The sequence below is a fragment of the Ammospiza caudacuta genome, chromosome Z (assembly GCF_027887145.1).
Source record: "Ammospiza caudacuta isolate bAmmCau1 chromosome Z, bAmmCau1.pri, whole genome shotgun sequence".
NCBI lineage: Eukaryota > Metazoa > Chordata > Aves > Passeriformes > Passerellidae > Ammospiza > Ammospiza caudacuta.
This window is the reverse complement of record NC_080632.1, coordinates 23,999,930-24,144,108: the sequence shown is the minus strand read 5'-3', so window position 1 is coordinate 24,144,108 and position 144,179 is coordinate 23,999,930. Positions and strand designations below refer to the sequence as shown.

The window sequence follows — 144,179 nt, the reverse complement described above, 5'->3', positions numbered from 1 at the left end:
ACTTCTCTGATAGAAATTCTTCTGTTTGATTTTTAGGCTGGATCACAACATAGGGTGCAGACATTTTCACACAGAATTACCTGCAAAAGGGACATCCTTCATTTAGGTCACAGAACATCTTTGGTCTTCTCCAATACTTCTGCTTCTTTTTCAACATTAAAAGCTACATTTGTTGGGGGCGGGGAGAGGGGGGGTTGGTTCTTCAGGAGTAACTTCCAGATCCTTTTTCAGTTTCTGAATGGTGGATGTCCCCTATGATTTTTCTTGTGAAGGGTTGACAGGAACAATTTTTTTGCCAGAGGAGGAGGAGGGTGTCAGTGATGTGACAGCAAAGACACTTCCATATAAAGTGCAAGGGCTTAGAGATGTGGCTGGCACACACCTGCTGATTCACAGCAAGTATGCTGTGTTCACTGCTATCTCACACATTTTCCCCACCTACTCTTTTTGTTGGCATTAAAACCCTTCCCTGCCAGAGCTGTGCAGGTAGAGCAGCGTTCAGACCTGCTCACCTGCTTGCGAAAGTGAGAATGAGGCAATTACTGGCTAGGAAAATGCTGGAAAAGCTACAGCCAGTGTTGTCCTGTATAACCTGTAATTGCCCTCACAGGGGAAACATTAAAAGGAGACAGAAAAAAACCACAGTTAAATTAGAAAACTTGAGTCCACTAAAACATCCAAAAGCTGTTTTATCAGGGAGGTTGATTTTGGAAAAAAAAAAAAAAGGCAGAAAATTAAATCAAACCTTTAGCCTCAGTATCTTGCGCATTTAATCAAAATCAATAGTATTGTAACAAAAAGTGTTCAACATATCAGTTTTTTGGCTCCAGAGTGATCCTGGCAGGACTAGTAAGAATTAAAGGGCAGAATGATGAAATTAAGATAGGTAAACTGTTGAACTGAGACCACAAATTTATAGTGTAGGAAATAATGTCCTGTCACTCCCTTGTGGGAGTAAAAAAAACTAGTCATCAATTAATATATTACTTTCATCTCCAAATTTTATAGGAACTGTCAAGGAAGTTAATTAATGTGAGAGTATGTTCTATGAAGAGGGACAGTGCAATATGTGCCCATTGTATTAACCTGAATCCTCAAAATATTCCTCCTCATAATAGATGCATAGAATCATAGAAGGACTGCAAAGTACTTCAAGATCATATAGCTCCAACCTCTTGTCATAGGCAGGGACACATTCCACTAGATCCAGTTTCTCAGGGCCCCATCCAAACTAGTCTTGAATATTTCCAGGAATGGAGCACCCACAACCTCTATAGAAAACCTGTTCCAGTGCTTGAGCACCCTCTGAGTAAAGAATTTCTTCCTAACATCTAATCTAAACTACTTTCTTCCACCTAAAAACCATTGTCCCTTGTCCTGTCTCTACATGCTCTCACAGTCTTTATTCTTAATTTCTATAAGCCTCCTTAAGGTCCTGGAAGGCAGCAATGAGGTCTCCTTGAAACCTTCTCCAGGCTGACACATACCAGCTCTCCCAGCCTGTCTCCATAAGAGAGGTACTCCACCTCTTCAGTCATCCTTGTGGCCTCCTCTGGACTCACTCCAACAGTTTCATATCTTTCCTGTGTGAAGGACCTCAGACCTGGACAGAGCACTCCAGGCGGGGTCTCGCAAAGGCCAAGTATAGGCAGAAAATCACATCCCTCTACCTGCTGGCCACTCTTCTTTTGCTGAAGTGAGGATACAGCTTTCTATGCATGGCTCATGTCCAGCCTTTCATGCATGCCATAAGTGCATAGCTCATGTCCAACCTTTCATCCACAAGAGTCCACAGGCACTTCTCAGCAGGGCTGTTCTCAATGACTTCCCCCAGTTTTCACTCCTGTCTGGGATTGCTGATCTGGGTGCAGCACCTGGCACTTGGATTTGTTGAACTTCATGAAGTTCATAGGCGAAATTTTCCAATTTGTTCTCTGGAACACATGCCATTTTTGTGTTGTGTCAGTTGCACTGCTCAGCTTTGTGTCATCTCCAAACCTGCAGGGGATGCCCTCCATCCCACTGTCTGTGCCATTGGTGAGGACACTGCAGAGCACCAGTCCCAGCCCTGATGGACATCACTTGTCACGGCTTCCACCTGGACAGAGAGCACAATGCTCTGGTGGCATCCATCCTGCCAATTCCTTATCCACTGAAGAGTCCATCTGTTAAATCCATGTCTCTCCAGTTTGGACATCAGGATGTGATGTGGGACCATATCAAAAACCTTGCAGAGGTCTAAGTAGATGACATCTTTCAGTCTTTCCCTGTTGGCCACTGCCATCACTCCAGAGGTCACAAGATTGATCAGGCACATTTTGCCCTTAATAAAGCTCTGCTGGCTGCCTTGAATCACCCCATCATCTCTTAATGTGCCATAGCATACTTTCTAGGAGTATACACTCCATGATCTTCCTAGGCATAGAGGTGAGGCTTGCCAGTCTGTATTTCCCCTTTTTCCTTTTCCTTCCTTTTCCCCCTTTTTAAAACTAGGAGCAACAATTACTATTTTCCAGTCCTCAGGGATTTCTACTCGACTGCCATAAGTTTTCAAATATGATGGAGAGGGGCTTGGCAGCAATGTGAGCCAGATCTCCCAGAATCCTGTGACGTATTTCATCAGGTCCCATAGACTGGTGGCTATTTAGCTTCATCAAGTGATCCCAAACCTGCATTTTGCTTACAGTGAAACGGACTTCATTCCCCCACACCTACCCATAGGATGGGGTCTTGAAAGAAAGTGGAAAACTTGACTGCCAGTGAAGACTCAGGAAAAGAACTCAATGAGTAGTTCTGCCTGCTCTGAATCAGTTGTTACCAGCACATCTTTCTTGAGTATCAGAGGAGTACACTTTCCTTGGCACTCACAGATTTTCAGACAACATTTCTCTTGGTCCCTCCCAGTCTGGGACTGAGAATGGTGCCAGCACAAATGGCAAATATGGGGATAGAGATATGGTGCTCTTGAGTCCTTTCTCTTCACTCTGATTATTGCAAATTCATCACAAAGCTGGACCAACATAGAAGTCCTAGACAAACGAGAGGGATTTCCTGAAATGCTGGCATACCTATCAGCCTAAAGCATTTTTCTCTTGGGGAATTCAGTGTTTAAAGTCTCTCTTGTGAGGGTATGCAATGCTTGTGTGTCACTGAGGTGTTCTCCACCTCCATCTGCTGGGATCTCACAGTTATACGGGAAGAAAGGACAGAGACAAAACCACACCAAGGTGTCCTTTCTCCTAACTTGCATTGCCCAGATCAGTGCTAGGCCTTCTCAGGAAAGGAAGAAAAATGGTAGGGTAGCTTTTCTGTATACTGATAATTGGCAGCAGAGACAATTTCTTAGGCAGTGCCATAGATACTATGACTATTGTGCATCTTCTTTAATATTCTTTACCTCTACTACAGCACTTAAGCACATACCTCACAGGCCTTTTTATTTACTGTAGCTTTGTAACAGACTGAGGGATTCAATTATTTTGCCTTAATCTCTTTTCTAGTTATGATGTTTGCTGAATGTAGCAGTTATTCCCTAGATTGTCTCCTTGAACTCAGCCTCATTATTTTATCATCTTGACAATGAACTGCATTTCCCATCTGCCTGCTCCAATTCTCAATATAATCCAAATCCCTTGGAATCTGGTTACGCTCTTCCTTGATATTTGTTCATCCTCTGCATCATCTGCAAACTCTGAGCTCTCAGAGTTTTGAGCTCTCAGAGTCAGACTGTGCTCTCCATCTTTTAATTGGGGTAAATCTGGATCTTCTCCACTAAGGTCTGTGGAATTACTCCAGAGTGAGCAAACGGAAACTAGAGCTGAATATTGCTTAGGTTTTCAACACCCTCATCCAAGTAATTTTATATTTATATATAGACACATGTTATGAACAACAGATGTCCTAAAACTGACCTTGAGGACATTTTCATCTATTCTGTTGCTATGCCATTTTTCTAGTCAACACCCATTTTTCCTGAGTCCTGAGTGTTTGTTTGAAGTTAATTCAACATCAATAAACATGTTCATACTGTTATGAATGAAGTTTTGGCAAAGTGAATATACTTTCAGGTTGTGTCTACACTCTTTTTTTTTCCCTTTAATTTCCTGCATTTTTTAATTCCTTTTTCTAAATGATTTTTTTCTTTACTACAGAGAAAAAGGGTTACTGTGCAGCAGACCACTAGACATGCCTGGGGAGAGTATGTTCATTGTGCTCCCTGGAATACACAATAAAAAACTTGTAAAGTGCCTGAATGCATGGAGTTTGACACTCCACACCAATATGAAGGACAAACCTAGTGGAACTGCTGACCTGTCACATAACTCTGCAATTTAGTCTTATGAAATCCCTTCCCTGCCTCACACCTCTGGAACACCAATGTGCAGCAGAAAGAAAAATATATTTTGTCTCTATGGTTCTTTCCCTTCTATTCTATTTTTTCCATGATGGTGAATCTTACTGCTGGTCGTAATTACAATTTTCTGCCTAAAGTCCCAAGGACTGACCAGACCACATGAGAATAGTATGAATGCAGATGGAATCTTTTATCAGGACATTTGTGCTAAATATTGCCACACTCCTTGAAAGTGTTACATCTCAACAAGATGATTTTCTTGCTTACACCTGTTGCCAAACTACCCTATTCCTCACAGTTTTCTGTTTTGCATTTTACCCCCTAATTTCTGTCACAGGAGCAGGAGAGACATAGAATCAAGGCTTTCCTCCAGCTTACAGCACCTAGTATTCTTGACCTGTGGAAACAGGAGTAATGTGATCCTGTAAGTAGAGACTATTTCATAATGTGCGCACACGAGGGAGTTCAAGTGTTTTTGGCATTACCTAACTCCCAAGTACTCAGCTTTTACCTCTTATGTTCTCTTGGCAACATGTGGTGCAATATATATATATTTATATTCTTATATATATATATGCAGTTTCCTAGGTTTTTAACACAAGGGGATACAAATAGTGCCACGTGCAAGTTAAACAAGCCCACCCACGTGATCCATCAGGATTTGAAATATAAGAATCAGCAGACATTACTGGTGATGGGGTTAAAGGTCTAAGGTCACCAGCTAGCTGCTATGTGGCATGGTTTGGCTTTGCACACAAGCCTTGGAGAAGAGAGGCACCACACTGAATCATAAATCAAACAGCGTGGGAGAAGAAGTGTGTGGCTTATGCATGCTTGAATATACAAGTTTAGGAGATCTGGCTTGAAAGTAAGCCCGAGAAATCACAAATAACATCTCTCCCTGCATCATGCTCCGCCTGTATCACCAGTGATCCTATTCTTCCCCTGTGGTAAAAGATGTGACTGGGCTCTTGTCTTCTGATTCTTCTCTCCCTACAAATAATATGGTAAGAAATAGAGGAAAAGCACATCTCACAGGGAGGTTAAATGATAAGCTGAGGACCAGATAAAACAACTTGTCTGAAGACAGAAGTTACTTAGAGACCAAAAAGATAAAAAGTCATCAATTTCTGACAGAGCAACATAGAGAAAGATCAGAGTGGCATGAAAAGCTGGTAAGTAAAGAGCACAGAGGAACATGAATATTTTCTCAACTTGAAGGTGAATTTCCTACTGATCTGCAGACAAAAGTTACTGGAGACCTTCAAAGTAATTGTAGCTGGTTTAATGAGAAAACATTCTCCAGAGTGAAACAGCAAAAGTGTTTTCTTGAGGCTTTGCATGCTCTACCTGGCCTTCCCATGTCCAAAGATACTTTTTCAATAAGGGTTTATACTCTTATTGAAAGCAGCCAATACTGTGGCTCTTACCTCTGCACCACACCTCAGGAGAGTAGAAACACACAGACACCTTCTCCCTGCTTCAAGTGACAGAGACCAGCTGATTGCATTGCTAGATGGCTAGGATACCCCAGCCATCAGGCTTCACTGTGCTATTACCAGTGGTGAGGAAAACAGCAACAAAAACATTGTCCCTCTCACTCTCCTGGTGTGAAGCAATTCTTCCAGCACCTGGGCATCTCATCCCTCACAAGGTCAAGCTCCCATGACAGGCAGAGCTGCTCTACTATCAGCAAATGCAAAGAAAGTCCAGTATTATCTTCTTTGGTCAATGGTAATCCACTAAATACAAATAATAAGTGATAGTTTGTGCATCTGGGTTTCAAAGAATGGTTCTGCAATATCATCTGGCATCCGTGAAATCTATATACCATATGCTGGAGAAGAAGGTGCAGAGGGCACAGTGATAATGGGACTCCAATGCATTTTATGCCACTGGAAGGGAAGGATACACCATGTTTTGCCCCTGTCTGGCTTTATCTGTACTACTTTTCCTCCTGTTTCCTTTCCATTTGTTTTCATAGGATTGCAGTGTGCAATTCACACATTGCAGTGTGCAATGCTGAAATGGTAGGTGCAACTCAGAGACTTCACATGGTCTGTCTCCAGTACCCAGGCTCAAAACCAGGTTGCTGTGATCTGCCCTGTGCAGCTCCTCCTTGCAGGGAGAGCATCGTTCCCACCTTCCCTGGTCTGGGCAACTCAGTCCTGCTGGGGCCCTGCTCAGCCCTGCATTCTGAGCCCTGGCATGTGCAGAGTACCAGTGCAAAAAACATCCAGAATTTGTTTTCTGAAGTGTCTGATGCTGAAGGGGAATTTAGGAGGGAGTTGTCATGGTCCATTGAGGAGCCACATGGAGCCATGCAAGGCAAAGCCAGAGGATAAAACCTAATTCATGCACTTGGAATTATCTCCCCTGTCAAAAAAGCTTCCTCTGAATTTCAGGAGAACTTACTAGGGTTTCTCATAGAACTGTCATCTCTGATTTCAGTATGTTTGCTTACTGTTTTAATCCAAACATAAAAACAATTGCTTTTATAGCAGCTGTAAAGCACCATAAGCAGCAGAAATGTGAGGGCAGAGCTTTTGCTGCAGCAAAGTGCGCCATGGAGCACACGTGTCAAGGAGAGTGGGACTCCTCACAAAGTCAGGGAACAAGGAAACCAGAGGTGTCATGTGAGTTTGAAGTTGAAGACAGGTGATAATTCAACACAGTGGAAAGCTGCAGCATGTGCAACAAATGTAGCATTGTCTGGATGCTATGGAGAGTGCTTTTTAATTTGGAAATCTCTTCCCTGCAATTCCAGCAGCTACCCCTCTGATAGAAGCTAGGAGATTTTTTTGTCAGCATTAACCAATACATACCATAATTTCCCAGCCATATTGCCTTTTCAGCTTCACATGTAACAAGTTCCACTGCTATGCAGTCATTTTAAAAGGACCTACAACAGTAGCTACTGGAATATATTGAATATACATTTTCATTGAAATATATTGAAAATATATTAATATATTGAAAAATTATTAGTAGCAGCTTAATTGAATTATTGACAACCTTCCTCTTTGTCTCATAAATTTGCCAGCAGAGTAATCCAGCATTCCCACAAAGTTCATGAAGGATGCTAAGCAAATTATAATCCTGAACACAAATTTGCAGAGAGTATGCCTGTGCACCTTATGGACCTAAGATCTGGAAGAAGCCATGGTTTGATGAAAGCAGCTCAAAATCATGCCTTTCTCAGGTCTATATGCAGATAGTGTATTAATTCTCACAAGTATGTGCAGTCTGGTATCTAAAAGTATGAGAGATACACTAATTTGGCTAAAGCCAGCATAAGGTAACTGCAGTACAGAAGAAAACGTAAGAAAAACAGCAGAATAATTTATGTCCATATCAATTCCACATGGTATGGCTTCTCTCACTGGTGTTTGATTTAGAGTCTGTTGAGTTGCCCATTGAGAAAACTAACCTTTAACTCCTTCTATAATAGCTATTCTGGGCTCTTATGTTCCCAGCAGCAAAATTTATTTCCCTCTCTCAGGCCAAAGAAAATTGTTCCAAAGAATGTAGCTGAGACATGCTGATGTCTGCATTCTCAATATGTGCACACATGCATATCTGTGCATGCATGCTCCTTGCTAAGGACACACCTTTGGTAGCATGACACTGGTGCTAAAATCTTAGATTCATGCCACCATTAACCTCAACAACATTTCTCTGAATTTATTCCCCCCTAAAAGGAGCAGAGTCTCAGCCACTCCCTTGATTGATTAGGAATGTCGTTGATCCTGCTGTCATGCCTAGTTTGTGTTCACAGTCTCTGAGCTACATCAATTCATCCCACATCATTTTCAGATTGAGAGGTTTTTGTTAATTTAATTAAAGTTAATTTTCTTGAGTTTGCTGGAGAATGAGTGTTTGGGTTGGATTTTTTAATCTGTCTGTGCACTTTTAAAAGATATTTAAAGTCAGACTGTTACTGGTAAAACTGATTTTCATAAAACAGTCTATTATATCTACATATTCTACCATAAAAATTTGACTGTCAACATTTTGATTGAATTTTTTTTTAGAAACACAAGTTCTGTTCCACTGTATCTGTTAAAATTCTGTCTTATTCTATTTTCTTTTTTTATATTGCTTTAACGAATAAAGGCGATTATTTATATGTATAGTTATGTATGCGTACAGTATTTCCTGGGAAAATGCCTTTGCAAATTCATTGATCTAAAAAGGAGTTTCTTTTCCTCCTTAGGAACTTAATTCTCCAAAGCAAAACTGCATGCCTACACTGAGTTACCCAAGAATAGTTCCTGTTCTTTAGATCTTCACTGTCAAGCAAAAAGAAGTTTTACTTGAGTTCAGCATGAGCTTAAATAAAAGAAGTACAGGAAATTACTTTAGAAAAGCAGTGCAGCACCCTCTAGTGTGGACACATTTACATTAGTAAATAACACAGCTTTATGAATACCTGATTAACTTGATGCTGACCCACTAGACAGCCCAATGTCTGATTCAGTTACTAAGCTTCTCATTGGCCTCAGGTATCTTTGTTCACTTTGTCTCTTTTTCTTTCCCTGTAAAAAAAACAGAGAAAAATTACCCTTTTAAAAACATGTTACACTGTCCTAATGACAAGATCCTCCTGTACAAAAGGTGAACTGGTATCGTAGTCAAAACCACATGATGATGGCCAGATTGTCCTCTCTGCCTCCAGAAAATGTACTGTGCAGCGCCAGGGCTAGGCAAGCTCTCTTGTTGGTGCTGCACATCATCTTTCAGGCAAAAACTTTGGTTTTCTCACAGCGTGATTTGCACCACCAAAGCCATGCTTTACATACTGGGATCATCGTCTCTACTGCCACGTTTTCAAAACTCATCAATAGTGGACTGGTATTTCTACGCCTTCGAATGTCTGTTGCACATTCGCTCATGTAGACTGGGATACCACTCTCTCCCATTAATAAATCCCATTATCTTTCATCTTATTTTGGGACTTAGTTAAGGACAGAACTTGCTTGGGGAAAATGAGTGAGAAAGAAAGACCAGAGATTTGGTCCCTGTATGATTACCTCTTCTAAGGAGGTAAATAGATCTTCAAAATGTCTGAGCTCTTTACAGAGGCAACATTTAACTATGAAAGAGACCATGTGAGGAGCTGATCTTTCACTTTGACTTTGTATTGCCCTTTGTCATCCTCCACCATTCCTGTTGGTGATTACTGAGCATAACTATTGCTAAAAGCTGGAGATTGTCATATGTGCCAGAGACACAATTTCCCAGCAGTTTTAGTACTCTGGAAGTGATGGGGAGGGGTGGGAAAGAAGATTAGCGCGCAGAACTCCTTCCTTAGAGTGATCTGCCTGGAGCTTGTCTGGGACTGTGCTCATCCTGCATGTATGTGTGATAGGCTCATACATGGGTATGTATTCCTTTCAAGCCATATTGCCATTCCAGTGCACAGAGAGATCCATAAATCCCAGGGGCAGTTAGATAGAATACCTCCCTGTTGAAACTGTATTGACAGGACTGTGCTGCAGGACTGGACCTGCAATGTAATAACCAAGAACTCCTTTGCTGGAACTTGCTGGGTACAAACCACCAGATCTTGCATGTGTCTGACTCACGCATGAAGCGACAAACTAATAAAGTAATCAGGGCCTGTCTAGGCTGGACCAATACAGAGCAGACAAGGAAATAAGCACTAACACACAGACAGTTCAGATGCACTGCTGCCATCTCGATAGCTGATTTTCTCACTGCTCAAGCACATGCAAGAAGACCAGGTTCAGGCCAACCTCTTTCTAGTTAACCAAGTATTTTATTATTTTGGGAGGTGTTGTAAACCTGTCTTCCTGTCTCCCAGTCAGGTTCTTCTCTCCTTACAGCCAGCAGTTATGTCAGTCGAAAGGCCCCTCCCTTCTTCATTTCTTTTTAGCCCCTGTGAGAAGAAAAAAAAAAAAAACCACTATCAAAAGTAGACCAGGGGAGACAGCAGCCCTATTTTTGTTTCCCCTCTGCAACAGAATCCAAGGCATAAAGTCAGGAGAAAGAAGTCTCTTCACCTGTGAAAGACAGGAACTGGGACACACGCAATCTCCAGGTTTTTCTTAGCACTATTCCCACTTTTGAGTCTGCAGTGATCATACTTCAGATCAGAAATCTGTGGTTTCAAAAAAAAGATGGGAAAAGATATTTTCTGTGTCTTGTAATCAGCAGTCTTCAAAGCCAAAATTCAGATTTTCAGCAGGATTAAGTTAACACATGCTGATCTCCGGCAGGCAGAGAGGAGTGAAAAAATTGTGAAAAGTGAAAAAAAAGATTAGAGATGTGCTGTTAGGAGACAGAACATTCTAGGGGTTCACAAACAATATATTATTGTTTTTTATACCAGTTACATATTTCTTCTTTTATTTAAAATAGTGTTCTTGAAGCATCAGATTATACTAGGATCAAGTGTTTCACAGATGGGGCCAGTGTTTTGGACATCTGGCAGGAGGACTTGCACAACTTCCTTATGCATAAAATCAGCAACATGAAAGTGACAACCAGAGATTAGGAATATTCTTGGACCTAGTTATCTCAACTCTCCGCTATCTTTAAACTTCTTTTCTTCAGTTTCAAGTAGAATTGATAGATTCTGATCCTGTAATAATTTAACATTCCAATTATCCCTTGCCTTGCTTTGGACCAGTCGCAGGTCAGGGTGTGCAGAAAAGAGGCCAAAATATCTTATGCATGGGGCATAGGAGGATACTTTTTTGAACAAAGTGTAAGCCTTCCCTAAATAAAATTTTAGGTGCTGTTAACTCTGTCTTCCAGTATAGTTGCTTTGTCTGTTCAGTATAGTTGCACTTTACCTGTGGATCAGACCTCCTGACTGGCAGCATGTCATGCATATTGCCCAGCTATCATAAAGTTGGATACTATTATTGTTCTATGTCCACCAGCTGGGACCAAGCCCTTTCTCAGCAATGTAGTGCTAAGCCCACGTATAATTTAGGATTTAGGCAGAGATCTTATTTCTTCAAGATAATTAACTTATTTCATAAGGCTAGATGAAACAAACTACTTGAACATGAGCTTATGATTATTTCAGCTTCAACAGAAAAGCTTGTCAAGTCCAAGTGATTTAGCTGGAATTTTAGGAGGCTCTTACTGACCTGAACTATGACTTTTTAAAGCCAAGGCCCTGCATCTCATCGGATGGAAAGCAGAATTTTTTTTCAAGTGTGATTGTGGAGATAATACAGCAGCAGTTAAATGGGGGGGAAAAAGAACAGCAGTACTAGGGGAGAAAAAAAGAAAAGCTGCAGAAAATCTGAAATTAAACCAACAAAATGCATACTGGATAGATGGTAATTCACAGTGGTATTTTTCCTATATGGAGCAAAGTGAATTTTTTTCTGTGTTTGCTTTGTGATATGCCTAACACAGGGAGGAAAATACCAGGCAGAGACGCGTCTGTGCTTCTGTTGCCTTGTTGCACAGAACTGAGCTACAGACACGTCTAGGTGAATCAAGTCCACCACATGCTGGACTTCTTTTGCGGATGCAAGGATAATAACCTGTTAGCTTGGTGTGCCTGTGCTTGGATGCTGCTTGGGGAAGTTTTCTTCCAGTCTGTGCTCACCTGCTTCTCATAGGGCTGTGCCCACAGCAGCCCACAGCTGGGTCCCTCTGTGGAGCCTGGCAACCTCAACCAAAACTGAGAACTGTGCAGGAGCTTCCCAAAGGAGGATGGGGCACAGAAACACTGACACAATGTTGGACATCATTTCCTGAGGGGAAAGAATACATACTCTGATGGATGGCAAGACAAGGAAATGTCAGAAATTTCATCATCTGTGCTAGCAGGATTTTCATGCATGTTTCTAGCTCTGAGACACACTTTGGGAAGGACAGCGGAGGCTGACCAGATGGCACTGAGAATATGAAACACACACAAGGCAGATGCTTTCAACAGCCCTGATCCTCGTTATGCTTTCTGAACAGATCTCAGAATGATTCTATGTACTGCTGTTACTCAGAGCAAGGGCTGGGACAGTAATGCACCAGCTGCACCTCTTTTCTGGGTATTCTCCACATTTGGGCTTTTCCACCATCATTTACATCTTGTATGAGCCAGATTCAGAGGGAGATTTCACAAGCTTCTGATAGCAATGTGCTTACTGAACAGCACTGTGTTAGCAGTCTCAAAAAAAAAAAAGTGCTGTTTCTGATTGCGAGAAACTGGGAAAGTTTCTCAGAAACATCTCTTTGGAATGCTGTCAAATCATTTCTGTACCAAAGTTTATCAAATCACCTAGACTGGAAGAACAATGTGCTCCTTCAGTGAAATAGGATCTGACATTTTTAAGCTATCTTTCATTGCCCTCCGCAGTTAGATTAAACAGAACATACAGAATGTTCAGTTGTTATTGACATTATTGCTTTTAAAACACTTGCAGCTGCAAATCAGGATGAGACCTGCTAAACACAACACATCCACAAGGAACCTCAAAAAAATTTCAGGAGCACAATTCATCCAGTGCAGTACCTCTGCAATGCCCAATTCACAGGAGCAGTGTGTGACACAAAGAAGATACCAGTATTAAATCACATGTGCAAGCACTAACCCATGGTGAAACCATATATCTTGTGGGTTGTTTCCAGTGATACAGGTATATGAAGATATTACTGCAAAGTTTTTTCATTGTGATAAACTTGTGTTGGCAAATCCTGTGTTATGGATAGGTGAATTTGTCCAGGATTCTCTTGATTCTTTCACATGTCTAAAATTTCTTCTTCTTAAACTGAAAGCAAAAAAGGAAGCCAAAACAGAATATTATAAAATTATAAAAAGTTCTGCTCTGTGCTCACTCTAGATTTTTCTCACCTACAATTTCATCAATATAATGTTTTAGTACTCTGCAGGTAGTTAAATTAACCTTTAGTCAAGAGGCTCATTTATCACTTTAGGTTTCCCCAGTCCAGAGACAGAAGAGTCCATTCTACTGCTCATTATTTCCTCAGTCAGGCAGGACTGAGACTTTGAAAGGGTTTAAGAATTTGCTTATATTTCATTAACAGCAAGGAGAAAGTTCTGCTGCACCATACAAATGTACCGGCAGCAGAAAACAACACAATACTGAAAACAAGATTTTTATTACTGAATTAATTTTTTTTTTCTACTTAGAGGTGCATTTTGTCAGTTTCATCATCTTGTCTATTGGTTTCATTTCCTTCTCCGACCCCAGAACCAGGTTGTTTCATGGGGCTGGAGTCCTTGTGTTTCACTTGAAACATCTGTAGCCTTATGTCCAATCCAGCCAAGACATCGTGCCTGTCAGCCTGGTGGACACCTCCAGCCTGCAATTTATCCCAAAGAAAGCTGACTAAGATGAGTGGACTGTGTTGGAGGTGCCTCTCTTTCTGCCTCTCCTTTCTCAGATGTGCAGGCCATTTGGAGACAGCAGTCAGACTGTTTAACCTATACTTTGGTGGATACTTTGAAGAGAGACAGCTCCATGCCTCAGCGAGGTTCTTCCTGCAGCACCTGTCTGTGCAGTGCACTGCGACAATTCTATGAGATCCCTGCTGGAATTGGGGTCCCATGTGGCACACACCCTGAAAACAGATCTGAGCCTTTCCTAGAAAGACAAATGAAGTAATTGGACAAAAGAAAAGCATATAGAGGCAAAATGGTTCCCTAAGATCATACAGCAGGTGAGTGGCAAAGTGTGGAGAAAATCAAGGTACCTTTACTCCCAAGTGAATACCAAACCCTACACCACATCACACACTACTTCACATTAAACTTTTTATATTTATCTGTCCTTTGGATCAGAAAGGTTGCTCTGTCTTTCTCCAGCTGAATGTCAACCTAGCAAAGTAAATCAGATTTGACAAAATTAAATGGGGGGAAAAACACAATTCTGTCTTCTTGGGTGAAAAGTTGTGTGGATCACAGTTTTGCCAGAGATGTGCCTCTTTCCAAGAGGTTTCTGAAGACTGGTCAGTTATCACAGATTATGTTTTTCTAAAGACCACAATCTTTGACTGAGTTATAATAAAAGGAGGGAGAAAAAATTATTAAGACAATGTGCAAGAGAAGGGAGCGGATGTGTTTTCCATTAAATTACTTCAGTGGAGTCCTGGCCAAGTGAATGGTTTCTTCTTTGGCCAGGTCATCCTTTTTGCTTGTTCTTGTGCTGAGTGTTTTCTGATGCACTTTCTTTAGATTAATTCCTTGATTCCTCTCTGCTTCTCACCTTCAGAGATGTGAAGATTTTTTTTTTTTTTTTTTTTTTTTTTTTTTTTTTTTTTTAGTGTCCCAGCAACACACTAAACTTGCTCCACGGTGTTTCCCAGTCTGATAAGCAGTGAAGACAAGCCAGAGAAAAACGGCTGTGCATTAAAATGCCAGCCTTTGTTCCACTGGAAAAAGACTTGGCTGATGGACTGTGAGACAGAGTCTTTATACTAATGATGTCAGCTGTGAAAATTCAGTGCCCACATGCAAAAGCACTTCCTTTCCATGGGACTATAAGAGTTCAAACTTCAGCATTTCTGCCCTGGTGTGTGACCATCTCCCTGAAAGAAGAGATGATTGCTAGGCAAAAAGCCAGCCCTCCCTACACAGCAAGATATCCAGCATGTCTTCCTACACATTCTGGAGATGGGAACTTGGGATCCTGCACCCACACAACCCCTGCCTCCTGCACACTGAGGCATCTTTGTGCTCTGCCCTTGCCTTGGTTCACCCCAGTCTACAGAAAACTCCCTGCAGCTGGCAAAATAGTTGACAAACTGGCTGTTATCCCACTTCTCCATTGCTCAGACTGGGAGAGGGGAGAAAGAGCAAGGCTGTGTCTCATATTCTGAGTTATTACTCCAACATCTCTTGTTGCTATGTTGTCCCAGTGACACCTGTGGGACAACATGCACATGTGGCACTTGTGCATGCAGTGACAACCACAGGGGGCCATTAGTTCCTGGCTTACCTCAACTCAGTTTTGGAGCAGAAATTGATGAAGAACAAAACAGTCTAGATGAAGTTCTGTACTAAAAGAGAAAGGTATAAAGTAGGCAATGATTGAGGTAAAGTGGGTACAATTTCGCTAACCCCCAAGCAGAGGCATTGCCAAGCACTCAAACCTCCCCATCACCTTACTGCTCTATTCTTCACAGCCACAAGCCACCCATCTATGTTTGGAGGACAAAGTGCAGTCATTCACTGCAGCAGGGAAAATCTGTCTGTGTGTGGGGGCTGTCTGACTGCTGGGCACTGCTGGGGCTGCTCTCAGCCTGGCCCTGGCAGCCTGACATGCTACAGTGGATGCCAAAGGAAATGCAAGCTAATACCCTGAACAGGAGCAAAATGCTGCCTCATCACAGACCTTTGATCTCAACCTGTGTTTTATTCACCTCAAAGCTATTTCTGGATAAGATGTGGGCACTGAAGCCTCACTTTTTAAATTAAATATTCTTCTTTGTGCCTTCTTTTTTTTTTTTTTTTAAGGAGAGAGACATTTAATTTCTCATATTAATTTCTCCAATAAAGCACACAGAATTTGTTGTATGATTAAAGGCTGTACTGCTCTTTGGCATACAGCACAGTTCTGTAATTCCAACCTATTCACATCCCTCAGCTCTCATTTGAAAATGCCAAGATTTCCCTTCCTTGCCAAATGATGAAAGGGATCTGCCAGCTGAGAGGAGGTTTTAAAATAATTGCAAGTACAAAAACTGTAAGTTTGTAAAAAAACTTGTTGGGCAGAAAAACCACCTGTCACTAGCGCAGCACCATATATACCCCAGAAGAGCCCTTGCTGGTTTTGGACCTGTTTTGACTGATTCAGTGATGACTTCTAACATTCAGCTGTGAAATGGTGAAATCAACATGCTGTTCCAGCGCTCAGAGCTGCACAAAACAGAGCTTTTTGCAACAGTATTTGGATAAGAGAGGAGTGATGGCATCCTGGATGGTGCATGCTGAATATCCATCCTGTAAGGCTCCACACTAATGCTGCTCCCCTCAAGGAGCTAACAGGTGGCATACAACAGACAGGAGTCATGTCAAAGCCAAAGACCAACACAGGTTTCCTACGGTACACAAAGGTTTGTGTCTGAAGAAAGAAAAAGCATGTAATTTGTTTTATACTTAATGGCCATGGGCTCTGGATTAACTTTGAATACATATTAATAATCTTCAGTTTTATTTTGATCCCCAAACCTAGCAAGGTTTTCTGATGACCTTCCTAGCTTCAAGATTTCCTCTGTAAACACAGAAATTCAGCAAGATAGTGTCAGATGCCAGGTATGAAGAGCTATCTCTTCAACAGCCCTCTCTGTGGCACGAACAAAAAAGGGTACATCTGTCATAGACGATATAGAAAGAGTTGCTGGGGCACCTCACTCACCCTGACACAGAACAAAAGGACTTTCCACTGAAAAGTGAACAGGAGAGATTGGACCATGGAAAAAGCCCACAGACCAGAACTATATATGCCAGGGGAGACTACCTACCACATCAGCCAGACCTTTCTCCAAGGACCACACTGTGTGTACCTGGATATCCGTCCTTGCCAGTGACATCCAGCCCAAATCCCTTCTCCTACTCCAGCTTTCAAAAGTAAGGCAGAAAATTAGGGAATCTCATCAGAGTTCCCTCATCATGCAGATGGTGAGGAGAACAACTTTCCCCTCCACAACACTAATAACAGGGTGGTCAGAGGAGAAAAAATAAATCTCCCAAAATATTTAAGCAGGGATCGCTACATCCCAATGTCCCCCAGAGACTTGACTGATTTGACTCTCATGGCAGGTGGCAGCAAAGACCTGACCTTACCCACTAGTAGAAACATGGTTTATCACTCACAGTTTATCAATCAATCCTATGGTCAGTTTTTCATCATTACAGTTGATCCAGATCATCAACCAGCTGGCTGAGGGCAGCCTAAATAAGGGCATCAACAGGGTCCAAAGCTGTCTTTTAATTTCAATAATGTAATATCTGTTTTATAATAAGTTTTTTTTAATAATGTCCCTGGTTTCATACCCTGTTATTACTCTAGTGTACTTAAATAATATTTAACTTCAAGGGCAGTTTCAGTCATCTGCTCCAAATCTATTTACATACAAGTAAATATCAAACAATAAGGCCATTGTCAACCAAAAAAAAAAAAGAGAGAGAATAAGAGAAATATATTTGCAAACTTGGGATAACAGTCCAGAATGAATGTCAAGAATATACTGGCAGCCATAACAAAAAGATACCAAATGCTTTTTCTTTATTTCCTCCCTCATCCACCCTCCAAAAGGCTACATTAAAAAGGGCATTTTCTAGCAAAGTGTTAGAGTTTTTCCAGCACACTGGGATCAATACTTCCTCTCCAAATAGTTGGAAAATGAGTCACTGATCAAATGTCAGCCACAATTTATTCATTGTGCAATGTTCTGATCTCAATGCAAGGCCTGCACTGTGAATATTTCTAGACTTACTAAGAGCCAATTCTGGTATTTCTCCCTCTCTAAATTGCTTTTGTTCTTGAATGTCACCAGAGCATCTTAGTGGACACATGCAGTCAAAGCAGTTTTCTTAAGAAAGTCAATTGTTTACTAAATAATTCATCAGCCACACAAAAGCCAGAAAGGGGCAGAAAAGCTCCAGAATGAAACACCACTTTGTGCAAATCAATGTTGCTCATACCCTTCAGTTTCTGGAGGCAAGTGGTGCTTTGCCTGGAGCTTGCAGAGCACAGTGTGTTCAGCAGCTCGCCCTGGCCACACAAGGCAGGCTGCAGGGACAGATTGGTGTTAGCAGCCAGGTGAGTGACCTACCTGTGGTGGGCGAGCTGCAGACCTCCTTGCCACGGGATGGGATAGAGTTTTCTAAATTGTGCTTTCCACATGCTCTGCACCAGCACCCCTTCCCCTCTTAAAGGGGAAGAGCTCTCACCCCACTGTATCAACCCAATTTGTTGCTACCCCAGCACAGTATTTTGAAGTTCTGAGGGCAAAGAATAGTTTCCTCCCCTGGGGACAGTAAAATGCAAATTTTCTGCAGCTGATAAGTGCTTTGGTTCCTTGTCTTCAGCCAACTCCTTTTTGTCAGGGTGGAAGAAGTGGAATGAGCTGAGGAAAAGAGTTTATGTCCTTCCAGGTGGAGAAATGGAGACTGGAAACTCTCATTGGCTGACAATTCTTCCATGTTCTTTCATAATCTGGACACATCTGTGAACATCTGGTAGTGTGCTTCTGGAAAACCAAGCCATTCCTTGAGCAATGGAAAGAACAAAGCACATATCCAGTGTGTCTGCTGTGTGGGTTCAGTTACACTTTACGTAAGCCCTCTCCTCAGCAGGACAGTGAGTCAAGACTTCTCTAGCTCTCTCCTAGGACTGGGTCATGTCATTATCATGAGATCCTGCTTTTCAAACTGGATTGTACCTCGCCAAGATACTCACACCTTGTTAGAACTGCTGGGACACGCACATTGTTACTGCATAACATCCATTTTCTGAAGAAATTTGTCTGAAAATATCACTCTGCTCTTAAGCAAGCAGAATGTGCCTGTCTCCCTCTCTTCACGTTCATGTTCATATCTGGCTGTGCAATGTTTCATTTGGTTTGTTTGGTTTACTACTCTGGATTTCATTTAAATAATTAGCGTTGCTAAAATTACACATGTGGTGGTCTTTGCTGTAATTTCATTAAAAAGAATGCGCAATTTTCTCTCACAAGGGATGAGGGTGTGGGAGTGGAGAGAGAGCAAGACCACTCCAAAGATTAACAGTAATAGAAGTAAACCTGGCTTTGATTTAGCCAGCATCAGCCTGATGTATTTATAGATTTTCAATTACATATATCATAGCGTGCAATACATTCCTAATACTACTTTAGAATTTAAATCATTGCCTTAGGTTTTTTTTCCTTATCTGTTTCAAGTCTAGCACTTTAAAAGAAAAGAAAAAGAGGGGAGAGAGAGAGTAGGTAATGGTGTGTTCAGAAGGAGATATCAGTTTTCTGAGCTATTGAATTGCAGAGGTAACAAAGGACTGCCATTCAGCACATTAAGGAATTAAATTTGGACTGGCAGTTTGGAATGGATTTCTCTGCAGCACTCAGCATTTTCCTGTACCAGGATTCTTCTGGAACAGCTACCCCTGATGGTCCACTCTACAACAGCGCTTGCTCCAGAGCAGATGAGATTAAATTGGTATATTTAGGCCAGCATGAGAAAGGCACATGCACAGGGAGTGAATCACAAATCACTCTTTTTCTTTATGTTAATCCCATAACATTAACAAAATTAATGTCCCTTTGCAGACAAACATTTGTTCTTTGTTGGCACAGGAACATTTGAGGAAATTAATTCAAAATAACTTTGAAAAGGGATTTGTTAAATTCCTCTAAAGCCCTATGACCTCAGTTTAGTTTAATTTGGCATTAATTCATTTAACTCAATTCTTGCCCTAAGTCAATTAAACTCAACAGAATTGTGACCGTTTCAGCTCTGAAAGAGAATATCCACACTGTGCTCTTAGCAGTTCAATTATGGCAGTGGAAATGCACACCTCTTGTTAAATTTGGATGATTTTTCTTCAGTGTCCTGCGCTGACAAGTCCTCTGTGATGCCCCAACAAGACCAAAGTCTGCTTGATTTGCAAAGGTCGTAAGGATTTGACCTCAGATCTTTGGCTCCTACCCTTGCTATGCACTGCTCCAGCCTTCTTCCCAGTACTGTGCCTAATACCACAGTGCATTTGGGGACGGAGTCGGTAGTCCATTTTATTTGTATAGACATTAAACTCCTCTGAGGTTACATAGGACTATACAGAAAAACTCAGTAGGGTTATTTTTGCCCTGGATACATCAACCTGAGTCATCAGCAGATCCTTTTTGCTCAGGCAGATCTTTTGCACTGTTGAACAGCTAATTGGGCGCTTGGCACAGGAAGGGTCTTGATAGCCTCTCCATGCATCCTTGTTTGCTATAGTTGCATGGCTTATTTTACCAGCTGATTTTACCAACAAACCAGTTGCATGGCTGATTTTACTACTCTCCACATATGGCAGTCACAGAAGCAGAGCCTTGATTTAGGGAGCCTCTATGAGACCAGGTCATAAAAACACAGTAAATGGGAGCCCAAGGGCCAGTAGTAGTTGTGAAAGAATGGAAGTGAGCATCACAAAAGGAAAAGAAAGGTTTCCCTGCCACTATTGTGAGATATTATAAAAGTCTCCCTCCCTTAGGAACGCTCAAGAGAAGCTTTGTTTTTTGCAAGGTACCTTTCAGCCCCACAAAATGCCTAGAAAGCATGGACTCAAGATAAAGAAGTGTTACAGCTGTGCTATATTTTGCCTTTGCAACATTTTGGTGCCCATAAATGCACATACTCACCAGCTAAAGCTGTATCATTGTATTGGGTTTGCGTGACAAGGTTTTGCTAGTGGAGGAGCTACAGAAGCGATTTCTGTGAGAAGATGCTAAATGCTTCCTCTGCGCTCAACAGAGCCAGTGCCAGCTGGCTCTAGGATGGAGCCTCAACTGGCCAAGGCTGAGCCCATCAGCAACAGTGGTAGAGCCTCAGGGATAATGTATCTACAAAGGAAGGGAGATGGGGGAGTGTAACAACTGGGCAAGGCAATTGCAGACAGAGGGAGTGAGGGTATGTGAGAGAACAGCCCTGAAGACATTAAGGCCCATGAAGAAGGGGCAGAAAGTGTTCCAGGCACCAGAGCAGATGTTTCTCTGCAGCCCAGAGTAAAGACCATGGTGAGGCAGCTGTACCCCTGCAGCACATGGGGTCTGCAGCGGAGCAGGGATCACCTGCAGTCCAGTGGAGGACCCCCGCTGGAGCAGATGGAGAAGCAGAGGGACCCCTCAGGGAGCCCAGAGGGCAGCAAGTTTGCTGCCAGGATTTGCAACCCCATGGGCAGCCCATGCTGGAGTAATTCATGAAGAACTGCAGCCTGAGGTAAGGGCCTACATTGAAGAAGTTCATAGAAGACTGTCTCCCATGGGAGACACTCTGTGCTGGAGCAGGCAAAGAGAGTGAGGAGTTCTTCCCCTGAGAAGGAAGGTGCAGCAGAAACATGTGATGAACGGATCCCAGCCACCATTCCCTGTCCCCCTGCACCACTCGGAGGTGTGGAGGATGTAGAGAATTCGTGAGTAAAGCTGAGCCTGGGAAAAAGGGAGGGGTGGGGGGAAGGAGTTCTAAGATTTTTATTGTTTTATTTCTCATTGCACTACCCTGATATGATTGGTAGTAAATTAACCTAATTTCCCCATGTCTGTTCTGCCCATGACAGTAATTGATGAATGATCTCTCCCTGTCCTTATTCTAACCCCTGAGCTTTTCATTATATTTTTTCTCCCCTATCCAGCTAACGAGGGGGATAGACCTTCTGACAGAATAGCTTTGGTGGGTACCTGGCATGCACCCATGATCAACCCACCACCACCCCACTGCAAACAGCAGTTCCACAAATGTGGAGGCACACAAAGCACACAGGTTACACAGAACAGCTGAGCCGTACAAGGAATCAGCAGTTAAAATAACTCCTTTTCTATCTGTTCCAAATACTGTTTCTCCTCCAGCACCTTGTGGAAGTTTGGCAGCTTTGCAGTAGCTAAAGGAAAACTAGAAGATAAAAGGCAGCATAGGCATTCTGTTAAGAGTCTCTTATAAAATTCTCATTAATCATCCAGCAATTCTGCATTTAAAAGTCATCCAGCAAAATGTGTGCTGTTTTTTTGTCTCAAGATGAAAGGCAGAGAATAGTAATACTCTTTCTTCTTTCCAGAAAGGAAATGGGGGGAGGGTTGGCATAGAGGCATGCAAGAGAACAGTGGCTGGCGGAATATGTGACAGTGTCCTCCACGGAAGTTGAAAGAGGTAATTTTCCTGTTAGCTGTCAAAGAGACTAACCAGACCAGCAGGGTATTGGTAAGCACACATCTAAAGAGGGCAAGGTCTTGCATTAACTGGTGACACTGTTTTGCTTGCATGGCAGTTTCATGGCTCGCTTAATTAAAGGAAAACATATTCCAATTAATATACAGCAATGGTAACAACATCCTGATGTACAATGCACTTTCTGCCCAGACAAGATACAGTTTTGCCCAACCAGTTCCCACTTCAGGCTGTCCTGTAGGCATGTCCCTTACCCTCATTTTTGCAGCTATGCACCATTACCATTCTCCATCAGCTTGGTCTTACATGACTTTAGAACCTGATCAGCATGAACACAGCAACGGTGTCTGGCTTGTAGATTCACTGCAAGGTGGAGGGTGCAACGCAATTGGATGGATGGAAATCAATAGAGGATAGCACCAGGAGTCTGTGTATGAATCAGCCTGACAGACATTCAGAAATTTAAGGAGTATAAAGGATTAAAACTGGTGGCTGCTCTTGGGCACTTGAGAAGAGGAAACCTGAATATCTACAGACCCTTGAAAGAGGTGAAATATCCTTACTCAGGTTAGCTATGACCTGCTTAGGTCTTTGGAAAATTTTCCTCTGCCTGCATGTGACACTGCATAGTGTGAAGTGAGCTGGTAGCATCAGAGGCAACGTGCTGGGACAAGGCAGCCATCCATTATTCCATTACCTGTCACATGTAGTTGTCCTGCCAGTCCCACCTGTATTTTCAAGACCACTTCCCCACTCCTTCCTTGCCTCTGCTTCTTCTCCAGGACCTCAGCTCTTGTTTGCTTTCCTTCTCTACAATTTGGTGTTGTCATGTAATTACATATGTTTTTCCTCCTACCATAAAAGATGTTGCCACTTCCAGCACTGAAAATGTCTGAGGAGCTGGAGGCAATAAACAGCAGAGTGCAAAGGTCCCCTTTTCTTGAACTGACAGATCAGAAATTTGATCTGAAGTGAGTTTCTGCCAGGTTTACAAGCAAGGCAATCAGCCCAAGAACAATAATTGTTTTAGATGTGTATCTGCAAAGAACAACAATCCTAAATAAGGAATTACACCTCTGACAGAGTGTACAAGCTCAGTACTCTATAGCAGCAAGTTCATTGAGATTCAAATTGTATTAGGCCTAGTTTCCCCAGTTTAACTTTATTCCAGCCTTTTGCTACTGCAGATAAATTTCTTCTTCTCAAACAGTGATGACTTTCCCAAGAGCAGACTTAAGATTTCATGGAAAGCCATAAGCACACTTTCAAAATCTAGCCCTTACCAAGCTTATCCTACCAACATATGCTCACACAGCTACCTTTGGTAAAAAGTGAACTTGATGGTGCTGTCTGAATCTTAGGGGTGTATTTTCAGCAATACACTTCCACGATTTCTCCAGCTCCTGGCAACAGGTAGTCAAGACCACAGGACAATAGCAAGGGAAATCCTGAATGTGATTTGGTCCTTGCAATATGTGGCCTTGAAAGAGTAAACTCACACATGTCTCTGTGTTGCAGGGCATATCCAACATCTTGCAGCTGTTCTTCTGAGGGCTCTTCAGAGGTACCTGCATAGTCTGGATAGATGGGCTGAGTCCAACAATTTGAAGTTTAACGAGTCCAAGTGTTGAGTCCTGCACTTTGGCCACAACAACCCCCTGCAGCATTATAGGCTGGGGATGGTGTGGCTGGACAGGGCCCAGGCAGAAAGGGACCTGGGGGTGCTGGTCCACAGCCGGCTGGACATGAGCCAGCAGTGTGCCCTGGGGGCCAAGAAGGCCAAGGGCATCCTGGCCTGTGTCAGGAATGGTGTGGCCAGCAGGAGCAGGGAGGTCATTCTGCCTCTGTACTCAGCCCTGGTGAGGCCACACCTCGAGTGCTGTGTCCAGTTCTGAGCCCCTCAGTTTAGGGAGAATGTTGAGATGCTTGAATGTGTCTAGCAGAGGGCAACAAGACTGGTGAATTGTCTGGGACACAAGCCCTATGAGGTAACTGGGATTGTTTAGCCTGGAGAAAAGGAGGTTCTGGGAAGACCTTACCTCTCTCTACAACTGCCTGAAGGGCGTTTGTAGCCAGATGGGGGTCAGTCTCTTCTCCCCAGCAACAACTGACAGAATGAGAGGACACAGTCTTAAGCTGCGCCCAGAAAAGATTAGACATTAGGAAAAGATTGATCACTGAAAGAGTGATTGGGCACTGGAATCATTTGCCCAGGGAGGTGGTGAAATCACCATCCCTGGAGGTATTTAAAGAAAGACTGGACTTGGCATTCAGTGGCATGGTTTAGTTGATGAGGAGGTGTCAGGTCACAGGTAGGACTTGATGATCTCAAAGGTCTTTTCTATTCTAGTTCATTCGGTGATTGTGTGATTCTTAACTGTGGGTATGTTCAAGCCTATACCAAAAAAGGTACCCCTTAGTTAATAGCACATCACACAAGGAGCTGTGTTCAAATCCTGTTTGCCTGGAGATACGTGAATGTGCAATCTGCCCTGTTCAAGGAGTGTATTTTCATAACACAGGATCATGAATGTTGGAAAGAACGTTCCTGATCAAGTCCAACCTTTGACTGAACAGCATGATGTCATCTAAACTCTAGTTCTAAGCGCCACAGCCAGTTGTTTCTTGAACACTTCCAGGGATGGTGATTTCTCTACTTTGCTGAGTGTTTTTATACTTTGTAATACTTTGAAGTAGTTTTGTTTTGTATCCCCATATTTTTCCCAAATGGTTTATCTCAGACTGTACCCCCTCCCTTTACCTGTGTTATCCCTCTCCCTGGATGAGATCATCCCCAAACCCCCACCCTGGCTCTCTGTCAATCACTCACCATCCCATCCCCTCCATCTAGAAGCTTCGGCCCAGGTCATCGAGTGATCAGCCAGAGGCCAGGGGTCAGCCCCCAAGCCTTGCCCCATACGCTGTCCTATATGTCTATCCCCAGTACCCATCCCTTAGGGTCACTTACTGGTTAGTAAAATGTTATCTATTTTCAGTTTCCACCTCCCTTTAAATATAACCTTGGCACATCTCCCAGCGCTTTTGGCAGGAGGCCCCTGAGGTGCAGGAGCTCCTTCGGGACTCCTGGAATAAAACCTTGGATTAACCCCTGCTAAGAGTCAACCCTTTTTCTTCTACCGATGTCTCTGGTGCCTCTCCTGCTGCAAAGGCGACCAGCCTGGGTGCCCTCAGTACCCTCGGGGCACAGAGAGTGTCCCCCCGCTGTTGGCTGTGTCGGGACTGCCCCCCCGTGTCTGCCGGCTCGGGACTGGCCCAGGGTTCCTGAGACACTCCCAGAGGGACTGAGACACTGGGCAATGCTTAGCCACCCTTTCAGTGATGACATTCAGTGATGCTTCTGACGTCCAACCTGCACCTCTCCTGGTGCAGCTTGAGGCCATTTCCTCTTGTCCCATCACTGGGAGAAGAGACTGACCCCTACGTGGCTACAGCCTCTTTTCAGGTAGCTGCAGGGAATGATAATTCTCCCTTTTCTCCAGGCTAAACAATCCCAGCTCCTTCAGCTATTCCTCAAATAACTGACATCATGACTTAGCAACTTCTGGCTGCCTACCTTCATGCAGTAGGTTTAAATTGTGAGTAATATAGGAAGACAGTGTTCCAACCAGTGAGAAAGTGAACATATATATATGTATATATGTTCACCATGTCTAGTCTCCCTCCTTCTTACTATGCAATGTCTCCTCATTTCCCCAGTCATCCCTTTCCTTCTGAAGGAAAGGGCTCACCTGATTGCAAGGTGAGCAAGAATGGTCTTGCAAGGGTAGAAAAAGAACAGCATTTCTGACTCCACACAAGCACTACAACTTCCTTGGAGACTTCATGGCATCTCTTACCAACTGATCTCAGCACTTGGCATGCAAGTGTGCTGGATTTCACGAATAATAATCTCAATTATCTACCTATCCTTATGCATCAGAGGCAGTTTGACTGTAAGACATCCAAAGAAGAGATAAGTTCCCCTCATTTTCCTCTCTCCTACCAGTGTGTTACAGCTACTATAACGGTCATCTCTCTGCTATGTACAAATACACTAATTTTCAAATTTCTGAAGTCAACAGCCCCAAGGAATTCTCCTGGCTTGCAGGTTTCCCATCCTCACCACATGTTCTTCAAAAAGAGCTGCCTTAACTTGTTTTGAACATTCACTCCACATATTTGCAATGGAAAGATACCATTTGCAATGGAAACATACATTATACATAATAGCTTTATCTGTACATAGATAGATGGATATGTATATTAGCATTATATAGAATTATATAGATAAGTATACATTTTTCAGTATCCCCTTGCCCTTGCACTGAAAGCTGATGGTCATTTTCTGGCAAGCCTCTGGTTGTATTTTTTCTCATCTAAATTTTGTCTTCCTAGCTGAAATCTGCATCAATCTCCAAAGATTAATAAAACAAAGAGGCACTACTGGAGGCTGCTGGAGGACATTTTTCTTTTAAATTCTGATAAACTTAAGTGCTGGTCATTAATTTTTGTGTCCCAGAGGAGTGCCTGGAGCCTCCAGAATAATTTCATTCCAACAACTTGCATAAAATTTTGCAGTGCACTTTGAATCCAAGCCAGGTTGTCAGGATTGTTATTTATTGCAACTAGTAAAAATGATTCTCAGCTGCTGTAATCTGGAGACATTTGAATGACTTTGGTGGAGCAGTGTTCATTTGGCTTGGCAGCCCAGCGAATACCCTGCAATGAGAACTAACAACGCTGACATATCAGCTACCGTCACAGCAGTTACCACTGGATTTTTAATTACTCAGGGGACGAAGGGCAAAAAGGAGAAGGCAGCGTTCTTACAAAGACACTGTGAGTTAACTGCCTGGCTCAAGGCTCCAACATTGTAAATCTCCACTTTCAAACACTTTCATGCTTACATACTCCCATTTGTTTTTTTTTTTTTCCCCTAGTTTTTCATGTAGTCCATTGAGCAACCCATGGCCACCTGTACTGGTTAAACCCATCTTCCTTCACTATGGGGAGCTAAGGCCCTTCTTGGGTCTTGGCAAACAAGACTTAAAGCAAAGCCAAGAAATAGTAACCCAAGAAAGAAGGCGCAGTCAATGAAGGGGAAAAGGGCATGGTAAGGTGGTGATGCTGAGGAGCCCCATCAGTCACCACTGTTAAGAATGGTCAGTGGTTTGAGGCTAGGAAGAAACCTGCAGGGGCAGGCTATCATGTCCTGCTCTGTGAATGCTTCAGGCCACCTTAGACTGTCATCTGACATGATAATTCATGAAAATTCAATCTCTTCATGAAGAAGGTATCTGCTCCACTATAAAACTGCCAAAAGGAAGAAGAAACCTCTGAAAAGTGTTGAAAATCTGTCCAGGTTCTTCCCAAGGCAATTAATTCTTCATCTCAGCCACTGTCTGCTTGTAGAAGCAGAACTTAATATTTGTGCTGTGCCTGGAGAAACACGAGCTAAGGGTTGACCTAAGATACAAACTTCATCTCCTTGCTTCATGGAGCATTTGCTTTTAGGATTGATTGTTAGCTGGCTGGCTGATCCTGAGAGCTACCAGTCAACCTACATCTGAGCTGCATGAGCACAGGAGATCGAACTTGTCTTCTTCCTGTGTGTGCTTAACTCCTGGTCTAAGTGAAGAAAAGCTGACAGCTGTGTCTTTCTAGCTGATATGGACTCGGTGGCTGACTCCATTATTTTTCCGTAATGATCTCTCCTCACATTAAGCCTTTCTAGCTGACATAGTTAGACAATGATGTCATTCTTCCCCTCAAATAAAGAGTTCCAAGCTCTTAAAATCAAAGGCAATATCTCCTACTATTCCCCCTGTGCTAGATCCCAATGTTTTTGCAGACTGTGTATTTGTGCCCCCTGCTATTTTTGCTTGATTTTTAATATGTTGCCTTTGATTTTATGTACCCCTATTTATCCTGGCCACCTGATCAACATGTTGAATAATCACACAGAATATGCTCATTGGAAGAGACCCATAAGGATCACCAAGTTCAGGTCCTTGCCCTGCACAGCACCATCCAAGAAGCACACCATGTGCCTGAATGTATTGTCCAAACACTTGATCTCTGTCAGGATTGGTGCTGTGACCACTTCCCTGAGGAGCCTGTTCCAGTGCCCAACCACCCTCTGGGGGAAGAATTTTTTCCAAATACTTAATCTAAACCTTCCTGGACACAAGTTCTGGCCATTCCTTCAGGTCCTGTCACTGGTCACCGCAGAGAAGAGATCAGTGTCTGCCCCTCCTCTCCCAATCATGAGGAAGCTGATGACTGCAATGAGGTCTCCCCTCAGTCTCCTCTCCTCCAGGCAGAACAGATCAAGGGACCTCAGCTGTTCCTCATACGGCTTCCCCTCAGGACCCCTCTCTTACCCTGAAGACCCTTCACCATCTTGGTTGCCTTCCTTAGGACACTCTTTAAGATGTTAATATCTTTCTTACATTGAGGAGCCCAAAATTTCATACAACATTCAAGGTGAGACCACAACAGTGCAGAGCACTGGAAAACCTGAGGTGACACAACCCTGCAGAAAGTCAGACCTGTTAATATAATAAACTTTTTTGTGCTCTGTGGTTTCTGACACCAAGTTTCTTTTCAGTGGCTGTAAGGTATGGCATTCAAATTATTGGCCATTTATTGCTCTTGAGGTCTCTGCAGCCATTACGAACAAAAGCTTAACTGGGGCAGTAGCTCAGTGTGGTTCCATTGTCTTCAGTTAAGCAACACAGATTTCTGCCTACTGAAATTCTAGTCCTGCATCTTTTTCTCTTTTTCTTTTGCCTTCTCATCAGAATCTCTGTAAGGATGAAGGAGGATGAGATTTCAAACCTGCTGAAGCGAATAGGGTGATGAGGTCTCACCAACACTAATGGTAGAAAGACAGCAAAATGTCTTATTTGTTTTGCAGATTTAAACTTTAATGTTTAGCATGTTAAATGGATTCATTCTCACAGTGCAGTGTTACAGAGTTACAGTGTTACAGAGATCCAAGACCACCTGAAGTCAAGATAATTTTGAACTGATCAGGCAAGCTCATGACTATCACGATAAGCTCATCCCAGCTTAATGACTTCGGCAGGGCTTTATGCAGCACCTACAGAACTGCCTGGCTTCTCACTTGCTCTCTCTTTACCATGAGTCTGACATGCTGGGTGCTATAGACCTGACTCAGCAGCTGTCAAGGGTTTAAGTCTCTTTCCTTTTTTTAAAGTTTAAAAAAACCCAAAAAATTGATTGTAGCTCATGTTTCCACCTTTTATTTCACTCTTTGGTCAATACCGCTCTTACTGGAAGAGCACATTGCAGAGCCTGCATTTCTCTTCTGGTGTTATTTTTATACACCACTTTTGATCTCAGGCAATCTTTTCATCCTTGCTTCACAGATGTTTAGTAATATTTTAACTGCATGTACATCAGTGAATATGTCCCCACTCTGTGCTTAAGCACATGCTGTCCCTGTGGAAAGAGGGGTGAGGGTGGAGAGAACACAGGTCATGGCAGCAATCAGGATTTGAGGTGAATCTCACACATGCATTGGAAGAATCATAGGCAGTTGAGGAGAAATACAAAAAACTAAAGCATAAAACCATGAGGCTCACAGAGCTTCAGATGGGTAGCAAATAAATGAACTCCCAAAATCCTTCCAGCTGAGGTTTACCTCTGCTGGCTGAACAGGTGCTGACAGAATGGACCCAGAGACTCCTGTACCAGCTTGTGCCTGTGATCACACATGAGATTTTGTCCCATGTGCTTCCATGTTACTACATGAGTTCAGAACTATCCAGCTTCTTTCCATATCCTTAGGATTTAAGCAGGCAAATAATAAGAAGGGAAATAAAATTACAGACCCAGAAAAATGTGAAAAATGGGCTCAGAAATACCTACTGTCACACTAATATATTTCTGGTTGAGAAAAATTATCCATTCTTCATCAGACTCAAGAGCACTCAGATTTCTGCTGGCGTCTCGTCTCTACTGGGCAATGGTGACATTAACCCAAAAGGGAGAGAAGTGTTCCTTTAAAGAGCCACAGTCAGGTTTACTACTCAAATGAAGCAAAACAGATGACACTGCTGTTGGGCTCCAAAAGAAATGCACTGCTTCCTGGGGCATCTCCAAGCAGCACAACTGCCAGGCAGGTGAGCCTGCCAAACACAGGCATAAAATGTGCCACCTGTGGCTGGAAGTGTGGATGCGATGTGGTTGGATGTGCACTGGGAGAGGGACAATGGACCTCTCTACTTCCACTCCAGTAGTCTTAGGAAGGGGCAGCAACTCATTCCTCCCTCATACTCAGTGCTGGCAGGGGGATGCAAAATGCCTTAGCGACATCAGGCAGCCAGCCAGCCTGCAGAGGGGTTGTTCATCTTGGGAAGCTTGGCTCAGCTTTGAGCAGCAAGAAGAAACAGTGTCACCATTTCCCAGAAGTGTAGCTGACGATAGCGGTGATTGCAAATGCTAAGAAAGTGCTTCTTGTCACATTTTGCTAACAAAGCAGGGGTCAGGTCCTTTCTGCCTGTTGAAGATATAAATATCTTAATTTGATCTTTGAAAAAGAAAAATAAGAAAATCTAAAAGCCTGGGAGGTATTTTATTATTTCTTTGTTATTTTTAGTATTAAAAGTATAGCTCAAGTAGTGCTGGCACCAGGATGCATAATCCACTTACCAGGGCAGAAAGGGCTCTGAAGCTGCACCACAAATGCATCATTTGATAACAGTAATGAAAAAGACACCAATCTATATCTGCAAATAGCATTAGAGCTGACTTGGTTTGAGGACCAAAGGAAGCTGATGCTGAATTTATGAGGCTGACATCTCAAACATTTGAGACCAGAGCTTTCTTTCCTCCTCTGTTTTGTTTCATCCTCCCCTACTTTTTTATTTTTAATAACTTGACCCTCTTTTTGGGTCAGCTCTTAGCCCCGTAATGAAAGCAATTTCGTCAGGAAAGGTTGCAGAGAGAAGTGGGCCTGCCTTGTCTCAGGGGCTGAGTGGCACCAGCCGGCGTGTGCTCTTGCACCCTGCCCTGCAGGCCTTGCTCCAGCACTGCGTGGTGCACGTGCTTTGGGATGCCCACACCACATCAATCCATGTCTGCAGTGCAGTGCAGGGCTGGGAAAGCTACGAAGCCCCATGGGAGACACCCCATCCAGCTAGGGATCAGACAGGATCTTGTCCAACACGGGTGTCCCTCTCCGTCCCATCTGACACTGTCCATCACACAGCTCCTCGAAGGAGCCTCCTAAAGGAGGAGTGAGCTGTTGGAGAAAACATATGGGATGAAGTCTGAGCAGACATGGTTAAGAGAGAAAAAAAAAAATGCTACTGCTGCTGCACAGTAGTTCTTTCAGCTAATACCATGTGTCCAGCTGTGGCAGCAGGAAAAGCTGCATCAGCAAAAGGCACAAGGCAATTCCCTTACATGAGTTTCTCCAGCTCTTTGTGACACAGTCTGCTCCCACAACTTCCTATGCCAACAAGTTCCAAGAATTCCCTTCCCCTCTGTATACTCCTCTGTGCAGAAGCAGTTTCTTTCTTTTCTGTTTTTAACCACCCCCTTGGATCCAGTGTTGTAGGATTTGATGAGCTATGGTTCCACTTTAAGCTTGGGCTCCTATTTACTGATTTTGGATATGCCAGTCTGATACCCTTCAATTCAGTCCCAGACTAATAGCTCCTGCCTTTTTAGTGTCCTTTGAAAGTTTTTCATCTCCACAGACATTTTAATTGCTCTTTTCTTTCCATTCTCTGTATCCAGCATGCTTTCTTGGAGACAAGACACAAGACCTGCATTCTCTGCACAAAATGCATTAAATTTTCTCATTTACATCATTTTCCAGCATCTTGATGGACATGCTGAATAAACTGGTGCCAGCACTTTTTTCTGGAGGATGATCAACAAAGACTCATCAGGCAAATGAGGCAGCACACAGCTTTACAAAACCATGCCTTTTCTTCTCAATGCACAGTGTTTACCCATGTGCTCTGTAATTTTATTCTTGACTGTAGACTTTTAGCAGCCTCTCAGGAGTATAAGTCAGTCACTGTTTGGTAGTTCCAGCAGCCACCTGACAGCCTTGCTGTTTGCAATGACAGTTTATGCACCTCAGGCAGCAGATCAAGGGGTTCACACCAGAACTCCCACTCAGTTCTCCAGTTAATGCCATCTTGTCATAGGAACTTGTTAACATCTTATTAACCATGGAACCAAACACTTTTCAGGCTTTTAGGCTCCTGGCATTGATGCAGACTGGCACTTGTAAAATTTGCCCTTGGTCCATCTCCTGGCTCATACCAAGCAGCTGGAAGTGAAGGTGACCCATTTTTCAGTGTGACTGTGCTCTCTGTTTCTCAACTGACACTTAGGCACACCAAGAGTTAGTCAAATCCCCTTTGCAGGCCGTGTCAGTCAAACAAAGTGCTTGCTCCCAGCTCAGAGATGATGTACTCATCTACAACTTTTCTCATTTCCTGTGCCAGCAGAAAACTTCCATTATGATGGGCAACAGCCAATCCTTTCTGCATGGGTTCTTCTTCTCCAGAAAGGTGTCCTGGATTCTTACTATCAACTTCTTATAATATCACCCATCAAAATTTGAAGGTCTGAATTTCTCTGCTGGCTCCTCAGCCTCACACAAGACAGGATTTCAAACAGTGCTGACAGAGAGGTCACAGCCCCCAGTCTCCAGCTTCAGCACTAAAGTAGTAAATTTCTCCTCCCAAGGCAGAAGTATCCTAGAGAAACTATGCTTCGCAGGTGAGGCTCACTGCAGTGCTGCAAAGGGGTCTGCTTATGATCAGTGGGTGTTAGGAGTGGCCCAGGCACCCAGGAACCTCCTGATTATTCTTGATCTGACCCTGGAAATGGAGGTCTGGCCTCAAAGATAATCTTTCCATTCCGTGCTTTGCATGTCCAAGCAGATTTCTTCAAGCATGCTGTAAGACATGGTATCTGACATCCTTGTGACAGCAACTTGAAGGCACTTGGAGATTTTAACACTATGTGAGGGCTCCCATCAAAATGACTACTGGTGTCTTTAGCTCCATAGCTCTTAACATCATGGATCATTTTAACAGGATTTCTAACAAACCTTAGGAGAACACTGTGATCTGAATGGGGTCAGACGGTGGAGCAGGGCCTAGCTCAGTGTGTCTGTTTTAAAGAACACAGGGTGCTGGCAGTACCCTCAAGGCTCTTGAAAAATATAGGGACTGAGTGGAGTTAGTTTTTAGAAAAACACACCTAAATATCAAGCCTGTCACTTGCGCTTATTTCTGTGAGTTCTTCCTATACTCTCACAATAAACTACAGGAGGAAATTGCATCTCCAGAAAGTTGGCTGAGCTGCACATGCTGCACAGCATAGCTAAAGAACCCCAGGGGTTATGGAGGAAAAGCCATTCAGCGGGTTAGTGCTGTAGGGACAGCCAGGAGAGCTGGCAGAAGAAGGGGCAGCTGTAGATAAACAGCAAAAAAGACTACTCCCAGAAAAGCAAGGCAACTGCATCAATATTTCTGATCTGCTGAGGAAACTGATCTGCTTTATCCTGGGACTTTGTAAAGTACTGGCATAGGAAAGGAGTACAGATTTCTCTGATTAATATAGTCTAAACCTGGGTTGCTTTATTTCTGCTGACTTGCTTTTTTTCTAGTTTGTTGATGGAAAGCTTCCTTAATCCTTTTCTTTTACTAAATTTAAGCCAGGTTTTCATGTTAAGCAGCTGCTGACTCTAACATGGAGGAGGGCTGCCTGTGGTTCTACACGGTCTTGCACAAGGCACAAGCTGACCCAACAGTGACTGTGGAATTACAGAGCTACAAGCTTGAAGTCATCAGAGAGGTAGAGGAGAGTGGAGCTCCTAAAAGGCATAGCTAGACAAATGCAAATCAGCTAGAAAAAACAGCAGTATTTACTTGCAAGTCTTAAGGTGTTATTGTTGAGAAAGAAGTAATCTGGTACTTTATTGGTTTTGCTAAAAACATGTGTCCATACACCCTGGAAAAGGAATAATTGGTCTCTACAGTACATGCTTTGCAGAAGTTTACTCAGTTACTCTAAGGTGTCAAGAGCTCCAGCTGGTGTCCATCACTCTCTTGGGAAGAGCTCAACAATGGTGTCCACTCATCTGTGCTTGTAAAAAGGAGGCAGGGACCCAGACAGAGCTCACTAAAAAACACACAGCTGTCCAAGCATCAGGCTATAGGGAATGCCTAAGCTTTCCACTGGATTGTAGCAGAGATAGCAGTTGTGTCAGATGTGATCAGGTGGATAACCTGCTCAGCCTGGTAGCAGAGCTGCAGGATGAAATAGAAAGGTTAAGGAGTATTAGAGCACCAGAAAGTATGATAGACCGCTGGAACCAAGCTCTGGCGTCCATGAGACAGGAGCAGCCACCAGAAATAATGCAAGATCAAGGGAATCCTCTGTCCATCCTCCAGCAAGGAGGTAATAGTTGTAAAGAAAGGAGTAAATGAAATATAGTCCATGCTTGGGGTACAAGAAAAATTGTTCTTTGCCTACCTCACTCCCACAGTGAGGTGCGTCTGCACAAAAATTATGAGCCTTTTTACATGGAAGACCAGCCAAAAGATGAGGAGGATGAAAGCCTGGTAACAGCAGAGGCGTCACCACAATTAGAAATGTGTACTTCCTCATATTACAACAACTTCCAAGAGGAATAAAACAAGGGTTATAGTTGTAGGTGATTCTTTTCCAAGGGGAACAGAGGACCCAATATGCTGACTGGGCCCAACCCCTAGAGAGTACCTGATGACTCTCTAGGACCTGGGTTAAGGACATCAGCAGGAAACTTCCTAGCCTGGTGAGGCACCCAGACTACTACTGGAGAAGGGCATCTCACCTCCCACAGGAGCTTATCTGTTGTTTGTTTACTGGTCAGATAACTCAAACAGGACAAGCTGTCCTGTAGTGAGTAGTTTTGGTGCTGTGGGCTTAACAATGGTCTGGCATCTCCCAGCTGCTGGTAAACATCATACTGCTAAAGTGAGATCTGGAAAGATAAGCTGGATTTCCAACTAATAGACACCTCACTTTATGATTATAAAAGTGACACCAAACTTTCACAAAGAAGAAATCTTCTACACATTTCCCTGGAAATGTGTGGGATTTCTCCCATGAGTAGGAATGCTTACTTCCCAGTTACTCCCCAGGGGTTCAGTGAAGGGAATCTGTGTACATTATTGTCGTTACAGTGTTAAACTACATCTTACTCCTAATTAATACTATTTCTTTTGCTGGCTTTAATATAGGTACCTTGATAGAGTGCACTGTTTTATGTTATGCTGTAGTCTACTAAAAGTTCTTTTTAGTTTTGTATTTTGTAGTAAGTCTGATTAAGTCCTTTCATCTGTTATCTCTTATCTATTTAATAAATAATTCATTTTTTAAATAGACATATGTCAGTCTTAAAACTTGTGGGCCAGAGTAATTTCTTACATTTAAACTCCTGCCAAAATCTGAGACTAAGACAAGGCTTGTCTGAAGCTTACACTTGTCCCATGACAACTACTCAATACTGATCTTCATCACTGGGGCTGATGAAGTAGCAACATAGAGTTTGAGGGAAGTCAAAAAGATCTTTGGGATCTTGGGACATTTAGAAATTTGAGACACATGTTATATTCTCCTCTATACTTACAGCTGAAGGTAGCAGCACTGGCTGAGTCTGTTAATTCTTGGCTCTGTGGCTGGTGTCACTGCTAAAATTTTGGTGGTGTTGACAATCAAAGGCCTATGCAGCGCTAGGCATGCTGTCATCAGATGGGACTCACTCCCACACTTTCTCACTGAGGAGTCTTTGCTCAGGAACTAATAGGGCTGATTTGTCCTTGGTGAGCTGTGGGATGAGATGCAAAGGTTAGAGGGACAGGGTGCTAATGAGAGGGGCAAGAAATCCAGCAGGGATGGCAAGAGACTGGGATGGGAGGGAACAGCTGATTAAATTAAAAGGAAAGAAGGCAATCTACAGAGAACAGCCACAAAACAAGAATCTTGGATAAGTACAGAGATGACATTTGATTTTATAGGGATGAAGTGAGGAGGGCCAAGGCAAAGCTGGAACCGAACCTGGCAAGGGATGCAAAAAATAACAGGAAGGGCTTCTACAAGTATATTAACCAGAAAAGGAAGGTCAAAAAAGATGTACCCTCCCTGATGAATAATGCCAGAAAACTGATAATAAGGGATGAAGAGAAGGCTGAGATACTCAGTAATTTATTTGCCTCAGTCTTCAATGGCAACCTCTCTTCCTACATTTCTTAAGTGGATGAACTGCAAGAGGGGAACTGGGGAAGTCAAGTGCTTCCCACTGTATATGAAGATCAGGCTTGTGACTACCTGAGGAATCTGAAAGTACGTAAGTCTGTGGGACTCAACAAGGTGCATCCCAGAGTCCTGAGGGAATTGGCTGATGTTGTCAAGCCACTCTCCATGTAAGGTCCTGTCAGTCAGGGGAAGCCTCCAGTGACTGGAAAAGGGAAAACACTGTACCCATCTTTTAAAAGGGTAGAAAGGAAAACCCTGGCAACCAGGGACCTCTCAGCCTCCCCTCTGTGCCTGGGAAAATCATGGAGCAGATTCTCCTAGAAGCTGTGTTCTGGCACATGGAGAACAGGGAGATGATTCGAGACAGCCTGTGCAGCTTCACCAAGGGCAAGTCCTTCCTGACCAACCCAGTGGCCTTGAATGATGGAGTGACCATGTTAGTGGACAAGGGAAGAGTTGAGAAGTCATTTATCTGAACTTCTGTAAAGACTTAGACACTGTCCCCCACAACTCTAAAAAGCAGAGTGGTAGATTTGATGAGTGGACTGTTCAGTGGATGAGAAATTGGTTGGATGGTCACATCCAGAGGAAGGTAGTCAATGGCTACCTGATGAACATTGATGACAAGTGGCCCCTCAGGGGTAAATACGGAGACCAGTGCTATTCAGTATCTTCATTAATGACATAGAAAAAGGGATAGAGTGCAGTCTAAGCAAATTTGCAGATGACACCAAGCTGAGTGCTGTGGTTGACACACATGAAGGATGGGATGTCATACAGAGAGACCTGGACAAGATAGGAAAAGGGACCCATGGGAACCTCATGATTTTTAACAAGTGCAGGGTGCCGCACCTGGTCTATTACATGGCAAGCCCTGGTACCAACACAGACTGGGGATGAGCAGATGGAGAGCAGCTCTGTGAGAAGGACTTGGGGGAGTTGTGGGTGAGAGGCTGGACATGACCCAGCCATGGGCACTTGAGGGCGGCGAGGGAAGACAAGCAATCAATCAATATGATTAGTAAAGCAAGTTTCGGTTTATTTTGAGAACAACAGTACTTTTATATTGTTTTCCAGTAATTATGCATACTTGTCATTAGTTTATTGGTTTAATTGCTCATACATGTCATGAGTTTATTGGTTTAAAGCAAGAGATTACATTTACATGTTCCTCCTACTTTGTGGTTATGCATACTTTATGGTTTCTATTCTCGTCACTGTCCTTGCCCTTTTGGCCTTGTCAGCAGGCAGGATACGGCATCCTCCTATCATGGCATGTGGCCAGGTTATGCTAAGTACGGCTCACTTATGCTAAGCTGGTTAGTTAACATGAATGCTAAGTTAACATGGGGTTTACTTGTGCAACATTTCTACAGACCCGTGGCCCTTTTCCTCCAGCCATTCTTCCACAGGCACTCCCAGCCCAGAGAGCCAAACGTGTCCTGGGCTGCATCCAGAGCAGCGTGGGCAGCAGGGGAGGGAGGGGATTCTGCCCCTCTGCTCTGCTCTGGGGAGAGCCCACCTGGAACCTGCATCCAGCTCTGGGCTCCCAGCACAGGGAGGACATGGACCTGCTGGAGTAAGTCCAGAGGAGACCACAAAAATGATTAGGTGGATGGAGCATCTCTGCTATGAGGAAAGGCTGAGAGACTTGGAAAAGAGAATGCTTAGGGGTAAACTAATTATGGCCTTCCAGTATCTGAAGGGAGCCTACAAGAAAGATGGAGAAAGACTTTTTACCAGGGCATATTGTGACAGGGCAATGGGAAACGGCTTCAAATTGAGAGTACATTTAGTTTAGAGATTGGGAAGAAATTCTTTAGTGACAGACTGAAACAGGTTGACCACGGAAGTTGTGGATGCCTCATCCTGGAAGTGTCTCAAGGTAAAGTTGGATGGGGCTGTGAGCAACCTGGTTTAGTGAAAGGTGTTGTGCCCAGTGCAGGGGGGTTGCAACTAGATAGTCTTTAAGGCTATTTCTAGTCCAAGACATTCTATGATTCTCTGTATGATCCTTCTCATTCTTTCTTTCTTTCAATGAACTCATATTTCATAATCCAAATTTTTAAAACGGAAAAGTTACACCATTGGGCACCAGATAAACATTTTCTGTTTCAGCCTGATATTCTTTTAATATGACCACTAAAATTTAAGAGCAATTATTGCTGCTGCAGTGAACTACTGGTGAAAAGATTCCTTTATGTTCTACACATGACCCTCAGCTGAAGTTAAGCTACATGTTTTTGTTAAAGGAAATGAAGAAATGGCTTTTCTCAGCCTCAGCTGCTAAAAATAACTCATTGCTTTTCTCAAAATGCAGTGTGTGTGTTTTCTCTGCCTGGGAGAAGGAAAGACTGTACCACAGGGGAGATCAGGTTTCCTCTCCAAGTGGATGTTCTCAAAACTTTTACATAAAAAGAAAAATAAACAAAAGAAAACCTGGTGTACTCCTACCTTGTGACTCCAGGAGCTGGGACATTGGCTCACATCTTGTGGCAGTACTGAGTTGGATTATGAACTCCTCGTCCATCAGCCCAGTAACAGGTCATGGTAGGCAGTCAGTGCCACTTCCCACTTCACATTAAGGTTTCAGATTTTTCACTAAAGTTTGGGCCAGGATGTGTGATCTCTGCCAGAAAAGCACAGGGAGGCATATTACTTGTGGGCAGTACAATGAATGGCTAGGCTTCAGAGAGCCAAGGCCACTGTCCTTGCCATGCTGCTGTGGCTGTGTCTCTGCCACAGAAATCACCTGCCCTGCAGCAGTCCCCAAGTCCAGCACACACACAGCCAGAGCATTTTGATGACTTGGAGTACATTAGGTTTGCCTTTTTTGAGGATTGCTCACCTGAAGCAAGTCCAGTGCTGTCAGGGGTGACAGCACAGAGGGCTCCTCACAGCCAAGCTGCCTCCACCTTACATGCCACCCTCACCAGCTCAGCTGCTTCCCTTCTGCCGTGAGGACAGCAGCTAGTCATTGCTCAGGTCACACAAAGGCTCAAAGGAAAAACGTATCCACCTCTCTGGGAGAGCTCAGTTGCGGGAAATGCCAGTCCTTCCTTCTCTTCACCAGAAGGTAGAAAATACAGTGACTTACCTTTTTTTCATTTATGCACATGAAAATATGAGTAATTTCTCTTTATACCAAATTGAGTGAGTCTAGTTTAAAAACTAGAGCTCATGTTTGAAGAGAAAAGGGAACCTTGAGCCAGTGGAAATCCTTAGCTGTGCCGTGGAGAAAGTGGTGTTTTGAAAAGGTAAATTGAGTTTGGGAGAGCAATCACTTCCAAAAGCACACAGAGAATATTTTCCTCATTCAGGATTACTTATTTGTCTGGTCAGAGCTGTGAAATGGAAGGCAAAAGGAAGGGCAGAAAAGTTTAATTTTCCTCTTCTAATCTATGAATGTAAACAAGATGTAAAATGAGATTTATTACTGTTAAAATCTTGGAGGTCATTCTGACCAGGAGCTAAATTCAAATAACTAGCTAAGGATCATATTACTTTTGTTTAACAAATCACTTAGTTTCAAATGTTGGACATGTTTTGATAAACCTTCCCTTTCGCATTATTCACTCTGTGAAAATATGAAACCAAAAAGTAGAAATTAGGTACAATTCTTCACACATGCAACGCTAAAAGGCTGTTTAGAGGCTAACTAAATCCCAGTTCTCTTCCAGAAGTTTAATCAAGCTCATAAGAACAACTAAATAGGAGAAACAAATGGGTCTTCATCAGCTTCCAGAATTATAAAGAAAGTAAAAATTTTTTATCTGAATAAACATGTTAAACCTTGCAAATGAGTGAAAAATAGCTGTGGGTCCTGAGTGCATCCCTAGCTCAGTCAAAAGATATGCTGGATTTTATCTCCAAATGAGAATCAGACTTTTTTTAAGGAAAAAAAAATGAAACACATAGAAAAATGCAAGCAATAATTTAAACTCAAGCTTTCTGCTTTTTTATTTAAATCATGATTAAACATGATGCTTTAAATCTTCATGATAAATTAATTTCCCCTCTTAGCAGGGCTCTCCTTGTTAAACTGACACATCTAAATTCTCCATCAGAAAGGAGTGGAGCTCAGCTATTAGTCAACACAGGCCCCCTTGATGAAGAGAGGCACAGTGGAAAGTTTAATCCTGTTTTCCCATCCCCCCTTTTCCCATTTAATTCCCCTTTCTTCTGTTTCTTCTGTTATTATCACAGATCCGTGGCTTCTTTGTCATAAGGGGTGCCACCTGCAATTAAAATCATGGCAAGCAGGCTAGAGAGTGCCCAGAGCATGTGGTAAAGATGTTTACCAAGCAAATGCAGATGAAGGTCATATTTATCCTGGTTTTCTTTTAGGGTCTGTGTCCATGTGAAACATCCTCCCCCTCAGCCTTGCTTTTCAGGTTTCTGCTTCACGGTACTCAGACCAAACAAGACCCAATGTATTTGTCCAGATAGACTTGTGACAGAAGATTCCCTGCGCAGCCTCACTCCTTCCAGAATACCCAGCAGGTCCCTGCTGCAGCAGGAGAAAACAACTGCCTCTGAGCTCATGTCATCACCATTTTACTTGAGCAAAATCATCACCCTTTGTTTGAGCAAAAGCTGTCAGTTCCTTGGGAGCTGAGGAGAAAGCAGGCTTGCTTTCTCCAATGGCCACTTCATCAGCCAAGCGTGTCTTGACCCTCTCTGCCTGATTTTGAGCACCATAACACCTGGGCACAGAGAGAGCTTACAGCACAAAACAATCCTCTAATCTGGGCACCCAGGCCCAGCTGCATGGCAGCAACAAAACTGCCTCTCCATGGAAGTGGGAATGGCTGCAGAGGCACTCCCATGCCCACACAGCTATGTCTCTAGGCATGTTGCCAAACCTACAGGAATTTATCTCAATGCAATATTGCTCTGGCCCTTGAGGGACCATTGGAGGAAGCCCTTCCCCTCCCCAGCCCTGTTCATTTGAATACAGTGCTCTCCTGGAAGATGTTCACAAACACTGTAAAGTGTGCTTCGCTCATCTGAAGTAATTCTTTTGAATGATTTTATATATGCCTGTCAGAAACCAAATGAGGAGGGAAATAGCAACTCTTTTACTAAAACACTTTTTCCTTTAGTAATCTCTAATGGTCCATTTGTTAGTTGTGCTTTATCATGCCACTTCTGGCATTTTCTTTTATTTGCCAGGGGTCCATTATACTGAGGTTTTGCTGCTTTTAGGTAACAACTAAGAAAAACCATATGAAGAATCCCTGGTACATAGCAGGTTTCTTCATCACACACATGGCAGCAGACACACAGTGGCAGGACAAAAGGGTGATTGCCAGTGAGAACTGTGCAGGTTACAATGGCAGACAAGCAACTCCCAGACTCAATGACTGAGTTGATTGTGGAAAGGCAAAAGTAACAGTTTTGTCACCAACCAGAATACCATGCAAAGCCAGAACTCCCTGCAGATGTCAGGGAAGTTGGGCCAGGACTTACTGACTTAATGGCATAAACACTTGCAAAACAGCATCTACCCATTTTCTTAATTTGTGCAAATAAACTGTATTATTATATACAAATTTTTATTAATTTAGTATTCCTAAGTAAAACTACTTATGGGGTACTATTTAAATGGTCAATAAATTGCAGATAACTATGGCTCCAGAGTGAGCCCAGATGTTTGGAAATATGGCCTCTCACTATGGGATGTGTTACCATGTTGTATGGATTTAATGTTTTCATTTTCCTCCTTTTTGTGTTTCATGGTTGTCACTGATACTGTCATTTTGCAGCTAGCTTATCATGCTTGTATCCCAAAGAACCTGCAGTGGACTGAAAGGGAATATTTACATTTGTTGCTATCTCTTGGAGCATAATGCTTTTTAGGATGGTAAGGGGAGGTCCACATTCATAGGATTTTGCATGCCACAAGTGCTGTTGAACACAGTCCTCTGTTGTGTTGCGCAACACAACGCCGGTGTACATCACAGACAGGACTTATCTGTGACTGCCTATGCCATATACCCTCCATGTGCCTCAGAAAGCTTCCTGGCACAGCCTAAGGGTCATATGAGCTATTTATACAGTCACAGAGTACTGTCCTGGATCCAAGAGATACAGCAGCATCAGGTGATCACAAAAGCAGATCACACTTCATTTTACAGAGCAGAAAGACCATTAGCATCTCTCCACAAATATGTCCTGAAGAGAGAGCTGTCTTCCGAATCCAGTCTAAAGTCTGATGTTAGGTCTCTCTGTGTTGTGCCAGAGGCATTCCCATCAATGGAAGGCTCATGCCATAAGAAGTCTTCTCATGACTATGGTCAGTTACAGGAGTGGTATTGTGGAATGGTAACATTCTTCACACCTGTCTTTTAAAAGAACATTTAAATTACACTCAGTTTGGTGTGAAACTGTAAATAAACCATGAAAAGGTTCATGAGCTAGCAATTCATGCTTTCTTGAACCTAATACAATGGCAGTTTTTGCCTAATACAATGGCAGTTTTGCCCTTTTTGCCACAAAGAGGATTGTGAAGAAATAGTCCACAAATGCAGCATACTAGAAGCCACTCACTGGTGCTCACATTTGCCTGAGCTTGCTTCTTCTAGAAATCTGAACAATTAACTCACTTCTTGTCCTCACAAGTATTTGGACACATCATTCCCATGACTACATGTCACAGGAAAATAAACAGTGCTTTGAGTACCTCCTTCAAAGCATACTAGAGAATGCTTGTTTGTTATGCCAGCAATCATGAAGGATTCCCTGGGCTGACAGGGCAGAAACCACAACTGACTATGCCAGATGATGTTTCTCATATGAAGGACCATGTATTTTAATTTTCCTGCCCAAGGTCTCAGCTGAGATAGCACCCACACGAGGACTGTTTCCTGTCTCTTTACAGGTGAGTAAGATGCAGAGCTCATACACTGCTTTAAGAGAGGTTCTCTCTGTTCGAGAAGAGTGCGAGCTACCGAGGCGGCCCACAGCACCGAGAGGAGGAGCCGCGGGCAGCGGCAGCAGCAGGACAGCAGCGGTGCCCGCAGAGGGACAGTGCCTGCCCTGCAGTGGCACCTGGCGGCCCCGCAGGACGCCTGCACCCGCGGCAGCCCGCCGCCCACCCGCGGGGCTCTGCCGGGATATTTTTGCTGCTCGGGCAGCCGGGGGAAGGCGGGGCGGGGGGCAGCAGGGGATGGGTGTTGTTAAATATTGATATTGATTCTGAGGATGCGGTTGGCTGAGGCATCATGGATGTGAATTCAGGCTAATCGACACAGGATGTATTGACCGTGAAATGCATCCGCAGGGCTGAGTCAGTCCCGTCATCTCTCAAGGTTATCTTGCCTCATCTGCTACCGCATGCCTCGACAACTTTACAGCAGTCCTGCTGCTGTCTGGGACACTTTGGTACCCATAGCTGTCCCTGGTACCTGTGTCAGACCAAGGGACAGACCCCCCATCTCTCCAAATTAGATAATCTCCACCCATCCACCCTAGATATCCTTCATGCACCACTATTGCCAACCAGCCCATGCCAGGGCAGATCTTAGGGCTCCCTCTGAGGACAGCAGGACGCATCAACGGACACATCTGCCGGTGAAATCTAATGTTTGGTCCCCTTACAGAAGAAGTCATTTTCTGAAAATGGGACTTTTAAAGTGGCAGAGTATTCCGGTAATTGCAGGTGTTGAATTAGTTAGTCTCTTTTCCAAAGACATCCCTAGCAAAGAATACTCCAGCAGGACAACTACCTGAGTCTGCAAAAAGCCCGGAAAGAAATGCTGACAAGGATAATGTTCTCTGGCATCTTAGCCATACATTTCAGTCATGGGCAGAGAAAACACCATCAGGAAGCTGAGCACTTCCACAGAAATGAGAAACGTCTCTCTGATGGCTTTTGCCTAGAGTACAGCTAGGAGTACCATCAAATAACTGCTTGTGAAAAGGTAGAGCAGGCACAGTACAGCCTCTGGCCGCTCTCCACTGATGCTGGAGTGTACTTCAAAGGCAAAATACTGCCCAGAAGGCTGAAGATAAAAGGAGTCTCACACACACACACCTTAGTCTGGCTTCAGAGAGCTGTATCTGATTCTCCACAAGTAAAAACATTTCTAGTCTTGCAGCTTTCTATAGCACCCAAATCACAGCTGCTGCTCCTGTAGTCCTCACCAGCATTTCCTGAGTTGGTTTCTGGCCCAAAAAACAAATCTCTGCCTCTAGAGCCCTAAAGTCAGGTTGGAGGCATGCCTTTTGAACAGGTGGGAAAGGGGATGCCGAAACTGCTGCAGCACGTGGTCACAGATACACCCCAGGAACCCCACTTGATAAGACGGGGTGGGTCTGTAGTCACCACCATTCTCCAACAATGCCACCAAGCATTTGCATTATCTGCAGTCTTCTGTGTCCTGGAGTTCTCACCAGCTCCCACACTGTGAGCTGTTGTTCCAAGCATTAAGCCTTTACCATGGATTTACATTTATGCTATTCTGATGAGGTACAGCAATTCCTGATTAGGATTACATTACATTACACCTAGTACAAGCCCCTTTGCAATGCCTCCATTGTATAAAGAGGATCCAGTGACTCATGCTTCCTTCATGGTTGGTTCTACATCACCAGGTTATTGGACAAATTTGCTCTTGGATGAAGCTTTAATTAGTTTTGATTAGCAATCCTAAACCAGATGACACAATGCAGGTCACAACAGCAAAACTGAGTTTTGTATTTGTGAGAATAAAGTAACACTATGTCCAGAGGGGGAGATAATGTATATAATCTCCCACTCAGTGTGGGGATGGGGTAGCAGCAATTTCCACCACACCTGAGAGTTCTGAGAGTTCTTCTTCCTACAGCAGCTGGAAAAAGGATTCTTAAAAACCTTATTTAATAGTAAATTGTTTAGACAGTCATCTTCCATCATCTCTGAGCAGGGTAAGCTTCAAAGGTGAGGTTTTGTTCTCAAGTGCTTGCATCTATTTGCTTTTTCACACTCTAAAATGACATTTAGGTCATCTCTATAATGGCATTTCCTATCCACCACTACCATAAGTAGTGTCCTGTTGGACACACTGGTCTCCTACAGGAGGCTGAGGAGGGGCCAGGAGCAGGGGCTACCAATTAAAATGTTCCACAGCAAGGGGCCCAAGACTCACTTTTCTTTGGCCCCCAGCAAGGCTGTTCAACAAAAGTAAGGTTTGAAGACACAGCCTCAAACTGCACCAGAAGAGGTTCAGGTTGGAGATTAGGAGGAATTTCTTCACAGGAAGGGTGAATAGAAATAGGAATGGGCTGCCCAAAGAGGTGGTGAAATCATTATCCCTGAAGATGTTTAAGGAAAGACTGGACACGGCACTTGGCGCCAGGGTGTGGTTGACAGGGAGGCGTTCAGTCATAGGTTAGACTTTATGAACTCAGAGATCTTTCTCAACTTATTGGTTGGAACTTACTGGTTCTGTGATTGTGTAAAAGTGCAGTCCCTCTGTCACACTACTCTGTGAGTCACTCAAAACCAACACTGACAGTCAAGATGTCACTGTGGCTGTTGCCTACTGCCTGAATTCCTGGCCACATTTTGACTGTGGGCTTTGATTTTAGTCATCAGACCAGGCAGTCCAATTCTGACCTCTCAGACAGGAGAAAAAATTTTATTTAATTCTAAGATTAAGTGTTTTGGGGCAATGAAGGGTCCGAGAGTCTAAATCTAATTCCTTTATCACTGGGGTTTTGTCTGTACTGCTCTCGCCCCCAGAATTAATCATCTTGGGTTTCTGCGGTCTTTGTACAAAACACATGGCATGGAGAGAAAGGATGTATTTTTGCTGACTCTGGGAAAATGGTAAATAACCAAATGTGCATGTCAGGAACAGGGAGTAATAGCTTCAAATCCAAACAACTGTTAGCAGCACATTTTAGTACATTAATAATTTACATTCCACAAAAAGTTTAATTTATGCAAAGTGTGAGTTTTGTGTGTAGTTACTAAAGGCATGTAGTTACTCACATGATTCTGGGGATAACAAATCTATAGCGAGCCTTTGACTGCCAGAACTCTTGGCTCCATCACAGTTTTTGCATACTGTTTGCACAGTGTCTTTCTCAACACACCTTACTGGACTCTTACTGAGTCCAGTCTCATCCATATTAATAAAAAAGTCTTTTGAGGCCTACCCAGGCAAAATAAATACCCATAATGCCTAAATATGCATTCAACACAGCAAAATATTTAGGAAGGTTGCCAACAAAAGGGAAACACCATACAATTACCTTCCAAACCTCATGACTCTGAACCAGTAATAACTGATGCAATGTCTCTCCAGCTGCTGCATCTCCAGCGGCTGCAGATCCAGCCCTGCTCCAAGGACACCCACAGCCAGTATCCACTGGAAGCCTGAGGACATCCCACCATCCAGCAGACACATGCTAGTGGGCCAGGAGATGGTTTCTCTGCTGACAACATACAGCATTGAAAATGAGAATGACAAAGCTCCCAAGCCGTCCTGCAGCTTGCAACAAAAACCATCAAACAGGAAAGGCTTTCCTTAGGCTTCCCCAAACATGCTGACTGCAACATGCTTCAGTCCTCTCAGCCTACTGCCCCACTCACTTCTTCCAGGCCAGGTAACCATGCAACCACAATTCTGCATACCCAGGAGACCCACATCCCAGAAAGGTTATTCTGTGTTGCAAACCATCAGAAAGCAATGTGCAGCCTCTTCCCAGACTCTTGCCCTGCACCTGAGCTGAAGGATGAAACTTCTGGCTAAGTCTCTTTTGATAGCACTTTTCCCAGACTTCCACTTCACTCCAGGTTTGGGATGGAGAGCAAATGAAGTTGAAGGAAAATGTAATAGGTTAACTTGGTGTGTGTGTTTAGTTTTGGTATGGAACTGGGAAGGCAAAATGAACTGGGTTCCATGGACTTGACAGTGCCCAAACTTAATGTTTCAGAAGAAAAATCCTAGGTTTAAGACCAGTAGCACAAATGTTTTTCTTTCCACTTTGCCTTGCAACCTTAAGCAATCTTCAGGTCAGTTCTTTTCCTGCAGAATATATGTGCATACATTAAACAAGATTGATTTCAAGACATTTGATTGATCAGATGCAAAATAATGTCTCTACACCCTATCTTCCAAGGCCAGAGAGTAAAGAGATCAGCAAATGACTGCAGGTTTTTAATAATTGATTAATTAACCCTGAATTTACAAAACTAACTAAAAACATGAGGCTTCAATACTTGTGGTTTAAAAACACTTAGAGAGAATGTCAGCCAGCAGGACACAGCAACATATGTTCATACCACCCCACCCTACCTAGCCTTCCATGCCTTGTGCTCTGCAGGAAGTGCACCTGAGAAGGGTAGTTCACAAGCTCTCTCTTTGCATTAATTACAGAGCCTGGCTTTAACCCTGGCCTGGTTTGTGAACAGTCTCCACAGAGTTGTGCAGCACAGCACTGCAGTGTCAGTCATATGAGACCTCCCCACTGCCACCTCATGCATACACAGCAGCGACACACTTTTCTACAGAAGCACAAAGCCACCCTCATTGTATTTCATGTCAGGCTGACGCCATGCTGCTGACAAAACAGAGCATCACGTGCTCTGCAAATGTGCACTACCAGCGTCTTTGCTTTTCTTTAATGTCTGCCACAAGCAAGCATTTGGCTTTGTTTCTCTGTAATTGCTGCATGAGGGAGGAAAGCTGGGATTTGACCTCTGAAGAACACAATGCACAGTTGTGCGCCCACAGTATAGGATCAAGGTTTGTCTTGCACTGAAATGAACACAGTTAAAGTCCTCCTCATGTTTTTTAATTACTACTTCAGTCTTCAGCTTGCTGTTCATTTTCTAGGGCAAATACTCCATTGTGCCTTTAACGTATTCCAAGCACACCAATCTCATATGATCTGCTGTATTCACACCCCCTTCCAAAGTGTTGGTTAGCGTCAATGTTAAGGAGATTTTTGAAAAGCTAAGAAATATGCAAATTTGAACCAATATGGGAAAAGCAGGTCAAGTGACCAGAGTTCAGAGGAGGAAAGAAATTTTAAACCTCAATTCTGTGCATACTTGGGATCAAAGCTACGTGGCAAGAGGGCCCCATCACAGGAGTGCTGCCGGAGGGCATGGTGGAGGCAGAGCACTGTAGGCAATGGGCAGCCCAGCTGCACAGCACCCTGCCACTAGACAGGGCACTGTTAAGGGCTCATGGATAATGGCCAGGGGGTGGCCAAACACAAGGGGTAACATGGGGGCATCTGCTGCAGACCACCTCAACAAGAGGTGGTGCAACTCTTAGGAAATTGGAGGAAGCTTCACTATGGAAGGGCCAAGTGTTCCAAGTGACACTCCCCACTAGCTGTAACTTCTGGTAAGGCCCTGTGCTGGGGTACAAAAAATCCACTGGGAGTGGAGTCAGAAGGGCAGTACCTGCACAGGGGTGCACCACAGGCAAGACACACAAGGCAGGGGTGTGGTGGAGGGCAGGGTCAGTGACAGCCCAGCAATCGCCCAGCAGGTCTGCAGGAATGAAACAGACAAAGACTGAGACAGAAGGACTGGTAACAGGTACAGGCATGGGTACAGCACAGCCCAGACAGGGACTTGGGACCTCAAAAGGTACGACAGGGAGGGCCCAGATGAGGCTTCTCCCAGCTCCTCCTCACACTCACCTTAGCTGTTTCCCTGCAGCCTGACTCCAGATACCACTGCACTTCCCCAGACTTTCCCAGTCTCACCAGGGAGATGCTGCAGATTTCTGAGACACCTCCAAGTTGAATGCAGGCATATTCTGAAGGGGTCTTGAAGTTTTGTACTTCAAATGCAAAGGTCACTTTGGGCTCAAAGGCCACAAATATTTATGATACCCCTGTAGCTGACAGGTGTGGGTTCAGTGGAATAAATGCAAACCCAGAAGGAACTGTCCTTGTCATGTCAATATGCCACATCAGAGGAAATCAGGATATCTTGTCACCATCATGTAAGAGGTTGGGAAGCATGCACTTCATACAAGATCAGATGTTCATACAGAATCAGCTCTCATTTTTGGAAGTACAGAGTTTTTCACAACTATTCTGCTATTGTCTTTCTAGGGCAAAAAGAAACCAGAAAAAGAAAGGACTGTACCATCTGTGTGTGAAACAAACTGCATCCCTCTGTTGGCTAGAATTACAAACCTGTACATGGTAGGAAACCTAGCAAATCTGCTAAATAAAAAATTCTGCTTTTTCCTCCTCAGAGCAGAGGAGGGAGAGAAGATATCAACCTAGAATTCATGATGGTCAGTCTTTCTTATACTTGGTAAGTTTGTACAAATTCTTGCCACAAATCTCCTAGAGTGATGTTCACAAACCCTCCATCCAGCACAAGAAAAAAGATCCTAAAAGGTAATTAAAAAATGAAGAGGCCAAACGGAGATTGCTCTGAACTAGCTTGTGGGACTCAAGAGTTTATCCTGTAAAAAGAATGCACTGTGAGAGGACTAACAATTAAACCACAGTATACTTCTAGGCAACTGCTCTGGAGACTCATCTTTCCACTGTGTACAGCAGTGGATGAACATGTTACCTCTTCTGAAACACAGACTGTTGACCACTTGAACTATCAGAATGTGGGTCACAATCCTTCTTTCCCTCACACTCCTAAATGAAGGACAACAAAACACTAAAAATTGAGATAAATATGTCTTATATCTTTGGGTAATATCTATATTATCCAGACTGCTTAAGATGGTCAGAATCCGACAGATTCCACCATGAAAACACAGAAAAAATCCAGTTGTGCAGTTCCTGAGGTCTTTAAACAACATGGCTTGAGAGATTTTACCAAGGAGACAGCAGAACATCACAAAACAAAACAAAACAAAACAAAGCAAAGCAAAGCAACCAAAAAAACAGTAACAACAAGAAGCAGTCTTTCATGTTTTTTTATCATCCTAGAGGTGAAACAGACATTCATGGCAACAGATAGGCATTCAGCAGTTCCCTTTCCAAATGTTTTGGTGTTTATGTCCAGTTTTCAGCCCTGATCTAGGAAACCCTGTAAGTCACTTTAGTTAATGTCACTTTCCTGAAGAACTTTATTCGTGGAGGTCATCATTTGCACTGCAGACCACTGGGGAAAGTGTTTAAGATGTCCAACAGATGCTGTGTGTCACACTAGGAAAACATTAGTGGTGAAAAATTTCAGTGGGAATATTTTGCTTCATCAAAACAAAATACATTCTCATAGAAACAATACCTGATACTAATGACCAATACTCTATTGTTCATGGCCACAAAACTCATCTTTCCTTTAACAGATTTAAAAGTAATTAAAAATTCACCAGCTATTTGTTGAGGAAATTTCTAGTGAGGAAACTTTTCCAAGGTAAGTAAATTTCACTGCTGAATTTCTTGGTGTAAATGCTATTCACACCCTTCCATTGGCACTATTTGGCTACCCCTTCATAAAACAGAAGTGCGTTTGACAGAAATTTTAAAATAGCCTGGTGCAATGAACAATTCCATGGAAATTTCACACAGGTGAAAATCTGCCTTTCCAGCAACGCAAAGAACCCTGGATTAGTAATTCCATTTGCCTGCATCATCATATGCGAGCATGTGTATGAATGAGTGTCACTCATCTGAATGGCTTCACACAGTTACTGCCATTTTGCAGATCCTCTGAAAATTGACTCCTCCACAGACTGAAGTTGAAAGAACTTGGAAGGAAAACTGCAACAGTCTAAATACCAGGCAAAGGTGTGTCTTTTGGCAAGTGATGATTAAGACCACCAAATTTTATTCCTCATCAGATTAAGTAATTTGAGGTTTTGTGTGTTAAAACAGGAAGGCTGCCTTTTTCTCCTTGGACCTACTGAAGACTTCAGTACCAATGGACTCTGTATTATCCCTACCCTTGGATTCTGTATTATCCCTACCCTCTTAATTGTATAATTTCCTGTTTATACACAATACAAATACTTCCTTCAGAATACAAATACATCATCAGAAAGGCAAGAAGATAAGTCAGATCTAAGCCAACCCTATTTCTGGGTTGTAGAGATACTCGTGTGCTCTGCTTATTTTTAGCAAAAGATGGTGGGTAAATCTGAGCCAGCACGTTTTCATTCAATCTGTCGCCGGACACTAACAGATGGTGCTTCCTCGTGCCAACCATTAATGTACGTTACACTGGCACTCAGTGTCAGGACACAAAGCCCGCCAAGTCCCTGCTTAAATCTGCTGATGCCAGGAAATTTGATAATAAACAGCTAGCCAGGGACACAGTCCCAAGTTTTTAGTCTACCTCCAAAGCAGCACAGAAGCTGTACCTCTGCAATGGTGTCCGCTGCTCTGCACCTTGTGACTATCAATACAGCAAAAGAGGGTCGTGGACCGGGGAAAAAGGGGCCTTGAGACTAGGCAGGTATGTATCTAAAGATGAAGGGAGAGCCATCTGCTTCAGGGTAATTAGCTGTGTGCTTAAATCTGGGCTTTGAGAATCCTGACAACCAGGACCTTAATGCCCAAACAGTGGAACAAATGACAATTAATATGAATCATTCTAAATATAAACATATACATATATATGTGCATATATTACCTGGCAGAATGATTCGACTGTTTAGCATTTCTCAGTGCCCCTTGAGCACTGAACATACTAAATTCACTCTCACAGGTCTACTTCCCATGGCTACTAATCCTAAATGATAAGGTCACCTGCAAAAGAAAATTCCACAGAACTCCTCTGAGGTGCTCACTCTGTTTTACAGGTCTGTTGTGTTTATTCTTTGAATACAAGCATCCAAAATTCTTCAGCTGTAAAATTCTTGTTCCTTTCCACCAGGTGCCTCAGTGCCCAGGCTTCTTTCTTGGATTGCTCGAAGCTTGGTATCCACATCTTTTGGAGAGAAATCCAGCCAGGGTTTGATGATGAGAACCAGAATGCCTCTGGTTTGGGGCAGCTAAGATGATTAACCTGAGCCTCCCACCTCTGGGGCAGCCATCCCTGGCAATGAAGACAAATAAAAGGGGTTATTCAGGGACCCAGGCAAACAGACAAGAAAAGTGCTATGCCATTAGTAAACTGTCCAATCATGTCAGTTACACTCTTCTTCCTGCTGCAGGCTCTACCCATGTCCCTGTGGAAGGCTTCCCATAAGTGCCTGGGACAAGATCAGTCATGCTGACAAGTCATGCATCTGAGTCTCAGATAAGGTTTGGCTGCAAATGAACAGCACCAGCCCACACAAAATGAAATTACAAGACAAGGAGTTATATTTTCATCATTATATTCTGGTTCCATCTTAAATATGCACATACTTACTGAGATTCTTTTTCTAAGGAAAAAAAAAAAAAACAAGCCATGAATCTGGCCAGTAGAGTAAACTGGTCTTCATAATTTTACTGACTAGAAAGCGTCAAAAGCACGGGGAAGGAATATGTGTATCTATCTATTTGCTACCTTTCCATGGCTGCATTCCTAACTCAAAGAGAGAACATATGTCCAGATTTGCACCGGACCTAAACAGAAAACTCTGGTTAAGTGTAATGCTTGCCAGTTTGTAATTCTCATCACTTCAGCTCACCTTGATAACTTCAAAAGTTTTCTCCATCTCCCCTCTACTGGCTGACCATTTAATGTATTGCTCAGATGGTCATCAGCTAAAGTACGGCTTCTCACAAACACACAACCTGGCTTAGAAACTGTTTCAGTGTTTAGTCACCAAATGTGCCCACAGACAACGGCATGTGAATATGCCCACACATATATAGAAACTGAGAGTGATAGAGTGCTTAAGACAGATCAGAAGACATAGATCTCTAGTTCAGTTCCCCCTTCTAAACAGGTGTAATCATATAAAATTGCCTAGGGCAAAATTGAGTTTAGTCTTAAAACACCTCCAAGGGTAGAGATCTCACAACCTTTCTGGGCAACCTCTTTCCACATGTTCCAGATCATCTGAAGAAGGTCAACCTGTTAGGCTACTTTCTGCAACATGAAAAAAATCTCCTCCCTGAACAGCTAAGCCTGCAGCTGAAAATGATCACCAGCTCAGTGGTCAATGTCATGTGCTCACACACTGCACTACAGCACTGTGAGGAACACACATTCTCAACACCTGTTTATATGAGGATGTACAACCCAATGGCACTGGAATACCATGGCTGTCAGCTAGCTGGAAATCTGGTAACCAAAATTCCTGGGACAAATCTGACCCTAATGCCATTTTAAAGCCTCTCTGGGACACAAACACAAATTCACACATACCTTTTCTTTCCGTCTGATGTTTTCCCACACTCTGTTACAAACCATACACTCAAAGGTGTCAATGTAATTGTCCTGGGTGATATCCTGCACTCCCCACTTGCGTTCCTTCATTGTTCTAAGCAGTCTTGGGTTGGAAATGTCCCCTTTCAGTTTCCATTGCAGATAGGACTCATATTCTTCATCATTTGTATCCAGTGTTTTGATATAGCGGGCCAGATCCCGAGGGTGTGAAAAACTGGATACCAAGATTGCACTCTTGTTACTAGGAAGCCAGTCTACAATGCTGGGAGACCCAAAGTACACTGGCACTACTCCCAACTTCAGTGGCCGCCAGAGTTTTTCAGTGATGTAATCTTCACAGATAGCATTTTCAAAAGCAAGAATGAACTTGTACTGTGCCAGTATTCTTAAAAAGTTTCCGTCATCCATGGCAGCTGGATTTCTGAGATGCTGAGGAAGGTCTCTATTATGCAAACATTCCCCATAAGAGTCTACTTCAATGTGGCACATCAGCTCACGCACGTAGCTGTCCCGGTCAGATGGGGGGTTGCAGTCAGACTGCACGTACACAAGCGGTGCAAGCCTTTTCCTCAGGCTGTTTTTCATCTGCAGAGGGATCATGAACCTCAATGACTTCAGGACTTCTACACCCTCAAGATACTGAGTGGTCAGTGGCAGGTGAGAGTGGCGGCTAAATGTCGCAGTGTGGTTGAATAAGGTGATGGTTGCTTCATGGAAGAGTTTGTAGTTGTTTTTTGGTGACTCTTCATGGAAAAGGGCCCAGTCATGATAGTCTTTACGAGGAAGAGGTAAACTGTCTGTACTGAAGTCAGTACCTAGACAAAAGTAAACAGTGTTCATCCTGCTCTTATGTATCATGTGACACTAACTGCAATGACAAAAGTCTAGTTTTAATTTAGTATCAGTGCTACAACCATCACATTTCTGACACTATAAGGCAATTATTTCAAAGAACGCAATTAATGCAAAGGCACAAGAGCATAATGACAGATAAAAATGAATTTCATAGCAGAAGAACCTAGAGAAGTGGGATCAGTAGTTAATATTAAAGTGGTTTCCTTTCATGTCATATTAGTTTAAAGGCCTCTCATTTCAAAGGATCACTAGGAATTCCATATTTTAATGCACTGAAATGAGACTAGTAAAATGTTTAATAATCCTCTGGTTCTCTAAACAGGGGAACAGATGGTATTTCCTCTGTAATGTGAAGAAAATGGTTACCATAGAACTCAATTTGGTTCTAGTAATAAAACAACTAAATGGATGCTAAAATCCTGGACGGGATTAAGAAGAAAAAAATAATTACTTCGAGTTTTTAAAAGACATCGTACTGTAGAGACTTAGGAACTATTAACTTTTCAAAGAGGAAATTAAGAGGTGCTGTATCACAACTGCCTACCAGATACATAAAGAAGTAGCTTCTGGCAGAAGACAGATCCTCAAAAGTAATGCCAATAATAGAAGAAGAATAATGTCTAAACTCTAAAAACAGTCAACTGCAGAAATTGGGAAAAGTGTGGTCGAAACCTTAGGACAAACATAGATGACTTTTCTCAAAGGCTGGTCTGTACAAAACTAAGTTGAAAGTACCAGTTCATTAATGCACTGCTTGCTCTCCCTTCATTATTACTGCCCTACACTCTCACGACCAGCCTTTCTGCAGATTATATGCAAACTTGCCCCGTTTCTGTCAAGATACTTCCTCACTGTCCTAGAACCGTATCTGTTTTCTACTTAAGAAAAGGCACTGAACATACAAAACTTTTAGCTAATATTGCCAAGCAAGACAGGTTCAAAAACTGAAAATAACACTGAAGAGCTGGTTCAGAAAATATCACAAATTCTTATCTTCAGATAAATTACCATCTGTGGCAGCCTAAACTTTGTGTAGCAAACTCCATGGATGACTGCATGTGGGACAATTGGGAATATAAGGTCTTAAACAAGTTGTGATTAAACCAACTAAGGGGGATGGCCAGTAAGCAGCAGATTCTCTGGAGGCAGAGTAATGCTTTCTCCATGCCAGCTTCCCTCTTTCACCATAAGACAGAGATGCACAGTCACAAGAGGCAGGGTCAAACAGTGGCCATATCTCTACAGGGGGCTATGGACCACAAACAACCGCAAAGCACCTCAACTCTGACCAGGAACTCTCCATTAGAAGACTGCACCTGCCTTGTACTCTTGCAGACACAAAAAATTCCCATCCCTGGGAAGGGATCTAGGTGTTTCCATGCCAATTTAAAAGTATATAACCCAGTACACTCTTTGTTTTGCAGGCCCCTACCCTCAATGAATGAAGACTGCAACCATCACTCCTATCTTGGACATCAAAATTGCAATGATCAAGAATCATCACTGGATCCATCAGGGATGGTCTTTTTCCTCTTCACTATCTAATTCCTTCTCTTTATCCCTTCCTCCTCTTTTTCTCTTTCTTGTCCTTACATATTTTCTTCATGAGATTTTTATACTTTTATAGGAAAGAATCAGAAGAGCCATATACCTCCTTTCCACTGCAATTAAATTGTTTTGAAATAAACCAGGCTCATCTATACACACCAGTCATCCAGAGTGGTTTCATTCTAATTCACCCAAGGAATCTATTAAAAGGAACCTCAGTTACCATCCTTCAGAGGTGGGTCCTTACACCATCTCACTCACACTTGTAACTTTTCCCTCTCCATTCTACAGTGGTTTGAGGTCTACCCCTGACCTCAAACCACTGATGGCAAAAAGAAGGGGGTGCCGGCAAAAGTCTTACACAGAATACTGATCTAAAAATGAAGATATGAAGAATATTTTTAAAAATGCCCAGTGGTCCTGGCAGATATATGAGCCTGCCAAAATGACTCCAAGGACAACCTTATAAAACTAATATGAGACTTCATTACTGCAGCAGAGACAGAAGCTAGCTGTCAGTAATATAAAAATCTCCTATAGAGCAAGATCCTTCAGGAACATCAGGTGGGGATGTTTAAGGCCACTAAACATTGACCTTCTGTCTTCTGCTGAGGTCCTAAGTCTCTGCACTAAAAGGATGAAAGGGTATGCCACTCAAGAAAAAATGCTATTTGGTTCTTCTGTTTTTGATTGTGTTATCTTGTTTTTGATGTGTTATTTTGTGACAGAAGAAGGTGAGGAAAACTGAAAGTTAATCAAATCCTCATGTAGAAATTCATAAAGTCTGTCTGGCTTTGAAAACACTTTGTTTTAGGTGATGCCAAGAGAAGAAACAGTGAATACCTACAATAATGAAATGCTGTGGATTGAAATCACAGCACTGCAGCTCGGTCTCTTACAAAGGTGCTCCCTCTTTCAGGTAGTGCTGCAGGGAAAAGGGGATGGAAACACAGACAAGAATGAGAGAAAGACAAAAAAGCAACACATAAAACTTACCAAACTAGGAGACAGTTAAGTCAGGCTAAGAGAAATGTAAAGAAAAATGCACTATAAAATCTCAGAATCTCAGAATCATTTATGTTGGAAAAGACCTCCAAGATTATCAAATTCAACCTTTGACAAATGACCACACTGTCAACTGGACCATGGCACTTAATTCCATGACCAGTTGTTTCTTGAACAACCCCAGGGACAGTGACTTCACTATCACCCTGGGCAATCCACTTCAATGTTTAACAACCTCTTCCATGAAAAAATTTCTCCTGATGTCCAACCTGGACGTCTCCTTGGTTCAGCTTGAGGCTGTGTCCTCTCATCCTGTCACTGGTTGCCTGGAAGAAGAGGCCAACCCTCACCTGGCTACAGCCTCTCGTCAGGGAGTTATCAAGAGTGATAAGTTTACCCCTGTGCCTCCTTTTCTCCAGGCTGAACAACCCCAGCTCCCTCAGCCATCCTCACTGAACTTCTTCTCCAGACCCTTCCCCAGCTTTGATGCCCTTCTCTGGGCATGCTCCAGCACCTCAATGTCTTTTGTGAAATAAGGGGCCCAAAACTGGACACAGTACAGATCAGAGTGCATCAGAACGACCGAATTTAATACAACATTTAATCAACCTCAGTCCAGCAAGAAGACAAAAAGGATTAAAGGGAAGATAACATCAGCATGCCCCCTACCCCATGAGACGAAGGAAATAGGGAAGCACATGATGGAATAGAAAAAAGTACCCCAAGACTAGAATTATGAGCAATTTCACTTCCTAACTATTAATTTGCAAATCTTAGATATGCAGAAGAGAAATATATATGCTGCTAGGAGAGGTTATGCATTTTAGAAGACATCTTCCATTCAGAAGTCATAGTCCAAGGACTCAGTGCTCCAGCACAGAACAGGTGGACATCCCTTCTCTCTTAGGAACAACATCCCTGAGGCCCTGACAGTTCCAGCTCATGCTGACTGAGTCACATTGACAGCTCATGATAAATACTACATTCTATGAATTATGTGACACCGAAAAGGTGGAGCTGGGAATCTCTCCCAAAAGCAGAAACAAAGTCTAGCAAGGAGATGCCACATTTCATTTCAAAAAAAAAGACAGCGACACTTGACAAAGTTATCACCTACACTGAGGGGCTCCCCAGGCCAGGACAGTGAGTCGGGACAAGCTGCATAAAAGCTGGTGTTCCTAACAAAGCAGTTGGGCTGGAAAACATTTTTTGCACAGTGCTTTTCTTAATCTTTAGATCATTCTTCTCTTGACTAGTTAACTGATCAAGTACTGGGGAAGTTATTGCATTTTTTTGGAAGGTGAAACTGTGCTCTGATCCAGCCTAAGCATGGAAATTCAGATACCTAATTTTCACTCAGCAGGCTCTTTAGAGGGAAAATCTGTAAAAGTAAAATTTGCCTTTTTGTAGACTCACAGCTCACTGCATCATGGCAGGGGGAGAGAGGGAGAGAAAGAGAGAATGAAAGAAAAACTCTCTGTTTTGGCATTGTGAGATCATTTACTGTGGTTTAAAAATAAGTAACAATTTTGCATATTTTGACACTTTCCTTTACAAAATTTATAGGCAGCATCACTATAAAAAGAAAAAAAAAATCTACAGGGAGAGTCTTACGCCCAGTATAAATTGTCTTTTAAGAATGTGAGAGTAAACTATGTCCAGAAGCCTGCTAAAAATGAAGAGCAACAATCCTTCTAATACTGAAAAAGACAAATGAAACTACTACTAGAGACCAAAACCACCAGACTTTACAGCTTTCCTGTCATGCAATCCAGCTTTCTTTGTCTTTAATTGGGTCAGCTTCTCATTCCTTTGCTGTTATTCCTTTGCTTTCATGATTAACCACCATATTATCTGATAAAGCTGACCTACTTGGAGATCTAAAAAGATCAGTGATGAAAAGTTTTCGTTTCACTGATAACAGCAAAGCTTAGGGCCCTTCTTCCCTATATTTCCAGTTCACCTGTATTCAGATTGAGTAAATGAGATTCAGTATCCTGATTTATTTTATTTCCAGACAAAATATCTGAACATACCAGTCAGAGAAAAGCATTTGAATTTATTTTTCCACCTAAAACTTATGCTTTCTTTCAAAAACAACTGTATGGGGGAAAAGAACAAAGTTGATGAAGTAAGATCTACTTTTAAATGATGCATCTTTCATGCTCTGTAGACTCACTTTACAGTGTATGTAATGGGAAGTCCCTGGCAGAGCCAAAGCGGCTCAGAAGATTGCACTAACTGCTGCTCCCTGTATGGAATCAATAGGTTTCTTTCACTACATTCCATTTAGAGTCTGCTAGTAATTTCTTGGCACTTGAGGCAGGGAAGTTGCACTGTTACCGGAGAATGCATTATTTTTAGACAAAAGACTTGCACAAGTGCAACAAAGGCCCTGCAGAGTGTCTGCTAGGGGTGACAAGCCAGAAGACTGGAAAAAGTTGGCTTGATCTCAGACTGTCTTTAAATGCTTTGGCAATGACATGAAATTATCTTTTCTTCCATGAACAGGGAGTACATGTGATTGGAAAGCAGCATGAGACAAGGCATCAGTCATACTACAGATGTACATGGTCACTCTTCAGAGTAGTTTTACAGAGCACTTGAATGGTATTCAGTATCAAACAAAGTTTAACCCGATGAGCTGCATAAATTTCCTGTTCTAAGTCATTGCCACCTAGAATACTAAATCCCTATGGGGAAAGAACTAAGGAGGAGTAAAAGTTACTTCTTTAAAAACAAATAGATTCTTACCATAGAACAGAAATGCTCTTGTCATCGGATTGTGCTGGTAGGTCTTGTTTATAGTAAAGAAGCAAACATCCTCTCCACACTGACTGAATCTCCCTGTCTCTCCAGTCAGGGGAGACCACCAGAGCAGGACAGGATAGTGATTTACATCAGACTCTGTCTTGAAGCTGCTGTAAAGTTCCTGCTTCTTAAACTGAAAAGCATGTCTCTCCCCAGGCTTCAATGTGCTGCTGTGCATACTGGAGATTACTGACACCTTATTCTCTGAATTGCCCAGTTCGGTGATAACCTTCAGGGAAAGAAACATACATATCACAACACATCACTGTCATTAGCCAGGACATCTGCTTGCAATCCAGAATTAAGGTATCAAGCACTAAGTCAGTATGTTAAGTTTCTGTCAGTCAAATGGGATGCATTTCACCGACTGCAAACATGAGGTCATACATCAGAACAGCAAAAGCTTTCATTTTAAATTGTAAGGAGAAGGCAGAAAATACATTTCTGTACAGAGACATGGCCACATCATATGTGACTTAACAACACAACTTCTGTTTTCTCCCTGGAAAATGCATAGGGCAGAAAACAGCCCTTCAATAGCTAGGTTTCTTCTGAAAATTAGCTGTTAAAAAACCCATTACAGCCTTGTCCCCCAGCCTAAGGAGTTCAAACACGTGAAAAGAGGAGGCAATGCTGGATAGAGGCAAGACAACACGGCATGGTATGTTGCAACATTGCTGAGAAACTCCTCCGGGAGCTAAGGATATATACAAGAAAAGTATTCTCTGGGTTGTGTCATTTCCAGAGTCAGCTAACACCACAAGGCCAACGCTGCTAACAGAGTAACTACTGGTGAAGCACTGACTAGTATGGAAAATGTCTGTCGCCTCTCTAATGTGACAGAATTGTCTCCTGCTTTGACAGCAATCTCAAATATACCCCACCCCCTTGCCCCTGTACCTGGAGTGTCAGCACAAGGAAAAAGGCAGCTGCAAAGCAGAAGCAAGATGCCCAAAGTATCTTCCTCCTCATCCTAATCATGCTGCACTACCAGGCCTGCCAAAGCAGTTACATCTAGGCATTAGGAAGGTCAGCTCATCCAAAGTCTTCACTCTTTGCTGCCGGGCTTTCCCACTTCATCCTTATTGCTCTTCATGGTGACTACTGCTGAAAAAGAGTAGAGCATCAACACAGACAGCTGCTTCAAAGCTCAGTGGTTAGTTCCATGTCTACCCATAGCCTTCTGTGGATGCCAGAGCCACATTTGCAGCCAGGTATCCAGAAAGCAGCCTGCCCAAGACAGCACTCTTGCTCACAAAGGCCCAGGCACATACTCTCCCTGTAGACATCCTGGACATCCTCTCATCCTTGTAGTCAGTGTAAGGAATGCTGATGGCACTGGCTCAGTAGAGTGCGAGGGCCACTGCTTTCATGAGTTTCAGATGTCAAGCTGTGCTGCTTTTCAGCAGACTCACAAACAGGGAAGCAACGAAAGACTTTCCTTCTCTGAGCAATCTCTGAAAATGCTCCTGGAAAGGCACACAACTACCTGGCCTTGGACTTACTACACTTCAGTCTTCTGTGACTTCTCTTCACAAACATAAAGAAAGCTCATGGAATATGCTCTGTGTCCAATGCATAGAGAAAGTAGCCACACGATACACACACAAATCCAGTTAAATTTTAAAAGTTCCCCTTTCTGAGTAATCTGCACCTGTGTTGGTCTGCCTCTCTTCAAATAATTTTCCCTTCCCCAGTGCTTTTTTTGGCTTTCAGAGAACGCTACTGTTTTCTTGCATGATGGATGTTTCTGCAAAAAAATCCCAACTCGTGGCAGCAGGAGAAGTTGTAAAATTCCAGCCACATCTTGAAAAATAAAAATAAAGGATGGTAGAAAGATAGGACTGCAGCACTTCACACAGAGATGTAAAGTTTGAAAATGGGGGTGTTCTGAAAATTCAGAGATATGACAATGAAATTTATGCTCGTTTTCCTGCCAGCTTTCCCCCCATCTTAATCCCAATCACAAAGTTCTAAAGCCCTGACAAAGAGGGATGGGTCCCAAACCTACTTCCTGCTGTTGTACTATCAGGGTGGTGCTGACAGTTAGAGGATAAAAAATATTCTTTTTCTGCTCTTCCTGGCACATGAGTTCATCCCTTTCCCTCAAACATCAGAAAGGCCTCTTTAGCAAAAACTGACATGAAACCCTGCTGTGCAATTCTGCTCTGCACAGGCCAGCTGCTTTTGAAGGTCTGTGTGGGTGTGAAAGTGCATGGCTGCCAGTTAAGTGCTTCTCTGATCAGGAGGATTCTCCATAAAGCCTCTGCACCTTCTGTGCCTCTGCAGTACAGCCAAAAAGCGGCACCAGGAGGGGAAGGGGATGAATTCTGCCCACTGCTGTGTTGGCACACCTGGAGCTGGACAAGATTTTTAACACCACATATCTTACCAGGCCAGTGCATGGCAAAAAGCAAGATTCTGATGATCCACTGAACACTGTCCTAACTCCTGCCGTGCTAAAAGAGTAGCAGTAATTGTCACATTTTCAGGTTCTAGAGGGGGAACTGACCATAGCATGGGTGTACTCCACCTATTAACCCAGGGTACCACTGAGCCACTTCATTTTTGCATCTGCGGTCCCCAACATGCAATACTTCTGCCCAGCACTGCGGCGCGCACTTGGCCTGGGCCGCGCAAGGAAAGCTCGGTCCCGTCCCAGCGCCACTGGCAAGGATGACCTTGCAAAGCTTTCCCACCTCTGCCAGGCTGAGCGGCGGCCCTGAGGACTTGAGGGAAGAAGGATAAATCACCACCCCAGGCTGCCCTGCGGGAGCAGCAGCTCTCTGCAAATGCTTCCAAACTTCCTGCCAGCTCTGGCCCCTGCCTCTCCTTCCAGCTCTGTGTCCCCGCAATTCTATGGGCTCAGCATCCCAGCCGGGGTTTTTCCCGCTCCCCGAAACGCTGCCCCTTCCGTTGCCGAAGCTCTGCGCATCCCGCAGCCCCGGCCCTGCTCCCGCCGTGGCTCGGGCATCCTCCGGCCGGGGGCCCGCCGCCGTACTCACCCCGAGAAACTCGCTCTCGCCTCACCGCCACCGTCTCCCTCTGGCCGGGTCTGAGGGGGTTTGGGGTGTTTTGCTGCTTTTTTTTTAACTTTCAGCTAGTGCACCCACTTGGAGGGCGGAGGGGCGGCGGGCGCGGGGCGGGGGCGGTGCAGATGCCGCCTCCCTCCGCCCAGCCGCGGGGGCGGGGAAGGGGTCGGCTCTGCCCCGGGCCCCTGGGGCCTGCCCGGGGAACGCGGAGGAGCGATCGCCATGAGAGCGCCGTCACTTCCACGCCACCCGACTGGTCCTCTGCAAACCCTCACTGCAAGACCTCACCCAGTTCCCAAAAATAAATCCGCCCCGACACTGATTCCTATAGCTGTTTGCATAATAGCGCGCTTTGCGGTTTTGTGGTTTTTTTTGTTTTTTTTTTTTTTTACAACAGTGCTGGCGCTATCCTGACGGAGCTGGGAAGCCCCGAGGAGCTGGGAGAGCCGGCCCGCGCTCGCCGAGGGCAGGGCGCATCCCTCGTCCCTCTGGAGCGGGGCTGCGGCAGCGCCCCGCAGCTGAGACCCTGCCGTGCTTCCAGCCTTGCGGGGCATCCCTGCCGGGCCGTGCCTGCCGACCAGGGAACGGTCCTCTCTGCCCGCTCGGGGCTTCCTGAAGCAGGGAAACACTTGGTGCACCTCTTACTCTTTACAGCAGATGTTTACCCCAAAAGCCTGGTTCTGCAAGGTCAGCTCAGTACTTACCCACCAGATACAGACTTAGGAACCACCCGTTCTTGTATATGTCATTCACATATTGCATACATACACATTTGTATTAACATAGAAATACCTGATACCTATACGCTTCTCCATAAGTGTTATAAATGGACTCAAAAGGAGTGAGATTTCCAATTTGAATTTATTAATTCATTGCATACAGCATAAGCAAAAGATTCAGCGCTGGGCGACAGGGGAGTCTCCGCTCCACCAACTGCCGCACCCTTATCCCCCAGTGACCCCCTTTTTAAGTCTTTTGTGCTTCCGGACTGACATGTCACTTTGAAGTACTCTGCGCTTGCGCCCGTTGTTGCTAGGGGGTCTTCTTCTGCCTCCTGGTGGTCGAGGATGAAGATCTTGGTAGTCTTCCTCGGCTATGTCTTTTGACCTAATTCTATATTTGGTAGGCTCTTCCCCTATAAAGTGTGCTAAGATCTTATGATTACCACGCGCTTGTGCAAGCTAAACAAGTTATGCAAGCACATTGTGCAAGCTAGGCAAGTTAAACCAACGATTGACCACATCTTATATTCCTGAGGTTTTTTGTGTAACGAACAAGAGGTTTTATCTGTTTCGATAAGCACTTATACAGAAACACTTGAAAGTGAGGCATCTGCTGTTTCTAACCCAGACATGGCAGGCAGGGGTGGTTGCAAGGGGCTGAGTACCTGAGGGAGTGGAGGGAAGCAGAATTCCAGAGGAGACAGAGGGGACACCTGCGACTCAGCTGAAATGCATGACTGATAAAAGCTGTAGAAATTTTATGCACACAGCTCATCTCCTTACTCTGGGTGTGTAATGCTGGCAGCCTTCCTGAGAGAATCAGAAGGGCACCCAGCAGGCAACTCGAATCCAGCCCTCTGCAGCAGTGTCCATGCTGGCTCTGCTCCCTTTCCACTACAGCTATTCTTGCCAGTAGCCCCTTTGGAGCAACACCCACCTCTTACTGCACCAGAGAGCCCTGAGCTCTCTCTGAACTACCAGTCTCCTCCTAAGATGAAAACTAACAAGCGACACTACAATGCTGGGACATAGAGATTTACTTATACGCCAGTCTTTGTTTAGAGATTAATCCCAGCTCTTGTCCTATTTGTCTCTTCCTCCCAAAGGTTTTAGCTGTTGGAGTCATATTTTTAAGTAGAAGCTTTCAGGCTGGGTTTTAATATTATCTTTGAAGCTGAATATTATCTTGAAGCATTTATAGATATTCGACGTGAACATGAAGGATCTCAACTCACTTTTAGTCATGAGGAATACAGCAAGAATCTACAAGTATTATTTTGCAAAGCAGATTCACATGAAAGCAGAAGTCTGTGAGGACTGAGGCTAGCATGGAACAATGAGTGTGTAGTTCAGTAAATTAAATTGAGTGGTTGGAAATGGATCGGAGACCTGGTATGTTTTATGGAAGGACTTTCTGTGATCCCACTGCATTTTGATCTAGTCTGTAATTTAAAACTTAGTTATATTCCTGGCTTTCACATTTCCTCAGCTGGCGGACTCCTAATTGCTCTCACAAAGACAAAACTTAATTGTAAAATGCCTCAGCTTCCGTCAACAGGCATGACTTTTCTCAGTTACTGTTCCTCAAACCTTTTGAAGCAGTCCACAGACACAATAACCCACATCTTCAGACTGAAAATACAGAACTGTGTCCTGAGGGATAGCTGTATGGTCCCATGCCATACACAAGCTGTTTGTTCTTGGACCAGCTCAGTCCAGTGGCTGGCATCAGAGAGACTCACTTTTGTTTCTTGTCCTGTTATGCCACTCTGAGGAAATCAGCTCTTATTGCAGGATTTGGTTTGTCTGTAATCCATGTTAAATAGCTGGTAAAGATGATACCAGCATAAGCAATGGCAGGGCCAAATCATCATGTAGGAATTTTGGAAGAAAATTACCAAAAAACCACAACTCTAGCTCAAATAGCAGAGCTAGTAAACCAGATTTCTTAAAGATCTGCATTTCGTGGTGCCCCCTATCCATGGAGAGCTGTTGGTATCTAACAAACGTGCAATGCAACTTGTCTTTCCATGGGTCAGGAACAACAGCTTTTCTTTCTGCTCTGTCTCTTACAAACAGGATTTACTGCATTTGAGGTTTCTCTCATTCATATGTACACATTTCCTCTGATCTGTTTTTAGTACACTTTGTTTCTTTTTATGCCTGTGTTTGTTCTTCCTGTCTTTTTTTTTATTATTCTGCACTTTAGAACATTTTTCTTTCTCTTAGGTCCTGCTGGGTATCCTCTCTGTCTCTAGATATGCCCATTCCCTCTCTGTTGTATTCATAGTCCTGTTATTCAAAGTAGCCTTTCAGTAGATTTCTCTGGTTTTTATCCTCAATTACAATAGTAATTCCAATGGTAATATCCTCAGTTAGTATAGTCTATATTACTGCAACACCCAGAAGCAGCAACCACACTATGCATTCCAAAGAGTCACTGTATGAACATCCTGGCAGGAGCAAATGAAGTCCTCAGAAAAAAACAGGGCAGAAGAAAAGGCAGGGAGACAAGGAAAGCACAGAGTTCAAGTGGCTTCCCAAAGGAGACAAAGCTGCTTATTGACACAAGAACCACCTGTGGACCTGATTCTTCCTTGTGCTGGGTCTTGTGTCTCCAGTTGCAGCTGTGCATTTATACTCCCTCATTAGCACTGTGGCACCATTCTTCTTTTCATAAAATCACTGTAAAACATGTGAAACACACAGCAGCTCAAAATTAAAGACTTTAACCATTTCCACCACATATGGAATGATTTCCCACCTCCCTGAGAATGCTGTACAGATGCAGATGTATGCACAGCCCTTGCTACTGCATATGCTCCGCCTTTCTTTAATTCTCTCCATGCTAATGCATCCCAAAATGCCCCAGATTACAAACATCAGCTGCTTTCCCTAATGATTGTCCTCAGCTATTTTGGCCTGCTGACCAACAGCACATCAGGGGATCACAGAATCATTTAGGCTGTAAAAGACCTCTAAGATCATCCATGCTGTCAGCCATGGCCCAGTCTACCCTGGCTGGTCCGTATCAATGTCTAATCACCTTTTCTGGGAAGGAATTCCTCCTGATGTCCACCCTGAACCTCTCCTGGTGCAGTATGAGACAGTGTCCTGTCGCTGCCTGTGAGCAGAGGCCGATTCCCATGCGGCTACAGTCTCTTTCAGGTACTTTGAAGAGTGACAAGGTCACCCCTGAGCCTCCTTTCCTACAGGCTAAACACACCCAGCTCCTGCTGGGTCTGCTACCTTCTCCAATTTCTCCCACTCGTTAAAGGCGGCTGCTTCAAAACCTCCAATTTCACTTTTTTGCAGAGTCAAAATTCCTCTGCCTCGTCCTGTCAGATCGTCTGAGGCTAAGATGGCGCCAGGCATTGCTTTCCCTCCCCGGAGTGAACTGAACTCTCCGTGAGGACGCCCGGCGGGCGCTTCCCGGGCGGAGGGAGGGAAGGCAGGCGGGCGCCTTCCCGGGACCCGCCACACGCGCCCTCCGCGCCAGGGGCGGCGCTGTCGAGCCGCGCCGCCGCTCCGCCCCCGCCTTTGTGGTGCAGCCGGGTCCCGGAAGCGGCGGCGGAGCGATGGCGGCGGTCGGGAGGGCGGCGGGGGCGGTGGAGCTGCAGCCGGATGGGGACGTGGAGGGCGGCAGCAGCAGCGAGCCGGAGGGCGGCTTCGGGCAGCTGCTGGAGGAAGAGGAGGATGGGGAAGATGCGGGCTACGTGCTGTACAGGTACGGCTGCGGCGGCGCGGGGCCGGGCTGGCCCGGGCTAGCACGGCATGGCAGGCACGGCACGGCACGGCACGGGGTGGCGGACGCGAAGTGGCGGGGCTGGGGCCGGAGGACTGGGGAGCTTCTGGGAGGGGCAGGGACACCTTTCACTAGATCGAGTTGCTCAAGGCTTTATCCAACATGATTTTGAACGCTGCCAGAGCTGGTGCATACGCAGCTTCTGTGGGCAGCCTGGTCCAGTGTCTCACCACCTCTACAATCAAAGAATTTCTTCCCAATGTCTAACCTAATTTTTCCCTCTCTCAGTTTGTACCCGTTACGCCTTGTCCCATCATGACAGTTTCTGATGGAAAACCCCTCTCCAGCTTCCCTCTAGGTCCCGTTTAGATACTGGAAGGCTGCTCTGTGGACGTCACACGGCATTCTCTTCTCTAGGCTGCACAGCCCCAACTTTTTCCGTTTGTCTTTTTGAGGGTGATCCAGTCCTCTTTTCAACATCGTGGCCCTGGTCTGCTCCAACACCTCCATGTCCTTCTTATGTTGGGGACACCTTTATGTATTTATATGCTGGTCTGTATTACAGACAGTAATGTAGCTAAAATAGTAGGGACTGTTCAGAGCAAGGATGTGTTACTGGACACGTGTTCATGCATGTCATGGTTTGAGTAGCATTTGTGCTTTTTAGAAACATTGAAAACACAAAAACATGTATTTACAGGGACAGAAAGGAATGGGCTGATATTGAACCTGTTCCTCAAAATGATGGGCCAAATCCTGTTGTTCAGATCATCTACAGTGAAAAATGTAAGTCTTAAATTTATTATGCCCTTAACCATTGTTGAAACAAGTCTTCATGTTTTGGATAATATTTTCTAGAGTGATACTGTGAAGAAATTAATTCATTGTGTTACGGTGCTTGTGTGTGGTGTTTTCACCAAGCATCTTTGAAGCTGAATCTTCACCTGAGATGTTAATAGCCAGGGTCCTCCTTTAGAATCCCCGTGGCTTAAGAGGTAATGCAGCAGACAGCATGGTTCATGTCACAAGGCATTTCCAGCCCACAAATGGAAGCAAAACATGAAGTTCTTGCAGCTGGTGAAGTAGTGAGAGTAAGCAGCGCAGATCTTTTATGATTGTTTTGGCTATTATTCTGATGGTGTGCTTCTAACATACTTGTGCAGCTTTGTGGTGTGCTAATACCCTGCACAGGTCTCAGTGGAAAATGCTTTCAGATCGGTAGGTATGATTAGTTTTACAGAGGTGTATTTAGAGCACAGAAAGTAGGAAGCAATTTAAAGGATTATTAACCTTACCCCCTGTTCAGGCCATTGGCTAAGATGCTATTCTCTATTTAGTCCGAGATGTCTATGATTACTTCCGGGCTGTTCTGCAGCGGGATGAGAGAAGTGAAAGAGCTTTCAAGTTAACAGCAGATGCCATTGAGTTAAATGCTGCAAACTACACAGTATGGTATGTAGTGATCTTGGTATTATTATTTCTGTGGTCATTCAGCTGCCTACCTTTTCAGTCTTTAATGTTTTGTTCATTGAATTAAGGCATGCCTAGTTGAATTTACACAGAGGAGTAGAGTACCTTTCCAGTGAGCTTCCAAAGAAAGCCCATGTTCAGTGTGTCCCATGCCTCATGTTAAGTCAGTGGTTTTCATTCATTTGGCTCTAAGGATATTATCAGTCAAGGTCAGGACTAGCCACAAAAAGGACGTTGCTGTTTAAAATTAGATTACTTACTTGATAATGTGTCCATGGCAAAATGCTGAACATGCCCTCAGTTGACTTTGAGAAGAGGCATAAAAACATGATGGCAAATAATTTATGTATTTACTACCAATAATAAACTACTAATACTTTTTGTATTTTAAAAGATCTGTCAAGTTAGGTAATAAATAAACAGTGAATTTCTGATATTCAGAGTAGGGCATTTTACTTACAAGCTAACAAGTACTTCTTGTACATCTTCATTCCACTAATTTCCATAAAATCAGAAGGTTTGCATTGTTTCAAGCACAGAAGTCTTAGTGTCTGTGACAGAAAACTATCATGGGTACAGATTAACTTGAACATGATTGTTACAATCTTAGATTATGTAGTGTTGCAACCAGTCATATCCTAGTTCAGTGCTGTTCCACAATTGAAAGCCCTTTAACAGAACTAGATATGTGGTTAAGGATTTTCCATTAGTTTTAGCTTTTTGCACTGTTTTTATCTCAGTATCATTTACAAGAACTGTGAACAAAGGTGATTCCATGTTCTTGTCTGTGAATTATAGGAAAGTCCTTTTGCAGTGTTCAAACGCTTGACTTTTATACAGGCATTTCCGGAGAGTCCTGCTGCAGTCTTTGGGAAAGGACCTCCATGAGGAACTTAAGTATATTACAGCTATCATTGAAGATCAGCCAAAGAACTACCAAGTCTGGTAAAAATCATGCTTTCTTTCCTGTTCTTAATGTTTTTGCAGATAATATTTGTTTTGTAAATTGTCCAGTTGTGGTGGAGGAGTTAAATGGAGTTGCATCATGTCAAAGCTCCTTTCAGATATTTTTTCTAAGTGTATGATTATAACATGCTAAGCAGGTGTTGTTTTCTTGTTAATTTCAATTTTTAGACTGCCAAAATAAGTCTGACAGGTAAAAAAAAAAAGATTTGTGAAAAGGCAACTGAGAACACACACATAAATTAGTATCTTATCTTTTATTGTGTTTTGGAGTTTGCCTGCCTGTTGTTAGGTTTTTCCCAAAATTAATAGGAATAGGCGAAAGAGCCATATTGTTATTGCTAGAGAAATTATGCAGTAGTAGAAAACCTTACTCTGCTGAAGACTTTGACCATAAGTGTGAAACTGTTGTTTCAGGTGACTATTACTTGTCTAAAATGAGATGATTTGCCATGGTGTATGTGTGGTTAGAATTTTTTGTAATATAAATATGTGTCACGCATTTCTCAGAGCCAAGTGAAATGTTCTGGTATGCTTAATTTGAAGTATTTAACTAGTGGGTTTTTTTCCTAAGTTGTGCACTTGCTATAAGCTGCTGTTATGTAGAACAAAAAAATTTAGACTTTGTTCTTCTCATCATTAGGCATCACAGACGGGTGTTGGTTGAGTGGCTGCAGGATCCAACCCGAGAGCTTGAGTTCATAGCTGACATTCTTAACCAAGATGCCAAAAATTACCATGCCTGGCAACACAGACAATGGGTTATTCAGGTATTGTATCCACAGAACTCTTGATTCTTTAAATAACCTGCATTTTAAATGTGTGGCAGAGGTTAGCTATAAACTTTCCTTTTAGGAAATGAGTTCAAAGAATTGAGTTGTTGTCTACTTACTGTTGTGTGCGTGAATTTAATGATGAGCTAGCATGTTCCTAGCTCACCTGCAGACTTTTCTTTTTAACTTTCTGTTGATTTCTTTAAAAAAGGGTCTATCTGATGTTCAGGCAACTTAAGAACAAGAATGTATTTAAAAAATAAAAACTTTTGATTGTGATACTTTCTCTTCCTTCCCTTTCTGTAGGAGTTCAAATTATGGGACAATGAACTCAACTACGTGGACCAGCTTTTGAGAGAGGATGTGAGAAACAACTCTGTTTGGAACCAACGGCACTTTGTCATTTGCAACACCACTGGCTATGATGACCCCGCAGTCCTAGACAGAGAAGTCCGGTTAGTAATGCTATTCAGTCTCGTATTAAACAGTATCCATTACATGAAAGCAAAGAAATACTTTCACAGTCCCCGTGGGCTTTGTTTTCTGATTTTTATCCACTTCTGGGACTAACATTCACAGTTAGCAGAACAAGTGTCAGGCTGAAGCAAGCTCTGCTTATCCTCGGCAAGCTGCTATCATGAATTGGTTTTCCTGGCCTGCTATTTATTGTGCAAACAAAACTTTGGGGTTTATGGTGAGCTAGTTATAGTAGGACAGGCTACAGAAGATCTGTGACACTGCTGTGCTGTTCATTAGTATTCTACTCCTAGAAAGTTTGGAAAGAGGCACTCTTCAGCTCTGGCGCCTGGAGCACCCCCCACCTTCTTCCTTCTTTCCTGACCTTTGTGTCTGCAGCAAATAAAACTGTGCAACTACCTTTGTTTTTTCTCTTAAATATGTTACCACAGAGGCGTTACCATCATTTCTAGTAGGCCCAGCTTTTCTAATGGCACATCCATCCTTGGAGCTATCAGAGACTGTCTCCGATAGACATGGAAGAAGCTACTGGCTGCTTCTCACAGAAGCCAACCCTGTAGCCACCCTCCACTACCAAAGAAACAGGCCATGCAAACCCAATACAGTGACATGGTTTGTAGGAAGAGGGGTTGACTTTTATGAGGAATTTGATGCAGCTGGAAAAATAAACCTCTCAAGAGTATGTGGTTGGCACAAAGAGAACTGCCTCTGTGAGATGGCTAGTTTCCAGGAAAAAGAGTTTTGTGCTCACTGTTTCTAGGTTGTGTGTTTGTGACTGAAGACAAACTGGGCTTCTAGACATATTTTACTACCCATGGTGGTAAGAGAAGCCTCCTCATACTGTTTTCACATCTCAGACTGCTGATTAGGGTTGATGTTTATGAGAAGATATTTGTCAAAAGTGAAGAAGCAATTAAGGTACTGCGATTTTTTATAGAGTTATTTTTCAGAAGAAGACTGAATCTCTGAATCTTTTGGTGCATTATTCATAGAGGATCCCAGGCCCCAACGTCTTCCACGGTTGTCTTTGCAACCTTCTAGAAGTTTTACTTCTCTTCCAGTTCATAACGTTCCTGTAGATTGGTGAATCTGAACCATTTCCATTACTTAGACTTTGATAACTTCAACTTTTTATTTCCAGAGTTTAGATGGGCATCCTCTCCTGATCTTGTCAAGATAATTGGGTACCATCTAAAGAACCAGACTGGCTAAGATTAAGATTTCCCAGATGTCACTATAGAAATGCCGGTTGGTTTATAAACTCGTTCTTTGTCACAGTGACTGCAGAATGTTTTAAAACAGTTTCAGTTGTGGGTATTTTTTAGTACTCTTGATATATCAGATACTCCTCTATTTGCAGCCTCTGAAAATCATCAGAATGCCTGGTTATGCTGGGAAAGGCCAGAAGATAAATCTGCTTTGTGTAGATGAAATGTGGCTTTGTGGCTGTATTGGGGGTGCCTTTTGTTGCTTTGCTTTTATAGCAATTGCCTCACTGTTGCTTTCATAGAAATGCTGCAGAAGGCTGTGTGAGCTGAAAGCTCAAGCTCTGCCTTTCTGTGGGTTTGCTTGAGTGCAGCCTGAGGAAAAAAGTTCTGCAAATAGGTACTGAACATACCACTTGTAGTCATATTAACAGAGTTCAGTTATTCTGGCCATTCTCAGCCCCTTGCCAATTCTGAGCATCAAGATATAAGTTACTCCTTTAGCATACCAGGAGAGTGTATTATGTTGTTTTCTCAGTGTTTTTGCTAATAATTTTGAGAACTGATTCATTATTATATAAATTCCAGCAAATTGAACACTTAAAACATAGTGTCTGCTTCTTTGAGACTCCTGATGATTATATTGTGAGCGATTTTTGACCTACCCAGGTGAGATGATCTACAGAAAGAGTGAAGTATAGGCTAGAGATAAGCATTTGGAAGCTTCTGGGCACATTCAGGTAATTTCTAACTGCATTGTTATCGGTTGCATTCATGACCCATTACCTTTTTCTTGCAGATACACTCTTGAGATGATCACAGCAGTGCCACATAATGAGAGTGCTTGGAACTACTTAAAAGGGTGAGGTGTATTTCTCCATGAGGCAAAGAATCTGTGGAAGGTGTCTGATGCCTACTTCTTAATTAAAGAGATTTTTTTTTTCTTCTTGTTCTAGTGTAGTGTGCTTAAGCAGGCAGACAAATACTGTCACAAAGGGTTCTTATATTCTAACCTAATTTCTTTGTAACTTTTCACTAAGCTTCTGGCCCTATAGTTCTTGCAGAAGGATTACAAGTACTTCTCATGCTTTTAAAAACTTGACCTGTAATGTCACTGTGTTAAAAAGCATAGATAGGAAACAATTAACATACTTTCAGTCTAATTCCTGTTCAGTTGAACAAAAACTATACCAGCTTACTACAACATGAGGCTATACTAGTTCTGCATGCTGCTTACTTTCTGACTTACTTATATTTGCAGCCTGATTTCAAACCTAATCTTCAAGTAACAGAATCATAACAAAAATGCAATTATTCACACCAGATTTCCCATCATTATGTGTCAAGCCTATTAACCTCTCTTCTAGGATTCTACAGGATCGTGGTCTTTCGAAATATCCAAATCTGCTGGAGGAGCTGTTGAATTTACAGCCCAGTCACAGTTCACCCTATCTGATTGCCTTTCTTGTGGACATATATGAAGATATGCTAGAAAACCAGTGTGATAACAAGGAAGAAACACTGAACAAAGCATTGGAGGTACATTTTGAAAGCTTGGTTTTTCTTCCCAGGGATGCTGCCTGTTCCTGTCTGGTTTTATAGCTTGACAAAATGAGATTGATTTTCATAAATAGAACAGGTTAGTTGTTAATCATGAGAAGTCTATGAAGAGTTTAACACAAAAACCAGACAATCACAAGGATCTAATGAATTTAAATATAAATAATAACTGGCCAGTTATTAAATTACTCTTAAATTTTCTTCATGTGGTGGTGAAGGAAGGTCTCTAATACTAGCTGCAGAAGAAAGAAGATGTTTGAATAATAGAGGAGTTTTCAGTGTTTACTTTATAGCATTAACTCACTCTCTTCTCTGTAGATTAATGAATTTTTCTCAGAATATCCATGTCCAAACAACCTCAGTTGAGCTCCCATGGCCCTTCTCAGCTCTTTCTAAGAAAGTTGACAGAATTAGCTTATGGCCAGCAGGCACTGGGGTATCAGTAAGAAATGTCAAGCACCACTTCCTAGAGAGCATAAATTACTTCTGGCAATGATGTGTATCTCCCAGAGTTTCATACTTGGCTGTTCCTTGTTGCAGTTTGTAGCATAGTTTTTACGAGAACACTTTCCATTCACTGTGAGACTGACTGGAACTTGAAGTTATTAGATCTGCAGTTCCACCTGGAGTCTTTGTGTTCCAACATTTTTCTTTCTCAGCATTTTCCATTGTTGTGTTCCAGGACCAGATTGTAAACAAGTGCAATTGGCTCCTTTATACTATTTCACTAATTTTAAGTTCTCTGTCTAAACATCAAAGCTCTTAATTTTTTAACTCCATTTCACTGAGTAAGGCAATGTCATCTGCATAATAAAAGGGAATTTAGTCTGAACATTTGCAGTGTTCAGACTGTGTAAAATTTACACAGCTTGTCCTGTAAGTAGTATTGATTTCTACTGTGCTGCTTACTCAGATCAAAATTTTAAAAAACCCCAAATATGTAGAAGTATCTGCACCAGCTCTTAATGTTGCATGAGAGAGGGTTACTGACTTGCAGGGAGAACATTTTTGGGACAGTCTGCTGAGGAAAAAAACAGAAATAAAAGATCTCCTGTCAGTCTATCAAGAGTATTGAAGATTCAAGAGCAGGATGATCTTCCAATGTTTGGAATTAAGTGGTTTACAGCCTGTTGGATGACTAAAAGACGTTCAAGGTTCTCAGGCAGTGTGTAGTATGCTCTAATACAGGGTGCATTAGGCTGGCATGGATGATGAGTGGTGGGCATGGGAGTGAGTCAAAGGGAACTCGTACAACTGAAATGGGCCTGGAGGGATTTTTGTGCAGTGTCAGATTGGTTGGCTACCAACTGGGGTTTTCATTAGTTTGATGTCATTAAACAGTTACAAATCCCATGAATAAAACAAATGTTGCAGAGGAACATATTTCTAACACTATCTGAAATACAGGTTGTATGCATTTTATAATTAAGGATTTTATAAGCTTTTCAGTTTAATACTCCAGTCTCTCGTTTTTCTTTCATAGTTGTGTGAAATTCTGGCTAAAGAAAAAGACACCATCCGAAAAGAGTACTGGAGATACATTGGAAGGTCCCTTAAGAGCAAGCACAGTTCAGGCACTGAACAGAGCAGTACACTGATGGATAAAGAGCAGTAACTGAAGATGGAAGAAAACAGTGTTAAGCTTTCAAGCTGTTCTAAAACTGTACTAAGTAGGGTCATCAACAAGTTCAAAGTCCATTTGTAAGTATTGCAATGGGAGAGGAGTGCAGGCTGCTGTATAGACCTCAGTTGCTGCTGCTACTGTTGATGGCTCTAGCTGCAGTCAAGAAATGTATTAAGGCTTAATTATTGAAATGTACCAGGTAGAGGTTTTAGTTCCTAACTAAAAATACATAAATGTATACCTATTACATTGACAGTGCTGCGTTAAGGGTTGGCCTTGATCTTAAGAGGTTTTTTCCAACATAAGTTACTCTACAAGTCTGTGAAGCACTAAAACCATGTCTCATGTTGTGGCTTACCCACTTGTGGTTCTTAACACTGTCTCATGAGTTTGCTTCAGTAGTGTGACTGCAGGTAACTTTTAACTATAGGGGATATGATCTTAAAGGTCTCTTCCAACCTAGAATTCCTGTGATTCTGTGATATAGAGTAACCTGATTAATGCAAGTAGGCGCTGCAGCTGTCGCCATGTGTGGGAGCAGCTGTGTAACACTGTCAGCCTATGCTGTTGTATGCAACTAACACCAAGTGTAATTTTTTAATAAAAATAGAGAACTTAGAGCATTTGTCTGGTTTCTTTAAATGTGTTTCTTTTGATCCTTGTAAGTGCATCGTTTGGTTTTTTTCAGATGCTGATAGAGGTAAAATATCCCCTTGTATAAGTATTGGATTCTATTGCATTGAGATGTCTTTTGCACTTGAGTATTCTTATCCCAGAAACTTTCAGGACACCTGATATATTCAGTGGAGCCCTGAATTCTTCCCTGCACAGACAGGAAAAATGCTTTGAGGATCCTGGAGAAGGTGTATACCTACATCAGAAAAATGCATCTACTCTGTTTTCAGCAAATGGTTATTGTAAACTGTGTTCTTATGGAGTGTTTGTCTGATATGAAATATTTTATTGGAAATGATCATAGAGGGAACAAACAAGTGCTGGTGTTTATTCCTTAATATGCTGTCTTTCTGACACTAAACATTAAATGGTGTTAACTGTGATTAAACAATAGTGGAAATTATTTTTTAACACTTTAAATTCTTTAATTCAATGCAGTCTTGAAATTCAAAACAACTCACAGGGAGTGGAATTCATATACAAAGCTGTGTAAATTTGTAGTGGTTTTGCTGCTTTCTCTGCAATAGGGAAAACATTTTTGTGTTTTCTCAAATGAACATTGAAAACAGACATGGACTTCAAACTTTTGGAGATTGGTTAACCTGGAGGGTTCTTTTTCTTTCATTCTTTTTTTTTACATGTTTGGGGTTTTTTACTATATTTGAAACTCTAATACAAAGCAAAAAGTGTGTTTCTACCCCTATGAGTTGTTCCTAATTGAAACTGTACTAAATATGGAGTACTGAATAGTCAGGGTGTTCAAGGACTTCAGGGTAATGTATTTGCCACTATGAGTCAAGAAAGCTCAGAAAGATGAACAGTGAAATACAATCCTTTAAATAAACATCATCAGTGAAGAGGGAACAGAATTCTTCCTCTGTCTTTCACAAAATTCAGAGGACACTTGGAATAAAGCAGAGTATTCTTTATAGACTAGCATAAATTTCAGCAATAAATCATCACAAGGTAAGATTGATGAAGAGTGTCCACAGGGACAGTGTATTTTGGGATGTGATCTGAGTCACTTGTGGGCTGAGGCAAGAGCTTAGATTTAGCCATGTAGACTTCCTAGTGGTAAGAATAGGTAGGATTCCTCTGACAAAACCTTTCTAGGGATATGGTCAACCTATGGCCTTCTTACTCTTGAAAATAATGTCTGTAAGTAATGAATAAGATTCTAGCAGAGTTGGTAGGGTTTTATACTGGTATCCTGGGTTGACTATATGATGCTTTTATCCCCAGTCGTCTGCTCTATTTATGCTGAATAATAAGTTTTGCACCTTTAAGACGTGTTCCAGAGAGTGAAGGGGGGAGAGAAGAAGCAGCAGTTTGTTTTCAGACACTGCACTTACTCCTCCACATTCCTGCTCCTGACTGTTGTCTGTGGAGGGACAGACAGTGGGACAGAGCTCTCCTTTGTTTTAGTTAGTTTTAACTAGCTGAGGCAAAGAAGTTCCCTGTACTGTGGTTTTTTTCCCTTTTTCTTGGACCTGTTCAAACCTGCTCTGGACTGAACACCCAGGGGAGCACCGGCAGCTGCACCTGTGGCCCACCGGGCCGGGCCTGGGCCGCGGCACTTCCAGCACCTGAGGGACTGATCAGAGACTGAGTGAGCTGAGCTACAGCCCACCAAGGGACTTTCTGAGTTTGTTATCTCTTTTGGAGCAGCAAGGGGTTTTATTGTTTAATAAACAGTTTTTTTCAACTTTTCTCCAAGGAGGTATTTTCTCCCAGACCGGTTGAGGGAGGGGCTAATTGAATCTGCTTTTCTAGAGGAGCCCCTTTGGGGGTTCTCTCCCAAATTTGCCCTGAACCAGGACAACTGGTTATGCAAGCATAGTGGTACATGGAAAGATAATACTGCTTCTGAGCTCCATTTACCAATAAATAATCAAATACATTTTTTTAATAGAAAAAATACCTTGTCTTATGTAGAACAAACATGTAACCTAACAAATTGTGTAAATCCTAGAGAAAAAAATGTGTTGGACCCTAGAATTCTGCTTAAACAACAGGAATAAAAAAAAGTCACTCTGTTGAAACAGAAGTGTTCCTTCTTTCAAATGTTTATGTTTACTGTCACTTGGATTCCAAGGAAGCTTTCAAATTATCTGGCAAAGGCACCTCAGTTTTCTGCTGGTCAACCATGCACAAAAATAATGAGCTGTCAGAGCTGGAAAAAGGATGGCTACCCAGCCAGGTTGCAAGTGAAGCTGCTAAACCTTGAATTTTAATGGATCCGAGACAAAATGTTCCTGGTAGAAGAAGGATCTTGACAAAATGTAGAGAAAAGGGTCTTAGAGCAGGAAGTTAGAGATTACTTTAATCTGTAGGCATTGGTACTGACTGCCTTTGATCAGGGCAAACATCACAGTTATTTGTCCCAATGGGTTCATCTGTACAAGAAAATTTACTGGTTTTATTGTTGTAATGATGTGACTCTTCTGTTTAATTTTATTATTGAAGAGCTGTGTCTAAATGGAAAACTACTGATACAACTCTCCCTTGTAAATCAGTGTAACTGGAACATTCAGTGAAGTATGGAGCATTAGTAAAGTGTGAAATCATAATCTATGCTTGCTTTCATCAGAAGCTAATATTCTTGCCTTGGTGTAGCCCTGTCTTAATAAGCCCTTATTGACTTCCACCTTTTTGTCTTTGCAACTTCGGTGACAAAACAGTGTATGTCTTTCCTAATCTATTGAGTACAAAACCACTGCTAGCATAATGTGCTTCTCTCAGATGCTGTCTGGTTGTGCTGAGGAGTGTGCCGCTCAGCTGGACCTTCTGTAGTGGCAATATTCTCCAGTAAAGAAGTAGGGAGGTTACATGAAACACTTTCATCGAAGTGATAGCTGCCAATTGCTGCAGTGCCATGGTGATGAGGGACTTGGAGATAGGACATACAAAACTGAGGGTGCACACACTTTAGGTTTCTCTAATTATGTACCATGATGAGCTACTAGAAACTTCACCAAATTTAGCTAAAAACCCTACCTTAGGATGCCCTGATGCCTACATTATATGTCTAATGAAACCGCTCGGGGATAGGACTGTGCTCCACGAGTTGCATCCCCTCACTGTCTCTGAAGAAGCACTGAAAACCTGCATAGGATTTCAGCCTTGGGGGATTAGCATCGTTGCTGTATATGCTGTCGCCCCGCCGAGAAGGGGGACACCGGCCACTAGATGGCACTGTGACACGCACCCCAAGCCCATCGGCGCCGCTGATGTGCAGGAAAAGCAGCGGCGTCACCACCTTCTCCGTGCAACATCACCACACCTGCTGATTAAACATGGAAGAGCAGCTGCTTGGTAATTCAATACCTAGCGCCACATGAGCATCAAGCACAAGTGTTCTGGGAGGGGCTAAATGGTCATCTTCATGTTGGTGTTAATTGGCGAGAAATGTTAACAGAAATTATGTTTCCTCTGACACTGGACACCTTGTACAGATTTGGACTTTGTTTAGTCCTGGTGTTCTAAAAATAATGCCATGACTAAACCCCTCTGCTCAGAACTTGGGGTTTGTGGCACATTTACATCTTTTGGAGACATGCCTCCAATCAGAGTGCTTCACTCATACACCTTCCCAAGCTGGAAAATTTTGGTCCCCTAGAGCTAGCCTTGTTATGACAAATTTCTCTGGTCCCTCTGTAATGAAATGCTGGCTATTGCTGGTTGTTTCTGGGAATATAGATTGAAGGACAAGATGACCTACTCCTGCTTCTTGGAACTCAGGGGAGGACTTGGGCCAAACTGAGGAAGCCAAGCATGCTGTTGCAGATCTGAAAGCGATTTCCTTGCTTTCTGGTAAGCAGGACTGAAAACTTTGCTAAAGAAGGTCAAAGACAGACTTCTTTCTCTCATGCACTGGTTTGTCAAAACTGAGTCATATGGGCCGTCACCACAGTGCAGGGATTTTAAGTGAATAAAGAGATGCTCTGTGTCACTTCAGCCAAGCCACCTTGAGCACTCAGAGTGACTCAGGTGCAGCTGCTTGTTCTTTGTGTATGCACTGAGCTCCCAGGACATGCTACCATTACCCCCTCCCACGGGCATTATGCTAGCTCTGGTACCTCTGTCCACACTTGAAAGAGTTGGGTGACAGGTGTAATGCTGCCATCGCTGTGCTGGTCATGGGCAGTGATCTTATGATGACAGAAAATGTCTTGTGTATTTGGGCTTCTTATTCTTTTGGGTTTGGGTTGTTTTGGGTAGGTCTATTTCATTATTTGCTTTTTTGGTTTTTTGATGTGCCCTGACTACTGTTCAAGTCATCTCTCCAACAGATCCAACTTTAGAAGGCAGAAAAGGGGGAAAAAAAAAAAAGAACTGCTGTACTCCCTCTTCTGCCAAAGCCTGCTTACCAGGATAAGAAGGTGGCAGGTAGATAACCTTCTTTTCTTTCCAGGTGCTTGCACACATCTGCCTCTGTTCTAGCTTGCAGACACACAATGAATATGAGTTTTATTCCCAGTTTTACAGGACAGAGCACGTTATCCCTGTATACAATAGCATATGATGCTCACTGGCTTTTCTCGCTGCCTCTTGCACTAACAGTTTCTCTGCTGCAAAATGAGTCCAAGTGTCTATTTGCAGGTACCTACAGAGCAGGTGTGGAGGGTTCCTGAGCAATGTTCCAGCATTCTGATACCAGTTCAGTGGTACCACAAATCATCTTGCTAATTTGTTTGAGGTCTAACCTGCAAAGATCCTGCATTGAGCTGAAGGCTACAATAAAAGGGAACGTTGAGTATTTACATGGGCAACGGAAAACCAGAAACACCTGGTTTTAGAAACCAATTTTCAGAATATCAATTTTCAAATTATTCCTTAACTGAAAACTTTAAAATTTGTAAAGTGAGAATAGAAAACTGCTTGGCTTCTCACATTCAGAGGAAAATATGTGAGGAGACAGGCAAGACTTAGTTAACTTCTAGAAGGCATGTCTGGATAAAACTCCAAAAGCTGGATGAGACCTGTTTCTCATTTAGTGGTGCCCCAGACATAGCTAAGTTGCATTTGGAACTCAAATTTTCTCCAGTTTCATTGCAGGAAGAAGGAGAAAATGAGGGATGACTGGAAAAGGGCAAGCCAAAATCACTAGTAATAGATCTCTAACAACAGCTAAGAATATTACAGTAAATTATTTCAGTACAGGTGCCTGTTGTAGAACCAGACAGAGGCACCTGGCACACACAGTAATTTTGTGCATTTCAAGAAAAAGCAGTCTTTTCCCTCCAGGTTAACTGTATTGAGTTTCTCACTTCTTTTTTTTAAGTGCTAATACACTGTCAGATACATGCTTGTCTGAGCCATGCAGGCTAAAATTTCTAGGGAGAGAAGAAGAGAATGATGAGATATAACCTGTTTTACTGTAGGATTGCTACTTAGCAGCTATGGCCAAGACAAAACCCACATAAACCTGGTTTTTATATCCCACAATGCCGGCTTTCAGCTGTCACTTTATAGTACAGGCTTTTCCAGCAGAAATTACATATCTTTGAAAACTCCTGGTGTACTGAGAGATGCCCCTTATTACAACATATGCTAGTAGTCTTTGACACTGTGGGAGTTTCAACTTGCTTTCTGTTCCTCAGCACTGTGACTGCAAAGAAGACACAAGCAGCGCAGGCAAATGCCTCCCCAGGCATTGCCATGCTGCACTTAACCTGGATAGTCCTGGAGCTGATTAGATTTTGCAGAGAGTTCTAGAGTGCCCCTTTGCTCACAAGGGTCCTCATGGAAAAGGAGCCAGCCATGAAGGCCTCCTCAAGTCTGAGGCCAATTTTGGAGACTGGCATTGTATCACGTCACCATAGCATCTCACACACCACATGATGTCAGCAAGTGAATTGCAAACTCTAGGCATAAGGTACCAATCTTGAATTGTACTGAAACAGAGGCATACAGATCCAAAGATTAACCACCAAGTTTTGCAAAGAGTAGCTTGTCTCCTCTATGTCAGTATCCAGTGCTTATAAAAATAGGCACAGATCTCCACTCAAAAAGGTCAAAGAGAATCACTCAATTATTTGAATTCCCTTTGAATAAGGGAATTCCTTATGAATCAGTGCAGGTGTGATTAGAAAGAGAGAGGGGATAGGAAGAAAAGGGCTAAAAAAACCCAGAGGGTAATGAAAACTTAGCTCATAGCCTGAACCAGTATTGCAACATGCTTCCGAGAAATACGTGCAAAAAACACATCTGGGCAGCAGAGGAGTTTTTATGGTGATGAGCAGATAATTTTTTAATTGCTTCCTCCTGTTCACAGAAAAAAGGCTTTGTAAGTACACAGGATACATCCCTGATATCTCCTCCTTTTGGGAACAGTGCTTGGGACACTCTGTTTCTCATTCATTCACACGAATTAAGTCAAAATGGCAACATTTGTGGTTATCAAGTAGAGAATTATTGTTTTGTTCAGCGCTAACCTCCAAAGGAACAGCAAAAGTAATTTCAAGAAAGGATAAATTCTTTTTTTCTTTGTCCTCTTCTAGAGCTGGAATTGGGAGAATTTTTAAAAGCTATTTCTATTTCCTAGTGTGCTGTGACTTTAGGTCCTGTAAGAACAGTGTGCCCACTGGAGCTATGCCATTACAAGGGTATGTGGTCAGTTTGGAGTATTTCTGTAAAAGGACAGAATGATTTGATGAATTTTCAGTGTTTGTTTTGACTCAAATTCTTCATAAATTTGAGTTAGAAAAGTCAGAGAGAAGGAGTTAGCTGGGGCACTTTATATCAACATCTGGTATCTTAACTAGCATCAAAAACTGACTACAAAGAAGATGAAAGCTCACAGTAGCGAAGGACCAATCTGGGGTAACCTCTGAATGCAGACTCCGAAATGGAGGAGATAAACAAGGCAATTCCTCATTTTGCTGAAGTCCAGACACACTTGCTGATAGAAGGAAAAGAACAGCAGTATATTAGAATTCTATGCAGTACCTGCACACATATGTCTGGCTGTGTACAGGTTCCCACCAGCTTAACCTCTTAATACCACCTGTCTGACTTGCAAAAGGATTCTGGGATCATGCAAAATCTGTTACAGAGGGCTTGGGAGTGGCAGTGATTTCAGGGTATGTGCCGGTGAATATGGGGATACCACTCATGCCATGATGATTTTCTGCCTTTTCTTTTATAAACCTTTCATGTATCCTCAGTGCTCTTAACATCCATACTTGTAATTCCTTAAATCTGATAATTTAACATAGTCCTGGTATTCTGTTAGGCCAGAACATCCTAAAGGCCTGCAACTGGAGTCCAGAAAGCCCTACGCTATCTTGAGGAATAAAGGTCCTCTCTAAAATACATCCTGTAAACTAGGTTTAAGCCCATCCCAGGAAGAAATTCTTCAGGAAGGGAATATCACGCTATTCATTCAAGCCTCTTATTAGGGCATCTTTACTGGAAATGCTGATTTGCAAAGTTTATAAAATTGTATACACAATCTGTTGGGAGTGTACGTTTCAGCATGCTACATCTTGGTGAAGTGTTGCACCATAAAAATCCTTATTAAATAACGAGATAAAAACCCCTTTATCCCTAACAGCATCTGCCCCTCAATTTTAAGATAAAAAAAAAGAACGCATCACCATCACAGCTCAGGAAAGAAGACAGAAGTGACATTTACTCCTGGACTGTATGTGTGAAAAAAATGAAACTGCTTTTGCAACTGCTGGTTGCCAGTAAATTATGGACATAGCAGCATAGCATTTCCATTGCACATCCTAGTGGTGTCCAGAATTCAAAGTAAGAACTTCTAATAAAAGTTTAAACTGATAATGAGCATTGTGTAGTATATTTAGTTGTGCTTAGCAGAGTATAGCTCTAAGGCCAAGTTGTTTCCATGTGAGGGAAAAAAATCTGCTGAAATTCAAGTCCACTCTTGTCCAGTGAGATGCTTGTATTCCATTGCAAAATCTCCAAATGGGACTCATTAAGCAAAGCCGTCTGATGATCCTGATTCCTACCATTTCACTTGTGCAGTTCCAGTGCTTTGGACACTTCAAGGTGGATCGTGAGACACCACAAGCAGGCCTGGGAACATGAAAAAATTCAGTTATTAAGAACTATTTATGCAGAAATACCATTTCCTACCTAGAATCCTGCCATAGGAATCCCAAGGTCCTTGTGTTTTCTGGACTGTTATCATGGCAAACCAGGCATCCTTGGCACAGAAAGTAAAACAGAAAGTAAGAATAAGTTAAGTTATTTGGGACTTTCCTCATAAATTAGAAAGCAGCAAGACTGTATTTTTCTTAAAAGCTTTATTTACATATGCTGAACACAGCCAGGAAGCAACTCTGTATCATGTTGAACCACTACTGAGCAAAAGGAGGCAGAAAAACAGCAGAAAAGTGCAGTGGAAGGCCCTGACATGTACCAATGTACAAATTTGATATTTGAGTACATATGCATCACAGTTCCATATGCATCTAATGATGAGCAAGCAACTGATGTGAGTTTTATACCATTCTAGTGTTTTTAGTTCCAAGTGTGAGCCTGAACCACCAAACCTGCAAGGAGCTCCTGTGGCGTGCAGTGGGTTGCCCAGCTTTGATACTGACGTGTTCAAGCAAAGTAAAGCGTTCCTCTAATAGATGAAGCCTGTTAGCATAGCAGGCACTGGATATATCAGCACTGAAGCAAGTTAAAAACACAGTCTCAGCGGGCTTTCAGTAGTTTACAAAGGAGCGAATAGTTCTGAGGACATTAATGGCAATTAAGTGTCTCCTAATATAACAGTTTTAACACTCAGGAGTTCTGCTTTAGGATATTACTGTTCAATTCAAAGCTCAGTGATCACTGTCCAGTGGTCAAACTTCTCCTGGTCTGTTCTAGACACCCGTTTTACAATGGCAGAGAAAGGAACTGCATGAGACCACACAACCATTTCTTCCCCTATTTCAGAGGATTTTTATGACTTTCAGATACAATTTTTATCATAGTATTATTATATGCTGGGAAAATCCATCAATTTTTCTGTTTATCACTGTGGCTTATCCAATGGCCTAATTCACTGTGAGAACTGGGTCTCTAGTCCCTTGTCTGGCTCTGACCTTGAATGACTTTGGGTAAGAAAATTTTTGTTTCTCAGCTTGCTTTTATTCATTGGGAAGATACTAATGTTGAATTTTTTTTTTCCCTCATGGCTTTAAAGGAACTATCACCTATGAATTCTTCTGGTGTATGGGAGAGAAAGACCAAGAAACCCAATTATGGCAGGCTTCTTCCTTAGAGGCAGAGAGATTCACCCACTCCAAAACTTCATAAACCTAACTAAAATCTTTCTTTCTCATTCTGCCTGCGGAATAGCAGCATGTGGGTTTGAGAAACAGTATTGTTCAAAACCAGGATAGTATAGGTTATTATCACGATAATGCTAAGAAAATAATATTTTCTACTGGTGGCCATGACCTTGTAAAGGACATTCAAATTCTGTTATGTAGCTCTTTGCACATACAGACAGAGCTGCCACATCCTAATTACTAGTCATTTTACATTTGCAGTATTTGCTGTATTTGCAGAAGAGAAAATCAGCAAAATTCCCATTGAAGGATATAATGCAGGTGCTGCATATAATGCTGCACGTGCAGGCATATTCTAGCATTATTCCAAAAGCACCAAAGCTTTTATCTATACTGTGTCTTGGGTATAGATACAGGCCTTAAGGCAAGAAAACAGGAAGTAATAACAGGATTACAGTTTTAATTTTGGACTTTAAGTCTACAAAGATGGAGAATATGCCACGGAAGAGGCACCATGTGTACTCAAGGGATATCCATCTGAGAAACATTTAATAGAGGAAAGTTTATTGAACTGATTTACCTAAAATGCCGAGAAACAAGATTATTAGATCAAGGACTTCCAAGATTAAGCACAGAGTCTTCCAGGTCCCACTGAAATACCTGGCATGCAGTCTGTATTTTATAAGATGCATGGGAAGAAGCTCCTGTGGAAGGTCACTCTTGTGTAACAAGATAAAACCGAGCACAGTCAACACAGCATTGTAGTGCTCAGAGGGAGGAAAGTTATCTTCAGGAGGAGCCACAGTCTCTCACAGAAATGAAATATCTCTAGCCAGCCAAGTTACTAGCTTGCAAACAAGCTGGGAGAAACAGTTGCCATTTGCATTTAAAATTGTTGGTGACAAAATAAAGCAGAAAAACACATCCTACTAACTGCTCTAGTCTGTGTACTGTTGCTGTGAAAGGCTGGCAGGATAGGTACAGTTTTGTCACCAGAACTAGACTGGTGACAAACACTCCTGAGACATGCTTTCATAGTTTGGTAGTGAGTATTATGAAGCTGCAAAGTGCTCCTCAGGTTCTTGTCATCTGTGGTGTACTTCTTGCAACCTTTTTGCATGGTCATTGACTGTCTTTCTGTTTTCATAAGCAGTGAAGTCATTGGCTCCCATCAAAATGGTCCTCAAAATTATCCTCTACACCTTATAGAATTCACAGGTATTGCTTGCTGCCACTGGAAATGCCCACAACCAACTGGAATTTTAGACTTTTAGATCCAAGCTATCTTTTCAGTAGGCACTGTTTATGAAACTGCACATAACTAAAGGAAAGCTGGAAGTGAACCAGTTGCTCAGAAACCAGGAACACCTTTGTACCAGGAACAAAGAGTGCACATGCATGTACTGTGTCAAGCAGAGGCTGTATAATGCAACCAGCATGGGAGTGAGGTGGTGCCAGGAACAAGGTTGGCACTTCCTCCTTTCAACACCTTCTGGTTCACTCCTACCTTTCTGAGCACCTCGATACTTAAGCTGCACTGCTGTGGACCCTCACGGCCTTTGAAACAGACTGAGAAGACTTTTCACCAACATAAATGTTTAAGAATTTTGCATCTGAGGCAAACATATGGGAGCTGTGGTGTAAGACAGTGGAGAAGATAGAGGTGTTGGATTGGGAAAGGGAAAAGATGAAGGAATGCCATGAGCACAGTAGATGGAAAACTTTGAGAAAACGAAAGCAGGTGGGAGAAGGTAAAAAAGATGGTGCTATTATCATGAATGGAATCTAGGGAAAGGCCAGGAAGTCACAGTAAGAAAGGCAAAAAGAAAATGCATGAAATATATGCCCTGTGCATTTGAACCAGGGAAGGAACATGGCTCTGTTGCAGATCTCTCACTCGTTTCAAGACTGGCCCACTTCCATGAAGGGGTAGGAAGACAACAATGACAGGATGAAAAGTCCTTGGGGTGTGGACAGACCAAGACACTTGTCTGGAGTACAGGGTCTTGAGGAGAAGCCATATGAGAAGTGGCTGAGGTCCCTTGATCTGTTCAGCCTGGAGGAGACTGAGGGGAGACCTCGCTGCAGTCTACAACTTCCTCGTGAGGGGAAGAGGAGGGGCAGACACTGATCTATTATCTATGATGAGCAGTGCCAAGAGCCGAAGGCACAGCATGAAGTTGTGTCAGGGGAGGTTTAGGCTGGACATTAAAAAGAGGTTCTTAACCCAGAGGGTGGTTGGGCACTGGAATGGGCTCTCCAAGGAAGTGATCACAACACCAAGCCAGAAAGAGTTCAAGAAGCATTCAAATACGCTCTCTGGCACATGTTGTCATTCATGGGGCTAGTCCTATGCAGGGCCAGGAGTTTGATTTCATGATCTTTTTGAGTCCCTTCTAGTTCAAGTCAAGCTATTCTGTGATTCTGCGAGTGGGACAACACATGGCACACTGTGGGCATCCTTTCCACAGAGCTGGAGTTTAACTGAAGGACACTTCTGGCAGTCCTCTGAAGGCCAGACAAAAGCAGAACCTGGAAAAAACAAAACAAAAAAACCCAAAAAACCAAACCAAAACAAAAACCACAAAACCCCCCACAAAACAAAACAAACAAACAAACAAAAAAAAAAAAAAACCCAAGAAAAAAACCCAAACCACGAAAGAAAGACTCCAGCCTTGTGGCTGGAGTCGCAGCTCCCCAAATCTGGCAGAATGAGTAACGCGATCAGTGACAGAACGCCGGCTCAGGGCACGCAGTTCTCTGCCGCTCTTTCTCCGCTCCTTTTACATGAAAAAAGCTGATTAATGCGTGTCCTTTGGGTCAGGCCGGTGCTGGGTTCCGTTACCTCGACCGCCTCCTTGCCCCGGGCGGAGCCCGCCCTGGCCCGGCAGCCCGTGCGGGAGGGCCGCCGCCCTGTCGGGGAGTTTCCTCTTCCTCCAGCAGCGCGGCCGGGGCGGGAGGAGGAAGGGGAAGGGGCAGGGGCCGGGGCCGGGAAGGCTCCAGCGCGGCCGCCGCCGTCGCTGGTGCGGCAGGGGCGGAGCGGCGCGGGAGGCGGCGCCAGCGGCCGGCGGGGCCCGGAGTCACCGTGTCACGGCGCCCGGGAAGCCGTTGCCGCCGGATCCGCCCCCCGCAGGGCGAGCGAGGAGGCAGGAGGAGGAGGAGAAGGAGGAGGAGGGAGGCCGGCTCCTCGCCGCCTCTAGTGTTTTCGCCCCCTTCCCGGCCCAGCCCCGGCCCCTCTCCTCTCGCAGCGGGGCGGCGGCGGGGGGCGAGGCCGCAGCGGCGCCCGAGCTGCCCGCGGGAGCCCCGAGACAGGCCTGGGCCACCGTCTCTGGACTAGGATGTCCCGACATGAAGGTGAGCGGCGCGGGGCGCCCAGGCCGCTCCTGGCGGCGGCGGTGGGGCCCGGCCCGGCGGCCTTGGGGGCCGATCATCATCATGGCGCCGCCGGGAGCGGGGCCCGGGGCCCGGCGGCGGAAGGAAGGAGAGGCCCGGGCGGGCGGGCCGCGCTCTGCAGTGTCATAGCGGGGGAGGCCGGTACGGCCCGTTCGCCGCGCGGCCTCCGCCGGGCGGGGCCGGGCCGCAGGTACGGCCGGTGGGGGGGTCGAGCCGCCCCGCTCCTCCGCCCGAAGGACGGGCGGAGCGAGGTGCGGCGTCCCCGGCGGGCCCGGCCGCCGTGGGTGGGCGGTGGCGCGGGGCGGCCCTGCCGACGTGTCGGCCGCGGCCGGTCCCGCCGGGCTCCCCGCTCCAGGGCCCCCCTGGGTGCCAGAGAAGCGGGGCCCGGGGCAGAAGTGTGCGGGCAGTTTGCCTGGCCCTGACGAGGGGTGGGTTGTGTTCTGGCGGCCCCGTGGTCTGCCCGTTTTCCCTCGGTTTTGCCTTGCGGCCGAGAAGGCCGGTGCTAGTGTAGTAGTGGCATGTTTGAGGCCGCCGGAGAAACGTGTTCTCTGTGTGCTGCTTGTCTCTGGTCCCGTTGTGTTTACCGCCGTGCAGGAGTTCAGTGGATAGTTAGTCAGAAGGAGCAGGGTGGAGGGAGAGATGAAAGCTAAGAAAGGAATTTCTGCAGGAAAAAGATGGGAGTATGAAACCAGGAGAGAAAGTTGCTCGGCTTTTCCGTGCTTGTTTACCAGTGGGTAAAGTGTTTGAACTAGTATTTTATAAAACCAAGGCTTGTCGTCTGAAAAGATAACTTTCTGCCATGTTACGAACATGATACAGTATTGCCTTAATTTTCTCTTCTCTAATTTATAATTTCTACATTTTATCTAATCTTAAAACATTTTCACAGAAACATTATAGGAGAATTCGATATTTGTGGCTCATACTACTGGCTTCTAGTTGGTGGCTTGATTTTAGGCAGGGCTTTTGGTGTATGTTGCAGTATTTTGCAGACTTCTTGTTTGTGCAAGTACGTGTGCATCTTTATCAAAGAACTGTCTTCCCTGAATCAACTAACTTTTTTTGGTTGTTTACTTGTTAAAGCTTACTAAGGCTGCTGCTTTTTCTCCCCTTCCTCCCCCTGCCTTCATGTTTTCCCAGGAGGGTGGAGATAGACTTTTTTTAGTAAAAGATGCAGTTTTTAACTGAAATTAAATGATTGATCACAAAGTTGCTATTGGTGGTGGTGTAGTAGGATTATGCAGTCTGCAAGTATCTGCTCTTATGCATGTATCCATAATACTCTCTTTAACATACAGTAGTGGAATACAGGCTTTTCTGACTTGAACAGGTTAAAATTATGCGAGTTTTATCATAGTTATAAGTGATATCATATGTTGTTCTTTAGTGATTTTCAGTGATAACTGCATGATTTTCAGTGATAACTGCATGGACTATTATAAGAAGCAGTGATATGTGTGAAAAAGACATTCCATCCCTTTCTTTTTGTTAAAATAGAATTTGAAACTAGGTTTTCTTGTGTGTTTCTTATGGGGACTATAGCATGAATTTTCCTTTCAGTTGTAAAGTGTTTGTGGCAGGGAAAATTACATTTCCTGTCTTTGATATTTGTTGGTGTTTGTAAAAGAGTGACTGTGTATGAAATTTGGCTTAATAGTCTCTTTCCAAAGCAGATTCTTTTAGACACACCTAGTTAGGAAAAAAAGAGATAATTCCCTAATTAATTACCTAATTGGTCAGCGAGTGTGAGTTTTGAATCCTGGACGTGGACTTCTCAGGTGTGTGTGTGAACAAACAACGCATTCCTGAAACCATGAGAACACTGTGAGATTTCAAATGACATCTACCACTGTATCCTTGTGATTTTTTTTTTTTTTTAAAGCTAGTCTGTCTCTTAATTTCTCAGTGATTCTCCTCTTACTTCACACTTCAGGTATGTTCTTTAAGGCAACTTTAGTTACAGGAATAGAATAACACATATTAGTGTGGGAGGGATGGCTTCCCAGCTTTATGGAGAAGAGGTTTGGGGGCTTGATTTTGGTAGAACTCTGGAAATCCACAGAAATTATATACTCAAAAAGAAAGGTGATTCTTGCTTCAGAACTGTGCAAGGTTATTCACAGCTGACAGTTTTTGATCCAGTATGACTAGTCTGGAGATGGCTGTCTTGGAAGAGTATGGGGAAAAGCAAGTTTTAATCATGTTTATGTTAATTTCTTTCTCTTTTTTTAAAATGGTCTGTACACAAAGTTACAAACAAGATTTATTGATATTTCTTGGCAGAATCGGGATGCTGTACCAGTTTGATGGTGGAAACATAAGTATTTGAGTGTGTAAATGCTGGAGAAGTTAGAATTCTAAAAGCTTGGGACTTAAGTAGGCTGTAAAGCATCTGAGGGAGATTTACTTTCCATTGGGCTTTCTTGACTGCCTCTTTGAGATAATAATCTTTACAAAACATTTGTTTGGGGTATTTTGGTTATTTGGCTTTGTTGTTGCTTTTTAAAAAGTGAGATTTTGTTATCCTTTACAAAAAGTTTCACCACAGCCTGCCTTTTCACTGTGCTCTCATTTCGCATATGAGGTCCAGACTTCTGTTCCTCCCAAATCCAGGAAAATGGACACCAACTAGCATTTGAGTTGGTGTTGCTTCTTTTAATGTGTTTATTCAGTGTTCAAGAGACTTCCTTGGTAATACTGTCAGGAGTTAAGTACTTAGCTCTCGGCATTGCTAGGCTCTTCTAATTTTTCAAAACCATTTTTGTTCTGTGATTTGGTGCTAAGAGGCTAGCCTTTGGTTTTGTAGAATGACACCTGAGGTCATTCCCTGGTCTTGGTATTCATATTGTTCCCCTTTATAGGAGCAATATGCTGTGTTTCTCTGGGTTAACCCCTCTGCGGGGGAATAGGTGATGGTGTAATATTTGGCAGCCTACAAGGAACAGGTAGGTAATTTTGTTTTTTTACACTGTGGAAAATTTATGAAGAGATATTTTGCTTCTTGCAGGTTCTGTCTTTTTGTGAACATGTGGCAGTGATTCTCTTATTTGGCAGTAGACACCACCCAGGACAGCAGAAAAATCGCAAATTGCGACTTCCAACAATATCATTACAGGACCATTTTTGCAACTTGTTTTATGGAACTAGGTCGCAGCAGCATTAACTGGCCTGGGTTCAAATTCCCTACAGCTGGCATCTCCAGAGGGCTCCCAGTTCCATATCACCTGCATCACTTTGTTCTCCATCTCTCATGCTCTTTGCCTCACTCCCAGACCCAATTCCATCCTGTTCTGCTTCTTCTCACTAAAGGAGGTAGTCTTTAAGCTTCAAGGGGCTATCAGCAATGCAGGTTCTGGGTTTTTTTGCAGGTTCCCATTTGTCAGTACTTCTTACAAAATCAGCAGGTAATCCTAGTCCCAAGTGAAGTAAATTGTGAATGGATGGTGGTAACACAGTAGGGAGGGAGAACAGTGACTGTCAGGAACCACGTGGCCTTTCTGAATATTCTTCTCTGGCTTTGAGATCTTTTTAGGGCAGGGAGCCAGTGTTTCTGTTCTCCTTTTCTTTGTATACATAAATGTGTTGCTTAGAGATATCAAAATCAAGTGCTTATTTGTATTGGAAGAGTAAATAAGTAAATTTTTTTAAGGAAATGCATGTAACTTCATTTTTGAAATTCAAGAAATTTGAATATATACCAACCACATGAAAACCATTAGTACAAGGGTAATGTTAGTTCCAGTCCTCTGGCTATACAGTGAAAAGATTGGGAGTCTGGGTTGATGATGTTTTCTGTAAGGTTGCAATATAAAACATAAAACTTAATCTGAAACAAACTTTTTGAAAATATTAATAGCAAGAGAAATTTCTGCCCTTTGTAGTGATGCAATCACTGTGTCATACTTGAACTGCAGAAGAATACTACAAACTCCAGTGCTCAACCAGTTGGTACATAACTTAATACTTCATATGGTGTCGGTTAGAAAGGTGCCACACAAAATGCAGAATTAATATATTTTTGCATGTAAAACTTCTAATTCAGTTAACAAGACTACATCTTTTTCATACAAAGTACCCAAGGTACAGTGTTGGTGAAGAGTAGCGTGTAGTAATGAAATGTGCCTCAGTCAGACTAGTTACAACTTGCTGCCTTCCAGTGCTTACTTTGCTTGCATCTCCTCCAAACAAGGAGTTTGCTGTATTTCACAATACAGAATAAGCATAAATTCTTTCATATGTTGCTGCCATTGTGATCTCTTTTGTAGAACATAAGTCTAGATTAAGTTGTGCATATAACATAAAACGGTTAGATTTTTTTGAATTTGCAGTAATATTTGAGTCTTTCGAAGCATTTTCTGACTGCATATGCAAAGTGTTTCATACTCTTGTTCGTTTTACTCTGTGGAAGCATATTAATGCATCTAATTACAGATGTAGTGCAGTATCTGAAAATGAGTTAGTGTGACAATTTGACTAGCAAGAGCCCTGTTTAGGCACAAAAATGTTAACATTAAATGTAAACGGCTGCAAATGTGATTGGAAATATTTGAACACAGTAATTTGCTTTGTTATTAAACTTATTTGATTACAATAGAAAAGTGAATCATCATTTAATGATAAAAAGAACTGGAAACAGAATTCATATTTTAACTGGTAAGATACTTACTGGCTTTATGGAAGCTACGTTTTAATAAAAGGGTTCTTTCTCTGGTTTAGGAAGCTGTGTGAACCAAGCTGCTGCTGTTGCTGCAGAGTCTGAACAAGGTCCTCCAAAAATGTTTGTAAAGGGAGCTTTTTCTCTCAGGTCTTTATAAAAAATAATTGCACCATCATGAGAAAAGGGAGAAAAAGATCAGATATAAATTACTGATGTTGAAAGGCTGATAGTCTATATCTTAAGCAGGAAAACTGGAACAGAACTGTGATACTTTTAGCAGTATTGGGTGGGGGTGAAGAGAGAAAACAAGTGGTAAAAAAGCTCTCTTTCATATGTTGATTTGAACACGAAGGGATTTGGGGGAAATTTATAGAGCTGTGAAAATTGCTTGAGTGGTACTAGACAAATAAAATTCATACATGTTAAATAAAAAGAAGAAAGCTTTTCAAATACTTTTGCATGTTTACATTACTGATAACATTTGAGGGAGAGTTGTTTGTGTTCATTGTTGTGTCTTTATTGTTAGATTACTTCCGTTATTGTTAAATAGGAAACCAAATCAGTGACTAGTACAAAAAGTGTAAATACTTTTAAGAAGCTGATGGACACAGCAGTATATCTGAAGAATTTTGCTCAGGAATTGGGATGTACCAGAGACAGATTGCAGAGACACCAATAATTCAACCTTGTTTGGGTATCTTTATTTTGTGCACAGCTGCATATTATCTACTCCACACTGCCCTGCATTCTTTAGGGTGTGCAGGATGGTTCTCTATGTTAGAGCACTGCTCAGTCTTTGGGAGTGTACAGCAGATGAGCAGATACAGATATTATAGAAAGAAAGGATGGCCAAGGTGTTGACAGCAGAGCTTTGTTGTGGAAAGCTGGATCAGCTGTCCTGTCCTCTGTTGCAGTTCATGTGAACTGCTAGGCGAGTTACTTTGTCAAGAATTCATGGGTAATTGTTAGCTGTTTGTTCCTTATGAAGACCTGGTTTGGGATTTTGGGATCTGAGCATTCACACCTGCAGCTGTATTAACGCAGCAGTGAGCTTTGAAAGAGCACTTAGCTGTAGAAAATCAAGAATTCTTAAAAACCCATCATTTAGCATCTCAGATTGCGTGACTGAGTTCAGCAGACTTAGAGTTTTATTCTTTACATGCCGTGTTTTCCCTCTGTTTCAAGAGAAGAGAGATCTTGCTTAGAAGTTGTTGTTGAAGTTAATTCATTGATGTTTGGGCTGCGCTGAAATGCTGTAGTTAAAATGCTTACAGAGAGAAGGCAGTGAGAAAATTCATAGTGAGTGCAAATTTCTTTGAACTCTGTGATAACTGAGGGCTCATGCTCACCAAGGAGGACGAAACAAACAGGGGCTCTCTCCTGTTGGTTTACTGAACATTGTACACACTGGTGGACTGAGTAAGGTGGCATTTTTTAAGAAAGGAATATAATTATGTTAGCTGACATCTGATGCGTTCTGACCATAGATTGATACTTTGGATACATATATTCTAATGTGGGTAACATAGTGAACTTTCATGATTTTTGTTCCTGGAATCATTTGGGGTAAATCCTCCACATGCAATGTGTTCTTCCCCTTTACAGGATTTACAACAGATAAGCAAATTTGGTAGCTGTAGGTTCTGAAAGTGGAGACATAATGGAGAAGGGTATACAAAATTTCAACTATAGGCAGAAGTGTTGCTCACTCATACAGAAACAGCATTATTAAGGCAGATCAGAAAACTCAAGCAGAGTGCTGTTAGTGACTCAAGAGGTAAGGGTGTGTGAGGGGCAATTATTGTATGGACAGAAATTGAAAAGGTGTTTGCCTCAGAAAGGCTGATAGAGAATTTGAAAGAAAGATATCACTGCATAAAAAATAATCTGTGGTCTCCCTTTTCAAATACAGGAAGAAATTCCATTAATTCAAGGGAAGGAATAAAATTGAACTGCTTTTTCGTACACTGTGTGATGAGATTATGGAGACTATTTATTGATTGTTCTTGAAGCTACCTCACATCCAGATTTAACAGTTAAAGCTTTGGATTTTTATCTTAAACTTTCTGCTCCATGTATTTTAACGACTTCTGATTCAAATTTAGTTGTCAGGGATCTTAAATCTTACCTCTCTTTCCTTTAAGCATCACTTGAGTGTCTGATTGAACTTTCTCCAATAATTTTCTGTATATCTATACCTAATTGTTACCCACATTTTTTTCTCAGTGTAGCATTTTGACACAGTAAAGTAAGCATTTGGAATTCAGTGTGAGGCATAGAGACAAGCTCATTAGTTTCACTGTTTCAGAAAATATGTATAAACCCAACGTTTCAGTTCAGATTTACTTGAAAAGTTTTGTGTGGCTTGGTGCTGTTTACTAAGTTTAGAAGTGAGATCTGTGCCAAGTAAAAATTGTGAGGCAGCATCGCAGAAGCCTTGGAGTTGTGTATCAGAGGTGTGTGCAGGTAATGGCTTATTTCTACCACTTGAAGTTACTTGTCATAGTTTGGAACTAATTTTTAAGTATGACTGGAAGTCACTAGAGCCTCTTACACATTACAAAGAAATTACTCTGCCCCACCTGCCAGGTTTGTTCTGAGAATGTAGTTTGATTAAGTTGATAGGGGGAGGATGAATGGATTCACTTGATGAAATTTTTATTTTCTTTCGTTTTTAATGTTTAAATATTTGTAAAAAATTTTAGGTATAGTCTATGATTTGCTTTTTGTGAGTCTTCCTTTTTATTGCTCATTTGTCACCTTGAAGTGAATTTCATGTTTGTGTTAGTTCTTTCTATTGTGATTGCTTTATTTGGAGCTTCTAGGAGATTGTCTCTAAAAGTCACCCCATTCTCAGTTGGAGACCTGGTTACAACTTTTTTGTTGCAATAAACTTGGAACCTGGACATAAGAGACAGTTATGTTTCTCCCATGTCCACATGGGATATCAGGTGTAGATTTTATCTTGCCAACAGGCAGTAGGCAGTCGGCAAAGTTTCTTACAGGTAGAAATTAGTGGTCTTGTACTCTGTTGCTGTGAGTTTTATACATGTAAATACATTCTTCCAAATTTTTTACGCATTGGGACATTTCACTAGTATATATTGTTGGCAGCTATCGCTTCATATTATGCCCCCACATTACTTAAAATTTGTCTTTAATTTCTCATTTTTATCAAAATACTGTTGATCCTATTCTGCATATGATTTGTATCATCCCACTGTCAAAACTGACAAAAATACAGAGGAAGAAAAATATTAATTTAAAAAATGTTTTTAAAAAAATGCGCTGGAAAAGTAAGATGAAACAACAAAGTTCTAAAAAAAAATATAACTGCATTTCTTTTTCTTACCTCAGGTCAGATTGGTCTTTCCCCCTTCTGCCACTTCCTGGTGCCAGATTCTTTTTGGGAGGCAATGTTTCTTGTCTTGACTGACAAGAGGTGCTGTCTCTGGTAGGATAAATTATCTTTGCTTTCTTTCTTTTTGCCTTTGATCTCTTATCCTTTACCCTCTTATTTTGTTGTCACTATTCTTTCTTCCCCTTGTTGTGCTCTCCCTCTCCTACTTTCGTCCTTTGAGGAGTGCTCTGGGGTGGGATTTTCAACAACCCCTCGGGAAGCTGTAGACCCTGTTGAGTGCAAGTAGAGTAGAAATTTAATGCCTGCCTCTGTAAGCCTCTTTGAAAAGCAAAGCTCTGGTGTTTCTTGGTGCACAACTTGTCCTCACTTATTTCAGGAAAAAAGCTGTTGCTGGAAAGGTTTTAGGCAGCAGATACAGAGATGGATTTGTGTTTTGGTTTTGTTGGTTGGCTGATGTGATCAGGTGCCTTTAGTAGTGAAACCTTTACTAGGTTATGACTGATGTATTCTTTAATTATTTCTTGGGCAGAGTCATTGTTTATAAAACTCTTCAGTAACAGTTGATTCCTAGTGTAAATGCTATTTACTGTTAGCTCATCGATACTAAAGCAGCCATTATTCTTGACTGACAGTGATTTCTAACGGCTCCTTCTATGTGACTGCATTTACTGTAAAAATTAGAAAGGATGAAGTGAAATCTATGTATAAACAGTGTAGAAATCAGCATAAATTAATGTGACAGATAAAAATATCAATATTCATCTTAGGGTTATAATTTTAAACAAATTTCCAGACCAGCTTTCAGACCAACAGAGTTGCTTTCTGGATGCTTGATGGTATGGGAGGAACTTCATGGCAGCTTCTAGAAATAAACACCTGGGTGTGTGCCTAGAACAACATTAGAATAACTTAGCAGATGAATAGCGGCGCCCTGGAGGTGCCTGGTTGGAGAGCGGTGCTGTGAGCTGTTCAACAGGCGATACTCTGGGCACTTGATAGGTATCTCAAGTATCCTAGTGCCGGCAGCAATAGATCATACATGATTTTCAAGGTCACAAATGCATTAGTATGTAGTCATGTAAGGACCTCCTGTGTGATCATCAATAACTTCTGTCTTTGTCTCCAAATAAATGATTCTGGTTAGAATTGACATTCAGTTTTGCTGGAAAAATATTTTTGCATGTTTACCTCTGTGTGTGTATTAGCTGTGCATGCTCAGAAATTGCTGTTCACCTGGAATGAATTTTAACTGCTGTGAGTTTTGATTATAAACCCTTGTCTGAAAGAAAGTTGGACTTTCTTTAATGATAGAATGAAATTAACTTTGAAGAAATCTGTGGTTTGGGCACAAAGGCTTCTCTGTGGCTTCTCTCTCTTCTATCTGATGGCTCAGGATACCATCACATCTCTTCTACTCAACATAGCAAATGTTTGAATTATTGCATATTTGCATGTGCTTTTAATGTAGGCAGGAATGCTGAGATGGTGTGGTGTTTAGTGTACAGCTGTTATGTGTATTTCATCATGCAGGCTGAGGTGTGGGTTATCTCTGCAAGTGGAAGGTCTCTGTAGTGAGAAGCAGCTTACAATCCACCAATGAAGTGAGAGCAACAGTACTGGAACGAAGGTCACGTCTGGACTGACATAATTATGCCTCTGCAGCTTCCAAAGTTTCCTCTGTCTTTACTTCCTGAGAGTAAATAAGGCCACTAACTTCACCCTGTGAATTATTGCTAGTATACTTTTCACACATCTAAAGTAGACTCTTTGAAAATAGTTGTGGAAAAGGAGGTAAGTTTGGGAAAGTGATTTCAGGGATAACCTTGAAGAAAGACATCTAAGCTTCACAAAACTGTAGAGAATTTAGAACTTTCTATGTAATGACTAAGCTTTTTTCAGTCTAGATGTGCATAAGGTAGCTCAGATTATTTTAATTCCATTCCTGTTTCCTGATATCATTTATACTGTTCTGGTGAGATGAAGGTTTCAGTAAAGTATAGTTTGATCTCTGACTCTGCAGGATGAAAGTCAGTTATTTCTGCTGTTAACCATGACCTGTTGATTATATTAATCAGATACCTTGCAGGTTTAAGAAGATGGAGTAGAAGCTGCATAATGTCTTGACTTAGGAGTAGGTCAGACACATTTTCCAGCTCTCTTCTCCCTTGGTTATCTTCAGTTTTAGAAAATTCCAAAGCTGAATAAAAGCCTATTTGCCATCCTGAATTCAGAAAGAATGGATACTGTGGTCTGCAGGTGTCTTTTCCAAGCTTGTTTGCCATAAGGCCTGTGAAATGCCAGGCAGGACCTGACAACCTACAGTGTTCCTTATTCTGAAAGATGTTTGTGACGAGCAGAGAAAACAGCTTGAGATTTTGCTGTAGAAGAAAGGCTTTTTAAATGAAGATGCACAAGTAAAGATCGATTAGAATATAAACTTGTCTTTATAGTGTAGATAATTGAATAATTAACTGTTATTGGTCAAATTTGTACTGGCAGAGATTGCTACTGATAATGTGGTGCTGCAGATTGCTGTCTGAAGTTTATATAGAAGCAGAGAATCTACAAGATACAAACTTTCAATTTTAACTCATGTCACATTAAAAAAAGGTATGAATTGAGGATATTAATAAGTTTTGGGTTATCTCATAGTTTGTTCGAATATTATCCAGCCCTTAAGTATTGGAGCCAGTTACTGTGAGGTATCATTCTTATTGTGCCTCAAAGCTCAGTTAATGTTAACAGGGAATTAAAGAAAAATTACCAGAAAGTGAAGGAATGGATTGTTGGGAATTGCATACCAGAGTACATTTATTTAGCCAAGACTGAACAACTTCAAGAGGATAGTTGAATGAGGTGCAGGACTCCAGGCTCAAACCTTTAGAAGTACTGTGATGTATCTCTTCAGGGGAAGTATTTCAGGTCATCTGCTCACGAACCCTCTTGTCATGCTTGCATTAAATTTTGCGTTGAGCTTCTTCCAAACCTATTATTCCTTCTTTCTAAATGTCCTACTTCCAAAATTACCACTTTCCAAGAAAGCAGACACTTTCTTAGTTTGTGCAATAGGGCATGGCATTAAATGTCCCTAATCAGTAAGATGGCATTGCCTGCATGTTCTTTCACAGTATTGAGTGTTTGGAGATCTTGGTAGTGTATAGCAAATCTTAAAGTCCACACTGTAGTTTGTTCTAGTTAATTGAAAAACTCTAGAGAAGCTGCTGGACTCAGGAATATCTCAGAAATTAGAAACTGCAAAGAATATCTGATAGCCTTCAGGATTGAGCAAGCCTTAGAATTAAAGAAGATGAAAGAAGTTTTGTGTAAATAATTGGGTCCTTTAGTTTTCCTCTTGCAATAATTTTAGGCATCCTGTGTTTGTGCACAAGAAAAATGGACTCACTATTAACTATACTGTAGGTTCTAAGTTACAACATTTGGGTCTGTTACTGTACTGCAAAATGCTTGCAAATCAAAAAACCCTTACAAACCTCTTAGCTGTAAAATATATTTTGTGTACGGCCTTTCAGGTGCATTGGTATACCTCTTTCATCTTGAAAAAATATTTAGTTCTGACAGAGCCATTAGCTTTGTGAAGGTAAGAAGTGCTGAGTTACTGCTGACTTTGACTGCTCTGCTTAAATGTGTGTCAGTGAAGTAAGGTAGCTGCCAACTCTAGCACACGCAGAAGAACTTGAAAGGAAAGTAGCTAAGGTTTACTGTCTTGTGATAGCTGGTGTGTTGCAACAGTAGAGAGTTCAGAAAATAACAGCTTGAAGCTGTACCAGGACTGTAGACATCCTGTTCAGCTGAAGGTGTCTCTTCTCTTCATCCATGCATCCCTGTGACATCACATGGAGAACTGTAAGGGAAATTGAAGAGATATCAGCCCTTCATACCCAACCTTAGTTTACAGTTATGTGTAGACTAGGAGACTTGCTATATTTGTGGTTGCATGTTGGACACATTGAACTTTAGAATCCAGCACAGTGTCCAGTCTTAAAAACCAGTGTACATGTTTAAAGAAGGTATTAATTGCAGAAGATACAAGTTTGAGGATGAGTGATTTTGCTTATCAACATTTGAGAACTTGAAGAAGCTCAACTGTTAAGTTGGTGAAAACCACCTTTCTGTGTGGAATTCAAGCAGTGTCCAGTGGACAGTGGAGAACAGAGCTTAGTCTGTTAGTTAGTCTGAAAATGTAAAGGAAAACCTTCTGCTTCCAAGAGGCAGATACTGAGATATGTCGAAGGAAGGGGACCAGGACACCAGATGGTTCTTCACAGGTCCAATTTATTGAAGAAAGCATCAAACACTTATACAGCAAATAATAAGCTTATGAATATTCTGTAAGCCAAGCAATCTATTGGTTAAACTATACCATCGACTCTTCCTCATTCCTTTGGGCCTACGTTCTCTGCTTCTCACGTCTCGCTGTCCGTTTCTCTATCATACTCCGCTAGGCCCAAGGACACGTTATCTTTGCAGGTGCAAGATTTGGAATTAGCCACGGCTTTGTACTTTTCCAGTCTCTAGTCAACTAAAATCCCAACAGAGATAAAACAGTTAAAATACCTCTCATATGTCCCAACTTCCCCTGCTTCATTATCTAGGTTTTCCTCACTAGTATCTTTGTATTGTTGGTTTTTTCCTAATAGATTGTTTAAAAGCTTTTCATTGGAGATCTGTCAGATTTGTTTATTACACTTAATTTTTTTACCCTTAAAATACTGTTTCATGCATTTTGTAGCTGTAGCATGACAGCTGAGCCTATAGTAAGTAGTGAGACATAAAGGGTGTTTGACCATTCCTCTCCTTTTTTCTTAAATTGTGAGGTGAGATATGTTTTATCTATTTTGATAAAATGCTGTATTATTGACACCTGGATTATTTTGTGGTTCAGCAAATAAAGTAAAACATCTGAGTCTTGTTTAAGAAGATGAGCTAATTACATTAAAAATACTTAAATACAGAAGACTTTTGAGCTGTGGTCTACAAATTAGTGATGAATTTTAGTGTTTAGTGACAGACCGGAAGCTCTTTAGAAAAATTATGTGACATATTGTTTTCAAATAGAGTTGTTAGTAAATTATTCTTAAAAGTAAGCTGGATACATATAAGATGATCAAGACTATCAGGGAAGCATTCCAGAACATAATACTTTGATTGTGTTTGCTTCTTTATGCATGTACAGTTTAACGTGACAAGAAAAATGAAACTATAGGTAATAGAGCTCAGTGAAACTTTTCCTCATGGGAAGAACAAGGGGAAAGGTAAAGCATTTGTTATGGCTGACAAACGGTTGTGTTGCCAATACAGGGAACATATGAACAACATATAAGGAGCCCTGCTGAGAAGACTTGAGAAGATGCTGGTGGATGAGAGGCTGGAGCTGATCTGAGAGCCCAGAAAGCCAGAAGTGTCCCGGGCTGCATCCAAAGCAGTGTGGCTAGCAAGGGGAGGGAAGGGATTTTGCCCCTCTGCTTCCCCCTGGTGAGAGCCCACATGGAACCTGCATCCCACTCTGGGGTCCCAGGGAGAACATGGAACTAACTGTTGGGGTGTGTGTTCAGAGGAGGCCACCAGGTTGATTAGATGGATGGAGCACCTCTTCTAAGGCTGAGAGAACTGTTCAGCCTGGAAAAGAGAAAGCTTTAGGGGTACCCTAAATGTGGCCTTCCAGCACCTGAAGGGAGCCTACAACAAGGTTGGGGAGGGACTTTTTACAAGAGAGAATGGTTTCAAACTGAAAGAGGATGAGTTTAGTTTAAAAAAATTCTTTTGAATATGATCAGGCACTAGAACAGTTCAGCCTGAGAAGCTGTGGATGCCCAATCCCTGGAATTGTTTAAGGCCAGTTTAGATGGGGCTTGGAGCAACCTGGTTTAGGTGAAAGATGTCCCTGCCTGCAGCAGGGATGTAGGATCTAGGTGATCTTTAAAGCCTCTTCCTACCCAGACCATTCTGTGGTTGTTTGAACAAGGAAGGAAGTCTGCTGTGAAAAATTGGAAAGAAGAGGGAAGAATGGGAACAAACTCAAAGCCTGGTGGAAGTGAATAATTTTTGCTTTCGGTTACTGTATTTCCCACAGTGCACTTCTGGTATAGCCTTCCTATCATAAGCAGTTGTCGTTTCTGGAGATGTCATCAACATGAGAAGCGGTTCTGTGTAACAGAGAGTGGGAAGAAAAGTTGCCAAGGCAATCTGTTTATGTTCTGAGTAAGAAAAATGCTTTGAGAAAGCCCAGGATAGAATATTGAAACTACTTAAATGAATAAATTGTAGGATTTAAACCTCCTATTTCCCCTCTGTGTTGTGTCCATAGAGACTTAATTATTTTTACAAGGCACTAGACCTCTTGTGGTGTTAAGGAAAGATAAGTTCCTTTTATGATAATGTGATGCCATTCAAAATGGTGATTTTGAAGCTAGACTTAAGTTTGAAGGTGTTTGTGTGCTCCTCTCTATGGCCTGAGTTGGTTGGGAGGAATCTAGGTGTGACTGCCTTGTATTAGGCATTACTGCTTTCTTTAATGATGAGAAGAATCACTTGCTTTTATTTTCCTCCCTCTTCCAACTGCTTTCTAGTTGTGTTTTCATGACCTGGAAGTGTGTATTTCCAGACCACTTGGCTCAAGTCTTTTAAGTCTGAGCTATTATGAGATGTGTAATCACAAAGCATTACTACTAAAGCTGGAGCACTTGCTGCATGCAGACTTCTTCTGTCTTTCACTTCCAGCTATTTGGTTTCCCAGCCAGTATTGCCTACTTCCTGCATTGTTACCTGTGATAAATCTTGCCTTTTCCCCATTCCGCAGGGTGGGAAAAGGTTGCCATGTTTGCCTATTTGGATGATGTTTAAAAGGATCAGGAGTGAGTTGAACAGTGCAAAAGGAAGTAAAGTAAAGTAGCTCTTACACCAGAGCTATGTGTAAGGTGTACCTAAATAGTTAATTTTGGCTAAGCTTCTTTTAGCCTCTACCAGGTGTTGTAAATTGTTGTTTTTGGTTTTTTTCTTATCTGTCTAGAACAGTGGCCCATAGAAAAACATTCTTCGAGTATGTTTACTTTTCTCTGTTCAACTGATCTGTATTACTTAGTTGTCTCCCAAGCCTGATGGGACATGTGTCTTATTCTCCTTATGTGTTTTTCCCTTTTTATGCCACTCTTCCTAAATAACAGCAATCCAAAATGCACGAAAGTTTATTTTTGGAGAACACTGTATCTTAATTTTTTTAGGGGACTACAGAGAAGCACCACTTCTTTTATTTAATTTCTTTTTAGGATTTTAGTTTTCTTCATGTCTCTTACACCTGTAAAACTCATTTGCGTGTGATAGACTTTCTCTTGCTCCAATTTTCTTTAGCTGGTGTTTGCCTGAGCAGTGTATTTCTGTTGTCTCACCCTGAAACAAATTCAGGATACATGGTCCTGTCCTATTAAGTAAGAAACTTTGCCATTGATTTTACTAGATAGAGGATGTAGCTTAATGCTTTTACTGTTATTTTCTTGCCCTGGAGCTGTTGGTAGCTTTCTCAATGTAAGTAGTTTTCTGCTAATAGAGTTCACATGCTGTTAGCCATCTTCCAGATTAACAGAGCTGTTAAATGAAATCATGTCTGGTGCCAGTTCCTTTGCTGCCACACTACAAACTTCCTGTGCTCTATTGCAATATGTTTATTTTTAATGTATTTACAGTATTTCAGCAGGTTTTTGTGTTGTGATGTTTTTGATAGCCAAGTTAAATTATATTGAGTGATAAGAGATATGTGAGAGAGTATTAAATATTAAATTGGAAATCCAGATTGGCTTGATCATAAATCCGGCATGATTCCTGCATAGAGTTGGGCATGTTTTGCAAGTGCTTGTTGATCACTTGTTCCTGATGCCCAAGATGACTGAAACTGTTGTGTGTATAACTTCCACAGCCTGGGATGTGAAAGCAAAAATGGAAAAACTTCTTCTTGCAGCAGGTTGGCTGATGTTCATGGATCAAGGCTGAAACTTGCTGGGCCGGCTGTACTGTTACATTCTTTGTTTTTACACCAGGGAAATGGTTGTCTCCCTGTCCTCCGCACTGCTGAGGCCATGCCTCTCCAGTACTGTGTTCATTTGTCTTCTCACTTTAAAAAGGACGTTGAGGTGCTGGCATGTGTGCAGAGGAGGGCACTAAGGCTTCAGAAAGTCCAGAAAAATGGAATAGCTGAAGGATCTGGGATTGTTTGGTCTTGAGGAGGCTCAAGGGGGGACCTCATCACTCTCTACGACTACCTGAAAGGATGTTGTTGTGAGATGGGGGTCTGTCTCTTCCAGCATGCATGCAGTGAGACGACAAGAGGAAATGGCCTGCTGCTGAGACAGGGAAGATTCAGATTAGATATCAGAAAAAAAACTTTTTATGGTAGTCAAAAATTGGAATTGTTTGCTCGGGGCGGGGCAGGTAGGGGAGCCAGGTACCCAAAATGCATCTGGACGTGGTGCTGGGTGATATGGTTTAGTTGTAATGGGATTACAGTGGTATTGGTGGGCGGACAGTTGGATTTGGTGACTGTGAAGGTCTTTTCCAAACCTGATTTCGTAATTCTAAGTATCAGGCACTATGCAAGTGGGCTTCATGAAGATTGTTGAAAACAGAAAGGTGAGCAGATTCAGGTGTCTGTTTCTACTCCAGACTCCAGAGAGGAAGGAGTGCAGTGAAGAAAACAAAAGCCTTTTGTAGGCCCACTTCCCTTCCTTTCCTTCCTCCCTTTTTTTTTTTCTATTTCCAAGTCAACAACATCTCTGCCTGCAGCTTTAGTCCTACTAGTTCTTTTTAGTCTGGTTACTTCTTCCACTTTGCTCTAAGAAGATCCTGCATGTTCAGCCATGTTGCACACAGGCTGTGTGAGGGAAGAGAGAATTTTTGATTATTTCAGGGGTATCACAAATGAATTTTCAGTTCAATACTTGTAGCTGCAATGGTGATGAAGTAAGTTCTATGCTTCAGGTGTCTTTAATGTTTATTTTCATCATTTGCTTTAGTAAACATGAGGAGAAGTAAACAAAAATGGACGTTCTATTTGGTTGATTTTTCTGGTGAAATGCTCACAGTAGAAGTTCTTAGAATTTGACCTCTCAAACTAGGCAGTGGTCTGCATTGAGAAATTAATCTATTGAAGTGAGACACAATTGGCATTTCTTTTTATTAAGTATCAAATGGCATATATTTTCCTTTCTTCAGTTTTGGAAACAAATTTCTTAAGTACAGTATCTTAAGGTTTGGACTCTTGCTGTGTGTCATCTAGACAGACTACAGATGAGATAGTTGATGTCAGGCAAATTTATTTAAAACTGAACAAACCCAGAGCAATCCTTTAAAAAGATGTCTTACACTAAAACATATCAGATGCATTTTAAAAGTAGTGTTATGTATGATCTTCTGAATATATAAATAAAATGCAGTATAAAGGTTGCAAACTCTTGTACCACAAAAGAGGCAGCACAACTTTCTAATTTTGACTTGCATGCTTAAGTTGGAGCTTTTAAAAGGTAGAAACCTTAATGTTTGTCTGGTCCCTCGAAACTGAGTGGTACTCTTCCATGTAATACTTTTAGTCTTTAGAAGGGTGAACCCTTTCAGTACTTTATGTAGGTTAGGAAGAAATTCTTAAGTAGCTGGCATTTTCTTTCTAGAGAAGAAATCGTTGATTGCCTGATTTTGCATTTGTGTAGTACATTAAAGAAGTACAGTGATTCTCACTCTGAGCACTGATGAACAAAAAACAGTATACCTGAATTCAGAAGGTTGTATTTAGGATATTCAGCTGCTGACAGGAGTGCTAAATGCCAATAACTACCCATGAAACTAATGTCTTCTAGTGTATTGCTAATGACTGGTATTTTCTTGGAAATTTCTAAAAATTTAACAATACATTCAAAATATTGATAAAGTTCAAGGCCTCATGTTGAGGCTGGAACTTATTTTGCTATGTCCATATTACTCGTCTTTGACCATATGCTCTTTACAAGAAAAGAAGTGCTGAGTTTTCTACAATTTTCAAGTATTTTTTTTTCTGGGTCTGATTATTGTTATTATTTTGACTGCCCTTAGTTCTCAAGGACACTAAGTAGGGGAGAAAACCTTTGCTTTTTTTACAAATGTGTTTCTATCCAAGGCAGTAATGGCTTAGGACATTACAGGCACTTTCACTGATGTTACCATATAGCTTTGCTTGCAGTTGTAAATACAAATTGATCCTGGTGTGTACAGTATTTGAAACATATGTTATTCTCTCTCCGTTAAGAATTCAAAGTATGTGCTCTCTTTGGTGTATCTATTAAGCCCAGGACCAATTACATTCATTTTAGTTAACTTATAGCAAAACCAGTTCAGTGTCATAAGATCAAAGTATGTTTGGCTGTCCGGATTAAAATATGAAAGTTGTTGGGAAAGAGCATTTTTTTTTTCTAGAATCACTCAACAAACCCTTCAACATGTAAAATGCTGAAGTAGTTGACCTGGATGAAAGGGAGATGTGGGCTTCATATAAATGTAGTAAGACTTCTGTAGTGAAGGGGTTTAATATTAATACTTTATTAATGGGACTGTTGGGTATGTCCTGACTCACTTCACTCAGAGTAAAGCTAGAGAGACTGAGAGTTGATATTGCAAGGGAATAGTTCTGAAGAAACTTTCAGAATCTGATGTTTGGTTCACCTTTAACTATCAAAGTTCCTTAGGTTTTTAGCACAATGCTGTCCTCTACTGGAATAGTGTTGCATTAAAAGAGCATTTTATGCTGATCAGAAAGGTTTTAATTAGATGTGATGTGTTACGCAGTGTATGTTGGTACTTGTACAGCAGTAACAAAATAAAACAAAATTTGAGGATGCCTCAGATATCATGTATGATGTAATGTGATCTGTAACTAAAATTGATATTTCTTACTCTTACCATTCCAAACCAATATTTTCAATAAAGTGAATCAGAACTTCTCATTGAAGAGCAAGTCTTTTGGGGTTGATAGGATTTCATTCTGTGAGTCTTTTAGAAGTCAATAGTAACAGTTCTTGCAAGCCAGAAGTGTATGCAAGTACTTGTCACAGAGTATTCATGGTTTTCTTTACACTGGTCCTGCACTTTTGTTCCCTGCTTTAAAGTGGACTTCTCCAGAATGTGTGTGGGGGGGTGTCGCAAAATTAACCGTGATTAATGTGGATGCATCCTATTTAATGCATCCTATTTAATCTGACAGTCTTGAATCTGTTATATACCTATACCTTCAAAATGTAAAGTGCAGGGAAATGTTGGACAGACACATACTAAAAGACATGCTGTGCTAAATAAAATGTTATCTTTGGGGGTTTGAGGCAGAATGAACTTAAATTTTGGAATTTGATATAAAGAGGAAAGTGTAAAAGATTACAATCAAAAACTTTTGTTATAATAGAAAGAATAAGGTGGGAGGAAATTATTTGGTTATTTCAGTTTCTAGATCACATGTTGGGTAGGTAGTCAAGATTTTGGCAGCCAAGTAATAGGCTTGAAAAGGAACAGGAAGAACTGTCAGGCCTGACTTTGCTCAGACTGTTATATAAATGGAAAAATAAGTAATATAATTTCTGGAAAAAAGATCCTGCTGGATTTGAGAGAAGGTCTGGGGATTTAACCATGTGTTTATCTCCAAAATTTCAATTTCATAATTTTCCCTTTTGCAGTTTCCATTCTCTGCTACAGATAAGGATATAAGCATAATGTGGTACATCCCTTACTGCCAGCCTGTTCCTCAGAGCAGAGGATGTGGTGATTGTTGTAAAATATCAACTTTGAGAGATGTAGAAAGAACAATGTCTCTAGAACAATGCTGTTCTCTTGGTCTGACTTCACCAGCCATAGGGATGTGTTACGTTAATATGTTTTTCTCTTTGAAACAGATTGTAGGTGTTCTAATAATTGATGATAAGTAACAAAGTTCATCTGTTATTTGAAGACCTGGTACATTCCTACTGCAAATGTTCTGAAGTTTTAAAGACAAACATTGTTGTGATTTATGGCTGAATTTCCCTGAAGTTAGTATCACATCATATATGGAGATTGCAGTTTGGAATAATGTGGAGAAGTGTGGTATTCACATTCTCTGAAGAGAGAGACATCATTCTCTCTCCCAGGATTTTTCCTGGGGAAGGCAGTGAGAAGCACAGAAAAGAAGAGAAAACAATTATCTCTAATTGCTACTCTTGTTGTTTGGCCCGTGTGGAATGTGATATGGAGATTGTTTACCAAAAGTGATTTGTTAATTGGACTCCAGTGATGGTTTTTTGGAGTGATTGGCCAGTTAGGTCAAAGCTGTGTTGTGACTGTCTGGTAAGGGTAACAGGTTTTTCTTTAGTATCTCTTTAGAATAGTTATACTATAGTATTGAGGCAATATAGTATAGCGTAATAAAGCATTTGTTCAGCCTTCTGAAATCATGGAGTCAAAGCACATTATTCCCTACATTGGGGTCATCCTGCATTGATAGAGAAGTATTGATATGAAGAAAATCTGTAAATGAGAGCTTCTTAAAAATGTCTGTCTTGAAGTAGGAATGATGTAAATGTTTGGGAGAACACATGACAGGAGTTTGTTGCTAAGAGGCTTACATCTGCATTAAATCAGTTATTCCAAGCTTAAATGAAAAGAGTGGGAAAAATGCTACCTTCTGAAGAAGCATGGATTAGTACATCAGTTGGAAAGCTGTTCGTGTCTGACATAAACTCTAGGTTAAACTAGTCTGCTTTCAATGGGACATCTAACTTGCTGATCAGCTGTTTTCTAGAAGGTTTAGTAGGCAACAAAGAGACTCACAGTGCTGCCAATAGCTGCTAAGTGTTGTATGTACAGCGTCCATTGTTGGGGAGATCTGCCTGCTGCATAGGTAGAATTTATGAGTCTCTGTGTGGGAGGAAAAAAGCAAACAAACCAACTGAAGCAGTGAAATTCAGACTACAGATTTAGCAAGCAAGTGCTCTCAGAAACTAGCCTGCTGTCAGTGTGTAAATCATCAGATTGTTAAAAATCCTTCAGAGTTGATGGATGAAACTTCAGGGAAAAGAAAGTTAAGGGAGAAAGACCTTTTTTTTTTTTTCTTTTTTAAGCCAACCAAACCAAGTTTGAAAATGGTAACATGCCGTCCTCAAAATATAGTTCAGCTATTAACAAGGATTCTGGAGATACTTTCTTCTAATATGCTATTCCATGTAGAGTGATGCTTGCACAATATATAAGCAGTGAGGTGAATAAAAAATAGGTTCAGTATTCATGTAAGCACCATGCTTAGACATTAGAAGCTATTAGTGCATGAAGCTGTCTTTGTAGGTGGAGAAACTAAAGGCAAAAATGATAAAATAATTTTGCTCACTGCACCTCTGTATGTAATGAGGCAATTGTTTGGACAGGTTGGGGAGATTTAAAAGAAATTGTGTATTAATGTGTTTCTGAATTACTTGTAGTAAAGCTTATGTTAGATGCTACGGAGTGGAGTAGTAAAAACAAACGCAAAAAAAATTCTGTAACTCATAGCAGTCCTCTGACAACTAGGCTTAAAAAAACACTAGGGATATGGCTAATATGACTCTTTTGTTCTGGCATTTTGCTCTAAAATTGTCTCTGCTTTTGCCAGACTGTGAAGAAGAAATCTTAAGTGATGGCAAAAGAAGGTGTTGATCCAAATCCTGCCTTAGTTTTACACTGTAGTTTCTTTTGTGAAGGCCCTTAATTTGCTGCTGCAGTTGAAAGACATTTGTGTTAGCCTTTGCAGGTTACAAGATGATGCCATTTCTGCACTTAACCAGGCAATCCAGAGAGAACTGGAGCCGTACAGAGAAAAATGAAAACTTCTTGAAGCTATAAAACCTTTGTCACATACACACGCAAGTGTGACAACTTTACATTGCAAAGAATGAGTTTAAAGGAGAAATAGAATGGAGAGAACTGATGCAGGCTAAATTAAAAGAGCATGGGAAAACATTCTAATTTCTATACCATATAAAATGTCTGGCTATTATGTTATTCAGAATTAAAATATTAGGAAGTGTTGAATTAAAGGCAAAAAAACTAGTATGTTTTTGGCAGTGGTTGATTTGATTGTTGTTTTTCTTTCCTCTCGGTCAGCCATTATACAGTTTAGCTTTTAAAAGGGCACAATTCCTGACTGAACAGTCACAATACCAGTTGATAGTGTTAGGTAAAGATGTCTGTAGGAAGATGCAGCCAAAGAGCTTTTAGAACTTAACCTGTTATTCTTTCAGGTGCTTAAGTGTGCCTCAAGAATTCAAGATCCTAATTTTGTGAGAACGGTGTCTTTTAAAGATGCTTTTAAAAATTTGAGTCTTGTATCAGCTGCACATGTCAGACATGGTTGACTCTTAGTAGTTATTGAGAGGCAATAACAAAAAATCTTCCTCATAAAAAATAAGTGCATTTGTTGCTGTCTTAAAACAATTTTATTTGTTTACAGGTGTCAGCTGTGATGCATGTTTAAAAGGAAATTTTCGAGGTCGCCGGTACAAGTGTTTAATTTGCTACGATTACGATCTGTGTGCAACTTGTTATGAAAGTGGTGCAACAACAACAAGGCATACAACTGACCATCCAATGCAGTGCATACTAACAAGAGTAGATTTTGGTAAGTGATCATTTTAAACTCCAGTAATTTGTTGCTGTATTGTGTCCACAACCATAATGCTGATTTTCATGTTTCTAATTATCACTTCCCCTGTTAGTGCACTAAAAATACGGGCTAAGTTCTTGAGTTCTGATAGGTAGGCATGTTTTCTTTGATAGAAGAACTGCTTTTTTGTTTAACTGCTGCATATGTATTTCTGATTTTGTTATTTTGGTCTGGTTACAGCAGATTATCAAACTAATAAATACACTTAATAACAGTTACTACCTGTTAAAAGTGCCACAATCTACAAGCAGAAAAAAAATCCTGGTGAGATTTTGTAGGAAGGTAGTTCATTTGTAGTTTTTGTGAACCTGTAAATATAGGAAAGGTAGTGATGGGCTGTAATGAGTATGAGAGATTAGTGGTAAGGACTAGAATGTAGTCTTTTTGGAATTCCTTTGTAGATCTCCTAATCCAAGAGTTATTTCTAACTGTAAAGCCTTGTGAGTATTTAAAATAAATAATAATTGTTCTTGTGTCTTTGAGGAATGACCGCTCACTTAAAAAATTTCAAAGGTTTATTAACCCTTAACAAAATACAACAAAGGACTGAATAAGGAAAAAGGACAGTGCTGGGAGCGTAATGGCTGCTCCTGGACCCTCCCAAAGTCTGTCAGTCAACTCTTCTTCGCTGTCTATTGGTGGAGACGGCTTTCTTGCAGCTTGATTGGGGGTCAGGTGTTGTCATGCCACACCCCCCTACCAACACAGTTTTCCCATTCTCAGCTGCCCGTGCAAGGGGAACATGGACACGCCTTCTCTCCAGGTGTCCTGGACAATGCAGGCTGTCCGGTGGCAACAACACGGGGGGGGAGAGGGGGTCATGGGCATAACAGTGGACATCTAAAAAACAAACCACCATAACATAACCATACATCAATAAAACTTCTCTTAACATACACACAATATTCATCCCCTAATTGCAACAGCCAATTACCATATTGCCTATCTATAACAATCCCCCTTTTCCTTTTCTATAAGTGATTTGGCTTGAGCAGTTAGCTCTCATTTTTGATTTTGATGACCTACTCATCCTTCTGTTGAGTCAAATTTGATTTTGGATGAGTCATAATAGCATCTGTTGATGGAGATGAAGACCGTGGGAAAAAGAAAAAAAAAACCTCAGGTTTTCTCTTAGCAAGATGATTGGTAGAGTGTGTGAGCTGAATTGGTTTGAGCAACAAAAGGGAGTAACAAAGGTGTGGTACAGCTTTTACTCCCCCTTTACCATGCCTATGGGGTTGCTGCCCGCAGCAGGGCTATATAACCTTCTCGGTGGCGAACATAGGGGCTAGCTTGGTCTTGCCCTCTAGTTCTTGTCATACTCCATTTGTTAATTCTCAAGTGAACTGCTTCAGCACTTCTCACTGTTCCCCATGTACTTCCCCTCAACAGACACTTGTAACTTCTATCCATTAAAATAGAAGAATTACATCAATGACCAATACAATTCAAATTTCTTGCTCAAGGTGTTATGTAAACAGCCCTCGAGCTGGCCTGTGGAAGCTTGACTCTACTTTTTGGACATCTTAGGGCTTTTCTGGTTACTTCTCACTCAGTCTGGGTGTTATGGTTTATTCTGTGGATTCTTTCACTGGCCTCTTAATTCTGTCATAGAGAGTGTTCTGAAGAGGAGGAGCAGCAGGGGTCAGGCAATCTTCTTGCCAGCCTGGCCAGAACTGCAATGCCAGCTTATGAACCTTTGCAGGCAGGTGTGCCCTGGCCCTCACATCTGGCAGAGATACTGCAGGTTATCCTAGTTGAGCTTACATGGAAAAAGAAAGCTATCAACATTTAAAAACCCCAAAAGCGCAAGTAGTTTTTGTCCAATAAACAGGCAGATTTATCCAGGTTCTGATTTCTTAAGGCAGCAATGCTTACCAGCTTACACCCCCTGCCCCCACCTCCCTTCCCACACTTTTGGTTCTTAGAGTCTCTAGGATGCTCTAGGCTTTTTCTGTGCTGGCAAGACCTGGATGTCTGCCACTCTAGGCTGTGGGGATGTGCTAGTGGCATGGGCTTCTCCTGGGACAAGAGAAAATGTTGTGGTTTTGTGCTGGTAAGTGAAAGGCACAAGCAGCAGTTGTCACTGATCTAGTTATTGCTGTCACTGACTAGGGACACTGCTGCATTTACACTGTGGGCTTCGCATAGGATGGAAGAGGGTGACTTTGTGAGAAAGGTGACAGAAGGACTGGCAACTACTGAAAAAAGGCAAAAGGGATTTCCTTTTTGGTCAAGGTAGAGCCGGTCTAGGGAGGAAGGAGATCTTCAGCTCTTACCCACCCAACAGCACAGGGACAGTGGAAGGCAATACCATGTCAGGATTTGCCATCAGCATCCCCCAACTTTCTGGGTTTAGCAAAAGCTTTTTGGCTATAGCTGCTTGCTCTTCCTGTAACCAAGTGGGTCCTCATCTGTGCTAGGCTGTGTAGCCCATGGGATCATGGAAAGGGCAGTTCTCTTAGAGAAAAAAGACAAAGGGACTGGCTGTGCCTAGGATGCCTCACCTTCTCTCTAGGGCGGACAGTCTGTCTTTGCTTTAACAGTTATAGAAGGAAAATGTGGAGGCAAATTTTTCTTTCTCTGAGAACAGAGTGTACACAGAAAGCTAGGGACCACTCCAGCCAACAGAGCTCAGTAGTAACACACACACAAACATGCACACATCTGTTTTTCCTAGGTGGGACATCAGCCAGATGGACAGAGCTGTGTATCTAGAGCCATGATTCTGGAGCCACATCTCTGGGCGTGCACCCAGGGACATATGCAGAGCTAATGCACATAGAGGCACCTGCTCAGCTGCACAGAGCCCTGCTATGTGCTAGTAGCTCATGCCTGCACATGCACACGGAGCTGTGCGTGCCTAACCCATGCACTCCAGCACACACGTGTACAGAGTTGTGCATATCAGTGTGTGCAGTGTCATATACATCAACACACACATATCCCACACACGGCTGTGCTCACACATGCAGAGCCTGTGCACACTCACAAGCACAACCTTTTCACAACTGAGCAGGCACATTTAGCACATGTGCACACAGAAGTGCACGCAACATGTGCGCATGTCAGCATATCTATGTGCACGGTGCTGCGCACTGTAGCATACCTGTACATTGTGCAAAGCGGGATATGTACACTTACATCTGGGCACACCAGAAGACACGCATGCAGCTGTGCACACATGTGTGCCTTAGCACTTGGATGTGCACACAGAGCTGTGCACACTGGCACATAGAATCACAGCATGTGCAGACACACACCCTGGCACACACATGCACAGACTCACACACACAGAGCACATACATACACAGCACTCCCCAGAGCCCTTCTGGAAGGAGAGTAGTAGGACATCTACTGCCTGCTACCACCCCCTCTCTAAGCAATATTTCACCCTCTGTGCCTTTGGGGTGGGAATAGATAATGCTGTCTTAAAGGGAAGGTTAAAGAGAGATCGTGCTGGATTCTTGCCCCTTACCTCACAAGGGCAGGAGGGCACAAAACTTAGCACTTTTTGCTGTCTTGTGTCGCAGACATTTTTTCATAGAAATCCTTTCTTTAAGATTTGTTCATCTTCTGGGAAGCTGAGGCCCCAGAAGAAGAATGTAAACAATTGTTATCAACTAGTGTAGAATGCAACAAGTGCAGCAGTGATTAGTCTTCTGTGAGTGTTTGGATTTACTGACCACTCACAGGAGAGTTTGTCCTTGCTTTCTGCTAGACACAGAACTTTGTTATTCATTCTTTTCTATGCTATTCTTAGCTTAGCAGCCTCTGCAACTTCTCTCTTTATTCTTTTTAGTATAGTAATAATGTATTATATATCATATATCAATAAATCTAGCCTTCTGATCATGAAACAAGATTCTCATCCATCTCTCACCCAGAAGACCCTCATCAGAACGCTGTAATAGTCTTGTCTTTCCCAAGAGCTTAACTAGCACAAAGGAGAGGATTAGAGGGATTTATTGAGGACCAATGACAGTGCATAGCATACGTGGCATTCTTCACCTCTTATATCATGGGATGCTGGGGTAGGAACTAACAACAGCTCTACCTTACTGCTCTAGAAATCAAATTTTCTATAGAAGCATCTAGTTCTGGCCTGCCTTAATCTACTCCTTTGCAGCAGCCAGTTCTTCCAGGAACTGGCAGAGTATTATAGAGGTCTGTGCCTTGGTTGGCTTCTATTCTAGTCTGCAGTAGAAGGGCTCTGGTTAACCTCTCCACCTCTCATGTAGGTAGCACTGGCCATAGGAGGAGACTAAAGGAAGTAGTTCTTTTCCTAGCTCTTGCTGCTCCAGTGAGGTTGTTCAGTGGTTCAAGAGATAAAGTTTCGGAAAGGGAAATGCAGGTGACAGTAGCTCCTCTCACAGCAAAAGCCCAACTCCATAACAGCTAATGACAGGTCTTCTCAACAAAGCCTGCCTCTCTAACAGTTAAAAAGAAAAAAAGAAGAAGAAAAAAACTTTGCCTTCTTCCAAGAAAGAACAAAAGCAAACAACCTGCCTGCAGTCTGGAGATACCTGTATAACTTGGCCTACCGCCCCTCAACTGGGCTGGCAGAGCTGGAAGTTTAGCAGCGCAGCACGCAGCCATGCCTAGTGCACTCTAAGCAGCTGCTGCCCCCTCTCAACTGGACCAGCAGCACTGGAAGCTTATCACGCTGAGTGCCACTACCTTCCCCTGCCTTACGTACATTCACTCCCACCTGCAGTCTGGGGACACTCGTACCACTGGGGCGATCCCCAACCCCTAGCTGGACTGCCTGCAACCACGCTCAGTGCATCGAGTTGCTGCTGCGCCCTCTCATTGGGTTGGCAGCACTGGAAGCTTATTATGCCAAGCACTGCTGTGTGCTGTTGCCCCATGTGGTGCCCCCAGAGTCTCTGGTCTGGAAACTCCACGACTCCCAGTCCCCGCCACTTGCGGCTCTCACTACCAGCACCCCTGCACACCCGGAACCTTCAGATCTACGCACATGGCCCCCACCACTCAGCAGTTCCTGGTTTGGAAACGCACACAACTGGGTCAGCTCTGCCAGACACTACTGTGCTCAGCATCTCCCAGTCGCCGTTGCCATTGGCAGCCTCTCACTGCCCCTTTCCACTACTTCAGCTTATCTCTACTTGTAGTCCCTGCTGTTTAGCAGTTCCATTCTCCAGCATCCCCACACACCCTGAACTCCCCAGTCCACCAGCGCAGCCCCCACCAGTCAGCAGTTCCCGGTTTGGAAGCCCTGCACAGCTGCAGTGGTTGCTGGGAAACTTGGCGTTTCCCAGTGACCGCTTCCAGTGGCAGACTGTCACTGCCCATGGCTTTTTTCCTACCCTTCTTTCACTCATGTCCCACCTTTTGAAGCTCCCCTACTTCCGTCTTTGTGTCCCACTCTCTATCTGCCCAACCATCCAATATTTTTAAGCTCCACCTGACTAGGAACGGATCCCATGCCCTACTTGCCTGGAGCATGAGATTCACACACCTGGATTACAGGCGATCAGTCTGGCCAAAACAATTAAGAGGATGGTGCCATTTCTCCCAAGTCTCACTCATGCACCAGCCACCTCACTCACACCACTTCACTCACACCCCAAGCACGCTCTTGGTTCCTACAAGTGCAAATACTCACAATCCTCCAGGTCTTTTTGTCTGCAGTTTTTCAGGGGACGCAAAACTTTCCCCTCTTCCTGCTCTTCTTGTTATTATTCAGTCTTTTGCTGCTCCCAGGGTGTCAACCTACCATCACTAGTGACCCAAAGAGAAGTCGATGGAGCTGCTGAACTTGTGGTAGGGCATGCCTCCCTTCCGAAATCTCCTTTGGACCATGGAGATGAGGTTTTTATCTTGGATGAGTCCCCATGTGTGAAAAACAGCCGCTCACTTTAGGAATTCCAAAGGTTTATTAAACCTTAACAAAATACAACAAAGGACTGAATATGGAAAAAAGACAGCACTGGGAGCGTAGAACTAAACTGCCGTGTGCTCACCCACAAAATGGCTGCTCCGCCTTTTATACCCCTGGGGGCTTGCATTAGGCAACCCTGGACCCTCCCAAAGTCTGTCAGTCAACTCTTCTTTGCTGTCTATTGGTGGAGACGGCTTTCTTGCAGCTTGATTGGGGGTCAGGTGTTGTCATGCCACACCCCCCTACCAACACAGTTTTCCCATTCTCAGCTGCCCGTGCAAGGGGAACATGGACACGCCTTCTCTCCAGGTGTCCTGGACAATGCAGGCTGTCCGGTGGCAACAACACAGGGGGGGGAGAGGGGATCATGGGCATAACAGTGGACATCTAAACAATAACATAACCGTAATAACATAACCACCATAACATAACCACACATCAATAAAACTTCTCTTAACATACACACAATATTCATCCCCTTATTGCGAGAGTCAATTATCATATTGCCTATCTGTAATATGTCCTGTCTACTTTGTTGTTTCTCTTGCATTGTAGTTGAAATAGGTTGTAACTTGTGAGAAATGATTTTGTGACAATCCGCTGCTCCGTGATGTTGCTGATGCTGGACATGTATTTTCTTTTGATGTCAAACACATGGGACTAGCATTTCAGTATTTTTCCTAGTGCTTGTAGCTGTAATCTTCATTTTTTGAATCCTTTAAATATGATGGCTTCTCAAAAGTCCTAACTTCTTTACCTTTTTGATTAGAACAGAGGTAAAATTTATACTTTATAGGTCTAACATTTTGAGAATAGCTATGTATAGAAACATGCAGTTTCTTAAAACAGCCTTTATATGAAGCTGTCTTCAGTTTTACTTTTCATTCTCAGGGCACCTCTTGCCCTGAGACTGCCTGGTCATGACTTCAGAAATCCAGATCATGGGAGTCGGTATTTCGAAAGGAAATAATTTATTGCATTATCAAAAATACATGCCCCTATTTTAACTTACATGTTTCTTGTCTGGCTTTTCTTTATTCCTTTGTGTATGGTATTAGTGATTGAGGTCACTGTTTCAAATGCACAGTTGAAACTTCTTAATCTGTTAACAACAAGTATTTTTGGATATTAGATATGGGCTAAAAGGACAGCATTGCTATAAGTACTGAATACTCATCACGGGAGTAAGAAGACTGAAACATACTAACATTAAATATCACAGATTTCAGTGTGCTGCAATGAGAGCTTGTTCTAAATTATACTTTTTTGCAAAAAATGCCTATAATTGGAAACTGAGAATGACTAAGAATTATGTTTTGTTTCTTGCAACTTGAGTACTTCTCTTTCAGTTATCTTTGATAAATGTACTTTTGGCTTAATTCCTTTTATGTGTGTGTGTTGTAGAGACACGGGTTATTTTTTGCTATTTAAGTACGCATTAAGAAGGTTCACAGTGAAGTATTGAGATGGGTAATGGGATTTGAAGGGCAACTTCTATTTTGCTTGGTGTTTATGCTGTTTATTCTCTAAATGAAAATAAGAGAACAAGGTCTGTAAATTTCATATGGCTAGATATCTAAGTATTGCTCCCACAATACTAGTATCAGGAAAGAAAATACTGCAGCTCAGCTCTACAGTAAAACTTCTGGTTTGAGTAACTCTGCAGAACAATTACTATCAGCAAATTGTGAGCCATGGCAAAGTCTGATGGCGTAGAATTACTACTGACCTTACAAGCTTATAGAATGGAGAATGAATTGGAAAAATTGATAATGATATATTCCTTAGAGTTGAGACATCATTCATAAAATGTTTTGATTTTAGAGTTCTAGAATACTCTAGATTTAGAATAGAATACACCTAAAGGCGTGTGCATTACAGTATTGTGCAGATGCTTAAAGAAACTGGTGACTTTTCAGAGGGCCTTGTGTGGTCAAGGAGATCATGTGACTTTGAGGAACATTTAATAAAATTAAACGCAAAGAAATGTTAAATTTTATTAAAAAATCAATAATAAATGGTAGAAGTAATTTAAAAGTACCCGATTTGGGGTTGTTAGGATAGTTGTATTAGTGGATATTAAAAATCACCAAGGTCAGATATTAATGTCTGAGAAGAAAATAATCTGAAGGGTAAAATTTGCAACTAAGTGGTTTATTCCCAGCTAGCAGCCAAGCCCCACACAGCCACTTGCTCATTCTCCACCAGCAGAATCAGGGAGAGAATTGGAAGGGTAAAAGCTGAAAAGTCTTGTCTTGAGACAGACAGTTTAATAGGGAAAGCAAAAATGGTGCACGCAAGCAAAGCAAAACAAGGAAGACAGGTAGTCAGAAATCTCTGGAGAGCAGGGTCTCATCATGCCTCATGGTGGCTTGGGAGGACAAACAGCATCACTTCAAATATGCCCTCTTCCTCCTTCTTTCCCCCTTCATATACATTATATCCTGAACATAGGTATCATTATGGTCCAGAATCTCCCTTTGGTCAGTTGAGGTGACCTGTCCTGACTGTGTCTCCTCCCAATCTGCCATGCATCCCAACTTCCTCATTATTGTAGCAGTGCAAAAAGCAGAAAAGGCCTTGGCTCTGTATAAGCCCTGTTCAGCAGTAACAAAAACATCTCGATGTTATCAGCCCTGTGTTCAACACAAATCCAAAAGATAGCCCCATACTTCTGATTGTGAAGAAGAACTAACTGTATCCCAGCTGAAACAAGCCCAGAACTAATAAAGTCTTCAGTAGTTTCCAGGTGATGTGGCAAGTCAAATGAAAGAAGAGTGTTTGCAGTGATGACAGTATGAGTAGGGAAAGTTCTTAAGTAAGGAAGATGTTACTAGAAACACAAACTGGAAGGCTGTTAGTGTAACTGGGTGTGTGAATTGTGGTTTGCTTGGCTAGTGACAAACTGCAATACTGTCATCTGTAGACAGGTTTGTTTCAATATGAAAATATTTTAATAGCAGTAAACTTACAGTTTTTGCTTATGATATGGAGGAAAATGGACAGCTAGTGAAAAATGAGTATTTTATCAAGGAAAAGGAAGCAGAATGGGGAATCTCTCTGTTGCAAAACTGATGCAAGTACTTCCAAGGAAGTCGCTGTCATTTTTCTGATTTTAAAAGTGCACGTGAAGATCATGAATCATTTGCCCAAAATCCATCTGCTATGATGATAAGGGCCCTGTACCATTAAACCCCACCACCACTCCAGCCAGCATTGTCTAGGTGTGGGTATCAGTGGAGTTCACTTAAGTAGTCTGCCTGAAGCTGCAACCAGATTGTTTGTGGTGGACAGCTGCCAGCATGGATGATCCTTTCAGCGTAGAAAAAGTCACATGCTCTTTACCTCTGTGAAAGTTGCGATCAGTTCGTAGAGTTCCTGGGTACTGTAATAATGTTGCAGAATATACTGCAAGAAGGTGGACTTTCTCAGGTATGCTGAAAGAGCTTTTGTTGTCAGCTTGACACATTTTGATTTTTTTTCCCTGAGATTCAGACTATTTAGGAGCCAGTATGAGAACACTGAAAACAAGTAAAAAGCTCTAGTATTTTCTGGCTGTGCATGTTCACTCTTGCACCATCCGGTTGCTATAATTATCTTTCAGGAGTCAGTTTCTACCCTATATATATTCATTTTTAAGCAAGATGGGGTCCAGAACAATGGCAGTGCTGTTGTTCCTCAGCCCCCACAAGAGATACTGGAAAAAATTATACGCTGAGTGTTACGCTGCTGTAAGAGGGACAGAGCTTAAAAAAAAGTATCAAGTCTAATATGTAATGAGAAGTGGCCTTTAAAGCACAAATCCAATTAGTTTATTTCAGAAGGGTCAAACTGTGGAGTCAAGAGTAGAATTGTAATAGGCCTGTGTAAAGAACAGGCATGTGCTTACGAGGCAGACACTTGTACTTCTCTGGTCTTTGTAGATCAATTTGTCAGAACAATAGAGAAGTTCACAGCAAATTTCCTAGTTTCCTTTTTCTTAAAAAGGCATTTTAAACTGTTGGGATGCTTTAGGGTCTAGGCATGTGGCTTGTGCTTTACCACATCATTTTAAAGTGACTACACTGACAAAGAAAGTAATACAAATTGTTAGTAGGATTCTCGCCAGAAATCTCATTGTGTTACCTTCATCAAAGTACAGGATCTGCCATGTTTCAGAAGTGCCTTCACTTGTCAGCTAAGGTGCTTGTGTGACAGAAGATCCTGCCACCTTTTGTGCCCCACAGACAGATCCTGCCACCTTTGTTCCCTAGGCAGAGGGAACTGATTAAATAATGGGTACCATAATAATATGTAGTGTGGGAATGACTGGATTCACCAGAATTCAGCTTGATACTTTTGTGGGTTTTTTAATTTTTTTTTTTTTTTTTTTTTCACACACTGGAGCAATATATGTGTGCTAAATGTGTATCATGCTAAGTCTGAGCATTGTCATTTTTTTGGATCAAGATTCTGAAGCAGCTTTGAGGATAATATGGCTGCTTGATAAATGATACAAGAACATATATACTTTGTTTTGTTAAATGGTGTGTTGCCACCATTTGGTTTCTTCAAACTTTGAAGAAGATTAAGTAAGTACACTATACTTGTATCGTACCAACATTTTTATCTGTATATATATCACATTGAAATCATATTACTTATATGAAGAAAAGTGAAACTACAATTCTATACTGCTGTGTACTCTTGTAAAGAATTATGTCTTAATAAAAAATACAGGCTTTTAGAAAATGTAATCCTGAATCAGATGTCTCTTTGAAAGATTGATTTTTGTCTAAGAAATTCTGTGATATTTCTGTTTTGTCACTAACCTCCTACCAATTTTAAGAATGTGCTAGTTAGATTTTAATATTAAGTATACATTTAACTTTTGTAGCTATAGATGGATAGAAAAGCAAAACTGCTGATGGTTTTGGTTGTATTTTCACATTTAATTCAGGTTTTTTCTTGGAGTTTTTTCCCCACCAGGGAAAAGCTATAATGTCTAAACACTGCTGTGCTTGAAAACTGACTTCATAAACTATTGGGTCCTCATCAGACAGTGTTGTGATCCTTCTGCTCCTTTGTATTCCTCCCCTAATTGATAAGGAATATAGGTCACGAATCTTAGCCTAGAGGGATGCAACTGAATCTTGTTTTACTTCTTTACCAAATACTTTTACTTGTCTTCCTGGACATCTTGAACAGAGGGTCTAGAGGAGTTTGAAGAATTATGGACTCCTGCTTTTGTCTTTGAAATGAACAAAAATTTCAGAATCTGAAAGATTTCTTTGTGGTCAAAAGAAACAATTCTTCAATCATGGGCACATTGCATTCTAAACTGATAGATTTGTAAATGAAAAATGGTAACACAGTTGTAGGTTGCTTTATTTCTGCAGCCAGGGAAGCATGGTGTTTCTGTTTCTTCCCATATTGCCTCTAATTCTTAGTTAACTTCATTAGCAAAGGACCCCTTGGTAGTTGGGGACATGACTTCATAATTGTAGGATTTTTTATGTGCTTGTAGAAAGAACAGGTGTAGAAATACCCGTTCAGTACCTTCAGTGCTAAAATCAGACACAAAGATTCACTTGATAACCAACCTTATTTTTTTAACTTAGATTTTTATTTATTTACTTTAGATTTTTATTTATTTACTTTATTTACTTTTATTTATTTACTTTATTTACTTTACTTTTTATTTACTTTATTTACTTTATTTACTTTATTTACTTTTAACTTTAGATTTTTATTTATTTATATTTTAACTTAGATTTTTATTTAAGAGAAAATTCATCTGGTGATCTGTATTTCACGTTAGAAAAGAGCTTTTGGTTGTAAGCGAGATTAAAGTTGAAAAGGAAAAAAGAAGGGAGGTGTATACTTGAAAGGAAAAATATTTAGATTTTCCAGCTTTAACTTCTACATGCTTCTTAATATTTCTCTTTCCAGACAAAGTCATATTTGTTTGGCATTCTCATGTCTGTTTGATGTATATTAAAAGAAGGATGTGGAAGGAGGTATGAATGGGAGAATATGCCAGAGGTATAATCAGGAGACTGCAGAGAACTCAGATTTTTATTTTATTAGTGAATAAATGGGGTTTTTGTATTCTTTGAAAACAAGGAGCAACACAGGATTTGACAGTCTTATCAGACCTCCCCCCTCTGTGATAGAACTGTGTGTACTGCTAAAATTCTTGGTATCTGGATTGAGCTAACAGTGTATCCAAGGAAAAGATACCTCTATGTGCCTGCTCATCTATTTACAACTCTCTTCAGATGGGTTGCGGCCCTGGGCCTTTTGCTCAGGTGTGGAGCTGGAGTTGGTACTGTTGCCTTACTTGAAAATACATACGTTCATTCTCAGTGAGTTTCATAGGTAGAGGTTTTTAAGCAATCTGACATTTAAGAGGTTTTCTTGTTTGGTTGGTTTTTTAGGATTTGTTTTTAATATTGATGTGAATGAGAAGCTTATTCATGTTTCCTGTAAAATATAAAATACCTGTAGAGGATGAGAGAGAATAATGTTCTCTTCTTGCATGGTTTAATAAAATTTCATCTGAAGTTTGGGGAACTTCTATGTTAGCAGCTTAAAAGTGCCTACTTTTCATCAGTGATGCACAAGTGCTCACATTCACTACATCTAAAAGTCGAAGCCAGTGTTTAACAGATTCCTTTTCCATTATGAAACTTCTATGTTATATAATTGAGACATTTCTGAAACTGCTTACTGCAAAGCAGAGGTTCAGTTATAGCATAAATACTGACATTTGGTGTCACCGAGACCTTCTAAATTTTGGTCTGAATTTGAGGTTTTGTCAAGAGTTCAGCTTCTGAAATGTCATCATAAAAAATATCATACCATAGTTGACCTTGCATGTGGGATAAGAACAGTAGTGGAAAAGTGAAAGTTTGGCAGTATCAGCAGCATCATGATGGAAGTCTTTTTTCCTAGTAAATATTAGAAAACTAAGTTATGTCTGCTAATCAAAATTAAATGTAGTCTCTGTTTTTTTTAATCAGTAACTAAACCCCTCCTGAATATAGCCATTTCAGTGAAAAAACTAATTTAATTTAGCCAGGCTTATAGTGAAGTACATGTATAAACTGAGGTTGATGTGAACAAAATTAATGGTGATACTGCTTTAAAGTAACCTCTATTTAATTTCTTCCTGTTTCAGATTTGTACTATGGTGGGGAAGCTTTCTCTGTAGAGCAGCCACAGTCTTTCACTTGTCCTTATTGTGGGAAAATGGGTTACACGGAAACATCTCTTCAAGAACATGTTACTTCCGAGCATGCAGAAACATCAACAGAAGTGGTAAGGAGCCTCAGAACTTGCTTTAATGGTGGAAGTATATTTTAAATAGTCTCATTTCTGAAATATTGTCTTTCTGTTCTTTCTTGAAGTGTGTATTCATTTAAATGCTTTGAAGAGAAAACACCTACATTTGAGAATGACATCAAAATTCTATGATTTACGGGTATCATGAGCTTGCTTCCTTCTTTTAGAGTTTTTGTTTGTTGTTCTGATGCAAAGGCCGCCATGTTTAGGAGATTGTTATACTGTAAGACAAAATTTAGAATGTTGTTGCTCTGTCGAGCTGTGTCTCCCTTTTCGTAATTAGTGTATAATTATTTTGCTAGCTTACAGCTATGCCAGTCTTTTGTAACTGTAAGAGAGAGGAAGACATGTAGATAGTTTATGTTTTCTAATTTTAATGAACCTCTTATTTTATGCAGCAGAATTCTATGATTATTTTAAACTACTTTTGTCAAAGGAGGTGGTTTTCCCCCATCCCTAACCATCAATTGTTTAAAATGCACTTCTTAAACAAGTTTCAACAGAAGTAATTTAATTGGAGATGTTAACTCTCACTGTCTTGATGGACCTTGGGAATAGGAGAAACTGAGTTAGTGGTTTAGCAGAATTACATGGAGCATGCTGTTCTGTGTTTAACTGTTTTACCCTAGACCCCTAGATAAAAAGTGGTGCTTGAAGTGGATTACTCATCACTCATGCATTGTGTGAAATTAGTTATAAATAGGTTCTCTATTCTAATCTTCTAGTTTTCTTAATTTTCAAAGAATTCTGTGGAAGAAAATGAATGACTCTTCAAACCTAATAAGGAACTTGAGTTAAGAGGTGATGTGAAAGGGTGTTTGTTCACATTTTTGGGGATTCAAAGGTGTTACAATCTTTCGTAAAAACACAAGAAGTGGTTACTTCACAATCAGTCACACTGTGATGTATGATTTAACTCAGTGACATGCTGCAATTTTTACAGTCTCTCTGAGGTTTTCTTGAACTTTGCCACTTCCAAACATAGCATCAACTGCTGCAAGTTCTGCATTTGGATGACTATTTTTTTTTGGTGGCTTGGTATTGCAGTTCTGATTTGCACCACTTGATGTCAGTGATATGTTCCTAACACTAAGTGTTCACAGATCCTGGGTTTTAAAACTTGACATGCCCTTGTTTGCAGTTGTGACTTCTAGAACACCACACATAAAGCCTAAATTTGTGATTCTTGACAGCTGCTACTCTGGTAAATCCTGAGTTATATGTGTAAAAAAGCAATGATCCCACAAAACTTTTCTGTTTATACATCAGTCTGCAACACTGCTGTATCGTTGTTTCAAACAATGATAAAGGACAATATTATAATCTTTTAATATGACTGTTACTGTTTGTGCTAAGTTTTGAATCTGGCATTTGTGATAAATGTACACATTTATCACAAATGCCAGATAAATTTTAGGTGCCTGCACCTAAAATTGTTTGGGTACTGTACCCTTATTGGGATATTGAAGAGCTACAAGACTAGTAAAGAGGAAAGTATTATGGATTCTAAATATTTGTGGTGATAGACTTTCAGACAATTACTTATGTTTAGATACTGAGCTTGTAGTCCTTTGAAGATGTGTTTTATTTTAGATATGTATTTTTAGGGATGTAAGGGAACTTTACAGGGACAGAATTATTTATATTTTAAAGGCTTTTTGCCCCCAAAAGTGTTTCAAAGGATAAGCAAAATATTTTTTCATCTGGTAAATTTTGCCATTTTTATGTTCAGAACAATGCAGATAAGTTCACTTTTCTGCTGATTTTTCTCAGATGTAGGCATTGATAAGTACCACAGTGGAAGGTATCTGCAGAAAGGAATCACAGTCTGAGTGAGGTTGAAAGGGACCTCTGGAGGTCATCTTGAGCAGGACCATGTACAGCAACCATGGCTGTACATGTCCTGAGCAACCATGTACAGGACCATGTACAGCCATGGTTGCTCAGGACCATGTCCACACAGGACCAGTTCTTTAATAGTGACTCCACAGTTAAATCTCTGGGTGACTTGTGGTTGGTGATCCTCACAGTGAAAAATGTTTCAGTGGTTCCTGATGTTTATGAGGAATTCCTGCATTTGAATTTATGCCCACTGTGTTTCATCCTGCCATTGCATGGGTCCATCATCCTTTCAGATTCCCTTCAGATATTCGTGGATATTCCTAAGGTCTGTCCCCCATTACCCTACCCTTCTCCAGGCTGAACAGTTCCATCTTTCTCAGCCTTTCCTCCCTTCCTCTTTGTAACCATCTACTGAGCTTTTTTCAGTGTGTGCATGTGTGGAGCTAAAAACTGGGCCCTGGTCCTGGGTTAAGGCAAAGGATCACAATCCTTGACCTGCTGGCAGCTGTCTGTTCAGTGTAGCCCAGAACACCACTTGCTTTCTTTGCCACAAGAGCACACTGCTGGCCCATGGTCCACCAGAACCCCAGGTCCTTTGCTGCAAAGCTGTATTCTATATGACTTGTCTCCAGTGTACTGATTCCTGAGGCTATTCCTGCCCAGGTGCAAGACATTGTACTTCCCCTTTATGAGGTTCTTGTTGTCCCATTTCTTCAGTTTTTTAAGGTCACTCTGTATGGCAGCATAGGTCCCTCGGGTATCAGCCGCTTCTCCTAGTGTTGTGTAATCACCAGAATTCCCACTGATCACTATCCTCTGAGCCCATTCACTGAGACAGTTTTCACTCCGCCTCACTCTCTGTTTATCCATCCTGAGCATCAGCAACTTAACTTTGAACATCGTGTGAGAGGCAGTGTCAGTGGTCTTACTTGAAGTCCAGGTAGGCAATTTCCCCTACACTTCAGTCATCCTCCAGGCCAGACACTTCAGCGCTGAAGTTTGTCAAATTGGTGAAGCGTGTCTTCCCTTTTGTGAAGCCAGTGCTGACTGCTGTTGATTTTCTTGTCTTTAATAATGCCTAAAAATAGTTAACAATAGTTTCCTCACTTTCCCAGGGATCAGAGCAAGCCGACCAGCCTGTAGTTCCCTAGGTCCTCCTCTTACTTGCCTGCCTTTAAGATAGGAGTGAAATTTCCTTTGCTCCAGTCCTCAGGCACCTCACCCAGTCACCATGATAGTTCAGAGACTAAGAGGCTCACAGTGGCATCTGCCAGCTCAATCAGCACCTCTTGGTGCATCACAGCCTGTGGGTTTATGTATTCCAGTTCACATAAGTATTCTGCAGAGTAATCCTCTTCCAGCAGGGGAATGTCTTCAGTACTTCAGACTTTTCCCCTGCTCTCTGGGGCCTGGAGTTGCTAAAGACCAGTCTTGCCGGTAAAGACTATAGCAAAGGAGTTATTCAGTACTTCAACCTCTTCTATGTCCTGTGTAACTAGGCCTAATGTCTTTTGAGCAATGGGCACACATTTTCCGTAGTTTTCTTTTTATTTCCTATGCACTTCTAGAAGATCTTCTTGTTACCTTGGATGTTACTTGCCTGATTGAGTTCCATTTGGGCTTTAGCTTTACTTACATTGCCCTGTGATTATGCGTAATAATAATGCTTAATGGTAGGCTGTGCTGTGGCTTACCCTAGGAGGGTGACCTCTGTATGTTTTCTTTTTGTGTTTGAATTTGTCCAGGAGTATCTTGATCATCCACGAAGGCTCCCTGGCATTTTTGCCTAACTTCCTCTTCAGTGGGATGGAGAGCTCTTGAGTTTGGGAGGGAATGATCTTCCAATATTAACGGGCTTTCTTGGGCCCATTTACTCTCCTGGTTTGTACATCATGGGACTCCTCTGAGCAGATATTTTAAGAGGCCAAAGTTTGCTTTGCTGAGGTCCAGGGTCATGAGCTTGTTTTTGATCTTCTCCCTGCCCTAGGGATCTCAAACTGCACTATGTCGAGGTTAGTGCAGCCAAGGCTTTCTTTGACCCTCACATCCCAACTGAGGCCCTCTTGTTGGTAATTATGAAGTCCCGTATTGCACCTCTCCTTGTGTGCTCCTTTGTCACTTGGAGGAGGGAGTTACCTTGAAAGCACTTCAGGAGCTTCTTGGATTGCAGTCATGCTGTACTGTCCTTCCAAGAGATGCTAGAGTGGTTGAAGACCTCCACAAGGATCAGGTCCTGCAAGTGTGAGGCAGCTGCTCTGTGTCTCTAGAGGGCCTGATCTGTTTGTTCCTCGTGGTCAGGTGGCCTATAGACGACATGCCCAATAACATCCCCTTTGTGTGTTCTCTTCTTAATTCCAACATGTAAGATCTCCATCAGGTCATCTTCCATCTAGACAGTGCTTTTAATGTACCCCAGCTGCTCTCTCACTTACAGGGCAAAGTGAGACAGCAGCTGGGATGCAGCTCTGTCTTTCCTGTTCAAAGAGCCAGCCTCTTCTCTTTTATAGAACCAGTATTTCTTCACCCATATAATGTCTAGGGACAATGGTTTAGAGTTGTAAGGCAGATGAATCTGGAAGTCGGTATAATGATTGTTTTTGTTGGTATTGGAAGTTTCAGGTTAGTTGGACTGGTCAAGATGGAATGCAGTGCTCAACTAGAAGTCTGCTAACATTGTAAATAAAAACAGATTTTGTAGACTTCATAAAATGCCATCTCTTCAGTCTTCTTTCATAACAGAGATGCTAATTTTCTGCTATTACTTTGCACTGCAGCAGCTTTCTCAACCTCGGGAAGGCATTACTAGGCCCCTTGTAGATGAATTGTAAGCACTCTGTTGTTGATACTTCAGTGGTAAAACTGGAGAGAGCTTTTTCTTGCAGTAATGAATGGACAATCTGAGTCAGTCTCAATGTCCCTGTTCATCCTCTAAGATCCCAGTGATTCTTGTTGAGGTTAGAGAAGTGTTGACCTAAAGTGGTTACTTTGTATGTAAATGCGGAAGTAGTGCTAATACAAGGACAGTTCTGGAAACTGGCATTGTTCTGTTAGGGGGATTGACTTAGGCCTTTCATCATTCAGGGTTGCACAATGATTTCTTAATACAAATGCTCATAAATTCAAGAGAAAATTCTGACAGCATTTGCCTTTCGTCTGTCCCATTCGTTCATGCATGTTATAATTAACAGTGACCTTTAGCTGTGTCACGCTTAATCAGTGATCTAGCAGTCTTTGTTGTGGCTCTGTCAGAGCTTATGCTTAACTTGTTGTTAAATTGTTGTTTGTGCATAACAGTATTTAGGTAACTCTACCTAGTCAGGAGTTCTTGAAAGTTTAGTTGATATTTAGATTTAGGGCTGGGATACTTTGATTCCTTCTTACTCAATATTCATTATAACCTTTTCAAAACTGATGTTTTTCTGAGGTCTGAGTATATTCACAAATCTTTGTCATGTTAACAAAGAAATTTCTGGTGATTTCCTGATTTCTGGAGTGGGCTGTTCTTCTTGTATTGGGTTTCTGCTTCCTCAGAGTAGCTTAAATAAAAGAAGATTGCTTTGATGGTCTTGCATTCTTTTGATATGAGAAGATTTAGCAGGTCTAATGAAGTTTAGGGAATTCACAACTATCTGTCCAATACACATCCATTTCTACACGGTAGCTTTGATATGTTGGCATAGTTGAGTATTTATTATATTATGCTGTGATAGGATATGCCCTGTAGTGCACTGGCTTGGCATCTGTAGTGGTGAAAAATCTGTGGAGAGACATGCTGAACATTGAAAATAAAAGGGGAGGAGTTGTAGCAAAAAGCTTTTAAAATGTCTGGTTTTCTTTTCAGAACTGGCCACTAAAATGAAAGTGGAATTAGATGCAGCAGCTCCTGTTGAAAGCTGAGATTTTATAGTAAATTTATTTCAAGACCTTGTTCTCACCTCCATGAGAGTACAATAGATGTGTGTTCTTTTATACAGGTGTTCTTAATGCTCATGGTCTTTTGAGACCTACACTCAACAGCTTAAGTATACACATGAAAAATGAAAGAAAAATGGAAGATGATGCTGTTTGTGGAGTCATTGAAAGAACAAGTCATAATTATTGCAATAGTAGTGGTGAGGTTTGCCTGCTTATTTAACTGTATTTCAGTTCAAAAAACAAAACAAACAAAACCTGCCAACCAAAAACTCTGAAGTGGGCCCCAAAACCGAAGAGAGATCTCAGTACTTGCTCAGAAAATACTGTTGTGGAGAGGAGTATGGAGACCAGCCCTTCTTTGCCAAACCTATACTGCCTGAGTGGGATGGTCTCAGCTTGATACTTAGCAAATATGGGCAGTTTCATTCTGATTCCTCTGCTGGGATGAGTGTCAAGCAGGCAAATAGCATTCCTGTATGATTCAACTCTACTGTCTCTGGCAGAATTGGCATGCAAAAATGCTAACTTTCAAGACATTGCAAATTGATTTTGAGAGTCCTAGCTCTGGTTTTCTGAAATACATAATATTCTGAAATTCATAAATTGAAAGATTACTAAATTAATGTCTACACTTCTGTAATTTTTCTGAGTTTATTGAACATGTTGATATCCAGCTGTTTGTGAATACCAAAATGTTATTTTAAAGCATAAGAGGCAATGTCTCATGATTGACTGGATAAAAGTTCTGTTTCTTGTAATATTTATAAAGTTGTGGTTTTTCCTTGCTTTGTCATTTCAGATTTGTCCAATATGTGCAGCATTGCCTGGAGGGGATCCGAATCACGTAACAGATGACTTTGCAGCTCATCTTACACTGGAACACAGAGCTCCTAGAGATTTAATATCCTTTCCAGTTTGAGGCAAAGAGGCTAGACTGTTTCACCTCGTAGTCACAGTGACTTGGTTTGATTTTTGTAGTCAAAGGCTCATATTCTGGATTTCCTGGAACTTAGGTTGCTCAAGATATGTATATCAAAAATAAAAAGATTTGTCTCCTAGTTTAAAAAAGACAGACTGTGCACAGACTTGTAGGTATACTTGAAAGTGTTTTTACCCTAACAGCAGAAAAATATAGAGGATTTTGACATACAGAGGTTTTTTCTACTTGCACTGTGTTTCATCCTGTGTCATGATTACTCTTGGTGCTGTTTTACATATCAAGATTCAGTGCTGTATATATTTAGGACATAAAGATGATTCGAGCGTAGCTGCTTGTAGCAAAATATTGTAAAGTTGTTTAACTACTTTCAACACAATGTTTTAATAATTTAATTTTGTAGTGCTACTGACATTTTGTAATACAACTCAGAAAACCTTCAGATTTTCTGGGAAATAGGATGTTGTCCTTCAGTTACCTTAGCAGCCAGTTACAGACATTTATCTGTGCTTGATGACTGAAGAGCTGTAACTGTTGGGATTCTTTCATCAGTGTTATAGGAATATTTGTCTCCTTTTAAATTTTTTTTTAACCCTCAGATTAACCGATAAAATATCTTTTGGTTTGGGCTTTTATTTAATGACATGCAAGCTATGTAGTATCCCTACAGTAAGTAATCTCTGAACAATTCATTTGTGTCTCATTTGAACAAACAGAAAAAAACACTGCATTATAGCTTTGATAGTGGCTTTTTTGTTCAGAGATTTTTAAAAAGGAACAAAGAATAATGTATGCTCAGGCAGTTGGGGGGGAAAAAATCCAAGCCCCATCAAACAGAGTTTATTAGAGTAATAGAAGGACAACAGCATTTGAGGTGATGGTTCCACTTCAGTTACGATTGTATTTGATTGCGTTTGTTAGTATTAGCATGGTTTAAGGTCAGGACAGACTAAATGTGCAGGTTAATTACTGTGCAATAATTGGATCAGTATCAAGGAGTTTGGGTTTAGATTGGCTCTGTGAAAGGTGAATAATGAAAAAGTGCTACAAAAGTGGGTACAAAGTCAGATGAAAGCAGTTACCTGTACTTGCCTTTCTGAGGGAAAGGAGTAGAGCTCTCAGCACTGGGGAGGAGCAGGGTGCTGAACACGATGGCTCTGGCTGTGGGAGCTTGATCCCAGGCATCCCTGTGGTCCTTAGTAGCCAGGAGACATGCCATCCTCCCTTTCCAGAGGAAGTAGGATAAGATTGATGAGGGGAGAATATTTTCCAGACCACTGGATCTTTCCTGGCCTTTGGACAGCCTTGGAATGTTGCTTGATGGCTGATGTAGTTTGTGTCATTTTGAGTTGTGCTCATTGTACCAGCTCTGAGGTTTTCATAGCACCTGCCTAATTAGGATTTTTCTAACAAGAATTACATAACTACGTAGCAGTGTGCCAGAGTTCTAACTGTGGGCTTCCAAGACTGTCTTAACTGTAAGGCAGGAAGTTTAAATTTTCCCAGCTACAGAATGAAATAAATTTCCTACTGAAATGTACAAGATACTTAATTAGAATTCAAGCTATTGCTGCATTTTCTCCCCGCTAATACTAGAAATTCCACCAGATGACTTTTACTTAGGGAATTTTTGAGCCAGGAAAGACAATCTTTTTTCAAATACAGAGTCAGGTTTTCACTATCAGTCATCCCAAAATGGATCTGTTTTGGGAATACATTGCCCATGATTAAAAATTATGCCTGTAGAATTTCCTGCTTTTACTCTATTGTGTTGGTGTCCAGTGTTGTCAAATTTCCAAAACGTGGTAAGAAGTATCTTGAAGTGGCTATTGGACATTGGACTCTACATCATATCCAGCAGCAGGGAAATCTAAGGCAGGAAATAAGGAAGAGAAGATGCCCTTTTTCACTCAGGTTCTGGCAGTGTAGGAGATAAGAACTATGACTTTGATACACATTATATTGCTGAATAAGAAGTTGAAGCTGTACAGAACAATTCTTTGTGCCCTGTAATTGCCTTCATGTACAAAAAGGAGATAGAGAAGGCTCTTGACTTGTACTTCTTCTAGAGTAAAAATTTATTTTGCAATTTGAGGTAAGACTTTACTGTTGGATTTTCTACAGTTCTGAGAGGTGGCCTTATCCACCAGCTATTAATTAGACATGTTTGGTTAATTTGGGTTTTTGTTTTGTTTCCCTAAAGTTGTCCCAAAACACTGCATGTGTTTCTTACTACAAACCTTGTGCAACTATTGCAAGGTGTATCATTTATTCCTACAGTCTGTGGGCAACTCTTTAAAACTCAGTTTCTTTCTTTAGCAGGAAAATATCTGAAAATTCATTAAATACATATTTTCAGCATTAATCATACAAATAGTTCTCACATGACTATTTAGTTTAAATGTTTTGTCACAAGATAATGTTTGCAAAGTCTTTTCTTACTCTAGCATAGCTGGTAAGACTCAAGTGCATGCTTAGCTGTTATTTGAAGAATGACGTTTATCTCAAAACACTTTAAAAGATGTGGTTGGGAAAGACCCCAGAGTCCTGTGTCTCTTGAAAAATCCCCAGATACTGTCCTGTTTTAACATGTTTAGTTATGAAAAGCTTGCAAAACTACCTGGGGTCTTTAGTCCATCCAATTTAGCAACTCCAGCAGCACCCAAAATTGCCACACTCAGAGGTGCAAGATGCTCTGTACCTATTACACCCTAAATGTTAAGTTTTACACTGTAGCATAACTAACAGTTTTGAAAGAAGGAAACATTCTGTAAAGTCTTCTTGTAATGGCCAGAAGCTCTCTCTTGCCATAGGAAGTCAAGTCATTCCTTTCATGACCTCCCATGATATCATGAGGTTCTGCTCCAAAACTGTGATTTATGAAAAATACATTGGATGCTACCCTTACACAGAAATTGATACCATATGAGTGGTAACCTGGTAACCATACTGTTGTAAAAAACATAGGAGATGGAGATGTAAGCTAAATTATAATAACACTAAAATAAAATCTTAAAGTCTATGCTATTTCATTTTACACTGGTGAGTAATACTAATGATTTTTAGGAAGAAGCCTTATCTTGGAGGATGGATGCTAACAAATTTATGACAAAAATAATCTTTATTTAAGTTTGTTAATTTATTTCAAAATTTATATGAGAACCTATTTAAAAAGTGACACAAAATGCAAGCATGTGATAGGGGGAAGTGGGGGGAAAAAGACAAAGTGAAAAGCATCATTATGATACTGGAATTAGTGATATTTCTTTGGCTGTAAGAAGAAAGGTGAAACAAAGGGATGTGATGAATGTGCTGAATACTCCAGAAACCTACAATTTCCTAAAGACTGAAATTTCTTGGATAAATGCATCAAGTACAGAAGTCAAAAGGAATTTGGTAATTATTCTGATAGGAGTTGTAGTAAATGTTTTTATTGGTTTTGATACTTGATGTAAGAATTGGGAAGGGAGAACTGAAGTCCCTGTCTCAGCAGTGAGCTTGGCTGAACATGGATTTGTGTGGGTTTTCGTAGAAAAGTTTGATTAAAAAAAATTTACCAGATCAGTAAGTCTGACCTGTAGCAGAGCTACAGTGTACCTTAGCTTTGCTTCTTAAGTTGAATCATTACTTTATGAATCAAGAACAGTATACCTGAGTATTTGACCCATCAAATGTCCTTTAGTGGTTGTTTAACACTCAATGCCAAACAGTTCTGTTTTCTTAACTTCTTGTCCACGATGAATCCAGTGGTGTTCGGCATGTACGTAGGATGTTCCACCCAGGCCGGGGTTTGGGAGGCCCCCGCGCTCGTAGATCAAACATGCACTTTACTACCAGTTCCCCTGGTGGGCTTTCGTCTTCTCAGAGTTCGTATTCTCCAAGCAATAGAGAAGCCATGGATCCTATAGCTGGTAAGAGCTGTAACCACAAGTTTTACTCCACTGTCCTCCTTCCGCAGGGGAAGGAGAACGCAAGGTGGCCCTGCTCTGTGTTGTTGTGAAGCTGCATGTACAAGCACAGCATCCCACAGAGGGGTGAAGAGGGAAAGAGTCAGCATCAGAAAATAATTAGGCTGTGTCTTTAGGATTCCCAGAAATAACTTGTTTTTTCTATTTTTACCTCTGATGTGAAAATAACTTTTTTTTTACAATGAAGAAAAAATAGAGGGTGAAGACAACTCTGAAAACAAATACAGTTTCATCTATGGGGAAATGTAAACATTTTAATGCCATGATCTTTGACCATACCAATATGTCAGGGAAACCTCAGAATGTCTGCCACAAATCCACCATTACTTCAGATGCAAAGAAGACACAGTGCTCAGACTGGAGCTTGCTACTATTAGGTTGTGACTTCTTCAGGGGGAGGTAGCCAGCCACCTGACTTAATGAGGCATTCCCTCGGGAAGGGGAGCTGTGAATCCACTGCCTCTCTTAATCATGGTCCCCTCTGCCTGCCTTCTGCTGGCTCTGGTTCTCTGCTGGCCTGGTGTGCCCTGATGTAACTCATTAAATTAGCTGTGAAGAAGTAGCCCAGTAAAAGAAAAAAAGAAATTAGGTGAGGTCAGAGGTGAGTTTGTTCAAAGAGGATTGAGGCTTCCAGTGCAAGACATTCTCTTTCTTTCACCAGGGCAGCTGCTTCACTTCATTTAAAATATGAGGTGACTGCTGAAGTTTTTTTTCAGCCTTGCTGGACCTTCCCACTTAGCAGCATTAAAAGTAGGATAAAATGTCATTCTTCTGCATCTATTCTTTTTTGGTGGAAGATGTGTTTCTGCATTTAGAGCACCCTGAGCTGTGTGTCCATCTTGTTCCTGGACTGTTTTGAGTTCACACCTCTTTCCAAAATACTCTTCCCTATTTTCCAAGCTTTAGAATACAGTGAGAACAAATATATCTTAATCTTCCCTGTGAGTTTTAATATGTCTGCCTTTTTACTGGAGTAATAAATAGGGAAGACCACAGTGATTTTTCTATTTAAATTTATAGCATCAGTTACTTTTCTTAAACATTTTTTCCCTCCCTGTGGCATTCTCTAGTAATAAAAATTTACTTTATGTTGGTGCTGCTATCAGTGTTGTTGAAAATTACTCCACCTCTCTAGTTTGTATTTTGCTTTGTTCCTTAAAAAACAGATTGTTTTAGTATGACTGCATTTTGTTAATGCAATGGAAGAAAAATTGACATGACCTATGTAGTAAGTTTGTAAAGTAAAGCAGAGGGACCAGGAGCAGGATTGTCCCATGTTTCCTCTACCATGGTATCAACTGCAGCAGGTATCTGAGACCAGAAGTACCTTCTGCACAGGGCATAGAAGAGATCCTACAGTAATGCACTGTGCAGTAACTGGCTGCTAATATTTATTTTAAAAAAAACTTGGTGGATAAAATTTGCAAGGAGCATTCCATCCTTCTGAATTGGAAAAATTAGTAACAGACAGAATTTTTAGTTGCTAGGCCTTCTGCATACTTCTTCCAGAAGTAAGAATTCATACAGAATACTTTTGCTGTGAAGCAGTGATTGAATCTAATTTCCTAACTAAATTTCCATTATTGAATTTGCTGCAGCGCAGCTTCCCTCTGAGATAGTTGCGAAGATGAAGCTTGTGTTTTGAGGGAACACTTGTTAAAAGGAAAGAAAAAAGTCGCCATCCAAGGCCAAAATAAAAAAGTTTCTTAGTGGCTCTTTTGGCTTGAAGTTTCAGAGGGTGGCTGCAGAGAGCTGTCTTTTGCCAGGCTCTACCTGGCAAAAGATTGGCTCTACTGTTGTTGTCAAGACTTAAACCTCGTCTTGTCATTTGGACTACATCTGCATAAATTAGTCTTAATCTTTTTGGGCATTAATCTTCACAATCTTCTCTGAGCGTTGTTGGGTTTTGATGTTAGTTGAGAAGAATGGAATTTATGCACTGGAATTCGGGGTGTATTTATTCTGCTGTGTAATGCTTATTTAAGATCTTAAGTCATAGAAGCTTTCTCTTTTTGGCAGAGCTTTTATCCCAGCTATCAGGTGTGAGGCGTTCTGCAGGAGGACAGCTCAACTCCTCTGGCCCTTCTGCTTCTCAGTTACAGCAGCTGCAGATGCAACTGCAGTTGGAACGACAGCATGCACAGGCAGCGAGACAGCAACTGGAGACTGCACGCAATGCAACCAGACGCACCAACACGATCAATGTCAACACCACTATGACACAATCTACAACTACAACCAACACGTCTAACACAGAAAACAGTCAGCAGACTATCCAGAATTCCCAGTTCCTTCTGACAAGGTAATTTGTTCTGTGTATTTACTGTTATTTACCTCTTATAATTTCTGTTTACCTTAGTACTAGTAGAGATAAAGAGCTCAATGAAGCTTATATGTTTGGAGTCAGGCACATGCCTAGGATGCCATTAATTAACAGAATATTTATGTAGTTTAGAAATTTTACTTAGACCCCAGGATTATTTAAAAGAGGACTCACTTCCTGTGTCATCCCAGTTCTTCTAGAACACTGACCACTGACCTGAAATAAAAATATTTTACACCTCTCCCCTGCCACACTCACTGCAAGCATACTTCTGTTTGTCTGGGATTGTGGAAGAGTGTGGTAATTTTAACAGCTCCTGTGCCTGAATTTGAATCAAGTGGATTTTTATGTACGTTCAAAATAATGCCATGTGACATCTTTCAATCAGAAGTTTACTTGAGAATCTTAATTAAAGCACCTGCAAGTGTCACAGACTGTGACTTTCAGAATTAGAGTGAGCAGTTTCCTTGCCTTCATCAGGGCATGCAGTGTACCTTAGGAGAAATGGAATTCCTTCAGTATTTACTTTACACAGTGCAGTGATGTGTTTTGTAGCCAATGTGAACTTACAAGTTTATGTGGAGGCATAGAATTACATGTCCAGGAAATGGCACCAGCCCTCCCTAAAAGACTCCTTGAATAGCAGGAAACCTCACAAACAGTTTTTGATGTTCCTCTAACTTTGGGCTGCACTGCGAGTGCTGTCGCAGCAGCAGAGAAGGGGTGGGTTCTTGAAGGCATGCCTGTTGTACTGAAGTGCTGGACGTGTTGATGGGCAGGTAGGACTGTCCTGAAGGAGCAGTGTCTGAGCATATCTCAGCCTGTCCCTGGTGTCACCAGTGAAAGGGGCTTTCAGCAACTCTCTGTCTTCTCTTCCCTTGCTGCTGCCCAGGTTGAATGATCCGAAGATGTCAGAAGCAGAGCGTCAGTCAATGGAGAGCGAACGGGCAGACTGCAGCCTGTTTGTTCAGGAGCTTCTGTTGTCCACCCTGATGCAGGAAGAAAGTTCCTCCTCAGATGAGGATGAGCGGGGGGAGATTGCAGATTTTGGTGCTATGGGTTGTGTAGATATTATGCCTCTAGATGTTGCTTTAGAAAACCTAAATTTAAAAGAGAGTAATAAAGGAAATGAGCCTCCTCCACCTCCTCTTTGATGACATCCCACTTTGCAGACAATGTCCTCTGTGCTGTATTTGCCAATGAAAGTGGACAACAACTATCTTGGGTTTGTTTTGGTGATTGTAATTTCAGGTCTGTCACTCTTGTTACATTGTGTACATTCAAAAGAAAGAGAGAAAAGATATATATGATAATCATTTCCACTTAACTAATTTTTACTTCTAGCAGGTAAATGTAGGTTGCAGTGCACAGCCAAGGGCTCTGTGTCCTGTACCTTGACATGAAAAAGGCTCTCCTAATACTCCACATTCAAACTGAAGAGGAAAAAAAAAATGAAAAATCTCTAATGAAGCTGCTGTGTGTATTTATGAATATTAATGAATAAAAACTGCTTGGATGGTTTACCTTAACTACTGCATGACGTTTTTTGCAGCGTGCATGAGTTTTAGTGACCTTGTCATTTAAAAATTTAAATTCAAGGAGTAAACTATAAAACACAAAGCTTTCCCATTATTCAAAGGTTATGTGATAAAAAAGGTTAGCTCTGAGTAGCAGTTTGTGGCCACAAACTAGCTTTTTAATAATATGTGACAGAATGACATCTTCATGTGCTGTTCCTGCACAGGATGGAAACTCTGCAGTGGGATACATTGTCGTGACCGGGGTGTGGCGTTTTGCTGAATGTGACCCTTATGTTGCCCTCTCAGCTGTCACCTCAATGTGGAGTTAAACTTCATTTAATGCATCTGTAGGAGACACAACAGTAAGGCCACTGCTGGAAGCTACTGCAAGGGGCTTTTGTGTGCCCTTAAATCAAATGATGTTCACTTTCGTTTAAAGTTTTTCTTTGTTGTGGTTGTTAAAATTTTTTAATTGTTAAATATGTTTTATTCAGGTGTAGACAATTCATATATTCACTGTGTTTCTTAACAAAAAAAAGTTAGCCTGGATCCTATTGTCTTAGTTTAAAAGCCTTTCACAGCCTCAATCATATTTTGAGTTATTTATGTATTTGCTTCATAGTTTGCAGAGACCTGACAGTATCAGGATAGCTTGAGGATTTGGATTCCCAGACTGTCAGTATATTACAAGAAATTCTTAATGCTAACTTTAGCACCTTTTATTTATTGTTTCCTTTGGTTATTTTTGCTGGTATAAAAAAAGTTGGGGAAAAAAAAGCCTTTTAGTTGAATCATGCCACCTACATGCCTATACTGTTAATCCTACTGGTTTGGAAAAAAGTATGGTGTTCTTGTGCATAGAAATTTATAATAACCCGAAAGGAGGGACAGAAGGGGTATGTTTGGTCTTGGTTTCCTTTCTTTTTTTTTTTTTTTTTTTTTTTTTGGGGGGGGGGGCGTTTGTTTGTTTGGGGTTTTTTGCTGTTGATTGGGGATTTTTTTTGGTTGGTTGGGGTTTTTTTGGTGTGTTTTTTTGAATGTAAAGTTAGATTATAAAAGCAAAAGTGCACACAGCTTCTGATGAAAATTTAAACTAGGCTTATATCATAATGATGTCTTTCCAGATCTCTCACCTCACCCCCTCTCTCTTTCTCTGTATCCTCTCATCTCAGCAGCATTGTAGAGTAAACGTAATGACTTAAGACACCATGTGGTGTTCTCAGCAGAACTGTGACATGTATGCTAATCCAAAATAACAGCAGGAAAAAAACATCCCTATAGACTGAGTTTAAGTTCCTTCCTCTCTTTTTTTTTTTTTTTAATCATCAAATCTTGATTGTTTTCCTGTAGAGCAGCATTAGCTTTGGTTGGGTTTTTTAAATTTTTTTTTTAGTCTCTGCAACAGAAAAATATACATGCAGCTTCTGGTTACCCTGAGAGTTACCCCCATCAGGGGACTTTTTTTATTGATTGTTGAAGACTTTCAAAAATTTTTCAAGCTGTAGTTTTTCAAACACATCTTCTGCACATTACAATAAGACACACGGTTCAATAAAGCATTTTCGAGACTGTTGTTCAGTTGATTTTCTTTGGTTTTAATGTATTTTCCAGACAGTTTTGTTCAGAAATTTCTGCATCTGCCTTTAATTATAACTGTATTTTCCAACACAAAATCAGTTTGTGTACACGTCCTGGGTGTATTAAAATCATATGCTTTGGCAGGTGATGAAGTACATAATCCTAAAGTCTTCACAGGTAGGTGAATTGAAGGCTGCATAGATGAAGATGCATCTAAAACAGGTTCTTCTCAGTGTGGTGGTGTTTTGTTTGGTTAAGGCTGGTCTCTTACATTGCCTGAATTCCAGATGCCACACTCGCTTGGAAGGGGATGCAAGCTGTGTTTGTTTAGAGACTGAATGCACGCTGGCTTGGATTTAAATGTATCCCTGGATGTCATGTAACTTGTACGAATCTTCATTGGTTTGGGAGGCTGTTTGACAATTTTTTTCTATTTTAAGTTTAAAAATGACATGAAATGGCTACTAGGAGGGTATTCCAGTAGTCTGTCAAGTTCTATTTGCAAGAAAGTGTTTTTCTTTCTCAGAGTAAGCTTTGCCAAGGTAGCATTTTTGGGGTATTTCCAAAACATTTATTTTCAGGGTGCTGTGGGCTGCAGTGACTGCAGCCTCCATCAGCTTTGGAGGGGGATCCCACAGGGGAATATTGCCTTTTCCATGGGAGAGGGGGAAAAAAAAAATCACAAAACAATAAAAAAAACCACCCCACACCACATCCCAGCATTCAACATGACCAACCCCCTTCCAGGAACAGGAGCCTTGCACATTTCCTCGAGTGCAGGGACAACTGTATTGTGACTGTGTGGTCAAAGTCATGCGAAGAAGCGCTTTCAAAGGTATCAACAAAAGCAATTTTATAACAAATTTTTAGCATGACTAAGTTCTCTGGCAAGGTTTGCTCTGTTACCAAATAGATAAAGCACACAAAGGAGAACTGGACTAGAATCAATCTGGAGTGACACACAACAGAGATGGGGATGCAAAAGGGTGAGGATGGAGAATATAAGGTTGCAGAAGGGGAAGGGAGACCCTCCATGGAGTCACAAATTTCACAACAGACCCCTTACCAAACCTACCCTTGGAATTGCTCAGTCCTTTATGTCTAAAGGATTTGGCAGCACTTAATCATTGACTGATTTAACTGATTCTGTAAGATTTACCATAACCACAACAGTAACTAAATTTTGAATTTAAGATGGCAGCATTGATGCTACCCTTGCTATAAAGTGTTGAAGTCAGTTTTCACACCTGCACACAGACACGGGCATGTATACATTCAAATATTCTTCTGTGTGTGTGTGCATATTACAAAGTCCCTATTTAAAGCTCCCCCAGAGTTGAGTGAAATGCACACCTGGGATGCCTTTGCATCTCTCAGTGCGCAAAGGCTTCAGCCTCGAGGAGGGGGTACCAGCCCTGGCCCCACTGTCAGCTTGAGTCCCAAACCTGTGGGTTGATGAGCACCAAGAGGCACATCCTGCTCCAAGGGACATGCGGGCACAGCCCCTGGGGGCATGGGACTTGAAAGGGCCGCCCGTGGGACCCCTGCTCATGGGGTTGTGAGATGCTCGGCTTTAGTCTCCCATCAGATTCCATCCTGGACTCAATCGAGGTCAGTAATTTTCCTCAAAAGTCCAGTAATGATTATTATTTCACTCCAGCTGTGATTCAGACAAAAACAAATTTCCAAGGGTATTAGTTAGAAAACGAGTTTGTTGGGCCACGCATTCCAGGAACAGGGAGTATTACTCATAGGCTGAAGGAGACCTTCATGGTGCATGTGTGGGAGAGGATGTGCCCCACCACAGGCGGGTTCCAGCTGCGGTGCCCTGCGTGCTGCTCTCTGTGCTGTGTGTGCTGCGCTGTGCTGGGGGGCTGCTATCCTGGGATCGCTGATGTTCTCCCGAGCCCTTTCCTGCACAGTCAGTGCCGGGTTCCGTTCTGCTGAGGGCTGCCACAGGGCCGTTGTTGGGGGTGGGGCACTCAGAAAGGCATACAGCCATTCCAGTATTTGTATGTTAAAGTGGTAGGGAAAACGGTGGAACAGTGGAGTTGGAAGTCCCTGGAAAGTTTTCAGGTATCAGTGTGGTCTGTCTGTAACTTCTGATCTGCTTTAATAAGAGATCTGGGTTGGTTTTTTGGAACCTTTTTAATTTTTTTGTCAAAGACAAAGAAAGGTCCTTGCACATGGTGGTGTGATAAACATGGAAAATGCATCCACCATCCACAATGTTTTACTTGTGACTGCCTTAATCAATTCCCTGGCACTGGGGGTTGGGGGAGTTCCCATCCTCTGCTCAGGTTGGGTTTCTGTCTTTGCACAGAGTTGTGCTCCTGTTAAGTTTACAGTTTATAGTTTGGTGCAGAAACCAAACATCCAGATGTGTGCACAGCTGCAGCTTTGAGCAGCTGTTGTGAGGGCCTAAAGGCCATTTCCTGCTACCAACAAGCAGAGAGGCTCCACTGCCTCCCAGGCTCTCAGACCTAAACCAGGGAGCAGTGTGTGCATATGTACGGTGTACAGTGTGTGAAGGCCTTCCAGCTGCATCACTTAATCTTCTTTTCCCTGGCATAGCTGACCTTCACTTCCAGTCAGCCTGTTTTGCTGCATGGGTACTTTGCTGTTTTGAGGCTGTTTAATTGTTTCATCTCCTAAAGAAGATGAAAGGGTCTTGAGACAGGCAATGGGCACAAGGATTTATTTGCAATGTTTATTATACATCATGTGCACAGTATATAGGCGCTCAAAAGTTATTTGTGAACAAATAGAGTAGAAAAGGGGAACTGTGCAGCTTCTGGAGTGTGCTTCCATCACACTTTTCAACTCAGCCCTGGCTGTCACCTCCTGCAACAGTTAATGCAACACAAACACCCTTGTGGGTAAAAGTAGGGCCCTGCAGCTGTGAGGTGTGAAGGGGAGCTATCATGGGGAAAGAACCTGCAGAGCTGCATCCTCCCTGCGGGGCCAGCACCTGAGGAGGGGCAGTGTGAAGTGTGGGGCCAGGGGCACAATTCCCCTCATACCATCTGGAGCACAAGTCACGGCCTTGAAGTTGTTGGGGAGCAGAGCAGAGAGCGGGGCATGGAGGCCAGAATGAGGGATACCAATGCACACTGCAAGGGTGGGAGAGCTGGAAAAGGAAAAAGATGCATAGCAAAAACAATAGGACAGGGAATGATGATCTGATGTTTCAGAGGCAGAAAATGCTAGTTATGCCAAAGACGAGGAGTGGCAGGTGGGACTGAGGGCAAAGGACCACAATGAATCACAAGCA

General features: G+C 41.9%; 3 protein-coding genes across 3 annotated transcripts; 2 read left to right on the top strand and 1 right to left on the bottom strand.

The window, feature by feature from the left end:
* Positions 1-50,457: 50,457 nt before the first annotated feature.
* Positions 50,458-63,016, bottom strand: FUT10 (fucosyltransferase 10). Its single transcript, XM_058823951.1, has 5 exons — positions 62,994-63,016; positions 60,889-61,092; positions 59,932-60,217; positions 53,749-54,584; positions 50,458-52,485 (listed from the first exon to the last, which is right to left on the bottom strand). Exons 2-5 carry the CDS (start codon positions 60,967-60,969, stop codon positions 52,261-52,263), a joined length of 1,428 nt encoding a protein of 475 aa, XP_058679934.1. The 5' UTR covers positions 60,970-61,092; positions 62,994-63,016; the 3' UTR covers positions 50,458-52,260.
* A 4,289-nt stretch (positions 63,017-67,305) lies between these two features.
* FNTA (farnesyltransferase, CAAX box, alpha) lies at positions 67,306-76,177 on the top strand. The gene is made up of 9 exons (XM_058823671.1): positions 67,306-67,469; positions 68,188-68,273; positions 68,825-68,939; positions 69,798-69,902; positions 70,564-70,690; positions 71,000-71,148; positions 73,175-73,237; positions 73,743-73,914; positions 75,419-76,177. The coding sequence occupies exons 1-9, from the start codon at positions 67,321-67,323 to the stop codon at positions 75,548-75,550; spliced, it is 1,098 nt and encodes a 365-aa protein (XP_058679654.1). The 5' UTR covers positions 67,306-67,320; the 3' UTR covers positions 75,551-76,177.
* Positions 76,178-88,295: 12,118 nt separating this feature from the next.
* Positions 88,296-139,336, top strand: KCMF1 (potassium channel modulatory factor 1). Its single transcript, XM_058823787.1, is given in 7 exon segments — positions 88,296-88,845; positions 111,379-111,546; positions 124,659-124,798; positions 131,379-131,480; positions 135,253-135,427; positions 137,504-137,786; positions 138,700-139,336. Coding segments are annotated over 7 exon segments (1,680 nt in total). The 3' UTR covers positions 138,962-139,336.
* Positions 139,337-144,179: the final 4,843 nt, after the last annotated feature.

Bases quoted from the DNA above. Each gene is read 5' to 3' on its own strand.
- FUT10 (XM_058823951.1), bottom strand. From the start codon at position 60,969: ATGATTAGGATGAGGAGGAAGATACTTTGGGCATCTTGCTTCTGCTTT. The intron at 60,218-60,888 runs GTACAGGGGCAA...CTTTCCCTGAAG, and splicing joins TCCTTGTGCTGACACTCCAG to GTTATCACCGAACTGGGCAA. The intron at 52,486-53,748 runs GTATGTGTGAAT...CTTCATTGCCAG, and splicing joins ACATCAGACGGAAAGAAAAG to GGATGGCTGCCCCAGAGGTG.
- FNTA (XM_058823671.1), top strand. From the start codon at position 67,321: ATGGCGGCGGTCGGGAGGGCGGCGGGGGCGGTGGAGCTGCAGCCGGAT. The intron at 69,903-70,563 runs GTAAAAATCATG...TCTCATCATTAG, and splicing joins CCAAAGAACTACCAAGTCTG to GCATCACAGACGGGTGTTGG. The intron at 73,915-75,418 runs GTACATTTTGAA...TTTCTTTCATAG, and splicing joins CACTGAACAAAGCATTGGAG to TTGTGTGAAATTCTGGCTAA.